The 131,495-nt window shown below is 40.3% G+C and overlaps 3 protein-coding genes across 4 annotated transcripts; 2 read left to right on the top strand and 1 right to left on the bottom strand.

Annotated features, from left to right (window-relative positions):
* The first annotated feature begins 5,493 nt into the window (after nucleotides 1–5,493).
* On the top strand, nucleotides 5,494–23,307 carry GABRD (gamma-aminobutyric acid type A receptor subunit delta). The gene is made up of 9 exons (XM_086475963.1): nucleotides 5,494–5,561; nucleotides 15,087–15,199; nucleotides 15,751–15,818; nucleotides 16,711–16,931; nucleotides 17,757–17,839; nucleotides 20,110–20,247; nucleotides 21,156–21,311; nucleotides 21,914–22,125; nucleotides 23,008–23,307. Exons 1-9 carry the CDS (start codon nucleotides 5,494–5,496, stop codon nucleotides 23,305–23,307), a joined length of 1,359 nt encoding a protein of 452 aa, XP_086332089.1.
* Nucleotides 23,308–37,728: 14,421 nt separating this feature from the next.
* On the top strand, nucleotides 37,729–97,832 carry PRKCZ (protein kinase C zeta). The gene is made up of 19 exons (XM_086475974.1): nucleotides 37,729–37,835; nucleotides 38,654–38,856; nucleotides 42,019–42,140; nucleotides 47,557–47,646; nucleotides 48,052–48,102; nucleotides 65,332–65,417; nucleotides 68,181–68,312; nucleotides 69,499–69,580; nucleotides 70,266–70,318; nucleotides 72,308–72,496; nucleotides 75,406–75,503; nucleotides 79,815–79,901; nucleotides 80,589–80,724; nucleotides 82,127–82,214; nucleotides 82,974–83,093; nucleotides 83,943–84,022; nucleotides 84,593–84,682; nucleotides 96,254–96,369; nucleotides 97,321–97,832. The coding sequence occupies exons 2-19, from the start codon at nucleotides 38,786–38,788 to the stop codon at nucleotides 97,406–97,408; spliced, it is 1,779 nt and encodes a 592-aa protein (XP_086332100.1). The 5' UTR covers nucleotides 37,729–37,835; nucleotides 38,654–38,785; the 3' UTR covers nucleotides 97,409–97,832.
* Nucleotides 97,833–101,453: 3,621 nt separating this feature from the next.
* On the bottom strand, nucleotides 101,454–105,887 carry FAAP20 (FA core complex associated protein 20). Of its 2 annotated transcripts, none has more exons than XM_086476349.1 (4): nucleotides 105,802–105,887; nucleotides 103,858–104,005; nucleotides 102,515–103,143; nucleotides 101,454–101,526 (listed from the first exon to the last, which is right to left on the bottom strand). In XM_086476349.1, exons 1-4 carry the CDS (start codon nucleotides 105,885–105,887, stop codon nucleotides 101,454–101,456), a joined length of 936 nt encoding a protein of 311 aa, XP_086332475.1. The 2 variants fall into 2 exon arrangements, with proteins under 2 accessions (XP_086332475.1, XP_086332474.1); XM_086476348.1 differs by having other exon boundaries at nucleotides 103,861–104,005; nucleotides 105,784–105,887.
* Nucleotides 105,888–131,495: the final 25,608 nt, after the last annotated feature.

Genomic DNA, 131,495 nt, shown 5'->3' on the forward strand with positions numbered 1-131,495 from the left:
GGATGTACTGTTCACTCTGAACTGGAACAAAGTTCAAATCGCTAATCCAACCAAACACAGAAATGCCAGATGTTTTGTAGTTACAGGTTCAGAACAGCCCCCTTCCAGTCAGCACCAGTCATTTCACAGTGCTCACTACCAGTTACATCTGACGGCACAATTTCCTGGCCACTGGTCATGGGTTTGTGTCAGGTGCATGGTTTGTCACTAGGGAAAGGCAGTCTGGGATTTTATCTCCCATACAGATGCGAGAAGAGAGGATACCTGCAGTTCCTCTGAAGATGCTAAATTATGGCTTCGCAGACAAGTTCTTATCTCCTGATCCACAGCTTGAGTCTATCAACTTGGAGTCGGTGTATCCCTTCCAGCCGTAAGCTCCAGGAGATGTACAAACAGGCATTGGTCGGTGCTACTCTTCCAAATTTTGCAGGCAGCGACCACCAGTGACACATCTCTGAGGAACCGGCTCGTGGAGTGAACGTGTATAAATTAAAATCCTGCTGTTTTCTTACTGTGAAGTTAGATTTAGAGGCATGGCAGTGAAGTTGCTGTAGTACCACCTCATCCTCAATTTGAGACTTCGCAGAACTGGACGGTTCCGTGTGCTGTATGGCTACATGCTGCGCTTCTCAGGCGGTTGGTATTTCTCTTCTGAACGTTTCCAAGGTGACAGCAGCTCATATATGGAGCTTTCTAGCTTTTCAGCAGGAAGACATGCCAATAAGGGAATCTGAATTTTTGCAGCGTGGTTCATACCAGATTACATAAACCAGCTTCTCTGCCCCAATTCTGTGATACGGGTTGATGTGGGACGCTAAGCGACGGCAGGACGTTGAGAGGCGTCTTACCAGTGTGTCACCCTGACGGATGTGGTAAGAAGGACTGAGGGCACTTGCTATCGGAGCACTCCGCAGAAGACAGACCCGGGCTGACATCAGCTGGGAGTGCACCATTGAGAGCAACACCTCTGGAGCAGGAATATCATCTCCAGTCCTGGAACTAGCTCTGGCTCAGGGACAAAGTGGGGAATTTCACCCCAAATCTGTTGCACGGAGAAAAGCAAAAGAGGGCAAAGTGTCTGGCTGCACTGCACTTCATGATTATGAAAAAAGTCTCTGCAGCCTGAGGGAGGAACTGGATGTTCCACAGAACATTTGGAAACATGAAAACTAGATTTCTCAGCCAGTGCTTTAGGTGAAAGGAAGAGTAATGTTGTGCTTATACTGATGTGTATTAAATGTATTAAATGTTGTGTTGGGGCCACAGGACATTCATACAGTGCAAGTGCGATACAACCTCTGAAAGGAGCTAAACATTCCCACCATGCGATTGCTACTGATAGTCCCAAATCTCATTTATAAAAATAGGCATATGTGTGTAATTTATGTATCTAGAACCATTTGGCAACGTTGCCACAACAGTCTTTCACGAGCTTTTTATGTGGAATCGTGGGAGAATGGAACTAATTATCCGTGTGGTGCATCTTTTGCCTCTAAATATTACATGTGACAATATGACATCTTTACTTTGCTGGCAGTAAAACCACCTGTCCTGTTTAGAAACAGATCTATTAAGAATATCAGGTAATGCAGCGCAACTGTAAAATAAATAATGGCCTTTTGGTATGCTCTCAAAATCCTGAGGTAATAAAGGACTGTGGAACTTTGTTATTTGGCCCAAATCACTGAGCATATTTCACCTCAATCCCATTATGCCCTCCAATAAATTATTTTACGGTAGCCATTACAAAAATACGGATCAGGAAAAAGTCACAGCTGTTACATGATCCAGAAGAAAAATACTTGACAGGTTTTGAAATGTGGGTTTCTGCTTTTAACCACAGTAAAACATTACTTCAAAGTTGTGACCTTTGCTTACTGCTTGAGAAAGGGTAAACACCTTGCAAATTAGGAATTGTTAATATAGTGATAATAACAACTCATGTTTTAATAAATAATAGTGTTTAAATGGTATTTCCTTGTGCAACTGTCCCGCTGTGTGGCACGGTCAGCTAACGCGGAGGTGCTGCCGTGGGCACCGCGCTGGCCAGCGCCCGTCGCTTTGCCAGGTCTGCTGGTGAGAGTTTGTGCCGAGCGGCGCAGCTCTGCCCGGCGGGCTGGTCTCATTGGGCAGGGTTTGATCCCCCATGGGCTCTGCTGAGCTGTCGGAGCTCAGGTCATGGGCTGGGTGTGCTCAAAAAAGCTGGGGCCTGCAGCCACCCGGGTTGGGGAGAGGCAGGGATTGAGTGACAAAAAGGCTTAAGAGACATTTAGTATCATGGGCCATCTTTTTAAGAATATTTGACAGTTCGAAGCCAGTAGCTAAAGGAAAGCTTTAATTTCAAGAGGATTAGATGAGAGTGATTTGGGGAGCTTATTTATTTTGTTTTGTTTTGATGTTTTAATAGCAATTTTAATTGTTTTTTAATCTATCTCTTGAGCAATTTTAATCTGTCATTGACTGTAAAGAGTTTGGGATATTCTGCTAGAATTGTAGGAAATTAAATATATTGTTGATCATTATTATTTTAACCCCTCTCTTCCCTTTGGCTAGTAGGAACTATTAGTTTGGAGTGAGGGTGCACATATATATATGTGTATATATATACATAACAGCCTGTTTTGCTTACATACGTATTTGTATGCAGAATCAACTAAACCCAAGGCTGAATGACCTCACATTTGTCCTCCTTCTATATAATATAGAGGATATAATTAAGGCCCATATACATCAAACGTAATTTGATTACCCAAGAGAAGTTACACATTTATTTTAGGATTTTGTGGGAATGGATCTTAGAACATCTCCTTTTCTGAAGTACAGGCACAAAGCGGAAGCTAAATCAGTCCTGCGAAAATACCATGAGATTTTGTTAAACCCAGGCACTATCATGGTGGTGACGGAAAACTCCCTGTTCATATTGCTTTCATTCATGACAACATTATTAATCCAAGCCTATAGTATAAAACCTTGATCATTCAAGATGATTTCAGCAGTTATATAAATATCCCTGTGCAATGCCCAGTGAAATGAAGGGGATGGTTAATTTTTTCCAGGGATAATGAGAACCCTGATAATATACCTTGATTACGAGATTTTTTTTTCAGAAAAATTATTAAAATCTTGAAGCTAAACATGTTCCCATCACAATTGCATTGACGACTTTGTGGGCAGTCACCTTACTGGTTGTGGCTGTAGAGCGGCCAAAAGAGGAGCATGGTGGTGGAAGGAGAAGTAAGAAGGAGAACTCGCTCAGTGCCTTTAGAGAATGTACGTAGGTGACACCCTTCCTCTTGTTCTTTGGGCGGTATCAGAACCACCGACAGCAACAAACGTTTTCATGGGCTCAAAGTCAGTGCTGAAAGCGTAGTTGGTGTAGAAACACAATTCTTCTGGTACTGATTCTTTTAGAGGATTGCCATTGTGGTTTTACTTGTTTTAAGGGTCAAAATTGTAGAAACATCTACCCCTTTAGCGCGTATTTTGCCATGAGGTACTTATACCAACACGCAAATACACACACTCACGCACTTACATACGAGTTACACACACATACACACGCTCATTCTAAATGTACAAACTGCCTTGGCTGATTTTTGCTATTTTTACAGATGTATGCTGAAGATACAGAAAATTGTTCTTTTTACTAGTAAATTAGATGACAGCTGTCTAGCCAGAGAAAAACAACACCAAGGAATTCTCAGAGTAGGTACATAGCTCATTGGAACACCATCCTTAAGAGTAAGAAAAATATGAAAAAATGTCAACTGAAAAGATCCTGAAAGGTGTAAATCTGTTCTGTTACACACAGAGACAAAATAATTCTGTTCTGCATGTCACCCTGTAAATTCCATTCAAAATCTTTTGGTTTCCCTCCCCCCAAAACCAGTTTTCGAGCAGCAATCCAACTACTTGAGTTTAAATTTAGGTCTTCTCCTCCTTAGCGTGCATCAGCGGCTGGCACGACCACTGCAATGTGGAGAGGAAGGGAAAGATCAGAAAGGAAATAGAGCCCCCCATCATTCTTACACCACAAACAGAGCCCCCCATTATTCTTACACCACTATGACCTATGGTCTTACATGTATGTGCACGTACGTTCGTGCAAGTACTGTGCACAGCTCTGTGTCTGTGCTCCTCCTGGATCCCACGGGGCTATTACTCCACTCACCCACCACCCCTTTGGCCTTTTGAAATATTGGTATTAAATAGCAGTACAAAATTAAGCATACAAAGAGATAAACGGAACACTTTACCCCAGGCGCATCCTTTCATTTGATTCAGGTACCTGCCCATTCCTTTTTGCTTTACCACAGAATTTCTTTAAAATGTCTCCTTCCCAGTGTTGCCTTTGTGGGTTGGTTTTAAAATTGTCATTCTAGATTGAACAGCACCAAAAAGCAGAGGAGGCGGAGGAGGAGAGAAGAAAAGCGCGACCATGGAGGAGAAAATCGAGTTTGACCTGCAAGTAAAGACGAAGGCAAAGTCCCGGGGAACCTTCTGCCCGGCCGTGCCTGCCGGCCCCCCGGCGGCGAGCCGCGGTCCTTGAGAGCCAGCGGAGGTCGCCGGGGGCTGGCGAGGCGCGGGAGGTGGCACCGGCGGCGCAGGGCGCTGTGGAGAGCGGAGGACGGCAGCTCCCGAGCGGCGCTGCTGGAGGAACCCGGAGCGTCTCACTTCGGGGCAGCCCCGCAAGCACCCGGGAGAAGTTTGTCAGCCCTCGCCTCTGCCTCTTCCCGCCCAGCCCGGGACGGCTCTAGGGAGCGGAGAGGCGGCGCTTTCCCCTCGCCAGAGCCCCCCCCCTCCCCGGTTTCTGTCCCCTCGGAAAGCCGAGAGCCGGGGTCTGCCCGGGGGCGGGGGCGGGGGGCGGGGGCAGCGGGCTCCGGCACATCGCGGCGCGCTGCGGTTCGCACGCCCGGTGCCGCGCCGGGCGGACCCGCTCCTCGGCGCGCCCCGCGCTGCTCGCACCCCGTGGCTAAACCGCCTTTGCCCCCGGCTCGGGCTGCGCCCCCCCGCCGCCTCCCCGTGCGTATTCGCACAGGACATGTCCGGTACCTCCGGAGCACTCGGAGTTCGTTCCCCGCCGCGCTCGGTGGGATCAGTCTGTCCTTTTCGAGGTTATTTTCGGCGCCCAGGCTCGCCCCCGGGCGGAGCGGCCGGAGGGAGAGCCGGGCGGTTCTGAACGCAGCGGAGGAGGGATGGCACAGCCCGGCGGCGGAGCCGGGTGGGAGTGAGCCGCGGAGCCCCGCCGCGCTGCCGCCCCGCAGAGGAGGAGAGCTGCCCGGCTACCTGCTCCGGCGGCGGGCTGCCTGCATGGCTCCCGGGCGCCGGGGAGGCTCCGGGGGCTGCTGCTGCTGAGCAGCAAGACGTTGCGTTAAACTCAGCCTCAACTTACCCACGGCAAGCAAGGATGGCAACGCCACTGGAGCTTTGGAGCTGCCAAGAGAGCCGGGGAGCCTGGGTTTTGTTTGCCACCGTCTAATAAATGGGAGTAAAATGGAATTTCTCACCTGGGTTTTTCCTGCCTTGGTTCTACTGTGCACCCAAGAGCACAGGTGTATCAGGTAAGAAAACGCCTCATCGGTCTGTCTTAGACTGGCCCTAGGCAGCCCCTTCTTTCGGTGTGGTGGGGTGAGAAATGCCGTGTCTGGCTGTAGCTGTTACTCTTTCCCCTGCCCGTAGCTCCTGCTTTTGCACAGGGATGCTCTGCATTTAAGGGCTATGACTGCTTATGAGCATTCAAAAGAATAAGGGGTCTTGACTGAAGAGTTTCCTCAATGTGCTCCACCTTTGTTTTCTTTCTTTCATCGTTTTCTAGTGGAGGATGCACTTCTGCTAACTGAGCAGCAGTTTCTTGGGTTCACCAAGGGGTGTGTTTGTAACAGGGTGCCTGGGGAAGCCTTTTCCCGAGGGCACTTACTCTAAATCGGGGGCAATCTCTGTTTGTGATGGCACTGCACACCCCAGCGCAGCCTCATCCCCTTAGACAGCTCTGTAGGGGGCCTGCTTGAACATGAAACTCTTCCATCAAACCCATCACAACAGTGGGTACTAACTGAGCATCTTTGCTTAGGGCCTCCACAGGCACAATTTAAAAACCCAAAATACAAACATTCCTGTCTAACAGGTTCATTAAGTCTTCTGAACTTGAGATAAGAGGAAGAGACAGGCAGAGATCTTAGAAAAAAAGGTTTGAGGACCACCAACCATTTCTTAAAATAATAAATTGTAAAGATATATGTTTGCAATTCTCAGTCATTTATTCTGAAGGTGTTAGCTAGGCAACCGGCGATGTTCTCTATATATTCTCTACAGATCTGGAGGCTGTGTGTGGAGAAAGCTTGCCATGATTATGCAATGAAAATAGAAGGGGGAGTAGAAAGAACTTGCTGCATTTAAAAACATGCCTACATCATCCTGAGCAGAGATGGCTGTGGTGTTAAAGGGGTCTTCCTACTTCTACTTTACAGACATCATTAATAGCTTCCGAGGAGTATAAGAAGCAAAGTGATAATTGTAGTAAGACGTAACATTGCTGTTATAGTTTTTGGAATTGATTAGTGAGATCTGATTTTTGCACTGGGAAGGAAAAGGATCTTGCATTAGAGGAAGTGTCAAGTCAACTGCTCTTATTCAGGACCGACATAATGATTTATCCTGTGACCTTGAATCTCTTATCCAGGGTCAGATCCTGACACCCTCATGCTCTGAAGCAATCCAGTATCACAGTGAAGGCAGAGAAAATACTGCTTAAGACCTAAGGGCATCAAGATCTTGCCCATAATTCCAATGATCTTGTTTCTCTCTCTGCACTTGGGCTAGCATTGAGTGGTTTGGTTGAAAAGTGGTGTTTGAGTATAAAAGAAGAAAAAAAAGAATTTTAAGGAAGAGTCAGTCTTCTCAGCCTCTGTCTTCAAGGTCTGTTTCTAGACACAGCAACTGCCAGGATATGTGCAACCTGTAATTGGTTGGATAAATTATTTTGTATTTGGATTCATTATCTAGTTACTTGACTTTCTTTCTCCAGTTACACAACAGTGATGTGTTGTTTGTTAGAAATACATATACTTGTGGCAGAGAGAAAGGCAAGGCAAATTCTGGCTTGTGAAATTCCAACTGTTCAGTTTGTAGTAGTTATCCAAATATGCCACAGTGTAAGACATTCAATGGCCAAAGAAAGCTGCTCTGTGTAGTACAGCAGTTTTCTGAAGGTTCAGGATTTAGCATGGCTATGGCAGAACATTTTTTAATCTTGTAAAAAGTGAGTAATCTTTCTTACATGTGTACTTTTGATGAGTTCAACAGGACTAAACCAAAATTTTACCCTTGCATCAGTAAAATTACTCACACATAGAAGACCTGTTAAATAATTCCACTTGTAAGGGCACAAGAAGCACATTAACTTCCTTCTTCTTCTTCTTTAGAGTTCCGTAATGTGATATTACATGTAATTATTTTTGGTAAGAGATGCTTTTATGAAGAGCAGTAGCTACATTTTATTGCTCTGATTTTGTTTTCTGAATGTAACGTGATCTGTGGTTACGGCGGCTGAGGCTGTCCAACACCACGAAGTTCTCTGCTTCTGCGTTCTGTGGTCTGCGGGTGGAAAGGTGGAAGCAAAACCAGATGTAAACACGAAAGAACATTTCAGCGAGTTCTGAACTCAGTGGTATGACAGAAGACTTCCCAAAGGCAAACCTGCCTATTAAGAGGATGTTAAGGTTTGGCGGAGGAGGGCCGTGGGGAACACGTGTAGCCTGCTTCCCCACAGCAGTTCTGAACGTCCTTTCAGGGTGCTTTAGAGGGCTGTACTGGAGCAATTCTCTGTCGTGTGTGCTGTTTGACTGAAGGGAATGAGCCACAGTCACCCTAAGTCAGCACATTCTACTTATGCCACTGCTGTTTCCAGGTAAACATTTTTAAAAGGTAGTAGTTCGTGGTCTGCTTGAGGCAGTGATTAGCGGCAAGACATTTGGCATTTATTTGATTGACAGCGCTTTGGGGCAAGGACCATAGCTTCCATTATTTTATCAGAGTTTGATATGCTGTGGATGCTGCAGTAATAAATGTGTCGTAGTGCATGAGATCATCTGCTGAAATACACTTGGTGAAATTTTTCTTCACTTGTGCGGGTAAAGCGTACTATCGATAGGAGTTTTGGGGTGTATGCCCGCACTGTGTAGCTCTTTACTGAAAGATTTTAACATTCAAATAAAACCAGATGTATCTCTCATATTTAAGACTCTACTATGTTAAATGACTTTTATACATTTGCATAGAATTGTCCTTCTGTTGTGTGTCTCCCTCAGCCTTTTGCTTCTATTCATGGAAAAAGAGCAGCTTTAATACGTGAATATATGCAAAGAGTGGTCCATTTTCTGTAGCTTAAAACTCACAGGAAATAAGGGCTTTTATGTTCAGAAGGTTGCCATGAATTAAGCCTAATGCTTTTTCAATTACATTTCAAAACACAAAACGTATTTACAGTGAGCTTCACTTAGAGTCAGGAATGGCAGATGGGAAGGATACACATACTGCTCTGGATAATCCTGGAGTTTGACAGAGGCCAGATTGTTCACTGACCTTACAGGATATTCCTTGTCTTTTTCCCAATAAAAAGTTTTCTTGAGTGGCAATGACATCTGGGACATTTGTGCCCAAAAGATTATCTCAACGAAAATGAAATGTACTCCATCCCAGCCCTCACTGTCAGTCAAACTAGCATTTCCATCTACCAGGTTAAAAGATTCACGTAACAACTATGTCACAGTCCCAAAAAGAATCAGGTTGGCAGATTTAAAGAAGAAACAGGAGATGTAGAACGTGACTTTCCACATCTTTCTGCTATACATATTTGTCAAAAGGTTAGTGCACTCTCCCTACAAGTGTGACCTAAAATCAGTGTCTCATTGGCCACTGACTTCAAGATGCTGCTGAGCTTTTGGCACTGCTGTGCAAAAATAATACTGCTAATGTTATCTCTTGTTCAGCTGCTGTAGTGCGCTCATTCACACAGAACATACGGATTGCCTCTTTCCTTGGTGTAATTTAAATACTTTCCAGATTTTTTCTAGTAATATTGATAAATTTCTAGCAATGGTTTTCAAGCAGTATTCTGGAAGACAGTGAAGATAGGCTAATACCTCACTTGCCTGACAAGCCCTTTAAAGATTGGCTGTCCAAGCTGATGGATGCTTCTCCTCCAGATCGCTCCACATGAGTAGAACGCAATGGTCCGGCAGTGGCTGGGAGAAAGGCGTCAGCTTGGATAGAAAGGATTTGGGGATAGATGTACTTTTTACTCTAGAACTGATAGTACTTAGCTCTACTACGTAGAGGAGATGGATTTCTTTGTCATTTGAGACTCATTGCTTGGAGTTGCTTTCCCTAACCTGTGTCAAGGACAGTTTTGTTAGGCAAAGAAGGACTTTGTAGTTTTGCCAGGTTTATCAATGGTGATGGTCTCCTTTGTCTAGCATGCAAGAGAACTGACTATTCTTTTAATCGTGTAAACAGCAGTAATCTGTTTTCTACTGCTAACAACGAGCTTTGTTGTTCTCACAATGCTTTAACTTCAGATATGGACAGATGTAAATATATTCTCCAGAATATCTGCTTGAAATGAGATATGTACAGAGTCAGAGTGTGGTTGAAAAACCATCTTCTTCAGCTTTAGATTTGGGAATGACTTCTAGAGTGATGTTAGTACGCATGTCTATGTCGCCGTTCAGTCAACTGGGCACCCCACTCTGGCCTGGTGTGAAGTAAAGATAAGCTTTCTGATGAGCTGTTACGGCCCTTGAATTTTACAAATCAACAGCTTAATTTTACAGAGTCCTTACTAAAACAAGCTTTACAGCAGCTTACATCAGGGAGTGAAGTTGCTGAATCAACTAATAGTAGTTTCCTTTCTTTTCATCTTTACTGCTTACACTGTGAAAAGTTAATCCCTTCCAATGCGTCTTTTCTATGCTGGTCTTCCTTTTTCAGGTGTAATAAATGAATAACATTTTAAGACATACATAATCCCAACTGCTTATCAAGGATGAATGGCATTCTCCCACTGTCCTTTGTGTAACTTTAAAGCACTGGATCTGATGTATGGAAGTCCAGAGGAATGGCTCAAAGGAGTCATCGCATGTAAAGTGCCATGAAAATAAAGGTCTGCTTTCCAAAGCCATCAGTTTTGACTGAGGACTGCTATACTATCTGCTAGTATTTACACTTTTGTCTTCATCAGATAAAAAAGGAATGAAAATATTATAGGTAGAATAATATTCTTGAGTTTTTTGTTTCTTTTCTCCCTCAATATTCTTGAGGGACAAAAAAAGAGGGGAATGGGAGATTTCTACTAAGCTGGAGGACCCGAGATGACTTTAGACCTAAAGAGCACATATCAGACTTACACAAGCAGAACCTGGGCTCATTTACACCATGCTGAATCATACCTGCAAGCATTCAGCCCCCGCTACGTTCGTTCTCACGTCCGTATTATTTCCCTTGCCCCACCAGCCTCCCTGTCAGTCTGACAAAATGTGATTTGAAGACTATGGCTGTTTAAAGTGATCACTGGGTGGCCTAAAGGTACAATATAGGTTCACAGAATGGCTGAGGTTGGAAAGGACCTCAGGAGGCCATCTAGGCCACCCCCCTGCTCCTGGCATTTGGCATTTATAAAGCAGGGCCACCCAGAGCCAGTTGCCCAGGACCACGTTCATGCGGCATTTAAATACCACCAATAAGGCCACCACCTCTCTCAGCGACCTGTCCCAGTGCTCCATCACCCTCACAGTGACAAAGGGTTTCCTGGTGTCCAGGCAGAACCTGCTGTGTTTCAGCTTGTGCCCACTGCCTCTGTCCTGTCACTGGGCACCACTGCAAAGAGCCCGGCTCTGCCGCCTTCACGCCCTCCCCTCCCCTATTCAGGTACGTTGATAAGATCCCCCTGAGCCTTCTCTTCTCCAGGCTGAACAGTCCCAGCTCACTCAGCTTTTCCTCACATGAGAGATGCTCCAGTCCCTCAATCATCTGCACGAAAACCCCCTAATATTAGCAAAAGCTTTTTGGTAACTCAGTGACAACCGTTTGTAAATGAAGCTGTAGGTTATTCTGATTCGCATATTCTCTTTGAGTGTCTAGGAGCCATTCTGCGAGCACCGCACTGGTGTGTAAGAATGGCACTGACTGAGTGCGGGGAATTTTCTTGCCCATTTCAAAGAAATTTAAAAATGAGCCAATAGTATAAACATCAACAAAGTAAATCTAGCCATAAAATTATTTCGGCTGTAATACTTTAATAACCCCCGCTGGTCTTAAGTGTCTATAGCTTCACTAGCTTCAACACATTTGTTACACCGATGATCTAACCCTAAGGCTTTATTAATAATAGAAACAAGATTCTTTCTAATTGTGTCATGGATATTTAAGTAAAACTCCCTCTAGATCATAATCTGCTTAAAACACATGGCAAGCTACAGCCCACAGTTTTTAACCCAACTCTCGTCATTTTAACTTCCTTTTAGCTCAGCGGCTCTCCTTAATGCTGTTAAAATAGAACAGTGACACAGGAGAACTGCTGCGTGCTCAACTGCTGCGTCCTAACTAAGGCTTTTCCAAAAGAGATGATGCTCCTGGCAGTTCTTACAGTGACTGATCACTGTAAGTGATCTGGGGATGAGTTCTTGAAGCACACAAGTAGCAATACCTATTGTGAAAGGGGTGAAATACCTATTATTGCTACCTATAGCAATACCTATTCTGTGAAAGCAGAAGCTGGTTTTATTCTTTTTCTTAGGTTGAGTACTTATAAATATACACACTACTCTGATCTTACAACGACTTGAACCTAGCACTTCCGTACTATTGAGTACGCAGGAAGCATAAGCTAGATTCTCCCATTGTCACAGGTCAGGCACACAAGATAGGTCACGATGGTGTAGTCACCTTTTGGCTTGAGCATTGCTTCCAAAACACTTTACAGAACCTGGCTGCAGTTTTAGCAACAGGAATCGAAAAAGCACCATCTTCTACTGAAGAGGCAAAGAGATTTTAGGCAGATATATTCATTCACGCATATTCAAGTTATTTAATTACGAAAAGACTTAAAGTATCATTCTTTAACTATAAAAGGAGCTCAGGTATTTTACTGATTAGGAATACGATTACATATCTATGGCTGAGACTTACAAGTTACAAATAAGTACATTTTTAAACAAAATACTTTCAACATAATCTCATATTCTCTAATCTGCCAAGGCCTTAATTTTAAAAAATATTTGTTTTCTGTATACAAATATAATCCTGTATATATAATACTGATAGCCTCAGTATTTCCAGAAATAGGGTAGTGAATGTAAAAGAAAATAAATGAAAGAATTTTTGATTTGCAGTGATTGATGGTATTGCAGGAGAAAGCCAGACCTTAGCATCTGGGTCTTGCCAAGTATTTTGAAAATATAATTTCATTTAAGTAAATACTGACAGTTGGATGATTGAAAGACCTGCACATAGGAAACAGCAGTGTGATAGAAAGAAGTGTTTATATAGTTGATGAGACCCAATAAAGAAGTAAAAACTCCGACAAGACACCCAATAAAGAGGTAAAGAGCTCTGTCAATATCTGTTATAAACCCTCAATGCCCTTGTCTAAATCAATTGTGTTACTCCAGTTGACGTAGCTGAAAATATGGCTCTTGAATCTTCCGAGATCTTTGCTCAGAAGAGATGTAGGAACCTGAGAAATACCTGAGAGAGTCATTTGAGATGAACATGCAGCAGTCTGCTCATGGCAAGGAAACCTTATAAATGCAATTTAATATGTATCCCAAATTCTAGCGTTCTGCTGTGAACTAACAGAGTTTCACTTCGGAGCAGCGTCCCTACACTTTAAGGTCACTTAAGCTTTGACAACTCCTTTACTGCAAGTTTTCCATGTCTCTGCTGCTTAGAACGTAGATTTATACAGTGTAATCCCACAGCTCCTTCCTCATAATTGACTCCATATGTGGGCCAAGAATTTTATGACCAGGGCAATCAAAGATTTTTCTTTCAGTCCCCTGTGAGAAGAGTTGGTTGTGGTAGGACACTCTGCTGCTGTGCTAGCAGTAGCTGCACGTGCTGAGCTGAATGCCCAGGCTGGCATATTCTGGAGAGAAAAAAATGTGCTTTATGTGGGTCAATGTCACATGAACACTCCAAGAAAGCTGTGTAAGTACCACGGCAGAGTATGTTTATGGTATATTATTCTGCAGCCTTTCATCAATGTTTAAGGAATTTCTCTTCTATTGCTAGTGATACATATCTCTCAAATGCCAAATTTATTGCTGGACTCAGTGGAAGATGCTAAAACAGTGCTCAGAGAGTTTTGAGACAGCACTTGCATTCAGACACAGGCCCTCTCATGCCACTGGCAATTTTTCTCTTTGCAAATAGTTGTGGTAGACGCTGTCACAGCCCTTCATTTCTCTGTTCCTGTCATGTCAATCACAGTGCTGGCAAGAGGAATTACATGAGCAGGCACAGATCTTCTTCAAATGAAGTCTGCCAGCTCAGTTTAAACAGTTAATGAAGACAATATAAGCTTGCCCGTGCTTACAAGAAACCATGGAATATCCACACAACTGCTCGTACCAGGAGGGCTGAGGGGCTGGCATTTGCCAGGTGGTGGAAAAAAGCCACAAGAACCTGTGCTGATGTCTTCAAGGTGCATCACTGGATCAGAAAGAAGCATGCGCCTAGCACCTGGGAGATGGAGCCTTATTGCCAGGAGGAGACTGCGGCACGCTGCACAAATCTGACAGCAGCACATTCCCTCCCAGGCAAAACCTACTGCCTGTTTGGGGGCTCGCGCAGGTCCCAAGAGAGGCTACAAAAGGATGCGCGCATTATGGCATCCCGCACTCCTGACCCGAGGACAGATGGCCAAACACCCACACTGCCTCACGCTGGCACGCCCGAAACAGCACAAGCAGGTGAGCTGGGGCCATCCCAGCGTGATGGAACCATCCCTATATGCCCAAAACTCTGGGGCACCTGTGGGAAGGTGGAGTGGGACAGAGACATTTCAGTGCTATGGATACCTCATCTACCTCAAGACCATGACCAAGAACAGCCCCAAATCCAGGACCATAGTTGGGGCTCTTGACCCTGCATTTCTAGGATCATGGAGCACACCTCAGGTTCCAGGACAATGGCCAAATCCTTCAGGCTCACCACTATAGGCAGCTCCTCGCACTGCAGAACCATGGGCACCTCTGGAAGTTTCTGGAGGCTCCTGAGTCACCCGGACCATAGGCGGCCACCACTTCGGCTCAGAATGAGGGAGAACCACCAGGCTTTCGGGAGCCATGGACAGCACCTCCCAAGTTCCACCGGCACTGCCCGCTCCTGCCGAGATTTGGGTCCGGCCCGCAGGCAGCTCCATGTCAGGTCGGGGCCCTGGGGATGCCCCCTTCGGTGCTTCCACACTTTCATCTCTTTTTAAGTGAGATCTCCTTTTTGACCGTATCTTTGAGTTTTCAGGTGTTTGTACACCTTCCATTAGATATTTCTGAGACCCAGTGGTACTTTTCACAGTATCGAAGATGGTAAATCCAAATTCCAGCTTTATAATTTTTGCTGTTTTCCCATCACATTTGACAATATTCCAGCCTTCTTGATCTCAGCTGTTCCACAGTGGTACTAGGAGCTGTCACAGCTGCTGAGTCCTGCTACCCAGATAGCTGCATTTCAGCATCCACAGATGCATTTTATGTGCTATACAAAGTATCTTGGTTCCCCTCATGCTTTCTTTACATTTCTAAATCTTTTTTTCCTACTTTTTATTTTAAAAAGAAAAAACCTTAAAAAAGTATGTGCTTATATTTCAGAAAGAAGCCATAGTCTTGCCTGAAATATGTTTTGATTTAAACAGAAATATCTGAAATGGTTTTCCTATCTATAGACAGTATTTTTCCACTAAATTACCAATATAGCTGATTATACTGTAGGTGGTCTCTGGTGTAAAAGAAGTCAAATGTCTTCCATTTTCTGTTATTTTTTCATTTGTAAACATGGCCAAGTTTTAAAAGATACTTATTCTCTTTACCTAGAGCTATGAATGACATTGGAGATTACGTAGGTTCCAACATCGAAATATCCTGGTTACCCAATCTGGATGATTTAATGAAAGGGTATGCACGTAATTTCAGGCCTGGAATTGGAGGTGAGGCTGAGAATAATGTCTCTTTTGTTTCTTACAATCCTTCTGTCCTCTGATGTTTATGTGAACTTCATCCTCTAGGTGACTATCTATTACTTAGGTACTGGAAATAATAACAATCAACAATTTGCTTGATTTTGAAAAAAGACAGACTATACAACAGAATTAGCAACACAGTCTTCTGGCTGATGCAGTTCTTAAATCACCGATATCCAAGTTAAAGGAATTTTGGATTACACTAAACGGCGATAATTTCTGCATTTGCCTGCATGCTGTTTTAAACTAGACGATGTGGTTTGCAGAAAGGATTCCATAATTTTCAGTAGTTGCGATCATATCTCATGTCCTTTATCACTGAAGTGAGGTGTTCTTTTGGAAATTGAGGATGCAATCTGTAAAAGATTTAAATCTCTTGCTTTAAGGTAGATTTTACTTGGAAAGTGTACTTTATCATTAATTCACTCTGTATGAAAGAATTAACAGTCTTGGCTCATCTATATTTTCATAGGTGCTATGATGATGTAAATCACCCCATTCAAACATTTTTTTCTCAGGTCCTCCTGTTAATGTTGCTCTTGCAATTGAAGTAGCCAGCATTGACCACATCTCGGAAGTGAACATGGTATGTTATCAGTTAAACCTACTGAGTTGTGAATGCATGTACTGCAATGACAGGAAGTGTAGAAAACTAACTAACTAGAGAGCAGTTGATCTCTGACATGTCTGGAGCACAGAAATTACCACAAGAAGGTACTGCAAAGAACAAACATTCTATTTTACAACACAGGCAGAGTCTCTGCTGGCAGACATTGGCAATCACAAGAATCTAGCCATGTATTAGTCACTGAGATTTCTTACCACAGCTAGCAAGGTGCAGCACTTACTAACAGAAAGCCTAATCTTACGCGTTACTGCCAACTTCTGTTCAAATTCCTTTTCACCACAGTTACTTCCAAAAAGAAGCTAAGGGAATGGTTGGCTGTGAGATGCTGCTTTTTTTTTGTGTAAAGACCTTCCAATAAAGCAGTGCAGTGTAACAACTTACGAGTCACATAAACAAGCATGGCATGGATTAACTGCATTTCTGAAACACAGTAGATTTAATTTTAAAACCAAAACTTCAACTTTCCCTCCATCTTTTCCCTTCATTACAGATGTGTAACATCATCTGATTTCTTAGTTTTGCTTTAAAAAACCTTCAAAACCAGAAGTTGTACTTGTGGAGATACATAAACTGATTTTCTTCATTAAGACATATGCAACTTTTGCAACACCTTACACACAACACTGGCACTGAGTCACTTTTTGTTATCTTGGGTTTATCCATGGTAGAAGCACATGACAGAAATTAAAATGCTTGGGCAGCTCTATGGTTGACTGAGTATAAAAATACTTATTTGCATTGGAAGCAGTTAATACATTTCTAGCCTAATACAATGATTTTTGGACAAATCCCCAGGCATTATCATTGTTTGTTTAGCATCACTTTTTAACTGGGATTTCTCTTGTCATAGGAATATACCATGACGGTATTTTTGCACCAGAGCTGGCGAGATGACCGTCTGTCTTACAACCACACCAATGAAACTCTGGGCTTAGACAGCCGGTTTGTGGACAAGCTCTGGTTGCCAGATACTTTCATAGTAAATGCCAAGTCTGCCTGGTTCCATGATGTGACTGTGGAAAACAAACTTATCAGGCTCCAGCCAGATGGAGTCATTTTATACAGCATCAGGTGAGTGAGAAAGCGTGCAAGTGTACTCTATCATGTATTAACTTTTTGAACAGACTATAAAGTAATCACTCAGTTTTCCTAGGATGATTTCCTGAAATAATTATTAATTTAAAATGGAAGAAAGCACTGGTGCCTCCTATCAGAGATCCCTTTGCTTTACAAGGATTACACTGCCAGGAAGGTACCTTTGGCAACACAAATACATTTTCCACTGCGTAAGAACTGATCACTTTCAGAATGCCCTTAATGGGAGATAGGCATCTCATCACTATTTGATGACCATAACTATTTGGCGAGAAGATGCTGAATACAGAGCAAAGATTCTGTTCTCCACTCTCTCACTATTTTCCAAAGGAACTATGAGTCTGATATAGGCTCAGCTTCCCATCTTTCAAACGGAGAAAGTAGTATTTCCTCACATTGGAAGCGTGTTCTTGCTAGAACTCAGTAACTATATTTAAAGTTAATTATGTAATATTCTTAAAATAATGAGTGTGCACCTTTGAAATTGTAAGTCACCCTTAAGGTGTTGGTAGTGATCCTGCTGACAGTGGAAGGGAGTAGATTAGACTCAGAAAAGTCTTTTTATCATCAAAAGTAGCTGAAGCATCCTCTGACATTAGACAAGTCATTTGACCTTTCTCCAATTCCCCCCCGCCTTTGGGTTTCCCCCAGACATAGTAAAGGCAATGGCCATAAGGATTTTGAAAACAGTTTCCTGTATCAGCATTAAGGTTTCAAAGTTTTCCATTTAGCCTTTTGAGTTCTGAGGAAAAGGCTCTCTATCTGAATGCAACTAACTGGCGTTCACCTTGCTTGGAACAGGATTACCTCAACAGTGGCCTGTGACATGGACCTTTCCAAGTACCCAATGGATGAGCAGGAGTGCATGCTGGATTTGGAGAGCTGTAAGAGCTGAGTACAGTGCTTCCTATCATCTGTGTTTTGTTTAAAGCCTGTGTGTATTGTACTTAGCTTGCTGGAGTGATTCTGCTTTAGTCAATGAAATGTAAGGGGTGTCTTAGCATTTAGAAATAAAGGGTATAAACATAAACCCCTTCATTCTCTGTGTTGGGCATTAGACTATGGACTTTTCAGTATCAGTTCAGCTCTGATCCAGTTTAAAAGTACAGGGTGAAAAAATTTAGTGAAGATGAACAACCTGCAGTTGTGCTGACAAATGTCTGGAACGTTGCGCTTGATGTAAAACCGAGTGCAATTGTGACAGTCACTAGCTTACCCAGGTTTGCAGCAAATCCAGTGAGAATAAGTAGAGAAGCCCACAGGCAAAATTTGATGTGCTATTTTTTCTTTACGAGAAAACAGGAAGAAGAAAGAATTCCCTGCTTTTAATGAATGCCATTGTGACTAACCCTTACATAGCTCTTTAGCTTGCCTAGGCATTCCTGTATCTGTCATGCAGAAAGCAGTCAGAATACTGCATGGATCGGCTTAAATGCATTTGTACTGACAAAGGAGGGTGAAGAAAGCATTTATATTTTGTCCAACCTGTATTTTCTCTATGATCAGCATGTTATTCCCCTGAGCATTAATACTTTTGAATGAAATTCACCAGGGACACAAGCAGGGGCCGCCCGGTCAATGGCAATGCATCTGGCCTTTTGTGGGTTTGTGTCAAGGAGTCTATGGGTCCTGAGGGTTCCACTGAACAGCAGTTTCTGACCAGATCCACTGGCCTATTGATGCAAGTTTCTCTTTTTCTTTTTTAGCCCTGACTTTGTTTTCTAGGCAATTAACTACAATACCGTTTTATCCTGTCAAAAATAGCAATCTACAGTTTTACTTATGCAATCGCCAAACGCAGAGGCAGCAGACAGTGAACCAGCAATCAGTTCTCTCTCCCAGCAAGTTCTGCAGGGAGTTTTGGTGGTGGTTGAATTTTTTAATTGAATTTGAAGGGTTTGATTTCAGTGAAACAAACATATAGAAATAAAGCCTCTTTAAACAAATGAATGGTTTAGTAGCAAGTTGTCCGTTAGCAGCAAAACTAGCAAAGATTGATTTCCTACGGACTTGCATATTACCTAAATCCTCTCATACATATCCTTCCCCTTCTCTCATGTCCCTGGTGCCCTGTACCTCTCCCGAGCAGTTATCTTCCTGCTGCCACCCCTGCCAAACTGCAGTCATTAATAGGCTGATGTAGGAGGTGATTGTCAAGCTAGCTGGTGCATCTCAGAGTAGACATGGGTCTGAGTTATACTGCTCTTCTCTAACTGGATGCCCAAATTTGATCTCTCCACACCATTTCTTACAAAACTTTAAAGGATCTAGAATTTCAGGAGTCAAGAATCAAGAATTTGAAACCTTTACCGTTTTGTCATTTTGGTTGGAAAACATTAAGGAAGTTCAAAAGCTGTTAGGAGGAGGACTGACAGAAAAACAATGCACAGGCGTTTTGCAGAGACATTGTTTTCTCATTAAACTACTTTAAGCCTGGGGGAGGCCCTAACAGTTGTTTCCAAGAGTGGGGATTCATGTGAACAATTCGGCTGTGTACTGTACTTTTCATGCGCTGTCCATTTCTGCAAGCACTGATGCAGAGCCAATTGGACACTTGCTTTTTGAGGACACTGGGGGAATCCCTGACAAAGGAAAACTGTTTCCCGGACACTGCCAGGCTGGTACAGAGTACTTACCTCATAAAATCAGTGTGTGAACTTGGAGATAGACTCGCTGTACAGAATTACACTCTGATCTGTCACCAGTAGAAAAGGCACAGATAGATTAGATTCGGTACTTATTTTCTTTTACAATCAGAAATTTCTGTGACTCTGAGATCCAAGCACAGTACAGGGGTAAGTAGGCTAGTTTGAGTGCTACAGTATCAGTTACTCTACTTTGAGTAGGCAAATGAGCTTTTTGAGAGATAATTTGAATATTTCTCATGACACTGAAGTGCATCGTGCCAGACCACATATTGCTAGTCAGTGTGAATCAACTTGGATTATCCTCCCTGTAGGAAAGCTATCCCAATGTGACACCGGCAATATCGATGTTGCCAGGACGGTGAATTATCCAGGCTGAATCACAGCGGGTTTGCCATGGGACTGATGAAACTCAGCGTAGCAGAGGAATTAGAGGACTTCCACTATGAGTCCTCTAAGTTCTTAATTTCTTCCTCAAACTTTGTGCTTATTCAGCTTTCTTTTGGCAGATGGCTACTCTTCAGAGGACATCGTCTACCACTGGTCAGAAAACCAGGAGGAGATCCATGGGCTGGATAAGCTGCAGCTTGCTCAGTTCACAATTACAAATTACCAGTTCACAACAGAAATGATGAACTTCAAATCCGGTAACAGGATCTGTCTTCAAGTCAGGGACAGTATCTGACTTTTTCCTGCACAGGGAAACTCCTATATCTATAATAGAAAATACTTCTTAAGTAACTAATTTAAGAACCTGTCAGGTTTCTGGTAAGAGTTTTCTTTAGCTTACAGTTGTAAAAAATGCCAACCTTTGCTGAGCCTTCAGGTAGCCACTGTAGCATATTAAGACCTTTAGTTCTGTACGTTTGACAAAATATGGCATGGAGTAGCCAGACAGCACTTGATCAAATACACTTGAGGTATAGCTCACATTTTCTTGACCTAATTTGCAACTTTGGATAAAGAAAAATTTCCATTAGCCCTGATGTGATGAGGCTTATGACGTACAGTCAGATCATTCTAATTCTATCCAGTAGAAATCAGTGGTGTGTATGCGTATCACTGGGTTTATTGCAATGTTTGTAAAAGATTGGAGTCAGTTCTTTCCTGCTGATTTTTCATCCTCTTTCAAGTATTCAGATTCTTATTTATGCTGCACATCTCCTCTAAGCTCTTTTTTGAGTTTGAAATTAACTTGGCCTTTTAAAAAATCTAAATTTAGTATCTGGAGGACTTTCTACAGCAGATGATAAGACAGCACACATTTTGAAGCAATACTGTTATTTGAGAAGACTCATGATTTTATTTTCAGATCTGGCATTGATATGACCTGAGACAAATCATTTGACCTATTCTTAGCTAACAGTGCTGATGAGAACTGCAGTACCTCGTGCAGGGTTTATGAAGATTAATTGAAAAAAAAATTCAAAAAAAGCTTTTTGTGATCCTTGTCCGAACGATGTTTAAGAATGTACATCGGTGTCATTACAGGAGATGTTATTTTGAGTCTCGGTTCAGCTGTAATTCACACAGTCAGAATCTTCCTTTTTTCCAGCAGGTCAGTTTCCCAGGCTCAGCCTCCACTTCCACCTTCGGCGAAACCGAGGAGTTTACATCATTCAGTCCTATGTTCCTTCTATCTTACTAGTGGCCATGTCGTGGGTCTCCTTCTGGATCAGTCAGTCAGCTGTGCCTGCCCGAGTGTCATTAGGTAAAACGGATAGTTCAGGGAACTGACGGGGATGGGTATGCTGGAGTTGTAATCGCGCTCTCTAATAATCCTCATTTTCCATGAAGGTGCCTTTATGAATACTATGTTTACATTTGCAGAAGAGAGGGTCCTTTAAAAGATTTCCCTCATGTGTTAATTTCTGTAATGCTATCAGAGCAGCTGCCTCGGTAAAGAGCAGAAAATAACCATCTAAAGATGGTTAAAAGCAACAGTGAATGCGAGGCAGATGTATGAAAGAATTGATTTGAAGGAACTGGGACAGTGAGAAAAAAATGTTCCTAGAGCTTGTGGATCCGTTTGCCTGAGTAAGGGTTGCAAGGCCAGATACAAATGCTTTTGAGGGTTAAGTCTTCTGGTTTTGTTTCTCCTGATCTACAACCAACCCAAGGATAACATGTTCAAAGCTGCCTTAGTCATACGAACGCATCATTTTTGACAAGCTCCCCTGTTTGGAAAATGAGAAGCCATGCTATTAAGGGGCTTCCACTGTGAAACTATTCCTCAGCTTCAGATTAGTAAATAGAATTCTTACAGTGTATACTATGAAACCTAAAATAGATTTTTCTCACACTACACTGCAGGTATAACTACTGTTCTGACTATGACTACACTGATGGTCAGTGCCCGATCTTCGCTTCCACGAGCATCTGCCATCAAGGCGCTTGATGTTTACTTCTGGATTTGCTATGTGTTTGTCTTCGCTGCACTGGTAGAATATGCCTTTGCACATTTCAACGCTGACTACATGAAAAAGCAAAAGAACAAGATAAAGGCGCGAAGGCAGAGCGCAGAGGTCAGTAAGCGTAATACTGCGAATAACTCTGCAAAAGCCATCACCCTGCACTATGACCTGTTTCTACTATGGAAGCAAGTGTGAGTTATGGTAACCTTGAGTTGCTCCTGTAGGGTCAGGGCAAAGTCATTATGACAGTATGACATGAGATGGGGAAGAAAGGCCTTTTTCAGAAGGTATTCTTTAGTAGCTGCTTCTGCTGAGAGTCTTTTCACTCTGCTCAGCATAATAAAATGCTGTCAGCAAAATGAAAACTAGGCCTGTAGCCTTGAACGTTGTCCCCTAGAGATTACATTTTTTACACCTGAACTGCATAAGGTACCTACAGATATAATTAGCATGGATATAATTTATGTAGATATGAAGCCCAGTGAATCCGAACAAAGGAGTCCGTAGATGAAATTTCTTCCAGGAACTCCAGATGGCTTTGGTGCTTTCTTCATGTACACACATGCATGTTAGTGACAAAACAGAGTGAATTGATTAAAGAACAGTATTTTTTTTTGACAATTCACAATTTGTAGTCCAGGCCTACGTATTTTTTAACTGCTCTCAGCGTTGACAAGAGCCAGAGAACTGCCTGTTGGCTTTGGCCACGCAGTGGGATAACTGTCTCAAAGTCAGTCAGTTATTTTCAGTCAGGAAGGCCTAAGCATGCTGTGTCAGTGGTGCCTCGGTAATTCAGAGCATGTGAAATGTAAAATTATAACCAGAATTCAGATGTGGTAACACAGCCTTCCAGCAGTCCTTCTGCCAAAGCAAGCGCTAAGTACCATTCAGTGCTTGCGGCTACGTCACCGCGTCGGTATCACGGCTAGCTTGGGTGAAGCGCTGCCTTTGCCCTGCAAATTGCTATTCTAGGTTTTCCTCTTTCCCTTGCAGGTAAATGTGAAGAACGCCATTGTTCTGTTTTCCCTTTCCATAGCTGGTGTGAACCAGGAACTGGCCATTTCCAACAGGCAGCACCGAATTCCCAGAAGCCTGCCTGGATCGTATGGCACAATAGAAATAGAAACGGGAGAGACAAAACGGCAGCAAGTAATGAAACTGGATAAAAAGAGTGGTCTGAAGTCCCTCTTTAAGCCCATTGATGCCGATACCATTGATATATATGCCAGAGCTGTGTTCCCAGCAGCCTTTGCAGCAGTCAATGTTATATACTGGGTTGCATACACAATGTAAAAAAAAAAAAAGAAAACTCACATGAAGAACTACAAATTGAACAAAACTGAACAACAGCTACAGACTAAAAAGCCCTTGCCGCTGAAACTGTATTGATCCATCTCTTCTCAAACTATTTTCCAATGAGCTCGAGACATTTCTAAAGTCAAGGAAGTCCTGCCACCAATTCCTACTAAAAGCAGCAATTTATTACTGATCTGATTCAATAACTGTACTCTGCCAAACAATCCCAGCTCCTTATTTCCTGTATTACCATGAGACAATTTTTCATATGTACATATTTGCAGCAAACGTTTAAATCTTAAATTACCACGGTTTTCCTCCACTTTAAGGTTTGATCAGTAATGAAGATTTGGCTTTTCACACTCAGATAATTTCCTTTTTTGTAATGGAAGAGCTAATTCCCCACTTCCACATACGAGTGATTTTCTGCATCTGGCCTTCTGTGGGATGGTCTAGGTTTAACAGTAGTGGTTAAGTTGGAGTTTTTAATTATAAAAATCTCATGAACAAAGTCAAAGGGAATAGAGGGGAGTGGAGGCTTTTCCTTAAACTACTATTTGTCTTGGATAAAGTATTGAAAACATTTCAATGCTCTTAGTCATAGCATGAAATAAAATATGCTACATAAATAAAATTCTACTGATTTGTTAATAATGACTCTATTACATTTCAGATCTAAGCTAATGAAAGTTTAAACACTTAAACACAGTAATGTTTATGAGTTTAACAGGCCCCAAAATAGGTAAAAGCAATTTAAAAACACAGGGAAAGTCCAGGCTTTCTGTGTTGGATTGGGAAAAATTGTAAAGGTGCTTGATAATGAAGGAACTCAGACTCCATTTTCAGGAAGGGCTTTAGAATTCATTCTGTTGATTTTCAGTGAGAGTCTACCATGTGTGCCTCTGAAAATATCATTTTTGCATCTGTCCCTAAATAGCTGAGTGAAGTAAAAAATGTCATAAATGACTTTAAGTTACTCAGTTGCTTTGGATATATTTGCCATTTTTATTCTGAGGTTGACCTGATATGTTATGTGTCTTCACTTCCATTATTTAACAATGAAATTTGTTCTCCTTAATTCAGGACTAGACCCTCTCACCCAACTCATGCAAAATAACACTTTGTTCTGTAAATAATTCCAGTGAACTCAGCAAATGAATGCAGTATTCACAGCAAACACAAGTTTCACAATTAATCTCTAAAAAACTCCACAGTAAATATATTGGGATGTGGATTAAAACAGCTGAAACGTTGTTAAGTTTAGGAAACCAATGTAAGACACTTCAAAAAGGGAAATTTTTTTTGAGGATTTTGTTGCCTTGAAAGTGAGAGGTTGTTTTGAATACAGAGACTGACACAAAAGAAAATATGAAATGAGAGAGGGAGGGAAAGGAGGAAGCAAAGCAAGTGGCTGAAAGTTACGATGGAGGGAGCATGGGGAGGTGCGAGATTAAACAAGACGAAAGATGTAGATAAGAGAAGAGCTGCACTGGGCTTTGAAGATGGGGATCTTGAACATAGTGGTTGATGATTAATCGTTGCAATTGCAGTAAGGATGAAACAAGCATTTGATCACAGTGCATTGTGCACACATTTCTCCTGCCTTACTTATCTGTGACATACGGTTTGATTTCATATCACCAGCACTGGAAGACAGAGCATTTTAACACAGATTTATAACTTAAAATATGATTTGTTCAATATCACTTCAGTAAGAGAATGCTTTGAAGCAAAAATAATGATCCTGAACTGAGCTGTAATAGAAAATATGCTCTCAGTGTAAGTCAGGCTTAGGTTCACCTCAATCTTTAGTTTCTGTTATAATGGAAAAACTGCCTGCCAACCGTGTGCTGGAAAGCGCAAGCTGACGTCACGCTGTGATTGTTCCACACAGTTCCCACCAGCCTAGCCCTGGACTGGGACACCCAGACTCTGCTCCAAGGTCTTGCCACCGACTTGTTGGGAAATCTTAGTTAAGTTGTTTCACTGCATCATCTGCAAAACTGATATAATGATACTGATTTCTTTCCTATATCTCTGAGTTTTACAGAAGAAAAACCCTGCAGGAGAAACAGAAACTCTTATCCTCCAGCTAGGTAAGTGCATCCAACTAGTACTTACATGGTGCTATTTTCTGTAGCTCCTGACACTCTCACATACTGAATTAAAGCAAAGTATCACTCAAACTTTCACCTTATCCAAAAACCTAATGAAATTCTACATCTCCTTCAATATATGCAGGTAATCAGGCTTCTCTTTTTCCTCCTGCTCCTCCTCTTACTATTTTTTTTTTTTTTTGCTGTTTGTTCCTGATGTTGACAAAATGCTACATTACAGAAATATACCTTTTTTTTTTTCTGAAGTGCGTTTTTGGTCATAATTGCTTCTCCCCAAGGCAGTTCAACCCCTCCTGCTCTCTTCCAAACCATTCTTACTCTTTTATATAATGATTAAGTGCAGAGTGGAATAAAACCAGAAGCACGAATTTACAATGCCTTTTCCTTACTAAGTTGTTGCTTTTTCCATGATCCTGGGTCAGGTCCTTGACATATCTTAAGTCCCCTTTCTACCTCTCCTTTCAGCTTAAAACTGAGCTTTTTCAATTTATACCTGATCTAATTCTTGTCTGGCCTCAGAAGCATCAGAAGTTTAAATGTAACTCTTGGATGATGCACTTTCATAGGCAAGGCAAGTATACTGCTCGGCACTTTGAACAGTATCACCACAACAGTACCACACCCTTTAGAAAGGCCATAGTGCCTCATTCTTTGTCACACTTGCGTAAATCAGAAATAATCTTTGGTTTAAAATCAGTAGATTAACTACTGCTGTGAAAGCAAAGTCTAACCTTTTTGTATCCTGCTGGTTTCTCTAGCTGTTGGTTTATTCCGTTGCCTGTCAGGATCAGTATCTACTGCTAAGAGTGAAATTATTGACTAAATCCAGCTGAAGAAATACTCCCAGCAAGTTCTTGTGGAGTGTAAATCATCAGAAAACAATCCATAATTTTGGAATTGAAGTTATTAAAGAGCAGACAATGAAACATTGACCTAGTCCCTCTAGTGTGCAGTGGCTGGTTATTTACAGTAATTGGCAAGAAGGTGGCTGCAGATATTATAAAGGCAATGTCTAATCTAATTACTTCAGCACTAATAGTTTGCAATTGTGCGCCCGACATAACTCCTTACACTGAAGCCAACTGAGTCATCACACGGCGTTACCGGACAAAATTAGTTGCTTCTCCATCTGGGAGACCGTCAGAGGCAGCATGCCCTGCTGACTTCTTCAGGAGATTTATTCCATAAGTTTTTCCTATAGTTTGACTGCAGATCGTCAAGGTGCACAGCTCAGCTGTGATTGATCAAAGCAAAAGGTGGCAGTAATCTTTTCCTCAAAAAAGACCCAAAGCCAGAATGCTAGACTATCATAATGTTGTAGACAGGAGCATAAATAAATGGGGAAAAAAATATCTCAAAGCAGTGCAGGCAGGCAGAAACGTGCACTGTGAGCACACATATGGCAATTGTGTCCATTCCAGGAACAAGGTGACTCAGAGGGGAGAACAGGCGTTTCAGCTACTGTTACTGCACTTGTATGAGTAGCACAAGACAAAACACCTCCACCATGAAGAGTGGGATTTTCTTAAATCTGTTTCCAGAGCCAGAAATAGAAAAGTCAGATGCCATTCAAACTCTTTTAAGGAGAAACTTCAGTACAGGAGTATGGTGTAACGACTGGAGTTTTGCATAAATTTGAATCTTCTGTACTGCTGCATGTGCTTTGCTCTTTTTTTTTTTTCCATCTAAAATCCTCATACTTAAAAATCATCAGACATTAATCCTTTAGACATATTAACATCTAAAGACAATGCCCTATTCAACTCTAATTTCATGACACCCTTGACAAACAGAAATAAACTAAATTTGATGCCAGTTGAATGCTGACTTTGGATGGGTTGTACTAGCACCAAGAGAGGGAAAAAATAAAAAAAGCATGTGGCAGATCAGAAGGCATTTTTTCGGTGCTGTACCTGAAAGCATTTGTATTCCTTTCAGCAATTGTGAGTACAGCTCTACGGACTGGCGTGTCTGTGAGACAAAGAGTGGGGTATGCGTTAATGTAATCATTCTAAATGTGAAGTGTTAATAAAATGTAGATACACAGAAATTGGAGCTTCTATAAACAGACAGAATAGACATTCCAACTATTGGACTGGAAGATAAAATGCATTAGAAGGAAAATCAAAATAACCTCAGAGATTTCATCCCATAATGAAATCCTGCCTATTCAGTGCCCAAGGGCTTGTAAAACTCTACTTTGGCCTTGACAACAGAAGAGAAAGTGCCATTCTGTGTTCATGAGTGCTTTCTGTGGGGCCCTTACGCAGACTACTGTATTTATGTTAAAAAATAGCTGTTGCTATTTTCAACCTCAAGAGGTTGAAAAGAATCAGAACGCACAAGATGAAGCAGAGCAAGATCCTGCCTGATTTGTTTTAAAGTAATGCTGGCACTGGCAGCACTATTAAGAGGTTAATATACAGAAATGTCTGTCCTGTTTCTGGGTAAAAATGAAAGCATTTACCCAAGTTGAAGTAAGAGCTCTCACATCAGTTCTTAACCGGTTTGCTAATCCAATAGGTAATGTAGCGAAACCAATATAACTCAATGAAGCTTCTCCTGTTGGCACAACAAAACACTTAAAACGATTGCTCTGATTTTAAATGCTCAGTCATTACCCTAAGAAAGCACTTCACATTAGGAGGAAAACAGCACCCCTGCATATTTGTCTATGAAGCAGAATAGATAACAAAAAGCTTATTGAAAGTTTCTGAGAATATTTTCATTAAAAAATAAATCTGAAGCAACTCCCTCATGCCCTTTTTATTACAGCAGCTTAAAACACTTGCAATGGTTGAAAGCTTGTTTGATGTTACAATATCATCGCGTGCAATATGTTACAAACACATATAGCTAATTCTTAATGAAAACTGAATAAAAATTTGGCAATGAACACATGTATTTGGATGGATTTGGTAGCTGAAATGAGAAAGGCACTGTCTCTTTCTGCCTTTATAGCTTGTGTCTCAAATGAAATGAATTTGAGGATCTAAGCCCAGCGTTACATAATGCATTAGGGATCTGTGCTCTCCTTATACCAGCTTTATGTCAAGGCTATTCCTTTCACTAAGTCCTGCACAGTAAAAACAAATTTGAGAAGACAGTCAAGCCCAGGCTGTCAGAAAATATAGCACCAACAGAACTAATCGGACGCTATTGGGAGTTCACTGTTCCGCAAAAAAATTGGTCCAAAAAACAGAAATCCAAATATCCCTCATTTCTGAGACACCTGAAACCTCTTTAGAGCACTCTAGATTTAGGACCAATCAAAACACAGGACTAATTCCACTGGAAGAAAGATCCCTCTAGTCCCGTGTCCAATCGCCACCTCTTGGTATAAAGGCTGACATGGAGTTCCATCTTTCACTGAGATCAGTAATGCTGAGCACCTACAACCATTGCTCTTTCTGTTCCCAAGTGGGGTAAAGGCTGAGAATATTACAGACCAAAGAAAAGTGCTTTTGAACTTGTAGGTCTCATTGACTCAAAAAAGGTTGCACTGATGTAACCAAATTAGTTTCACAAGCTCCTTTTGTCAGCCCTGTCATTTCAGCTCACAAAGAGCGCCCAGGCTAATAGTGGAACTTCCTTGTGCAGACAGGCGCTCAGGAAGGTAAGGGGTATTTGAAGTAAGTAACAAATTTTTTCAGGCCTTGAAACGAAGTTGTTCAACAATAATTAGCCCTGCAAGTAGTCCAAATTTCACCTGATAGGACCATAATTTCTGACAGTGACCTACAGATCATTAAGGGACAGGGGATGTAAACAAATATTTCTATTCTGAAACTGACTGCATTCTTCATTTCCTGATTGCTTTTCAACAGTTTTTATACTCCTGTAGTAACCATCAAACATTAACCAATAGAGAACAATTACCTTCTGGTTAAGGTAAGAGGTTTCCTCATGCAGTTTGTGCTGCTTGAAAACTTGCATAAACAAAATATTGCTTCTATGCCTCCTGTGCATTAGGATGCAGTATTTTATTGAATAGAAAATTAACTCTATAGTTACATTCCTTAATTTGTTAGCAATAACATACTGTAAGGTGTTATAACAATAACAGCAATAAGTAATTGGCCAGCTTGAAGGCATAGGTATGTGGAACAGGCATAGCTGGAAGTAGCAAAATAATATATAGGCCATTGAGCTATTCCAGTATTACAATTACTACAGTCTTAAGATTAAATAAAGATTGAGTGATGAAATACAGAGTAATCTGTAAAACATCTGGTGTAACAGTCCATCCAGACTGTTCTTCCTTTAGAGCTACATTTCTTTCAGCGTTAGACAAACACAAAAGATCTATTTCTGTACAAACTTACTACGTTTTTATAGATATATTTAAGATTTTCCTACCCTCATCTTTCCGGACTGTGTGTGCAGCTTTTACACACACAAGCTCATATGGATATATATACAGAAGACAGAAGGGTTCTAGATATTGTTTATAAACCATAGTGCCTATAGTATTTTAAAACTGAACTGTACTTCATACAGAAGAAACATCAGTATGTCAGCTATGATTATTTTCAGATTGTCTACAATGGTGTTTCTGTGCATGCTTATTGAAGGATCCATCAGGCACTTCTTGGATTTGGAATATTTTGAACTAAGAATGCCTGTCTTTCAATCAAACTACATGCTGGCTAGACCAATAAGGAGAATTTAGGACAGCACAATTAAGTCTGGTCCAGGGAAAGCAATAAAAAGACAATTCTTGAGGAACCAAGGTGAAAACTTGATCCTCAGGGGTTTTTTTGTTTAATATTTTCATCATTTTCTTTGATCCTCTGAAATGACAGTTGCTTGTCTTCAATGGTAGAAGCACCTATTTTCTTTATTTCATAGTTTCTTTCCCTGTTATCCTTCAGAAGAGGGATCATTGCTTCCTAAAGGATTAGGATCAGGTTATGCAGCAAGAAGAAAGAAGCCCCCAAGATTTACAGTGTATTGCGTGCTGGTGAACACATACAAAAGGGAAGTGGTCCAAAACTGTGTTTCTACAGAGACGGATTGTTTAAATATCCTGAAAAAACAAATACAGAAGCATGGGGATTTGGTTTTATTTGCTCTTAAACATATGTAGTTTGAGCTACCCGTAGAATTCTTTATCCTCCTGGCTAATGTGGTGTCAACAAAAGTGAGTTAGCTTCTGGGTGTTTCTATCTTATATAAGACAGACAAGTAAGGGAGGTGTTGACTTAAAATAGTCGAGAAACATTATTCATTTTGTCTATTTTAACATGGGCTAGAAAAACACTAATATTCAATCCAGCAGCAAAATCTGCAAAGAATTACCATGGTGATTTCTGATGTTATGTAGGATATATGCTTTACTCCAGTCTATGTTCACATATATTAATGCTTCGCCTTACAATTTTTATCCAAACTTAGTAGTGTTTGGCCTAAATTCATTCCCACTGGATTCAATGATTTCACTGCCATTGATTTCAAGAGAAACAACAGCTTGTCTCTTGCTTGGCCAAAAAAAGAGTAAGCAGGCTGAAGAGCAGCCTGCATGTCTGCACGTGTTGCTGGTTGGATCTGCTGAAGAAGACATTCTATGGGGATGCATTTGCATTCTAGAGCGACACAGAACTCGTTACTCACACTCCATGTATATTTGAAGATAGCTGTCTCTCTCCATTTATCTGTTGTTTAGTTGAAATCATCACTCTTATCCCTACTAAATCTTTAAAACATTGGAAAGTTGACAGGTCCTAAGAGAGCTGAAGACCTTAAGTGACTAATTCAAGTAATAACAGGATACCCGTCGTCTTCTACGGTGGTAAAACTAGAACCAACTGCCCTTTTCTTTCAACAATAGTCTTTAAGAACGGGTTGTCATAATGATGTCTTAATTGAAGCATTTAGGAGGGAGGAAAGGAGAAGGATTTTTTTTTTGGTCAACCTTGTCAGAAACTTACAAGTAGTTTGTGGACAGAGCAGTTAAAATAAAAAGTAATTTCAGCAAAGAAAAGGTAGAAAAATCTGCAAGACCCGCCACCCAGTCATCAGGTTTAAAAACTTACAACCCTGCATCTTTCTGTCTAAATTTGTAAGAATAACTTTGTACGTCATCTATTCTGTGAGGAGTCCATATAGCGCAATGATTCTTCAACAACCTTCAGTAGCAGGAACGCTCCCAATAGTTTTAGTTTAAGCAATGAAGGTCCTAGCTGGGCCATTGCTAATTAATTACACAACTTTGTGTGTTCATTGAGCTATCAAAACTAAACCAGAGAGCTTTTCCTCCCTGTTTTGTACAGCAGTGGAAAGGGGAGATGTACACATCGATATAGCAACAATAGCTCCCAATCTACAAGGACAGAGTCTTCATCTCTGCTGAATTTCAGTCCAACAGCACCTTTGCCTCCCACTCACAACTTAACCAGCAGACCTGGAGTGTTTCTCTCAGTAATCCACAACTCTCCTACTCCTGGAATGAGTGCTAAGCCACAGCACCTTAAACGTTAAACTCTACAGTCCTCACTGGGTTGAACAGCAGAGCTTTTTCCTTCAGGATCTGGGATGTGTAATGATAACGGTTATTGGACAGACTTTCTAAACTAATGTATAATTAAGTCGTAAATGTGAAGACAAAGCACTTCAACACGAAAATCTCGAAACCGTGAGCAATCTATGAGCATGCCTGTTGTGGACAAACACCAATCACCTGATGGTACATTGGAAAACTAACTTTGAACTAACTTGAGACATTCTAGCAGGTTTTTATGTGTATCATTAGGTTTCCTTGAAATACTCTCTTTCATTGCCATAACGGCTCCTTAGTGAGTGTGAGTATCCCTTTCAGTCACAATTCTTTAGTTCCTCAAATGTTGGGATTCAAGAGTATCAGTCAAAACCGATATTGTGACCTGAGCTAATGAAAAAATAAACCTTGCTAGTCAATAAATCTTCTTTTCTGTGATGATTTTCAATTATTTTTTATGTGATCTCTTGTTTCTGACCATTCTTCATCTGATTTTATAACCCTTTCTCCATTAAATGAACATTTTAATACGGTAAATATCCCAATGCCAATGTTGCATAAGTGCTTCATAAATATTTAAAGAATTGCTCCGCTTAGGACTTAACTTTTTTTAACCAAAAGTACTGTTCACAAGTATAAGCCACCACATTTATTTACTAACCCAACTGCATGAACTTCACGGGCTGAAATACATACCATGGCTTACTGCATTCTACTAAGCAGAAACATTCTTTTTAATGGCTATAAATTGACTAAGCTTTCTTTTATGCAACCAAAAGACCCAGCACCATCTTTAAATCTCTCCCATTGTTTGTAGCCTGGATTCAGACTCACTTTTTTTGGATCTGTACTTCTCTTTACAATACCAACTTGTACAAGTGGAAGCACACAGTATGAATGAGTAAGCATTAGGATACTCCTTTTTTTTTTCCTTTCTTTCCGCAGCAGCTGTCGCTGGCAGAATAACAATAGGTTAATATAAAGCACAAGCACTCGAACAGCTCTGTACATCAAAATGTGAAAAAAGAACTGCTGAGATTATTTGCAAAGGGAGGTTGGAGCTGTTTGGAAAAGTTGAAGTGCTTTTCTGTTAGGCAAATGCATCTCTCAGCGGATCAGAAACAGGCAAACACACAGTGGAAACAATAGGCACAAGAGTTAAAATACAGTAAAATTCAATACAGCAGTTTCAGATGCAGGTACCTTCCAAAAAACATGCATTACTTACAGATTTTAAGCAGGATGAGTAAAGACAAGAAATTTGTTTCCATCTCTTGGTTATGTTGAAGTCCAGCTTGAAGAGAGAATGGTTCCCTCTGACCTAAAAACAAACAGAAAAAAAATTTGTACATTGATAGGTTTTTTCTCTGGTTTTGTAGATATTTGTGCCAAAATACTAGTTGCAAGTACTACACCTGCAATATCAAATTATTTTTACAGTATTCCCCAAGCTAGATAACTTTTCAATCCAGAAACAGTCTCATTTCCTCCTGGCTGTAGTGTATAAAATTATATTTGACAATTTGTTGTTTCTTTTGAGTAGTGCATATAGAGAAAATGCTCTGAGAGATTTTGGAATATTATTATAGACAAATGTCTGACACCTGATGCAGTACTGTAGATGAATGCTATCATTAACCCCAAATAATTTTTTTCCCTTTAAACTAATTTTTAAAGAGCAGTTCTCAACGGCCTGTAGCACTGAAATAAAGAACAGGCACTTAGCAGCATTGTATATCCAACTGCGTTTCCCAGAAGTTGCCTAGGAATATCTTGCCATCTGCTGGAAATGTGCAGATGTATATGCTTAAATAAATGCAGGCTTCAAAGTTACTGTCAGAGACAAACAGTACAACGAAATAATGAAGGAGACATTAAGTTCAGAAACCAACACTCTGGATGTTCACACTTTTAGTCAAAAAGACAATTCAATAACGATGTAACACCAGACTCTAGGCTGCAGCAGTTGAAACACCGACATCAGATTCCTCAGCAGATCCAAGTTCTCCACTGGCACTACAACCCTGTGGCACAGCTGGACGCTGAGGCTGCGTGTCCTATTCCATGTGTGAAGCCAGACGACCGCCACGGCCGTATCTGCATAAAGCAGATGAGGCGATGGAAGAACACCACAAGCTAACACAGAACCTGAGATCCTGACGCATTTCACCAAGAACTCTGCAAATTAAGTATGTCCTCCTGACGATAACTTACACCAGACTTCAGCAGCTCCTGGTTTGGCTTCTGTTCATCCTGGCTGCTAAAAAGCCACACAGACTTCAAACAAACAAACAAACAAATAGAAAGGCAAATCTGCATGGCTGTTTCCAGCAGGAGGGAACTCTTCCTTTTTTCTTACAGAACTTAATTGCCAGTACTGGTAGGAAATCACTATGTCCCACCTCTTAAAAAAAAAAAAATCTTTTGGGCCATGTGACAGAGATTTGTGATTTGCCGAAGCTCATCATATAAAGAAAGGAAACCCACATTTTGTTGTGCTGGATACGATAGGACTTATTTTCAAAACAGAACTGAAATACTTGAAAAAACCTTTTTTTAAGCTTTCTCAAACAGAGCAGTTCAGTTCATAGTGTGCTCTTCAGAGTAAAAAAATCTGATATCAAAAGATTATAATTTAAAAAATAACTAAAATTTTAGATGCAATAAATATCTCATTTAAACCTGGAATAAAATAAAACTAAATTACCTGTGGGAGCTTCTCATCTCTTCAAATCTAGTGTAGTAGACAGCAATATTGCAGCTTTTTATCAAGCTGAGGATGGTTTAGTAGAAGATAAATGTGCAATGCCTTGCCATCTGGGGGGGGGGGAAAGGCAAAAAAAAAAAAGCTCAGGAATACACTCAGGATTGACAGCTCTAGGACAACAGAAGTTGATTGTGTTTCAAAAACAATATGCCAGAAACAATGATCAGACAATATGTTGCATTTTCAAACCAGTTACAACCTTGTTGGCTAATGTACAGAGCAAAGCCGAGATCCTCTCCAAAAAATGTCATCTGCCCAGAAATGAGAAGCATCTACTAAGAAATTCAAGTGCTTAAACAGTCTTGTAATATAAGGAAATACAGACCAACTCAAAATAAGACTTCTAAAATAACAGCGTCAGTACTAAGTGACCAACTACAAAATATCTCTGCAAGATGTAAAAATATTATTGTTGAGATTTTCTTCAAGCGCTGAAAATGTACCTAATCTTTTGTCCTCAGTAAATTGTGCTAGGAAAAAATAACAACAATAAACCACACAAACCCTCAAATCACAGTTCTGAAGAACTGCACTACCTTTTATCTCCCAGTCCAACAACTCAAGGAGCTGAAGTCGCCTAATTGACGTGACAGGGAGATCAAAGTCTAGCTTGCCCTGGAAGCATTCTGTTTGTAGACATATCTTACATAATGTTCATTTCAAGCAGAGGAAATTTGGAACACAGGAAGAGTTAAAGGCCCATTTTGAAACCATATCGACAGTTCCCACTAAGATAAAATCACCAGTGGAAATATGAATAATTCAGATTAAAGACTGATAAATGAAACCATCTGGTGCACTTCCTTGGTGTCAGAGAAAACTTCTAGACTGATGGGAACAAGTTTTGCTACTTTACTGCTCCTTAAACTAGTGTTAACTATTATTTATTTGTATTTTGGAAGATTGTAGATACACCAAAAGGCAGCTCAGGTCTACACTGATGCAAACTCACCAAGACATGCACACCCAAAAACCCCCATACAGATGTTGTGAAAGTGTGAAATAGTGTCTAAAAAGAACTTGATGTGGGTGGGCACAAGGTAATAGCAGGAGACTAAGGATTGATTTTTTTTTTTTCCATTTTCAAAATACAAATTATGACTGCTGAACTCCAAGTCGTCAAAAAAAACCCTAATAGTTGTGACACCTTGGTTTGGTTTATTTTCCAAATTTGGTGGGCTACTGTCACCCAATGGCAGATAGAAATAGATCAACAAACGCCCCAAAGCAAATCCTTTGCTTGGATAGCTTTTTTGCTTGGAAAATCGTTTTGAGATACACAAGGAAAATAGGTGTTTGGCCAGGACAAGCAGCATTTCCACTAGGGGACTCTCCGAGTTAACTTTCCCACGCCTCCATCTAGAGCACAGGCAAAGCCCTGATCTCCTTCATACAGGAGGTGGCTTTGCTTCAATCACAGCTGATTCAGAGGTTGGAATCAAAAGATCATAGTATCACTAGGAAAAAAGGAAAAACAACAAAACAACTTTATCAAGCTAAGGGCATTAACCATATCACAGACTTGCTCTTGTGAAATTGTGGTTGATAAAACAACACTAATACAACGTATTCCATTGTTTTTCTCTCTCCCCTCTGGTCTGGCCACTCAGCATTTTACTATTTTCTTCGTTATTTTATTTCCTCTTTATTATCTTGGCCGCGGTTTTCCTGCTTTAACAGTTTTGAATGAAACCTCTTAAGGTTGGACGCTGTATTTACACTCATGAGAGATTATACTCCTGTGGAACTCAGTTTCCCCAGGAAGCAATTCTCACAGCTTCGGGTGAGGCAGCCAGGCCGCCGGGGCGGGGCGGGGGTGCCAGCAGGGTATTTGTTTTGGGGGGGGTGGGATTTTTTTTTGTTTGTTTGAGGGTGGGCTTTTTCCTGGAGAACGAGCGAGCGCTGCGCCTGCGGTCAGCCGCGGGAACAGCTCCCTCCTCCGCCAGGCCCCCCCTCAGGCCTCCCGGGGCGGCAGCCGCCACCGCTGAGGGCTCCGCTCCGCCCCTCGCCTCAGCACCGCCCCGGCCCAGCCCTGAGGCGGCCCCGCGCCCCCTGGCGCCCGCCCGACGCGGGGCAGCGCTCGCAGGGGAGCCCCGGGGAACCCGCAGCTGCCACCCACGGTGCCCCGCTCCTCCCGCCGAGGGCGAGACCACATCGGGGAGCCAGAGGCCTGCGGCGGTGGGGACAACTCACTACCTCTCCAGAGGGCTCCGAGGAGTGTGGAGGCGCAAACTCCCTGCTCCCACAGTGCGGTAACGGTCGCACCCGCCTCTCCTTTCGGGCCTGGGGCCTCCTTCTACCGCGGCGCTACTGCGCCTCGGAGCGCGGAGGCGCTGCGCAGGCACGGCAAAGCACCGAAACTCTCCGGCGGGGCCCCGGAGCGCGGCCGGCAGCAGCCCCGCCAGGGCAAGGGTGAGGGAGGGCGACCGGCCCCCTTCTGCCTTCTGCCCTCAGCCCGCCTCTGCCCTCAGCCCGCCTCTGCCCTCAGCCCGCCTCTGCCCTCAGCACCTGTCACCTCACCCACCGCCCTCACGGGAGCGGCGCGCTTGCTTCTCCGATTGGCTGCAGGTGTTCTCCTACCGCTTCCTCGCTTGCTTTCGATTGGGTGAGACGCTCCTACAACCCAGGTAACGGTCTTCGGCCTATGATTGGTCGTGGGTGGGCGGGATCCTTTTGGGGATTGGCTCCAGGTGAGCCGGATCATGCTATTGGCTGACAGGTAGTGCAGGCGGGGTTCCATTGGCTGCGGGCGCTAACCTTCTTAGTCCGCCATGTTCGGCGCGGTGGCGCCGTTGGCTTTGGAGCTGGCGGGAGAGGGGTGGTGAGGGAGGGCGGCGGGCCGGTGGCTGAGGGGGAACCGGCGGCTTCATCCGCCGCGCGCCGCATTTCCCGGTGCGGCTGCCGCCGTTCTTCTCCGGGGACCCGGTGGCGGAGGGGGGGGGGGGGGGAGAGTGTCAAAAGTCCGATCCTAAACTTCCTCGCGGGACTTTGATCAACTTCAGGCCGTGGAGGTGTAGCCGGGCGCCGCTGGGACGCGGCGGAGACGCGGGCAGAGAACGCCACCTGCTCTCGGCGGGTTTGCAGGAGGGAAGCGGGACCCGAGGGGCTCCGCTCTCTGGGACGGGACCTCCCTCGGTCGGAGCAGGTAGGAGGAGGGCGCAGTCCCGAAGGCTTTGGGGAGGGGGGGGGGGGCCGGGGAGAGCCCGCTCCGCCCGCCGTCCCGGCACGGAGCGCGCCGCCAGCCGGGAAGGTGCCGGCGCGACCTTGTCCCGAGGGACAGTGTCGCCTCCCGGTCGCTCCCCGCCCTCGTCGTGCTCAGCCCATGTCCCCGGCGGTGCTGAGGGGGGTCCCTGGGGTCTGCGTGTGCCTCCTGGCCCCGCCGGAGAGGAGCGGACCGGTCGGGAGGCCGAGCGCTGGGGTCTCTGCCTGGTCCCTGCGGCGGGGTTAGGGGCTGGCTGGGGGCGTGTGTGAGGGAGGGTGGTGGTAACGTGGGATAAACGGGATGTTGGTCAGCCTCCCATCGTAAAGGTAGCTTAAATTGCCCCCTGGAGTTCCTCTTCTGCTTTTGGTGAGTGAATTTGTAACCAACAGTAGTTGATAGCAGTCTTCCATGTACATAAAAACTATTCTGAATTAAAATACTTTGTGGAAGAAAAAAGCTAGAAGCTGTATTGATGAATAAGTAAAGATTGCTTTGTAGCATTTTTGGCCAAGAGGGAACTGTTGCATGTTTTATTAAAAAACATGCTCAAATACTTGTGATACTTCTGTAAAACTAAATTGTACAGGATATTTTTAACTGATCTCATTTAATTTCTGTGCAGGTCAATGCTCTTGTATATTTTTCTTTTGATTACTTGCTGTTCTGTGTAAAGCTATTTGCGTTTATAAAACTTAACACAATCCATTTGTTTAGTGGAGTGTGTGTCTATTCATCTGTATTCTGGTTTTCTTTCTATGCAGCTGGATTGAAAATCATCTGGAGGAGAAACACGTATTTCACATGTGAAGCTGTTCACTTCAGAATTAAATGAGTTATCTGTCTTGAATGAACTTATTTCTATATAATTTTGTTTAGACTGCTAAATACAGACCATGCCTAGCAGAATGGGCTCAAAAATTGATTTGAACAAAGACTTCATCAGAGTAAAAACACACTATAGTGGGTAAGTTAGCATGTTCTCTCCTCTGTGTTGTGTCCTGTCTAATTTTGAAGCATCTTGAACAGGAGTTCATAGTCTGACTAGGGACAAAGTAACTATGTAATGTTTAATACAAGTCCTTTTTTTTAGATACTATTTTATCTTACAGCACTTTCTATTGGAAAATCAGAGGAGGTGTTTCTTTGTGGATGGATATGCAAGTTCTGGAATAATATGTGGGTGCCATTGGTTTTGTCCTTTTTTGTTTGCCTTGTAGAAATTTTAGAAGGAATTATTGGAATTAATCAGATAAATATGAGAAATGAGGGAATTTTGCTTAGGTTGCAAGTTGTCAGTAAATTTAGATGAACCTGTGCAAGCTGCTTGAAGACTTAGTTTTAAGTGATGGAAAAAAAGAAATCAAACCTACAATCTTTATTTTCCTGTTATGAATAAATGCTAAAAGTAAACTTTTGTATAGTTTGCCCTTTAATTTTTGATCACTGATTCCCCTGCTCCCCTCCCAGTAATTTGAATAATGCAGCTTGAAGGGCAGTGAGGTGTTAACACATGTGTTTTAGTTATCCTTGCAATGCTTATTTTTGCAGCTTGTGATTTAAGACAATAACAATAAAAAAAAAAAGTAGTCATGGTCCTTTATGACTTCAGTTAGTTGTCAGTAGAGTCAGCAAGATATTATTAGTTCAAGATGAAATTTGTTTTTTCAAACATGTTTGATCTAATTAGCGGTGGTTTTTAGTGGTGAGAATTCATGTCAAAACTTCTGTCTCATAATATACAAAGTTCCTACTTTACTTGAAGTAAAAGTTACAAGAAAACCATGTGTGAAAGCAAATGAGACTGCGTGCTGTGGTGCTTGTTTGTTTCTGAAGGATGATCACAACAGTTAATGCAGATCAGTTGTGTTTTGTTACCATTAGTCTGCACCATGGTTTTGTTTTGATTATTTAGTAGATGTGTGTAGACTGCTTTATGAACTCGGAGTGAAAGATTTATACCATGTATTTGCCATTGCTAATAATTATTTTCTGCTCCATAGTTTTATCCTACACCTCTGATTCATGTTGTACGTAGACTTAAGTTGAAAAGAACATCTGAACTTCAAATACTTGTGTGATGTACTTCTTCGAGGTGGAGGGGTATACTCTGAAACAGCAACAGGAGAGCTGCCTGAGCTCTGTGAGGGAAGGCACTAAAAAAACTACAAATAGAACTTTGTGTGAACAATTTGGGGATAGCTCGCTGGCAGATAGCATTGATGTCAAATAAAAGGAGTGTGTCTGTAGAACTTGTCTGTGCGGAAATGGAGGAGGTGGTAATGCTTGTGTCACGATCAGAATTCACGTGTAGTTGTTATGATGTTTAATAGACTACTGCTGTAGTTCCTCCTGCGACACTGTATTCAGTAGTTTCCGTTAGCTGTGAGGTCTGTAATGGCAGTTTACAAAACAAGGGTTCCAAATTCAGTGGATTTTGGTTTTATTCTACTGATCAAATTCTGAGTAAGAGGTGATTATTTTTGGTATTATAGACTGTGTAAGTGGTTATCTGAGTATCTCCATTAAAACCCTACACTCAACTTTTGAACAAGTTGACAAAAAGCAGAAAATAACAGATGCTGGACAACTTCAGTTGTACGATGTATCATTTTGAAATACCAGTTAAAAATCTAAGCATGAGGAAGTTCTAAGACATGTGAATGTTGAGCCTATCTCTGGAGTCCCAGTATCTTAGGTATTCGTGTTTCTGGGTGTGACAGAGTTCCTAACATAGCATAGTATAAATAACTGCATAAGTAGATTGCAAAAGTAAAGTAAACTTGTGTAATTCTCGTTTCACTATTTCAGTTACTTAGTTTATCTGGTTTATACCTGGTTGCTTGGAATCACCTCGTCCAAATAGAGCGGTGATGCAGTATTGTTTGCTGTATGTTACCTTGGTTCGAAGTGGTGACACACTTAATCAATCAGTGTGAATAATTCTTTTGCTATAACGGCTCATACGTAACCTGCTGCTCATTGGTTCTTCGTATGACTTTGTAATGTCCAGTTTCAGATACCTGACAAAGAAGTGTCCTGTGGGACTCTTTAGTGTTAACCACTGAGCGATTTTCATTTTGCGTCCCCTGATTGCCTAATGTGGCTATACAGACATTAAGATTTAAAATGTAAGTTGTAGAATTTAAGATTCTTAGTTCAGTATAGTAACTTTTGGCTTCTGGTTGAAAGACGTAAGTAGGCAAAATATGTAATATAACATGTTTTCTAAAATGACTTGTCACACAGTATGAAAGCAGGAGAACTATCTCGGTCACGTTGGGAAACTTGTGATATATTTACTGTATTAAAATGAGAGGGAAAAGAATTACATATGCCAGGAGCCATTCATTACAAAACTGTTTCCTAATTATCCCCTAGAAGGTTTTGAAAGCACTGAGATTACTTAAGTACATCTCTTTCTTCCTGCACTTGTTTAATCAGTTGGTTTCCTTGAGTCTGTCATTTGAAAAATATTTAGAAAATGGGAGAAAGTCTCGTTTGTATCCTTATACAAAATGTTGATTTTGATAGTACTGTGTGGGCTTTCATTATATCAAGAGTTATTCTCACAAATGCCTGAGCATACTGTATGGTTTACTTTAGCAGAGCTCGGTCTTGGGTTCATTCTCAAAACACTGTAAAGGCAGAGGACATGATGCAGAATTTGAGTAAGATTTTATCTGAATTTTCTTGTAATGATATCTTTTGAGAATTCACTTAATCGAAGCTTTCTAACAATATAGTGGATGTGAAGAAAAACCTACATTTTACAAGGATTTTACAATAATTGATATATTTTACTTAACCTTCTGATGGAACAAGTACCTGGATAAAATTTAATTCTTCCAAAAATGCTCGTAGTTATAATAAGGGAACTTGATTCGCCCTAGTAAACGCATATGAAAGGTAGATTATCAACACAGTTAATTCCTCCAAACTAAGTATTTGTAAAAAGTGGTACATTGAGATGTAACCACGTTGAGTTCTGGCAACTAACTGCATTTTATGAGGAATGCTGATTCTGGGAGTATGATTTTGCAGCTTAGAGTCTATGGATGGAATTGTTGGAATACACGGGCTAACGCAGATATTTTCTGGTAAAAGCTTATGTTTTCATTCCATGCAGGGACATCCTGATAACGAACTTGGATGCATCAATGAGCTATGATGAACTTTGTGATGAAGTGCACGAGATGTGTAACTTACAACAGGAGCAGCCAATTACCCTCAAGTGGATTGATGATGAAGGTATTGTACTGAAATACTGCTCAGGCGTTCTTGAGTTTATTGCTCATTGCGGTACAAAGAGGGGCATTGAGGAAACCTGTTTACACAGGTGTCATATTGTGGAGTTACTTTTTATTTCTAAATATCACGGTATGTAACCCTGTCTTGTAAAGCAGGAAGCTTGGGGAAATGAGCCTCAAAACGTCAAGGTTGGTTGCAGTAGCGCTTGAATTCACTTCTGCAGAAGTGAAGGCTGTGTAGAACTTCAGTATTTTACTATTCCATACTTCTGAATGCAGAGTTTGTTTTAATTTCAGACTGTCATAGGCCTAGTGCTGTACCCCTCAAAACTCTCAATTTCAAATTATTGGCAAGATCACTTTTTGATGTTATTAACCGTGTCAGCTTCCAGAATGCCGTAGGCATTTGTATCTTCTGAATTGTGCTTTCTGTCTTGAGTGAGTGTGTTTCTGAGAAACAATGCAATTGTAGTATCAGAAGATTGGTTTTAACCCTTCTAGGATTTTTGTATTTTATGCAAGGTAGGTGATAGGAGTTACAGCAATGATATTTAATTTTCTCTTTTTATGGTGGTTCTCCCTGGCAACTGCATGATTGTCACTGATGGTAGTTTTATTATATTAATGGTCTAACATACCCTATTCAAGAATTAGAGGGTAGATGTTGTCTATATTTAAGGGACCATTCTATTAAATTGGTTGTTAATATCCAGTGGATATAAAATACAACTACCAAACATGAAATAAAGGTGACCTGAATTTGGTGTTGTGTTTTATTCCACGTGACTGATACTTTAGACACAGTTTTTCAAAGATAATAGGCATTAAATAAAAGCTGATAGAAATAAGTTGTTTCTTCATTGTGATGGGGAAAAATGCCCGGTATATCTAAGGTCATGTCCAGAAAATGAAAACATGGGCGGGGCAGGGGGAGGAGAGTCTCATACCTGGGGAAAAATAAATAAGCTTTTGTGGAATGCGGGGTTGATAGCGTCAACTAAAAATGACTTGTTGTGAAAGTCTTTCTTATGCTGTTCCTGCAGGAAAGGTTGATACTGCCAGATCTCATTGTTCTAAGTTATCTTCAGACATAAAGCAGTTTATTGTTGTTCTTCCACAGATAATTGTGTGGGAGAGAGAAACTTACCTCTTCTTTACCCTTCCTGTAGGCTCTGAAATACCAACGTGATGTGAGATGGGTTTGCGTATTTCTGCTGTAAGATGTGGCAGCTGTCTGCAGCCTTAAGTTAGAGCCTTCTGGTGGTTGTGAGTAGTAGTGAAGCGGGGATACTTGACACCCGAGTGCCTTTGCTATTTTTTTTGCTTCCTTTTGGAATGTATGTGTCTGCTGCTGATCTAACAGGAGTGTAGTGCATCCGTAACTCGTGATGGGCAGAACTCTTGGCCTAGTAGGTTGAGAACAGCTACCATGCGGTTATACAGCTGCCCAGACCCTTGGCTGTTCCCTGTTGCACCTTGCCAAAGCTGTGGTCTGCAGCAGAACTCCTAGAACTGAATGCAGAAAGATGAAAAAATACTAAATCGGTTTGGCTAACATTAGTAATTGTGGGTTTTGTTCTTAATAATTGTCTATACTGCTCTCTTAGCTGAGTAGCATCGTTTGGTGAGTGAATGGAATTTCAAAGTAATCTTTGAGGAAGGAGGTAGCCTGTAGTCAAAGATGACTATGAAAGTAGCCTGATCAGCAGTGCATGCAGAATAATTACATTGCATGTGCTTAGCTATTAGAACTGCATGACTGCTAATAAAAGCAAGGTTATTGTAGGAAAGAAGAAGACCTCCTGAGTTTTGAGTTGGAAGATATTAAGATGTGATTCCTGTTAACACTGTCTTCGTTTGGATGTGTGTTGCATTGGCCTTTTGAGGTTTACTTAAATTAAAACAGTGAATTTCTTTTTCTATTTGCGGTTCTCATGTTTTCTTTTAGTCTTGGTTAAACATATACCTGTACAACCCTTTTTCTAATTCTGGATTCTAAGTTGTTAAGTTTCAACCAATCTGTTTTGGCTGCCCTCAGTTCTCACAGGTTTTATGAGTTATCCTACTTCTGTGTATGAGTGAGTGTTTCTGCTTATTGCCACTTGTAATTTAAGTTCATTTGACTGATTGCACAAACAGAAGTTCTCTTTGAACTAACTTAAAGCAAACAATTGCTGATGGCTTAATGAATAAAGAAAACCTACCAAAGAGCTGAAGAATAATTTTCAGTGGAGCTTTTTTAGTGTTTCTCTGTTTTTGACAAGATCCAAAATGTTTGAACTATGAATAACGTGCTCATAATAAAATCCCATAAACATACAAGGAGTGTGGATTGTCGATTTGCAGTACAAATAATTCTTTTGACTTTCATGTTGCACTGTTGCAGTGTTCATAGATCACGAGCAGAGGCCTTCAAAGAAGGGTGCGTGCACCCTGGGGTGCATCTTTTTAAAAAAGTAAGAATATTTTTTACCAATAAACAATTAAGCATTACTTGATTTAATATGTGGATCAACACAGGTGTCATCTCGTGGCCTGTCTGTCATATGGTCATGTGTCACGTATGGTGGGCAAGGTGTGCTGTGGGAAGAGTGGGTGTACCAGGAAGTTGCAGGGCTGGAGAGCGACACCCTTGCTCATTTACTTTGCTTTCAGTATATTGTGAGGTCCTGCAGTTTACGTGTGTCTGGCTAAGTGGATTTATGGATTAATTATCTAGTTTTAACTAAACCCTCACAAGGTAGTGCTAATAATGTGAGCACAAGCAGACAGCAAGAAAATGGTGGAGCTGACATATCACCTGCTCGGAAGTGTGAAGTCTGTCAGCAACACTACAGGGTAAAAACAATGACTATCTAATCAGATCTGACAAGAAGTCAGTCAAAAAGATTGGAAATTATCAAGAACAGTATTTGAAAGATGTATTTATATCCACTGTTCTTAATGAGGAACCTCATCCTAAGTGTATGTGGTGTTTAGAGATAATAATAAGATGATAGTGTGAAGCCATCATGATTAGCAAGACACTTAAAAACCAAGTATCCAGAACAAGACAAACATCTCTTTTTTTTTTTTTTTTCTTTTTCACTGGTGTTTTAATTCTTGTGATACTCGATTCAGTACTTTACAGAACTTCACTAAACTCTGTTACATTTTTAGAATCCAGTTTTGAGGCTTCTTACTTAATAGCAGAAGACAAAAAGCAACATACCCTTGGGGAAATGGTTGTTCTTCCTGTCACAGTAAAAATGACTGGAATAATGTACAGAAAACAAGATGGGGACAAACTGAAATGCGTTCTTTTGCCAGAAAATACTGTTGGAAGATGCATAAAAGATATTGCTGGTGTGAAGAAACACAGATTAAAACCAACTATGTGGTGTGGGAGGTTTGTTACATGGTTGTATGGAAGTACAGATGTTTCTAATGTCTCAGCTTATGGTATTTGCTAGATTCTGTTTCAGTGTTGAGATATGTATTTTTGTGAGTCACTGAAGGAAAGATAGATATACTGGAAAAGATATGATCTCAACAGTAAATTACTTTTTCAATAACACATTGTTTTTATTAAACTGTATATGTCTCCACTGATGGAGAGGCTGATTTGACTAGAATTAAAAAAAGGGTTCTTGTGTAAGGCTGCAGAGAGAGCAGTCACTGCACATGAAATTCATCCACTACATCATTGATGGGCAAGCTATTGCAGCAAAGAAGTTGGAGCCAGAAGCGCATGGAGTGCTACAGGATGTCATCAATGTGATTCATTTTATAAAACCAAGAACTAAGTATTTTTACAGTACTGATCTAGAGGTATCATGGGCTGTTAAATCAGTATTTCTGCCTACCAGAGGGGTGTTCCTGCATTATCTTCCAATGCTGATGTTTAACATGAAGTAAAACTGTCCTCACTTAAGCTCATTAGGATTTATACCTTGGGAAGGTAGAACACACAGGTCTCAGTAATACGTACGCTCTGGCTTAGCTTCCATTTCTCCCGGGAGGCTTTTCCAGTGCCTTGTTTCTCTGGCACCAGCAAATTAGTTAGTTTTTTATGGAATGTCACCACTGTGTCATATTGTTGCTTCCAGTTCACATTGAAGTTCATTCTCAGAGCTGAGAAGAGCCGTCCTAGGGCTGTCTCCTTTAGAGAAATGGAGTTCTTTATTTTCACTGCTTAAATGCTGGTGTCTGTACCACAGGGAGTTTTTGGTGTTCCAAATATTCCTAGTTAATAAAGTTTTGGGGTTACTCTTGTCTGACTGGATACTTGCATTCCTGCTTTTTTTCTTGGTACAAAGGTGATGGTGTATGTCAGAAGTGGTGGTAAGGTATGGATGAGGCATGGTACTTGAGCCCAGGCAGTAGTGTGTGGTAATGCTTGTGTCTCCATTTATTTTTCTTGTTTTCCCTGTGAATTTCATCCTGAATGGTATCTTGTAGTTTGGAGTGTGTGGGTTTCTTCTGTTTTATCTATTTTAATAGTTAGTCTCTTTAGAGTATGCTTTAAATTGCAGCTGGCATGTTGCCTTTTTGAGAACTTTTAAAAGCTCTGTTTGTTGAATCTGCTGTTAAAGATTGTGGGTACAGAAGACAAAGTCATATAAACTAAGGCTTGATACATCTTTTTCTGAAGGAGAGAGGGTTGTTTGTGGCAGGTTTCATGATTATTTTTTTTCCCTTCTGTTTGCTGTTCTGCTTCTAAATCCAAGTTAAAAGAAAAAATGTAAACCTATTTTCCTCAAAACATGCAAGCAAACCCTGACAATTTTAGAGACTTTAAGAGTAATATAATTTATAATATATTTTATATATACAGTATAATTATATATTATATTATAATAATAATGTAATTTTGCATTAATTATTAACATCAGGGTTGGCATACTTGTATCCCAGCTGTAACTTTCATCTCTGTACCTTATTTTTTACACTTCTCAATCATAGACTGCCTTTCTGTCAGTCTAGCGAGAGAGACTCAACTAGAATCTGTGTGTACCTTTGTAGCTTGTAAGTTACTGTATCATGGGTATGCAGTAAATGAAGTTGAGGTAGTAGGATAGTGGGCCTTTTATCAAAGACTAAATTAATTTCGAATTAAACTCAAATTTTCAGGTTGCTAGAAAGCGATCTTGCTTTTTTTCCTGCTGTATTGAAGATGTTTAAGTAAATCTATTCACTTTTCTGTTTTGTTGGCCCTTTGCAAACCAACGTAGTATATTTTTATCTAATCAGTTTTGATAAAATTAGGTGGGGAAAAAAATTGTGTTGATATGTTTTGGCTTTGATCAAAATGCTAGCTTAATATCAAATGGTTGTATGAAAAGCAATCCTGGAGGCTGGTACCTTTCTTACTGACTCATTGAAGTTCTCTACTTGGTTCTCCAGTCATCAGTTTCTCTGTATTGCTTTTTTGTTAGGTGACCCATGTACCATCTCATCTCAGATGGAACTGGAAGAAGCCTTCCGTTTGTATTGTCAAAACAGAGACGAAGGGCTGATTATTCATGGCAAGTATTACTCAGTTCAAGTACCTGTGTGCATTTGTTGATAATCCAAACAACTTCCTAAATGTGTGATCTTAGCAACTCATTTTCCCATCAAATAATGTTGTTCTTTGTAGCTGTTGTAGCTTGGTGTTGTGAGAAGGAATTGTTCTTTTGGGTGTGGAGCCTGAAGCTGAAGCCATATAGTAGGCTTTGAGGGGGTTTCAGGTACTAAACTGCACAGATTTATTAGTGCTGTAGTCAAGTATAAGATGTTGCCAGTATGGAACCAAATTTCGATTATGTAATTTCTCATGCAGAATTATTTAAAGGTTTCCAGAAACTGTTATTGTGTAAATATATTAAAGAATCAAGGAAAAAGTACTACTGCAAAGCTTTTAACTTAAAAATCTAATGGGTTTGTTTCAGTCTTTCCAAGTATTCCAGAGAAACCCGGTATGCCATGTCCAGGAGAAGACAGTGAGTACTAAAACATTATCAAGCTTTATTTTTTCAGTCACATGGAAAAGAAATATGTTGAAAGATTTTCATAATCTAGTGTTTCATACATGTGTATCTGTTTTGTGTTTTCTTAATAGAATGTAAGATGTTTGATACTTTATCAAGAGAGAAATTACATAAATCACCATTGTAGTGCTGTTTTAATAGTCCTGAGGATTAATACTGGTTTTCAGTAGCTGATGTATTGGGAGGAAAAGAGGTCAGGATTTTAGATGCCTATTTGAATGTCATTCTTTGCTTTTGTGGTTCTTCTGGTTACTTAACTTGCAGGGAAGCGTGATGTACCAAAGGAGAGGGAGATACAGCCTTTTTTATGAAAAGGTTATTAATCTCTCAAAGTCCTGTGGAAGGTAGATAAACCTCCAGAGGAAGGATACATGATTGATATGGTTTACCTGTATTTCAGTAACTTAAACTGCACAGGGATAAACGAATTAAATAGCTGTGTAGTCGCTTTTCATTATGGAGGTTGTCATCAGTACATTAGTTCATATCTTTGTAAATGTTAAAGAAAGGAATGTGAATAATTGGGTGACAGGCGTTGCCAGATGATGCTTGCCTGGTCACAGTAGTACGAGTAAAAGCTAACTGAAGAGTTGAAGGACCTTCGCTTTTCTCCTTGGAAGATACAAGAGCAGATAAAGTTAATTGCTGATAAAAGCAAGTGCCATACTAGGGGAAGACTACTTAGTTGATTAGGATCTACACTGACAGGCTGGCTAAAAATGTGTAGTGCAGTGGTCAATAGTTGTGAATAATGTTTTTAATTAGAGAAACAATACTAATATGCTAATAATTGCTCTATTGAGGACTTTTACTGCAGTTTAGAAGATGGAGTGAGATGGAACAGATGCCAGAATTTTACAGTTTAAATATGTTTTTTTACATTTAAGCAACAGTAGATGAAAGGTTAAACGTAGAAAGCAGCCAAGTTTTCATGTTGTCTAGGTTATTAAAGTTGTCTTACAGAAAGAAAGAATAGCGTGCAACACTATCTGCTGTCCTTGTTCAGCCAATTAGTTTTCTACCCTGATTAGAAGTGTTAAAGAAATTATTTTCCTTGAGACACTTATCTCCTTTTTTATTGTGGAAAAAAAATAATGATCTATGGTATTTTTAGGGTGAGCCAAGCAACCACTTGTGTAGCTGTTTCCAATATACTATTTTCCATATATCTGAGGTTGTTCATGCCCTGTTTCATGTTCTTGTTTTTATACTTCCTTGTATCTAAGTAGCTCGGTGGGTTTCTTAGTAATTTTGCTTGAGTTTCAACAAGGAAATGGGCAACCAGTACATCTTGCTGTGTCACATAATGCACTTCTCCTGCATGTGCAAGCGAGTAAGGCTTCGTTTCAATGCTTGTCTGTGAGTGAAAATTCAAGTGAGGGCTGTGTAGTTAGGTTTTAGTGTATGTTGAAAATTAGTAGGTTTTACTGTGCTATCGCTTTCCAGTTCAGCTTCAAAGGTTGAAAATATGGGGAAAATATTTTCAGGCTCAAGTTTCATGATTGTTCTGGAAAGAGTAGTCTTAGTTCTCTAGGTTTAAATGTATTCCTGATGTGAATTGTATGCGAGGAACACTGCTTTATTCTGGGACCTGAGTTGTAGAAGGTGTTATGTCCTAAACTGAATCTTTTCCCTCAGAAGGTGTTAGGTTTGCATTGGCAGGCAAAAATTGAACCTCTGTATCTAGAGAAAATATTGTTAGGAACAGTAAGAGTTTTGGTTTTTCCTTTATCTTGTTACTTTTCCAAAGTCTTATTTTGGTAGTAATGTTTCAGGATGTTTGAGTGGTTCAATGTCGTGTGTACCTTTGACTTTTGTGAACGTTGCAGTAAAGACAAAAGTGATTGGTTTGGGGCTTAGCTGGCCTTGGAAGGCTCATAATGTTCCACCAGGGCAGATTTTGATGCCAAAGATAAATAGAAATGTTAATACTCAATCAGAAGTCTTCAGACTGTGCTCTGTGAAACAGATGTCTTTCAGTGTAGGCAGAATGATTGATTGTATTTAAATTTCTAACTTTGGGGTGCCTCCCCCCTTAATTCTGCAGCTACGAATGGAACACCCAAGTGTGGCATCACTACAGTGTTCAAGGCTATTTCACAACAGGCTGAAACCTATTCTGTTTTCTCTTTCTAACTTGCTTCTAACTTGTTGGATGAAAATTGTAGGGAGTGAGCTCACATGGGCATCCATGCCACTCTGCTTTCCTGGCGTGAGAACTGAAGGAACCAGCTGACTCCAGCTCTGCTTCCATTCCTCTAGCTGTTTAGAGAGGGGAGGAGGCAATACACCTAGGCTGGTGCTAGTCCCAAAGAGAATTATTTGTCCTTATTTGTGAAAACACAAAGCAAACTAGTGTGAAATACTGTCCAAGTAAGCTAACTAGAGGAGAGGAAAGTCTGTTGCTTAAAAGGGTATCTGTGCAAATAACGTGGCATGAAGTTCACTGCAATTTAATAATCTCATTAAGTGTAGCTATTTTAGTACAAAAGTTTTTTGTGTTAATTCGTTAGGTGTTTTAGTTCTCTCAAGCCAGGAGATGAACTCCAGAAGCACATAGATTGCTGTGGCTCGGATGACCTGGTTATTCCGTCTGTAGGGTATTTCTCCCTCCATGGTTTTAGAGGTCGTGCTGGATCATACTTTGATTGTTTAAAAAGGCTGTGTAGTAGGACATGCTTGGTGAGGGATTTGTGGTCAGGCTTCTCGTAACTTAATGAATTAATTCAGTGCATAGTGCCTGCTCGCAGCCATGGGGCTAGCATGGAAATCTGGTCTTGTGGCCTAGTTGTAAGCATTTTCAGATTGTTTTACAACAGACCTATTAAATCATATCGCTGTTAATTAGCATAAGCTAATGCATTCAGCATTATTGCTTGTTAGCTAAAGGCATACAGCAAACATCTGCATTGCACTTAGACTGTGCGGGAACTTTATTGATGTTGGTGATACAGTTCGGTTAAAATATTTTGACAGGACTAAAATATTGTCCTTTGTTCACAAAATACTTGTTATGTTTCAAATTCTTTTTTAATCTTATGTGGCTTTATTGCTGTAGTTACTTTCATAGGAAATCCTTTTAAGAAGAGTATTACGTATGCACTCTTCTAGAGCATCATGTTTACACAATAAAGGAGCTTATGAGTATGCCAGATTCATTTCCAGAGTTATTATGAGTCATTTCCAGAGACAAATAAACAGTTAACTGATCACTCTGTCCAAAATGGGCTTCTACGTAAATTAGCAGACTTCTGGTTTGTTACAGAACTGCAGACGGTTTGAAATGGAACTTTTAAACCAAACTATTCAATTGCTAAATAATCCCATTTGCAATATATTGCTCAGATTTGTTGGTATTAGTCCATAGAGCGACTGTTTCTAGTAGTATGTGATCTTCTCAATTGCAAGTATTTTGTGGTGAATTTCTGTAGAATTGTGAGGGTTTCTCTTCAGTTCGTTCAGAACAATAATGCTTTGGAAGAAGGGTGTAGAAATACATACTGGATGTTTTGTGCATATGTTGAAATCTAATAATATAGTTGCTAGCTGTCCTGGAGCTTTGTGAAATTGATAGGGTTTTGAGGTTGTAGTGGCCAGCAAAGTTTGAAATAAATGCATATAATCCATTCATGGAATAAATGATGTGACTGATATGTCAATTCTATTTGCGTGTCTCAGGAAAAGTCCTTTTCGTATTTGAAGAACCTACCTACCTTGTATTGATGTGATGCTGTCAGCAAGACAGAATTTGCACAGTCTTCAGCATCTGAATGTATATTGTCTCTGTATTCCTTTTGCTCCTCAATTTTTGCCTTTTTTTTAAAAATTTGTGCCAGAGCCAGCCCCCACTATAAATGTACGGCTGCTGTTGTGGGTGAGGTGGCAGGATTTCTAAAACATCCTGCATCTCTTCCCAGACACTGTCTGTGACCTCTCGCAGGCGTTCTAGCATCTGCTGGACTGGAGCTGTGGATACTTTGTCACAGTGTTTCCTGATAAAGATGGCAGACTTTTAGGCCGGTCTTTTGAATTTACAAATATTTTTGCTTTTTTAGTAGCTGAGCTATTCTTTTGGAATGGATGTTAAAGCAGGTTGTTTCCGAAACCTTGAGGTGTGTGTTCCTCTCCTGTGCTGATAAACGTCAGCCTGCCTGATACCCTGATACAAAGCACAGTATCTGATTGGCAGTTTTATAACTTAGTTATTGTAGGCTCAGCTTATTTACACTGACAGATCTCGATCTGATTTATCACTCTGGGTGCTGCAGTGCATTGTATAACAAAGCATGTTCAGCTGAACAATTTCTATTGATTTGTAGGACTCCCCTAATGGAATTGCCGGTTTTATCAGAGAAATACTTGTTTTTGTGACATCAGCTCCTTGACATCCATGCCATGTTTTAGTTTGTGCCTCAGCTGCTAGCTACAGCCTCTCAAGGGAGCCAGTACCACCCGTGCCTGGATACATGAGGCAGAGATGTGAAAGGGAGAGACGGGGGTAACCAGTCTTCCATTAAATATTTGCTCTTAATGTTCGAGCTGATCCTGCCTATTGTCCTTGGTATCTAATGGTATTCAAACAGCGGCATCAGTGGAATAAAGGGAAAATGTTTCATTTCATACCTCCTACATTGTAAAGCGTAAAGAATTACATGCTGAAGAAGCTAAAGAATAAAACCCAGTGAGTAATGCATGCTTTTTCTGTAGATTTTATGTATCATCGTTGTGATTGCTGTTATGAATTGAGGCCATTGATGCAGTATGTGTGTACGTGTGGTGCAGTAGATAATAGAACTCAGCGTTTTGGTTATGATACAGTTGCTTTGCCTACCACCCTCCTTTGCAGCCATAGATTGTTAGAGATGCAGAGATTCCTGCTGCCTCTTGTGCGTAGGGATGTGGCTGAGACACCTCTCAAATGCTGATAAAATTGCGTTGAAGGGACTCTTGGGGAATGTATTTTAGGAGGAAAAGAACAGAAGAGTGAGTGATGCTGCTGCTGCTAATGTTGGAGGTTAACGAAAGAAATGTATCCAAAAACCCCTGACGGTATGTGTTCAGGGCCTGTTTATTGTAAGATTGCTGATGTAAAGATTAATGATTTAGAAGCGTCATTTTCTAAGGCCTTTTTGTTGAATTGTGTTTAGCAGATTGTCTTGGATGTTTTTTAATTGCAAAATTCTTGTTCTGAATGAAGGTTTACTTAGTTTCTAATATTGTCAGAATAAACTGTGTTAGTGCACTTCTGCATTTTTACATCTGAACAAATAGATATGTGTGTTTAATGTTAAAATTCATCTTGGCTTTGGGTAGCTATTGCTAACAAATTTCAGGGTTGTTTTGCTGTTGGCTTCATTAAATAGAAGAATGCAGACTAGGAAACCTTTAAGTAATTTCACAAAAGAGACTGATATGTTTTTAATGTGTAACTATGTATGGCAGTAGTATGACAGTAGACTAATGTTTTTATTATCTAGTATTTCTGGCTGATTTTGCTGCCTTTTTTTTTTTTGGTAACGATTACACTGTGTTGTAGATATCTCTTATGCTCTTTGTTTATCTGCTCAGTGTTTTAGCATTAGGTGTTTGGACTTCATTTTTGCCCAAGCAATCTTTCCTGAAAATTTCGTGACAGGGTTGAGTAAAGGTATCTTACTAACACAGTTGTTATTCTGAGCTGGTTTATTTTAGGTATAGATATTTGGTTTTGCTTTATGTTCTGCCTGCTACTACAAAATAGCTCTGAAAGGCTTCTTGCTACACCAGCGTGGCCTGTAAATATTTTTCTAGCTCATAAGGCAGGTTTTTCCCTTCGTTTTTGACTGTATTGGCAGCAGTGATTAGGTTATTCAGAGCACGTGAACCAATTTCATCCCCCAATGAAGAAGGGAACTATTGAGACCGTAGAGACTGTTCTGAAGACATAGATTGGATTGCACTGGATAATTAGGCGATTTTGAAACTGCTAGTAGCCCTCTCTTGTTTTTTAGTAATTGAACTGGCAGAGGGGGGAAAATTGCACTATTTTAATGTAAGATACAGTGTTGCTTAGGAAATGAAAATAGCTGTGTCATAGTTTCTCAAGAATACCTGAAACCTCTTCCTCTGTCTTAATAGCGTACCACGTTTTTTCGTACGTGGCATCTCTGAAAAATATACATAGATTATGAGACAATGTAAGTTACTGAAAACAGAAACGTAGTTAAAGGTCTGTTTTACTTACAATAATTTAATATTTTAAATTCTAAAATAATTTCAACATTTTTCTTGGCTATGAAACATCCAATGAAGAATAAAGAATTAGGCCTTCCTTTGATATCTTCTCTTACTTTAAGGTAGTGGATGTCTTAGCAGATGTTTGTATACCAATTCATAAATGATTAAATAAAAATACAACAGAATAAGGAATGCTTGGGCTACTTTTTAAGGTGTTGTAACAAATGGCCTGTGTGGGGTTTTTTATTTATTCCACCTCCCACCCCCTTAGCTATTGCTCAGAATGTAGTATAATCATACAGGGTGTATGTCACTTGCTTTTAGAAAACTTCTCTTGAATGTAATGCCTAGCTCCATCCCCCTCTATCTCTTGTACTTCCATATACTTCTCGTAAGTTGGTAAATGCACTCCTGATGTAGAGGCATTTGGGGTGGCTAAATTGGCAAGAAGGTGATGAAGCTTTTTGTGTTGTTTGCTGGAATTAGTGGACGTCTGTGAGCCTGTTAAACCTTTTGTAGGCCTGTGTTTTAGTATGGCTTGAAAGGGCTATTTGATGTGTAACTTCTTAGGTGATGTCGTCAAGGTTAATTATATATTATTATACTTGGAATCCTCTGTAGTACTTTTTAAAATTAGTTGCTCTGTGCCAATTGTGGTTTTTAATGTTTAACTGAGCCACAGAAACAGCGATGGATGCCTGCAGAACAGGTGAATGGGCTCTTCAACATTTATATCGGATTTTTGAGTTTTCAGGTGCTGCTAATTTGAACTGGAGAGCACTTCAGGAGGGAAGCCTTGTGAGACTAAGTAGTGATAGTAGTAGCCACTGAAGACTTTGTGTCAGTACAAATCTGGGTGGTAAATAAAGGAGCAAAAAGCAGCTAACTTCAGGCATGCTGAAAGAGTGGTGTTCAGAAGAGGCCTGAGAGTGCTACTCGTCACTGTCAGTGCAAGAGTTAAGTGTTGAACAGACTGTGCAGTTCTGTCCTTAAACCACAGGGGGAACGTAGTGACTTGGGTAGTGGGAAAAATGAGAAACTGAGATTCTCAATATTGACTAGGGAGTACCTCATTTATAATACTGCAGTTCCATTACTAATTCTTCTGCATCTGTAAGTGCTTGTCCTTGAATCATTAGCTGGGAAAATACTTAAAAGATAGAAACTATTTGAAGGCAAAACTTTAAGACTTTAATATAGTCCTCTTTACTTGCACAATAACATGTTCATTCTAATAATAATAATAGACTAAATAGTTGGAAGAAGCGTAGACTAGCAGTACTATTATTATCTGCTGCATTCTTCAGTAAAGCAGGTACAGATGCCTTGTGACTGGCACAGGACTCCCTGTTCTTTAGATTGTCAACTCTGATAAAAACCTTCTTGCCCATAGGGATTGCCAAAGGAAGTAAAACCTCAAGCAGGCAGTGATAAAATTGATATTGTAGAGCCTGAAACAATAGGTCTGGGATTGGAACAGTAGCACTACAAGGTATCTCAATGTTACCTTAAACTTGTTAGAAGGAATAGCTATCAAAATGATTTTACACAGCAGATCTCTTCTTATACACAGATAATAGAGAGCACAGTGGAAATCAAAAGGGTTTTGGGTGGGAAGCAGTGTGTAAACTTTGCAGATCTCATATAACTGTCTTCCTTTCCTCTGTTGAGAGCCCTCTTCCGAAAGCTGAAAGACAAATACCACTGTTAATTTGAAAGATATAAACGTGCTTTCTTTAACATGTTAAACACTATAGCTTTCCATTAACAGTCCAGATGAAAGGGCAGGTACATAAGCCTGTATCACATGCAGTTTTATTTCCCCATAAGGATGAGAAGCTCGAGGATAGAAGGTCGCTTTCTTGGGAAACGATAATTCTCTGCATCATGCAAGAATTAGTGAAGCTGGAAGACTTACTCAGTCTGCTATTAGAATTAGTGTATAATCATTTAATCCAGAATAGAACAGATATGATGTGTAACTCCTGAAACTATTCAGATTTGTTTAGCTACTGCTGCTAAATAATAATTTTAGTGATACTTGATACTGCTGGAAACTCTATTTCTGTTAGACTTGTGAAATGTAGAAATGCTATATCCATATAGTATATGAGGAAGCTTAAAAGGAGTAAAAGTACAAATGGGAGAATCTCTGAGATTAGTTTTATTTATCAAGTGATAAAAGCTGAGCACAATTCATAGAACTCAAATTGTGACATAATAAGAACAGACATCGTGTGCGCTTAGTTTCAGCTTGCTGTCCTCCTAATATGAAGCAGACTAAGGTACTGCGAGGTACAGATGTGTCAAAACCGTCGGTTTGAAGAGCGACAGATCTGGAGAGTTAGTCCTGCTGCAGGGTAATAGTGTCCTCTGTCATACTGAGGTGTTGCATGCTGTTCTGGGCATAATATGAGAAGATGACTGATTAAATGGGAAAGAATTCAGAGAAATATGCTCAAGAGTCTTTTTTTTTTACAGAAGATAAAGTACAGATTTATGAAGTAATAGCTAAACTAAGTTTCTGTTATTCTACTAATACTGGAATAATGTAAACATTGGGAAGGGGAATAGAATTATTTTAGTGGATCATGAGCTGAAGCAAAGGAACCATGCTGTGAGGGAAAACAGCTTGACTCAGAAAATGTGTCCTAAAACTGAGACTGTAGGAACCAAGTAATGGTTTCAAGGGCGTTGTGAAGGCCACCTTATAAAAGCTTTAGGAATTTGAAATAAATGTTAATCCATTTTGAATAGCTGGTGGGTTTTTTGAACAGTTTTGCATTTTTGGTGATGATGTAATCGAGTAGGTGTTGATGCCTATCACTTGAGGGCAAATCAAGTAATTCGAAATGGACTGGGAGAAACCTTAAGAAATAACATCAGTTCACTACAAATGGTAACAGTCTAAAAAACAGGAGCTCCGTGCTTTTCACGAGAAGTAGGCATGAGCAACTCACAGTAAGTGCATTGCTTAAGTTGGCGGGTTTGGCTAATTTTAATTTCCATTTCATTCTAAGCACAAGTTCTGGAAACTGGTAGTTGAGTGATCATCAGCTTCATGTTCAATAGCAGTTCAAAATACGAATGGAGTTGTACAGGTAACCATGAAATAAGGGGAAAATCAGATGTACAAGTTGGGCCAGAGCCAAATCTATGGAAAGGTTTCAGTGCAAGGAGAACAAGACTAGGACTTCAACTTAGAAAAAGAGAACTGATGGCACGGACTAAGTGAAATCAGTTAACCCTTTCCTACAGGACAAGTAGTGGGGCTCTTAAAATGAAACCTTCTAAAATGTTTTGTAGGCGATTGGTCAGTAGTTAGCTTCTTTGTGGGTTTTTTTTTTTTCCTCTGACCCTTTTGATAAACATAACTTGCCATTTAAGATAACAAAAAAAAATGGGACTAGGGGAAAACCTTATCTGACCAAGTTTTAAGTGATTGCACTTGAGCAAACTGGGTTGAGTTCCTTCTAATTGCTGTGTAGCTCGATCAGAAAAAAGACTGGAATTATCACCCCTTTACCCAGTAGGTATGCTTGAAAGATTACAGAAACTTCTATTGACTCTGTGTGCAGGTCAGTGTATCATTGCATATTTAAAAAATCAACACTTTTCAGCGAACAACTGTCTTGATGCATAAGTACCAAGTTTGTGTTCATTTAATTGACCAACATTTTTGCTTTGACTAGCTAATATATAAGTAGACTCAGGGCTGTTAGTCACTGAGTTGTATTCTTAACAATTTTTAGCGATTAGTTAAGAAATGGTTAGTCTCACAATTAAAGAGAACTCAAATTCTGTGACTTAACAGCTGGCGTTCTAGAGTTCAGTTTGGAAGTGTCTGGATCACCCAGACTTGCTACAGTTTCTCCACCAGGCGATTGGGAGAATCCTTCTCTTACCCAAATTTAATACCAGATTTCTCCACCTTGGTAACACTGCAAGTTTATTCAAGTGTTCAGCTCTTATATGCACAGTAGACTTTAATGAAAGGAAACAAATTGTTGAATGTGATGTAGATGTGTTAAGTTGTGCAGCCTTCCTTTGCTGAAGGTGGTGTTCAGCTTTGCGCTGAGTTATAACTGCCTGTTCTGTGCCTTGCCCAGCTTGTGTGCAAGCCGGACAGATGGCCACTTTAGCCATGGGACTTGCTGCACTCAGCAGCCTAACCAAAACAATTCCGGTTCTTATACTTGATGTTGAGGCAATCTGGACCAATTAAAAATGTGGGGTTTGCTGTATCCTCTTATGAGAGTTTTTTCAAGTCTGTCTTTTTTTTTTTTTAATTTGTCAGAAACATGCCAAGTTATCGCATGCATTTGTTTGCCACGATTGTTGGAGAATTACATTTCCATTACAATTTTCAAGAAATAGTTCTGTAAACTGTTGGCTAGTAAATGTTTAGATATCTCTTTTAAAGTATCAGTTGATTATTTTCTTTTGCTCAAGAGACACTAAGTGAAATCTTTGGATGTCTCCTGTTTGACAGCTGAATCATAGAATCATTTTGGTTGGAAAAGACCTTTAAGATTATAAAGTCCAACCATTATCCTAACACTGCCAAGCCCACTGCTAAACCGTGTCCCTCAGCGCTACATCTGTATGTCTTTTGAACACCTCCAGGGATGGTGACTCCACCGCCTCCCTGGGCGGCCTGTTCCAATGTTTGTTCACTCCTTCAGTAAAGAAGTTTTTCCTAATATCCAACTTAAATCTCCCCTGGCACAACTTGAGGCCATTACCTCTTGTTGTTAGTTACTTGGGAGAAGACCAACACTGGCCTCAGTACAGCTTCCTTTTAGGTGGTTGTGGAGAGCGATAAGGTCTCCCCTCAGCATCCTCTTCTCTAGGCTAAACAACCCCAGTTCCGTCAGCTACTCCTCGTAAGACCTGTTTTCCAGATCCCTCACCAGCTTTGTTGCTCTTCTCTAGACCCGCTCCAGCACCTCAAGGTCTTTCCTGTACTGTGATGCCCAACACAGCACTTGAGGTGGGGTCTCACTGGTGCTGAGCCCAGGAGCACAACCACTTCCTGAACCCTGCGGGTCACACCATTGCTGACACAGGCCAGGATGCTGTGGCCGCCTTGCTCACCTGGGCACACTGCTGGCTCATGTCCAGCCGGCTGTCGACCAGCACCCCCAGGGCCTTTTCTGCCGGGCAGGTTTCCAGCCACTCCTCCCCAGCCTGTAGTGCTGCGTGGGGTTGGTGTGACCCAAGTGCAGGACCTGGCACTTAGACTTCATTAAACTTCATACAGTTGACCTCAGCCTATCAATCCAGCCTGTCCAGATCCCTCTGCAGAGCCTCCCTACCCTCAAGCAGATTGACACTCCTGCTTAATTTCATGTCATCTGCTATCTTGCAGATGTAGCTATCTTGCTTGTTGTTCTGGGAGGATGCATCATTGTCTTCCACACTGGCTGTCTCTGTGAGGTACGTCTCTGAGGCGTCATCCACAGAATTTTTCGAATTGATCCCTCTGTTGATCACAAGTAAAGGGAACTCTTAAGGACAACTTATGTATGGTCTGAAAGTTTTACTTCTGTGAATATAAGGTGATGGTATTTTTTTGCTTGAAAGTAAAAGCCTGTATTTTTAAAAATAGTTTTGAGAGCCCTTTGTTTCTTAATTTTCTCATGTATTTTGAATGCAATCAGTGTTTTTTAATTACAAGGCAGTCCAGATTTTCTAATTGCCATTCATAGTGAGCTTTAACTTGGAGACCAAGAGCGAGCATAAGGCGTTAACAGGTGTGATGGATCTGAAGGGGCGTGCGGCACCAGTGCAGCAGACACTTTGTCAAGCCGAGATGTTAGTGCTGGGTTTGTTGGATGGCATTGTCCTCGTGAATGCGACTCACCACCTTGCGGTGGCATGGAGCCATTGTAACAGAAGGGTATGAATATGAGCAACCAAGAGATCGTGCGTGAGAAAACCGTGTCTATGGAGGACGGATTTTCCCCCGAGCAGTCCTGAAGTGGGGGTCAGTTGACCCCCTTCTAAGTCCTTGGGGAACAGGATATTCAAACAGTATTATAGCTGTGTGGCAACAAGTGCTGGGTGAATATTGCTGTTCTACGGGACGCAGTTTTATTTCCTTGTTGGTTCTCTGCCGGTGCTGTATGTAGCACACTTCCTTCGTCATTATTTCTCTCTTAATTGTGCTGGGCTTTTTTTCATAAAGGTTGATCTGACTTTGTAGTTAATTTTAGTGTCTGTTGGAAAAGGAAGGAAGTATGGGGGCATGGTTTCCCAGCTGCTAATCAGTTTTAAATTAAATTAAATAAAAGATAAAATTATATCTTCTGACCATTTTAATACCTGCAAGAGGTGAAAGCATTTAATACCTAGTATTGTTACAGATACTTTCTTTTCCTTTTCTAAAAAATTCCTGAAAAGGAATGGCAATTGTTCATAGCAGCTTAATCGTAATAAAAAGAAGGGCTGATTAACATCCTATACAATGTATGTCTGTTACATGCTTCAGAAAGCAGTTTTATTGTTTCAGTTTAACTATTTGGGACATACTAAGTAATGGATAATGTGAAACAACGTACTATGAAGGTTCTTTAGAGTTTACTTTCCCAAAATTTGTTCTGTCTTTATATGTAACTTTTAGATGTTATCTCTTTATCTAATTCAGAGTCTCTCTGAAATACCAGTATCAATTTCCTACTTGTAATTCATGAGTTGGTTTTGAAAGAATGCTCACTTGTCTGCTCAGCAAAACATTAAAAGAACAAAACAAAAACTGGGCATTCTCATACTGTCCAGCTGGCAGGCAATGTAATTGGCCTGTAAACAAGTTGTATTAATCTCTGAAGTAATTTTCAGCAATAGCAAATTATTTCTGTGCTTAGTATAGTAAAAGATTTCATTACATTTTGATCACATAAAAGCAGACTTTGGAATTGCATTTGTAAATCCAAATGCGGAGGAAATAATTTTTTTGGGTGGCCATCTTACTGCCACTCATAGGTGTAAACCATGCTTTTCAGACAGCTGATGAATTCTCTTACGTATTCTGGAAAATAAAGCATTTCTGAACTTTCAAGTGGAAGAATAATATTTTGGGCTTGGAGGCAGGCTGGGCCTGTCTTTTAAATTGTTCCTCTTCGCCAGTGCTGGGAGAGTATGTTGTCATTTGAAAAATGGTTGTGCCTTCTTCTGTTTCTGCCTACTTTACCAAGTTACATTTTTAAAGGCAAGGTTCACATCCTTTCTGCTAAGTTCAGAGGAGCTCTGTATTGAATTGGGGGAGTATCTTCTGTAGGCGAGTTGATTCGGAAGGAACAGTGAACAGTAGACAAGTTGCTCATCCATTTATATCCACAATTAAAATGGTTTCATGTATTTAATTTTTTCCTTAACAGTTTTTTCTACAATATTTTTAAAAGATGAAAAAACCAAACCCTAGGGAATGTCTTTGAAAAAAAAATATTAAATATATTTACAAGGTTCATTGTGCATTACTGTTAGCGATGTAGTTGCACAGCTTGACAACAGAGGGAAGAATTGTACAACAGCAAGTCAGTTGCTTCACACTGCTTTTTATGTAGAGACAGCTGGTTCATTTTGTTTCGGGCATTCAGATTGAGTATTTTTATTTCCCTTGTAATCTTAATTTGAAAAACAGTCTCTCTTTTCTCCATTTTTTCCCATCTTGAAAGTAGATGGAAGTTCAGTATGTTCAATGTAATTAGAACATATATTTGTGTTCAGCAATAAAAAGTTATCCCTTTTAGCAGCTTAAACTGTCTCTTGAGTTTTCCTCTAAACTTGTTCACATACAAAATGAATATTTAAAAAAATAATTTTTCTTTGTTAGGCAGAGGCTTGTCTTTATCCATCAGAGAGGAAAGATTACTTTGGTTAATTAGGGGTATGATACCTCCTTTAGCCTCCAAGCAGCCAACTTGAAGTCCTTAATGTTGTTAACTGATGTGTACTGTAAAATAAATGAAAAGGAAGCCCTTTTCATTAAACACTCGTGCTTTTGTGATGGCATTCCTTTTTCTAGATAGCTGGGATCAATCATGGCTGTAAAAACTTGTTTTAGTTCTTGATTATCAAGAATCACGGAGTCCCCCACTTGCTTTATTCTAAAGTGTTCTAGAGACATGTACTGAAACATTTTTGTTTCAGGTTTGAAAGTACCCTTTTGCTGTATGAAGTGCAGGGGTGCAGTGCATACTAGGACGAGAGCTTTGTTCACACATCACACAGAACACTGACAATAAATTGTTTCTTATTTCAAGATAGATACGTACTGCCATTTTAAGAGTCTGTTTATTGTTCAAGATGGTTTCTTTGATCTGGTGTAGCTCTAGTTAGGGTTTTTGAAGCTGATAATGCTTCAAAATAGTAGTGATATTAACCCAAACTCCTTTTTATAGTCTGCCATTATCCTTAAGTGAATTTTTAGGGAGGATATCCTCTTTCATGAGTGCATTACTAGCTATATAGAAGACACATTTTGGTCCAGTTCTGTAGGTTATTTTAAGCAGGTTGACCAGGTTCTTGTCCTGATAGCTTTTGAATACCTCTAGAACCTTTCTGGACAACCTGCTCCAGTGCTTGGTCACTTCACTCCCCCTTGTGAAGAAGTGTTTCCTAATGTTCAGGTGGAACCTCCTGTGTTTCAGTTTGTGCCCACTGCCTCTTGTCCTGTTACTGGGCACCTCTGAAAACAGTCTGACTCTGTCTTAATTATACCTTCCCTTCAGGTATTTGTATACGTTGATGTGATGTCTCTGAGCTTTCTCTCCTCCAGGCTGAACAGTCCCAGCTCTCTCAGCCTTTCCTCATAGGAGAGGTGCTCCAGTCCTTTAATCATCTTTACGGCCCTTCTCTGGACTCTTTCCAATAGTGCCATGTCTCTCTTGTACTGGGGAGCCTGGAACTGGACACTGTACTCGAGTTGTGGCCTCACCAGTGCTGAGCAGAGGGGAAGGATCATGTTCCTTGAACTGCTGGCAATGCTCTTCCTAATGCAGCCCAGGACACTGTTAGCTGCCTTTGTGACAAGGGTGCATCGCTGGCTCGTGTTCAGCTTGGTGCCCACCAGGACAACCAGGTCATCTTCTTCAAAGCTGTTTTCCAGCTGCTCGACCCCTGGCATATACTGGTGCATGGGGTTGTTCCTCCCTTGGTGCAGAACTTTGCGCTTCCCTTTCAACTTCATGAGGTTCCTGCCTGCTCAGTTCTCCAGGGGTTGAGGTCTCTCTGGCAGCGCAGTCATGGGGTGTATGAGCCCCTCGTCCCTGCTCTGTGTGGTCAGTGAACTTGCTGAGGGTGTGCTCTGCCCCATCCACCTCACTAATGAGGGTGTTGAACAGGATTGGAGGCTGTATTGTCCCCTGGGGAATGCTGATAGCTGTTGGACTCCCACTAGACTTTTACCACTGGCTGAATATGGGTGACAAAAATGAATACTATTATTGATAACACTCAGAACCTATTATTCTGTCATAAATTTAATCTTATTGTGTAATAATAATAATAGAACCTGTGATATAAAGGTGTGTTTTACAATGATGCTTTTTTTTTACCTTGACCCCTTTTAGAGATGGGAAATAGGAATTGATTTGCCTTAGACCCTACACTGAATCAGTGGCAGTTGTAGTACTAAATTGTAGGGGTTCCTACTTTTTAAAGCTGTGCTATATTAAGTTCAGTTTTTGTTAGACTGTTGCTTCACAAGTATGTGATATAAAATACGAAACCCTGACTTTGATTTAATATTTATCATTAATTAGGGAAGTGACTTGCTCCTTTATTTACAGACTTCATTGGCACAAGCTGCTTGTTAACTTATCATTCACTTAATATTCCTCATGTCGGTGATAAGCTAATATTCAGAACGCAGATGTATTAGGTTGCCTCCATATGGTGCTTTGTCTAATGAATCAATTAGCTATTTTGGAAAAAATCCTTGTGATTTTTTTTTTCTCTTGGTGAAGAGTCACCCTACAAATGGTTGAACAGGTTTTCATTGATGTTTGTGTTTGAGCATATTTTTAGGCGGAAATTTTGCAATAGTTTTGCTAGGTTCTCATGTGAATTTTCTTTGCACTTAGGAAAAGCAGGGGGGTTTGTTTCCTTTAGAGCTTATATTTGGCAGATTTTGAAGAGCTATTTGAGCTAAAGAAACATATCAAGTGATATGCCTCTATTCTACTACCTGTGTCTCTGCCACTTCCATGGCTTGCAGTTTTTCAGCTTCTTTGACAAGTTAGTTTTTTTTTTTTTCCAAAATGTGAACAATTCTTTAATTACCAGTCACACAAAAATTGCACACAAATATGTGAAAAGCAATAACAAAAGTAATTTGGAGTAGCTGCTAGGTACTGTCATGTACGGTCTCTGGGAAAGTCTGGCTTAAACAGATTAAATGATTTCTTATTGTTATGTTTAGATTATATTAGAAATAATTTCAGACCTGCACCTGGACTGTTTCCCTAACAGAAGAAATATTTTGGTAGTGCTTAGTGGCAAAATAAAAATGAGGTCAAATGATGTGACTGTCAAGACTTGTAATGTCTTTATTGCATATGTAAAGCATTACTAGCACCAAACATCCTTTACGTGTTACATGTGAAGGTGACATGGTGAGATCAGGATTGTGATTTTACCAGAGGAAGCTGTTTCTTTAACAGTTATCTGTCCCTCTCACCTGAGCTTGAGCAGCAAGCAGCCAAGAAACTGTAACAAGATTATGATCATGTGAGGAAAAAGAGACAGGGATAGAGAAAAGGGAGAGGCAGTGGTGAAAGCACATCCTGCAGAAGCTGTCATTTACGGCTGCCTTAAAAAAAAAAAAAATCAGCAGGGATTTCAGCTGTGCATTGATACTTAGAAAAGCAAGATTGTTTTAAGTCCCAACTTGCTGACCATAGTGTGTCTGGTATTGCTGTGCTACCATGCTGCTGCTTTACACCTTTTAAATTTCTTCCTTAGAATCAATCTACCGACGTGGAGCCAGAAGATGGAGGAAGCTCTACCGAGTGAATGGGCATTTGTTTCAAGCCAAACGTTTTAACAGAGTGAGTACTGTTGCATAAAATGTTGGGTTTTGGTAATGCTCTGTGGTAATTGTTTTCTCAGTCTGTGCTTTTTCTGTATTTGAGTGTTGGAAAGAAAGGCAAGGCAAGATGCATATTCATGTGACTTCAGTCTATGCAGTGTTATTCAGGTCATAACAGTCAGAAAAACTTGAATGTCTTTGCATCTGGGATGGAGTTCATATGTTTGGTGGAAATTATTTTTAAAGTCTCTAAAAAAGCTAGTTTTGTGACTGTTTAAACTGGTGCATACTTAGAGCAGCTTTTCTTCTCTCCACTCGTTCTGTGATCTTGATTGCTTGTTAGCATAATCTTTTACCTTTGGTACTTTTTGTCATTCTGAAGGATTAGAGCTCTTGACGTTAGCTTTAACTGTTTTTAATCTGAGGTATTGCATGATCTAATTAAGAAAAAGAAACTGGTTTATTGAGCTAAAATACAACTGCATTAAGAATCTGCCTTAATCCATATAAGCAAGTGACTGTAGCTTTAAGGCTGAGACACCTCCTTCACTTACACCATTATGCCTCAGTATTGCAGCACATCTGCACATGTAGTGCACACTTTTGGGAATTCCGTTCAGAACTGAGTGCGGTGAGGTCAGTTTACTTTTTGATTCAGCGGTAACACTTTTTAAATGAAATGGGCGTATTTTTTTCCAGTACTCCCTAACCCAAAACTACATTGAAAGAAGGAAAAGCCCCTTAAAACTCAGTATCTTATCACTAGATATGTGAAAAATTTAAGTCATATATCTGAATTATAACGTGCACTTGTATAACTTGGTGTACCCACTCAATTTTTTTATTTTATAGTATGAAACCTCTACTTTTTGTGCTGATTTTCTACATCGTTAACACACTACTTTGTGAATGCATACCTGCCACATTAATAATCCATAATGTTATAGGTAATGAGGATTTAATTGAAACTGGGCAAATAGTGAATATACGCATAAAAGGTTTGGAAACCTGGTTAGCGTGCCCATTTGTCAACAATCCTAAACAAGTCTACTTTGTTATAACTGTATATGAATGAAATCATATGAATTTAGAACACAAACCATATCCAACTGAGGTTAGTAATAAAGTTGACATGAGCTTAAAATGTGAAACGTGACATTTAAATGTATAAATTAGTAATAAATTATGGTAGTATATGTATTACTGAATTAGATGCCAAATTTTAATGTTGACTGAATTTTTAAGACTGGAGTATTACTTGAAGTCATTCCTGTTTCAAAATGACTTTTTAATAACCCCTTTCTCCCCTTGCTTCCCTGCATCTGGCTGAAGTAAACAAGATTATTTTCCCGTATGTCATTTCCAGGGTCTAAGACATTTTATTTGATCGTAATATTACCACTGCCAAGCCTATACCAGAATACTGAAGGAAGTCTGGACCAGGGATTTTGAAAGAAGTGGCTATCTTGTCCATGGCTTCCTCTCTTATGAGGCAGTATGGTTTTTTTCTCTGGGCAGTCTAGTTTGAGTTTCTTCTGACCAAGGAGGACTGGCTGTACAAGTGAATGGGATGTAGTTAAGTTTTGTTTTCTACAACTGTCAAAATACAAGAAGGGCAATACAGAAAATATTTTTTAAAAATCATACGTTCTTTGATCATTTAAAAACATTTTTTTCTTTTTTTCCTACCACTACTAGTGAGACTTTATAGCAGCTTAACGCTTTTGGGCACGACACTGTGTGTGATTCATTAGTCTGAGGATCTGAATAACCACACTCTAACTTGCAGTTTGCTGGGAGGAACAGACTTTCTCTGTTTTGTGGCTTTGGGACAGTTGCAATGTTCTGTCTAAGCCTGGAATGGGGGATGAGTGCAGGGCTTCATGTGCAGCTTGCAGAATGGCAGGCAATGTCTTAGCCTGTTACGGTAATTACTGGAGAAAATTTGCGGATAGGGAATAATGAGCAAGTCTTCCGTTGTTAACCTGGGCATGGTGTAGAGGGACAACTGAGACTGGGCATGTGAGAATCTCAAGTGCTGTTTGGCACTTCGGGTAAAGTGGATAAAATGACCACAGCACACACATTGGAAAAGTTATTTTAAAGACCTGCCTGGTTAAAGTCAGCAGGAGGATGTCTGGCTGCTTAATTTGTCCTCATTTTGATTAAATTAATTCAGATGCCATTTTGTTACGTGTATAAAAAGGGCCAAAGAGTGTTGATATTAAATAGTGCAGCCAATAGTGGTTTTTACATCAGACTTGAAAGAGAAGAGTTTTAATTGTGCGAAGTTTCTACTGATGTTCTACCGCTGTTAAAGTATATAGGTGTGGATATAGAACGTTCTTCAGACTTTAACTTGTCTTTTGTAGCAGTTTGTGCCGTGTTCTGCAAAGCAGTCAGTCTGTCTGCTTTTTATGTGTAATTGTGTAGTACTAATTCCTGTCAGTTTTGTTTCGGTAACCTGTGTCAGAACCTGAAATTCAGAATACAGGTACTGTCTAAGAGTGATTGGCTAATGTTAAGCACACAGAACACATTACAGCCCTAGATAATGTGGGTTTTTTTAACATTCAGTAAAAAAGGACTGCATTTAGCTGAATTCTACATATGAAGCGTAACCTTTGGTTATTGGGGAAACCCTGGGTATTCTAAAAGAGGTAGTATTGAACATCTGTTAGGAGGTGACTAGAATGGGTTCTTGTAGGGTGGATGCTTGCTGTTAGATAATGTACAGAAAAGAATTGATTATTGAAATGATAATATGCGTTCTGTCTTCTAGAGAGCGTATTGTGGCCAGTGCAGCGAAAGGATATGGGGTCTCGGAAGGCAAGGCTACAAGTGTATCAACTGCAAACTGTTGGTCCATAAACGTTGTCATATACTTGTTCCACTGACCTGCAAAAGGCATATGGTGAGTTTGCATTCCGTGTAAGGCTCAGAAGTTTCATTGCCCTGTTTGTAGGTGTGCGTCCTGGGTAATTAAAAGCTCCACGTGGTTGTAGATCTATAATGCTTGACGGGACGTGGGTTTTGGTTTCTGAAATGTCTGGGGAGGACAAGCCTTTGGATTGTGAGCAGTGGAGACAAAGTGAGAACACAAAGCTTCTCTTATGGTTTAAGTGTGAGCAAGTTTGAGTTTGACTTGTGCAGTAGACGTGTTGTATTTTACAGATAGATAAAGAGCTGTCGTTGACAATCTTAGTGTTTGTTCCGTTTAGCCTGTGGGCACTTGCGTGGTTTTTGCACTACTGCTTGCAAAAACGCTTGTTGCTTTCATGTGCTTGCCATCTCAGTTTCTCCAGGGCTGTTCTCATCTTCTCCGTCATATATTCCAGTGGCGATGCTAGTGCCTTTCCTAGGCTTTAAACGTTAATCTGTACCCCTGAATTTTAGCCCTTCCCTATACCCATCACAGACTGTAAGCAGTATCTCACTGGTTGTTGCATCATGTTTTTTCTAATTCAAAACTTAAACTGGTGGTTTGCTTTTATGGGTACTGTGTGTGACTTACCTTCACATTACTGAATTCCTTGCCAATTTATGCATGTTGCTATACCTACTGGAATAGTGCTACATGTCTCATTATGAGTTGAACGCTGGCCTTACTCACAAAGCTACTATAAAACTATTTGGTATTGTCATCTTTACCAATTTATGCAATGCTCTTGCATAATGAGTGACAATTCATGGTTTTTAAACAGGGAAAGGATATACCACTGCTCTAAATTGAGTGTGTAACGTCATGCTGAGGTGTTTACTTTGTTGCAGTTACATGCGAAACAGCCTGAAGTCTTAAATAGAATTAAAGTTTGAACTTTGCAATAAAATATACTAATCTTACTTTTAGAAGACAGTTGAATGTGTGTTGTAGTTGCAGAGAATGGTTGCCATGGCACTTAGGCTTTTGGTAGGCTGGTTTTATAATGCATTACAAAACATTAATATTTGGAAATACGTTCTACAAAATCCAGTTTTCATTTGTGAAGCTACAAATGTAAGGTTCTCATCGTATTGCAGTTATATGGTAAGACATACTTACTTCAGAGGGACTGCATAAACCAACGTTTTTTACCTATATAACCTGTGTGTTTTGCAAGGATTCGGTCATGCCTTCCCAGGAACCTCAGTTAGATGATAAAAACGATGAAGTTGACCTCCCTTCAGAAGAAACTGATGGAAGTGAGTACTTTCTTGTTAAGTTGAAATTCATGTGTGTTCCCCATTTGGAGGCCCAGTTTCTAGTTTAACTGTTTGGGGCTTTTTTACAGTTTACTTTGGATGAGCTCTAGTTTAGTCCCATGAACTAAACGCTCCTTAGGGACTCAACTTACAATAAACTTATTTCTGAAGCACATAATCTGGTTCGGTTTTGATCTAAATTCATATGCTCTGAAATCATTCCAGAATGTGAAATTAAGGACGGAGCAACTGGCAACAATAGATTTACTTTTTAAAACAAACCAACCCCCCTGCACTTCAGATCCGAAGTGTGATGCTAACATAAGTGCATCTTCAGACTAAGTATTTCTTAATTTGGTGTGATTTGGATTAATATTTTTGATGGTTTAACCTGTCTTGTTTTAAGGGCCCATACCTGTTCTCCAAAATGACACTGGCCTTTGTCCGACGCTGTTAGGAGCTCAGAGGTTCATTTCTTCCTGTCTCATGAATTGGTTGTTTCTGCAGTGCCCTTAGGATCGGCCGTCAGGATTATAAGAATAAAGTGGAAAAATTTAATCAGCTGCCCCATAGTGTTTAAAGCAAACTGCTGACCCTAAGCTACTAAATCATCTTTCCATTCATCAGTTTTCAAAATGATTTGTAATGAAGGCCAACCACCCTGCTTGTTTGGTTTCTTTTCCAGTTCCCTACATTCCTTCTAACCGGAAACATGACAACATTAAAGATGACTCTGAGGTATGTTTTAAAAATATTTTTGTAATTCACATTCACACACTTTTAATCATACAACTTTTTATAAAATAGCTAATTATTTGTCCTATTTTTTTCTGCTACCTTTAAAAAAAAAAAGTCTGTGTTTTCTTTCTGAAAAAAATTTTTTTAGCACTTTTGTTGGGTTTTTCAGATTTCTTCTGTATACAGCTCTTGTTATCCCTATCATGATGTGAGAGAGACTTTTTTTCTCCCCTCCATTTGTGTTGGAACAACAGGGATTTAGCAGGGGGTTTGACTCTATTGGTCCTTGCAACAAATGGTGGCTTTGACATAGTCTTGTCTGCTCTCTCTAATGGATATACACCCTTTATCGCCCTCAGGCTACCTCTGCAGGCTGTCCTTATGAAAGCTGGTTCAGTCTGACAATACATTAACTATCCAGCTCTGAGATGTTTCATGTAAATAGTACCTAATAATTTATAGACTGCTCCTGTGGAAATACAAGCGGAATAACATAAACTCTGTCTTTCAGCTCTTTTGTAGACAGTCTGACACAATCTCTGCATATCAAGAATATCATTTCTTTAAAGCAGTCTGAAAAACCCCAGTGTGCTTTAACTCTAAAGGGCTTCAACATGTTTCTTTGAAAAATGCTTCTGGCATATTTAAAATAAATAGGATGCACTCTGCAGAAGACTAGCAGTTAGTTTGATACCCCACTTTTAACAAGCCTGCACCTTTTTTTCCTCTACCACAATACTTGTCACTACCGTTATTTCACACTTGAGTAGTTCTTGCTCTTGGGTAAGCGACTGTCTTATTTTCAGTCACGTGTCTTTAGATTTTATCTCAAATTCAGAGGTGGAATGGTATAAATGTAAAACATGTCAGAGAATTTTAATTCCTATCTAGAATTGCTGACTTCTGCTGTGGTTAGTGGTCAGGTAGATACTGTTTGTGTTTGAATTTTGATAGGTGCTGTTTGCTCAGCTGTCCTGAATTATGCTGCTCTGATTTTTCCCACCTCGCTTTTGAGCTTTACTAAAATAATTTTAAGGTGTTCTGCAGCGAGGAAGTGGCGTTCTGGGAGCTTTGTTGACTAGAATCTTTAAGCTCAGAGCAATCTCTTCTAATAGCAGTCAATCCTAGATCAAGATTCCTTATATAAATACTTTCCATAGTTCAGCAGAATGCTGATCTGTCTACAAGTACAGTAGTGTGAGGTCAGATAAAAATAGGCCACACAAGTATGTCAAAGCATTGTGTATATTGGTAAAACATGAAATGTCAAAGTATGTGCTGCATTTGTCTAGTTCAGCTACTTGTCAGTCTCACGTGTTCACATCTAATTTCAGTGGTCAGGATGAATTTTATCTTTTTAAATAATGGGTTTTTAAATAGTGTTCTCCATAGTGGAATATTTCCTGCAAATTCTCACACTTAAGAAGTTGTCATCTGCTTCTGTATGTTCCCAGGCATCTGTTAGAAATCTTCATTTTCATTAAAACTGAAATTTAATGAATTTAGTGAATTTAATACAGACAGCTGTTGCCTAAACTGAAACAGAGACAGGTGTATTCATTAGCAAATTGTTTCCTTATCAGTCTTCCTTTTAGATAGCCTTTGTTTGTATGACAGTGTCTGTCAGAATATGAAAGATGCTCTTCACTTCATGCAAAGGATAATTCTACATGGCCTCCAGTTCGGGAATTTGAATAAAAACTCATTTCTGAAGGCGCTGCCTTCTGTTTTCCAGTGAGGAATATTTAAATGCTTGATTGAACAATCTACTGCCTTGAAAAACACAGTAACTGTTAGTAGGAGCAAAACCAGTACCAACCAACCCTTTCTAAACAAATGTGTTTGTAATCAGCCATTGAGATCTGTGTGCCAGTGACAATGGCAAGCAAACTCAGCAAGTTTTGTCCAGTGGTTAAATACCTCTTTGCTTTAATGGTTACTTGTTATGAAAATGTCTTCTGTTCCTAGCATCTGTTTCTTTTTATACAGGATATCAAACCAGTCATTGATGGAATGGATGGAATTAAGATTTCTCAGGGGCTTGGACTACAGGACTTTGATTTAATCAGAGTTATCGGACGTGGGAGTTATGCCAAAGTTCTTTTAGTTCGGTTAAAAAAGAATGATCAAATTTATGCTATGAAAGTAGTGAAAAAAGAATTGGTCCATGATGATGAGGTAAAAGTCTGTGTTAATTGCATTCTGTTATATACTGTAAAAACTTTAGTATGCTTTAACAATGAAGTTAGAAAGCAGCTAAGGTTTTGGATAACATTTCTGTAATAGAAGTTTTACTGGCTTTTGAACTCATTGGTCATCAACTGTCTGCATGAGGCACCAAGCTTAAATCTGAGAGAAGTGTCCCTTATTTTAGTAACAGTTAACAATTATTAATAGTCTTGGTAGAATACATGTGACAAATACTCCAGCCTGGATGTGCTAATCTGTAAGTGATGAGATAAATAGGGTGGAATTTGAGCATCTGATTTTGAAAGAAAACAAAGATTTTAATTTTTTTCCCCCAAGGCAAATGAATGTAGCTGCAAAATATTGGCCGTATTTCAGAATAGGAGCTGAAACTGTGTTCTTACGGTCACGATTATAGAGCTTAGGTGCAAGTGAACACAGTACACTGAAATATTTTTTCCGTGGGTTTAAAAATAATATTCTACTACCGTTTGAGGTCACTACGGTTTAGCTGGCTTGTAAAACAAAACAAAAAAATCTGTCTGCTGCAGAAATCAGTGCTGCATTTCTTGTTTTCAAAACCCTGTTGAAAATTTTTTTAATAGAGGATCTCAAATGCACAAATTAGGTGGCAGGGGGGGAAGTAAAAGAGAAATAAAACTACACTTCCTCTTTTTCCTTTATAATATTCACACTTCTTGGAAGGTATAGATTTTATATCCATTCTAATTTTTTCATGAATGTGTTGAACCCATCACAGCAAGCCCGGAAGGCAGATTTGAGCCACCTACAGTGCCATTGGACTGGAACCTGCCATGTGAAGGAGTGGGACAGGGGGTGGGGTCCCTGGAATGTGTGTGGTCAGACCACAGCCCTGATAAAACAGCCGAGGGAGCTGACGGAAGGGTAACCAGTGCTGCTGGCTCTGGTGGGACGCTGCCACGAGATGTGCTCACGCAGGGGCAGTGCTGTGTATGACGGGGTACAACCATAAATAGTTGAAGAGTTAAGCAGTACTGCGTCATCCTTGAGGGTGGAATCCAAAGCTGTAATCCCAAACTCTTTTTTTGGAGAGACAATTGGTCTCACCTCACAGGGAATTTCTTGCATCCCTGTATTCTTTCACAATAGGCAGTGATAGAATACAATGCGATTTTTAAGCAGATAGGTTAATTTTATGTTGTTAGGAAGACTGGGTTTCTTGCAAGTAGCATGTTGGAAAAAACCCAAACAGAACACATTGTTTTAGGTACTGTTTGTGTTGGTAGTTGCAATCAGTTTCTCTGGCTGCCATTTTGGTTGTTATTCTAGAGGCTGGGGTTAGGAGAGAAAAAGTTATTTTAAAAGAAGACTTTGGCTTGCTCATTTATTTGATGTTTCTTTTTGACTGAAGAGTAGACTGTCATGTTGTTTATTTACTGTTTCCTTTTTAACGTGTTTTTCCACGAAGGTAGAAGCTGAAGAGAAGTACTATTTAATGAGTTGCACAGTTGTTCCTGAGAATCAGGGGTAGATGAGAGAACTTTCTTGAACAGTTGCTCTCACAGATAATTACATAGAAGATTGAGCTATGCTGAGGTCTGTGAATGCCTGAGATAGGTGAAATTTCTGTTACTTGCACTAATAAGTGTTTTGTGGAGAAAGAAAATTAACTACATAGCAAATATCATTATGTTTAAATCAGCCAGTGCTTTCCAGGTAATGATTGATACTGGAGAGAGGTAAAGATTCTTTTCTAAATGAGACTGAAGCACATCAAACACCTCGGCTTCCGCGGTTAAATTTTTCTATGCTTAATCTTGTTAACAGTAGTGCACTAGTATAATACTAATGTGTTAGTACACAAGTGCCATAACGAAGGCATTTGTTCAAAGGGGGAACTCATTCAGTAAAACAAAAGGAAGTGGACGTGTTTGGTTTATTCAAAATTGGATTTTTGGCGCATGTTTGGACCCAGGTTTACCCTTCCAAGGTGTTCTATCTTCAGGAGTGTCTGTACACAAAACCAAACAGATTTATTTAATTTGATGGTGACATTTTCTTGACTTTAGTTTAACTGTCCTTGACAGGAGGGCCTGGCTTCTCAGTATCTGTCTTTTGTTTTCTCCAGATTGGTTGGAAAGCTGGAAATGGAGACTTTTTGCAACAATTATATTTCTAGTTTATTGGCAGGGTACTGAGTGTTTGCAAGGTGGACCATGATCAGTGTATTGTATGAAGAATGAATATCTACTGCTAAAGCCAGTTGTCCGTAAGGTTTAGATTTTGTGTGATTATATGCAAAATGATTAAATGCTGTTATTACGGATCTGAATTTTGCAGTATGATGCCAGTATCAATCACATTTGATAGGTTTTTATTATATGGTGTTTCACTGGGTATTCAGGACTTCTGCCTTTTGAAGTATTCAAGGTAGTCTGCGACTTTTAAGAATGATTTTGGTTGGATAAACTAATCGGCTTGTGGTAGTTTCATTGAATACATTTTGAGTTGCAGATGAGGAAACTAAGTTCAATTTATTTGAACCTTTTAAAAACTGGAATTCACATTGCTTGTATTACTGGCATGAGTTGCTTCAGCAGCCTTAGGATCATTTATCAAAGGTGACTGAATTTATTTCTATGAAGCAGCATGAGCAGTGTATCCAATATTGCGGATGTATGATAATTTTTAATGGCTTAAATTTTGTGCAGACCTTTCTAAATGGTTAAGAAACTTCTGAATATATAATTGAATTAAAATGTTGTGTAACCGTGCAGATTTTAGGTTTTTCTTTCTGAAGAACATGTTTAACAATGATGGTGTATGTAAGGAAGCATAGATGTTCACAATTTCTTTTCTGGGAATACCCACAGTGGTTATGCAGCAGGAGTTCTGATTGTTCAATTACTCTATTTCAGGATATTGATTGGGTACAGACAGAGAAACATGTGTTTGAACAGGCATCCAGTAACCCATTCCTAGTTGGTTTACATTCATGCTTTCAAACAACAAGTCGGTAAGAAAGATCTGAAATTATTTTGTTTTGAAAACCTTGATCATTGTACTAACTGCTTCTCATAAAGCAAACATAACCACTGCCATCACATAGTAATTTTTGGAAAGAAGCATTAGTATTGTCAGGGATTCGCTCGTACAACAAAGCCAGTTCTAGTGGGATAGCTTACTCAGTGTGCTGTGGAGAAAAAGGCAGGGTTTTCCAGGTCCAGATCTGAAGGGCGAAGGTGAAGGAGAAAGAGGAGGAGCTGGGTCCTGTCTTCCTGAGCACAGGCTGTGTGACTTCAGGAATGGCAGGATGGTAACAGGGTGAAACAGAGCTTTGTAAGAGAGTTTAAAACACCCGATTCAACTGAGGTGGGCCAAATCAGTTCTCAGAGGGCCAAACTGTAGTTCTCTGTTCTTCAAAATAGTGTAAGAGTTGGGCTGCTCAGTAATTATAGTTTTTAATAATAACTTTAAAACCTACATGTATATGAAGTGGTTTTTACCTATAAGGCTTATGAGCCCTTAGCACATATTGATGAAGTATGTGATTTCATTTGATAAAGTGCTTAATAAACTCGAAGCTACTTGGAAATACTCATTTTTTTTGTCCTTGTGTGCACAATCCAAAGCCGATTATTTGCTTCTTACTTTGCAATTGGAATATGAAGAAAATCAAGAGGAATTTTCCTGCCCATGCTTTTGTACGTCACTGGGGAGTTTGGACACGTGGGGGTTTTGTGGTTGGTTGGAGGTTTTTGTGTTCACAGGCACCTGTTAACTGTTACACCTTTATAATGCCTGGTGCCACGTGTATCATAATCAGAAGATAAAAGTCATTCTGGCTTGCTTGAATGGCATGCAGTGTAGGGTGCAAACAGTTCTAGGAAGTTTTCATGAATTATATAGTCATTTATCCTCAAGAATAATCACCTGTTTATTACAATGGGTTACCAATTTTTGAAATACAAAGCCATACGCTGCGCCATTTCTTCAGTCCCCAAACTTTCAGCCCTTAATGGCTATAGTCATAGGAAATAGAGTTTTCCTGGCAGGGACAACATAGCATGAAGGAAGTTAAAGAAGCTGTATGAAGAGAGCGCTGAAGGACTAAGGACTATTTTGGAGCAGGGAAAAAGTGATCTCCAAAGGTGACTAAGTATTTGACCAAAAGAAATTTGTCTTGCAGACGGGAAAAAACCCCACCAAATCTTTAGACAGCTAACTGTGAAAGGCCCTTTAAGGTAAACCAGCATTCACAAATGCCTGGCTACATACTAAGTAGTATTGAACATGTAATATAAAAATCCAAGTGGTCAGGCAGGACAAAGTATTGAGAAAGAGGTTTTTATAAATATTGGGAATAAGAAAAAGGCTGCAGGCAGTAATAGAAAGATCCTTTGCATGCTGCCTTAGTAGTTATGCTGACCTAATTGAGGAGCAGAAGTAGGAAAAAAGTATCCTGAATGTAGTCAAAGCTTTCTGTATTCCTATTGTATCTTTTGGATATCTGTTTTTCCAGCCTAGCTTCTCCTTGCAGTGAAACTGTAGGTTTTTTGTTTATAACTTCAGCCATTTGCCATGGATCTAGCCATAATATCATGAATTCACAATTCAGTTATAGCTGTAATGTTATGAAATCACAATTATGACCTCATTACAGGAGCAAAGAGAAACATGAAACTGATTTCAAGTGAATAAATTCATTGGCATCAGATGGTGTTAACTGGGCTAAAGAAAACAAGTTGTAATATGAGAACAGCTTGTGTACGTGTGCTAATGAGGGGAGAAAGTTGTGAAAGAAAATGTTCTTTCTCTGACATACAATTTTAAATTTTTTTAGAGATAAATGTGTACGTAAAGGTACTAACTGATGCTAAATATAGCTGTTTACAGTGTTTCGGATACTACTGATGTGTGTTTTATTATTGTAATAAACTATGTGCCTTGGACTTGTCCAGGATTGCCAGATAAGGCAATGATCTGAAACCTCCATCCTGCAAAACCATTGGTGTTTGAGTATATCCTGATAAAACCAGCAAGGATGACAAGTGTTCACACACGTGCTTGAACGTGACTTGACACAAGGAACTTTAAATTGCAGGTTCCGAATGGTGATAAAACATTGGAAGCTCCTAAATAGAATAGGGAAGTTGGAAGCAAAAAATGCCAGGAATGCTGTAATAAAATACTTATGGCATTGGTCTCTATTTTATTTATTGTTTGTTTCATTTTAGTTTAGTCTTTATATTCTTGTGGGGAGGCCACTAACAGACTTGCAAGCTGGGTTGCGTCCAGTAATTTTTCCTGGTTTACCCTCTAAGTTTTTAACACTTTAAGTGTTTCAAATGAATCCTTTCAAAGGAAAAAAAAAACCCGAACTTCTTTAATTGTTACTAACTAGAATGGTCTGACTGGAGCATGTGTTTTCCAAATGGAATGCTTTCCAGTGTGTGGATAACTGGAAAGGAGATACCAACTCATGGAAAATTAGGTGTATAAGGAAATATTGCCTCCTGGGACAGCCGCAACCTTCATCAGAAGCTCTCCCTCAGCATGTTTCTGTGCTGTAGGTCTCTCTGACCTTGGCAGCATTGCCTGGATCATATTTTCCCAAGGATGAAACCGTTCCTGCGAACAGTAATAGAAGTCTTTTTGTACGGCTGATTCCACCTATATTTCTTTCCCCTGCCGACTTTGCTCCTGTTTGTTTTGAGAAGACTGTTTCAAAAACTTGTTCTACCGGGAAACTAGTAAGCCTTGACGCTGTAGCCTTTCCGTGCCCAGATCTTCTGTTTAGTGAACACACTGTGCAGAGAATATCAGAAGTGGGTCCGTTACACTTTCTTTTAATTCACATTTTTCTACAGATAAAGGTCTTGGCCAAGTCGAGGGATGGTGGAATTTCATTATCTGTCCTGCTAGCTCACCAAATTTAGTTGTCATCTCTGATACATAGTGGACATATGTGAATTGAGTCAGTCCTCAAATTCTTTAGTTTCAGTCTATCTATACAAATAAACCAGAACATTTTTTATTTCCTTCCAGGAATGACAGTGTGCTGCTTCACAGTGTATCAGGATGAGTTCAGTGATGATCATAGGGTTTAATATGCATATGCTATATTAATAATGTGCTAGATCATGTAATTTTAATTGGAAAAAATATTATTGTCATATGCTGTTCAGATAAAACTTACTCTTTTTTTGGAAGTAAATTTGGGTTACATTCCTCTTGAGCTTTTCAGGAACTGAACCAGCACAAACAGCAATCTTCATAGTCACGTGTTAATATCACAAATCCTACCAAACATATTGATCTCTGTGATATTACCAGATACTCATAATTATTGTTAGTGATGGTGTAATTTTTAAGAGATGTTGACCTTTTAGTGGCAAAACTATATCAAAAATAAAGTGAGAATTTTCAGATTTTGTCCATGCAAAAACCTTGTTGACTTACATGTCTGTAAACTACATTTCATCTACAAAGCTCCTCAGATTTCATGCTGCAGCTTGGCTGCTAAAAACGAACAATATTTAGTCAAGTAGAGTAACAATTTAATAATTATTACATCAGGGTAAATCTGTGTCAGATTTAATAAGCAAGGTCTGAATTTAAATTGATGCATCATTTAAAGTTGTTTTATCTGAAAACCTTTATTTTAAATAATCAGCATTGTTTCAGGCAGGCTTATTAGATTTTTTTCAGTCAATCAGATACTGTTATTCAAATCAGTACACTCGCGGGGCAAATCTTGTACCATGGAATTTTGTTCCATAAAAGCCAGAGAATCAACCTTTCTGAGTAAGAGAGTCACGTACCTATGTTGTTGTTTTGTCTTTTTCAAATGAATGGCAATTTTACCTTCTTGGATAAACTTTCATTTTGGCCATGTGTCATCATCTAGCATACTGCCATGATTTTGCTGTTATGTGTAAGAAATTCTTAAAGAAGTCTATATATCATTATATGCTTAGAGGTTTTTTTACATCTATCTCCGAGTGAGTTCCTCAATATATTAGGCAAATGCTGTTGTCTTCTGTAATGTTTAAATAGTTCTGCAGGTTTCGTAGCCAGTAGTAGGCTGTTGTATGCAGCTGCCTCTCCTTTACATTTAGTCTGGTGTTTAAATAAAGGCTGTGATCCTATGTAATATGGATCAAATAAGTACTCTCTTTTTTTCCTCTTAAATAGTTTCCATAACTATAAGAAATCTAGAAGTCTAATTCAAGAGTGGAAGTGAAAATGGTTCAAGTTGGAAGCATAAGAATAGTTTTTCTTGAGAGTTTCCTTGGAATCCATTAATTGTGTTATATACTTTCAGATTGTTTCTTGTCATAGAGTATGTAAATGGGGGAGATCTTATGTTTCATATGCAACGGCAAAGGAAGCTTCCTGAAGAACATGCAAGGTACTTCACTAACACTGTTACAGTGGTTTTCTTGTGTTGTAGTTTAAGGTTGTATGAAATGCTTTCCACACTTTATTCCCCAGAGGACTATGAATAGCAAAGAAAGAACGGAAGGTTGATTCTTAAGTTTAGAATATACTGCCCTGGGAGGAACTGTTGATTTTATTGTTCTGAAGGATATGTGCCTTTTTTTTTTTTTTTGAAGAAAGGAAGCATTTGATAAGTAGTCACTGTTGTTCCTATTTACTTTTGTTTATTGCTTCATATTTGGGTAATGCTTCTTTGATCTGTTGATAGAAGATGTTCTGCTCATTTTGGTTTTATGTTGAATTAATATAGTGTTGGTAGGAGAACATGAAAAATCTTTTTGGCCTGGCTTTGTGCTACACAAAGCCTTAATGTAACTCTTAATAAGTTGAAAATACACATCTTCTGTGTCATACTTGGAGTTTTCAGAAAAAAATTCAGTAGGATAAAGCATAAATACTTTCTTAATTAGTAGAATGAAAAAAATAATTGGGTTTTACAGTCTGAGATCTGTGTCCTTATAAATAAATGTAGCTTGTCTTTGGTATACTGTTGATAAAAGCTGACTGTAAAGTGATGTTTGAAGAACAGATTTTTTCAATTGCACCATCTTTTGTACAATCTTAATGTTAATATGAATTTTCTCCTTTTTAATTTCAGATTTTATGCTGCTGAAATTTGTATTGCTCTAAACTTCCTACATGAAAGAGGCATAATCTACAGAGATTTAAAACTAGACAATGTTCTTTTAGATGCAGAGGGTCATATCAAATTAACAGATTATGGCATGTGCAAGGTAGGATTTTTCTTACCTTTCTTTTGTCACTTTGTCATTCCATAGTCTCTCTCTCTGATTGTGCTTAAGTGAAATCCTGTGTCTGGTGATCTTAAGAGAAGACTGAGAAAATGTATCCTTATCTTAACGCTCCCGTTCCTGAGCCCAGAATTTGATTGTGGAATAGGAGCTTTATTCTTGAAAATGACTGTTGAAAACTAGAACCAGATTTGTAATTTTTTTCTTCTGTGTAGTTCAAGTTATGTGGGTCATTTTGAAGGACAGAGAAGTTTGACCTGTTGGCCAAGTTCATTTCCTTTATTTAAGTTTCCTATGTGACCCAAGTTAGAAAATTTGTCTTTAAGATAAGTATGTTTTTACAAGGATCTTTTGCATCTCTTTAACTGTGCTCCTGTGAATACGGATTGCATCCGTCCTTTTCTGGCTGCACTGTAGAGATCGCTGACCAGCAGGGGCTGGCTGGCATCTCGGTTCCTAAGTTGCCGTCTGTGTTGCCCAGAGGCAATCTCGAGAGGGTTGTGTTCAGAGCACCTGTAAAGTGTAACATGTACTTAGCAAGGCCAGCGAGGAAAAAGCCAATAGGAAATACAAATATAGAAAATACTGAATTTCACGCTTAGGTGTGTGAAGTTGGAACGCCAGACGTGACTGAAGTGGTTGTAATCTGACAGGAATTGTGCCGGCCCCTTAGAGCTGTTGATCTGACCTCAAGTCTCCTTGTTATTGCCACCTTGTTTCTGGCTAGTGTGTGAAATGAGATTAGAGCCAGGCTATTTCTTGGGGAGCATAAGTTTCTGAAGCCAAAAATGCAACTGACATTATTTTGGTTTTTAAGAGTCCCAGGATTGAGTGTATAATACCAATTTTTATTTAGCTTATTTCAGAACGTGGTTAGGGCACCTTATGGTGATGCAATGAGGAAAGCTTGTCTCATTCCCTCCGTAGAATGGCTCTTGCACCAATCTCTAAGGATGCTGGACTAGACTTTTTCTGCACTATCGAAGTGCCCAGGGTGTGGGGCTTCACTTGGAAAGCAGCAGTTACGTAAAAGTTTCATTCCTTCATTCCTAAAAATAGAAGTTTTTTTTTTCCCAACATCTATTTGAAAAGGACTTGCACATCAGTTTTGATCTGAAATGTTTTTAAATGTATCTGTAAATAGTAAGCACAATGTTGTTACAAATGTGTTGTGACTTGGTTTTAATCAATTAATTTGCTGAAGATAAGCTGTAAAGTCATAAGCCAGCTTTGAGCACTATGAGTATTTATTTTGCTCTAGCATTGCCTTTTTTGAAAGGAAGGTCTTTAGACTCCCAAGCAACTTGGCTTTGTAAGTCTAATTAAGGGGAATTGCTGGAAAAGGAGGTCAGCTTTTAATTTATGAAATGATTTATGCATGTAGGAAGGTTTGGGCCCTGGTGACACTACAAGCACTTTCTGTGGGACACCAAATTATATTGCACCAGAGATCCTCAGAGGAGAAGAATATGGTAAGCTGTGACTAAACAATTTGCAGTTATAATAAATCACAAAGCAAAGTTCTAGTTGTAGGTTGGTTCAAATACCCTTATTTTTAGATTTCTACATTTTTGTGCTGTTATCTGTTGAGAAAATGGAATGCATACTGTACAGTTTAATTTTTTCTGAAATGAGGTTATTTTTGTGTTTTTTCTCTCGCAATCACTCATTTCAGCTTCTTTTAAATCATACTTTGCCTGAAAAGTGACTATTAAACGTTACTGTTGCAAAAGCAAGTCCATTCCTTGAAGAACTCGACATTCCAGCTACTGTTGTCCTCCAGACAAGGTTATAGAATGCTGGGCCAAAGCTCCTGCTCATGCAGAAGTCCAAGTAAAATAGTCTTTTCAACCAGGGTTGCTTGTGAACTGATCTGATCAGTAGGTCGGATCTGTCATTTAGTTATACTATACAAAAATGTTCAGCTTCTTTAAAAAAAAACCCAAAACCATCTGAAAATGTTCAGCTTAAATACATGGAATGCTCATTGGAGCTGTGCTGTCTGGCAGACTCCTGCAAACTCCTGTACAGTTTGCACGTGTAATCCCTGCTCAGAAATCGCTCTCAAGTCTCACGCAGTCATAGTACGAGTCAGGATGTCTGTGGCTTCAGTGAAGGTAGAGAGAACATTTCAGTCCTTGGTAGAACCAGGCCATTAATCTTCATTTATGACAGATGACACCTAAATTCAAGGAGTCCTGGCTGAAAATCTGCTCTACAAATATTTACAGGGTTCAGTGTGGACTGGTGGGCTCTCGGTGTGTTGATGTTTGAAATGATGGCAGGACGGTCTCCATTTGATATTATTACTGACAATCCAGACATGAACACTGAAGATTACCTCTTCCAAGGTATAGTCATTTTGATATTTTTTTTTTCCATTCTTGGGGCAGGAATCATGAAAATGAGCAGTTCCAGTAGGACCAGTGAGGTTTTCCTTTTCCATTATTACCCCATAGCTGCCTATAGATCTACTGTAGATAAAGGGCCTCAATATTCCCAGTTCTTCATCCCAGGAATTTATTTTCTTGAACACAGATAAAATGGGCTGGGATTAGGAAGTCATATTCAGACAAAATATTTTTTCAAATGTCCACAGTTCAGAAATAACAGACAGGAGTTGTATGGAATGGTGTCTTTGTTAGAAGGCAGTCCACAGGCCAAGAATTAATTTTAAAATTCAAAGCTATAACTTTTTAACAGTTTTACCCTTCAGGAGTAGTGATGTATGACTCTAAACAGAAGCAGTAACACTTGCCATGTTTATTACAGCAGAATCTCTGTGACCGTTTGGGAACTGCGAAGTTGCCTGCTCCCTAATAGGCAGAACCGTTCTGTGCACTAGTTACTGCCGTTGGGTAACAGAATCGGCCATGGTGGTCTTGACGAGCCTAATATTAAATCAGTTACTGTTTAAAATCACAGTTTTCCGTATACTGAGAACACTGACAAGTTTATTCCCTGTTGATACTACGAACAGTAGAAAAAGATAATGAAGCTAACATTTAGGAAATCTTGAAATGTCAGTATACCAGTGCTTTGAATTACTGTAGCTCCTTTTGTTTGCATTATTTTAAATAATTACCCTATCTTCCCACTTTCCAAGTGGTAACATATTTAAATAATACAGTGTTTGTATTGAAATCGTGGTCAATGTCATAAAACAAAAAACAATATTGCTGTTTTTAAACCTGTAACAGTTATTCTTGAGAAGCCAATCCGGATTCCAAGGTTTCTTTCTGTCAAGGCTTCCCATGTGTTAAAAGGATTTTTAAACAAGGTAAATAACATTCTCTTATTTTTAGCATCTAAGATCTGGAAGTCAGAGCTTCCTGTTGAAAGCAATACAGTTAAGAAGTTAATCTGCTTACTATTAAGAAAATCTATAAAACCTTGGTATCCTGTATGTTAAAAACCCCCCACTTCTTAGTTGCTAGTGTGCTGAGGGAATTCCACAGCACAGACTTGATTTAAAAACCTGCATCTAGTTGAGAAGCATAACTGTAAGTTTGTTTATAAACTCTGTTCTGTAATACTAATTTAATCAAGCTGCTTGAGATCTGTAGAACCATTATCCTTTTTTATGGAGAAAAGAAGGATATGAATTATACATTGCTAAATACATCTGTCTTTTTAAGAAGTTGTAAAATATCATTTAAAAATGAAATATCAAACTTCATTAAGAAAAAAAACCAAAACCAAACGCAAGCCGCTCGATAGCCGTGATATGTTTATCTGAGCAGCAGTTTGCGCGGTGATCGGGAATGCTGGAGTCCCGTATGTGGGCTGTTGTCAAACATGGCCTGTAACTGGTTTAGGTGTGTAACACGAGTTTCTGTGTTTTCCGCAGGATCCCAAAGAAAGGCTTGGTTGTCAGCCGCAGACAGGATTTTCTGATATCAAGTCTCATACGTTTTTCCGCAGCATAGACTGGGATCTGGTAAAAAGAATTACTTCTGTTTGTGTGTGTGTGTTCAAAAGGAATAGATTTGTATATACCCATGTGCAACAACCCCATTAAAAACAGTGACATTCAGTTCCATGAATGTAAAAGCTGTTTTGCTTTCTCCAGGTGATGGAGAAACATGCTTTCTTTCGTGACCGTAATGGAAACAAGCTTTATTTCACAACCAAACATCTGGCTTGCTTCCAGGCTCTTAAGAATGGTTACAGCTTGTGGGTATCACTTTGAAAAATACATGATGAATTTTTGAAAACGTACCAAAGCATTGGTGGAGTCACTTAGTCCTCAGTGGCTATTTGTAGGTTGTGCAGACTCATGCACTGGATTCTGCTGCTATAAAAATGACCCAGCGTACACGCCAGGTGCCTGCAGCTGTAGTGTGAAGGACTGCAGAGGTTCCCAGCATCAGAATTTGGTGCCTTGCTGTCCTGGGCGCTTATTTCCTGTAGCCCTGTTTAGTAAATGTTTCATGCTCCAGTGAAGGAGGAAGTGTGGCAACGGAGGCAGCCTGTCGCAGTGCTCTTCCAGGACTTCATTTCTTTCGTTGATTAGAAACCTTTCTGCCTCGACAGGAAGGTTAGTACTTGATTAACGCAGCCAACAGACTAGGTAAAGTGTCATGAACCCAGTTTAGATACGACCATGGAAGATGAGGTGCTTCAGCTACATGAAGCATTTGTAATCTACTTGTAGTTACACTTAAAAAAAAAAAGACTGAATTTACAAATTATGTAATTTTTTTAAATCGGTAGGATTATTCAGGTAGGTAACAGGGTTTAGTGCCATGAGTAGGCGTGAGTAGGATCAGGTCCTTTTTTCTAAGGACATGGCTTGAATGCAGCGTTGTTATTTAAAACAATTCTCTGATTATTACTTTCAGGTTTTCTTTATTGCTGCTGGTGTGAGGGGAGGGTTTAGTTCATAGTGTGGTAGACGACTTGCATTGGGGTGGTTTTGCAAGCATAAAATTTTATTGAAACTGTACTTCTAGCTTGTTACTTGGTAGTTGTGCCTACTTCCATCTTCATCACAGAAGACCATCACAGAAAGTGCATTGTTAACGTTTATTGACACGAGCAATAAAACAATTAAGTCAAGAACACTGCCTTATCAGCATTATATTTTTTTTAATACCTAGTTGAACAGTGAGAAAGTATGCACATCATGTTTTCATAGTCCTAGGAAGTCACAGAAGTGTAGGAACAAGCAGGCAGCTGTGCCTGCAATAACGTGAAGGAGGTTCAGAGGAGGGGAGAGAACTGCGTGATTACACTGTGACTTTGAAGCCGGCTGTTCAGACCTTCGTTGTTAACGTTCTTCAGAGAAAGACGCTCCCCACGTAAGGAGCCAGTGTTTTAAAATACCTGGTGTTTACAAAATTGTTCATATAATGAAGGCTGTCTCTAATTTTGTCAGACATCCCTGGTTTTGTGTTCTCCCTGAAGCCCGTGTGTGATCTCTCACGTTAGTGGCCTGGGGCGCTATAATGTGACTGGCCTGAGTTTGTGGTAGAGCCCGAGTGTCATGTACTGCAGGGCTTCTGCTGCGCTTCGCAGAGTTCTTTGAGAGAAGGCAAGAGAGAAGACAGTTGGATTTGTATTTTATTTCCCTGTGTAAGAAACTCTTAATTGCAATTGGTGTTTCTTGGTCCACATTTATGCTGATTTGAATTTTGATTTTTTTTTTTAAACCTGGGGGTGTTTTTTTGGCTGAAAGCTTTGATATTTAATACCTATACTTAAAAAAGCCTAACAGAAAGATTTAGGTGGTTGTGCTGTTGTTCTGTGGTATGACTAGGACAGTGCTGCTCAGCAGGATCTAAAATGTCAGATAAATTTTAAGCTAAATACCTAACAAGACTTGGGAAATATATTCAGGAGAAAATGAAAAAATGTTTTGAAAGCTTTTTAGGTGATTAGAATTTTCTTTGAAATGCAGGTGATGAGTAGAAAAGATTTGACTTAAAAGCTTTTCCAAACCTTTTCAAGTTGAAACACAAGGCAACAAGAGTCTAATGCTGACTGAAATTTTTCAGTGTGAAGCTTGAGTTAAATGGAAAAATAAATAATGAGGTGAACACATATGCCATAAACATTTTTTTTCCCTGGTGTTAGTCATCCAAATTGTGTGTGGCACAGCTAAGAATATTTTAGATTACTCACTCTCTGTTTAGGATGGCTTAACATCATCCAGGGAAGTACTAAGGCAACCTTTTTCTTCATTGTTTCAGTACATGAAGTCTACTCTTATTCTGGTGCTTGTTTTTATGGTATTTATCCATATATGCTGAAAAATGAACTACAAAGCCCTGGTGGCTGTGTACAGAAGCAGTCAGGTTTTTTCTCGAGCTGTACCAACATTTTTTTCACTCATTTTCTCAAGGCAAAGGCTGCAGGTTCACTCTATGGTTTATTTAAGAGTGCTTTCATGCTTTACTGAGTGTAACATAAGAGAAGCAGTCTGATGTTTAACATCTAGTTGAATGCCTTGCTGATGAAATGTTAACGCATGGCTTCGACTGACTCATAGTGACAATCTTACCCCCCTACTTCAGTTTTTAAATATTCATTTTGCCCTTTCTTTTGTGTTACCATTCTTGTTTGGGAGGACCTAATTTTGTCTTCCTTATGACTTGTATTTCGTGATGCTTTCTACACCTGGTAGCTGATGGGATGCTAATGTATTGAGGTTCACCACCCAGTTGGTTTCATGATTTCCTCACCTCCATCTGTGCTCATCATGTTCAAAACCTGGAATGCAAGATTTTTCTGATGATCACCTTTTTGTTGTTACTCTGTGCCAACCATAATGAGATTTCCTGGCCCTAAAACCAGGTTTCCTACCTGTGAAGTAATCATTTTGGTCAGTGGTAACTACTTTTCACTTACATTATGCTTACCTTTTTTTTTTTTAAGTTGGGTTATGGAACTCATTGCTTTGGTTGTTTTTTGTTTGTTAGGTTTGGGGTTTTTTTAACTGAATATAAATTTTAAAATTAGACTTGTTGGTATCTGTACTACTATAGATTTGACTACATGGCAGAGTTTGTCTCCACTGCTGTGGTGGGAAGACTTTCAGGTTAAAGGCTGGTTCAAGTGAGTTAGTTGCTCTGTATAAATGTGTCGCAGTTAATCTGGTGTAAGTTTCCCTTCCTGCTAAACGCGATCAGTAGCTGTCCCATACTTGTACACTTAGATTCCTAAATTGAGTTCTGTTTATTACATCTTATGTCCTCTGCAACTCTGTAGAGCACTAAACTAGAAATCTGAGTCTTAAGATCTAAATTACAATTGCAGTTTTTACTTATGATCAATGTTATTTGTGTAAATTTGGCTCGTGTTGTTTTGAAACACGCAGAAGCCTTCCTTTTTTCCTATGAAACTGATGTATAAAATACATCAAATTAAGAATTTGGGAACCAATGAGTTTGTGTAAGCTTCTGTTTTAAATGGGAGAAATCTCTGTGTAGACTTTGAATAATTTTGTCTTGATGGTGACAATAGTTTCTATATGGTCCATAAGAATGACCAGGAAGACTTAAGAAGAATCTTACCTTCTTAAGGGTTTTTCTGGGAGATGTACAGTTTGTCCGTGTTACTTGGCCTGTTCTGGGGAGGGCACATGTGAAGGACGTATGGACTCGATAGCTCAAGCTCATTCCTGTTGCTGGCATGCAGCAACACAGAGGCCTCTGCAAAATGCAGTTCCACAGCAGGTGTGAGGCATTCCTCCCCGGGGCTGGAGAGCCTTCTTCAGAGGAGGTCTTCCAAGTTCTGTCACTGAAGTCAAATACAATTCGGTGTTACAGCTACGGAGCGTGAAGGATCTTCAAGACCTTTAAGCAAGTTTGCAGGTCGTGGTGTAGAAGAACCCTCTCAGCTGTGCATTCCGTCCAGACCTGCGAAGAAGTTGGAGCCAGGGAGAAAGCTGACTGAGGACAGGGTGAGAATTCGCAGGAGGAACAGTCTCTGGTTGAGAGTAAATCTAGAAAGGAAACAAGGCTTTTTGCATCAGAGCTGCCCTCGAATAATAATTGACCCTCATCTGTTACCTTTAGACTGCTACCTCTAAGCTCAGAAGGCTGGACTGAAGAAATCTGTGCTTGCACTTCTGGGGGAGGGAGGAGGAGGCAGGGTTTGGATCAGATTATCAAGTTCAAAGGTTGGAGAGATCTTTCCAGACAAATCCTAAAAAAGCTAGTCCAGTTGTGATCAAAATGCATTTTCCTATTTTCTAATTTTTTTCCAGCCTCTTTTAATACTATAAGCCTTCAAAACCATACCAACACCCCACTAACTAGGGAACCAGGGAAGTCAGAGTTGCCTCTCTAGTCTTGAGCAGTGATCCGTGATGGACTCTGCGGTAAGGGATCAGAAACAAAAACGGTCATTCCTTTCTTTGAACAGGGAATTCTGACTAAACAGACGTGACTTTTCATATTACAACAAAATTGTTTAAATTTACTCATCGTGAACATTGCATTTTCTTATAGGTTTGAGGGCTTTTGAAATGTAATTACTATTGCCCTGTATTACTATACTTGGACATTTTTTTGTCATACTTTGTCTTTTTATTGAAGTCAAACAACATAATTTTAATCTCCTATCTCTTGGTTTAATGAACAATAAAACACTGAACTGCAGTAAAGCAGATGGTTTAAGTACCGTCAATCACTGTAAAAAATTTTTTGTAATTGCGAATCAGATATGATGGATGTGATCCACATGTGAATACTGTAAGGATGGAATTTAAGCCAGGAATGAAGTGAGACAGAGAACTAAAAAGATCCCTAATAGAGGTGGGTTTGGAGCTGGTTTTAATTTATTTGTGGTTAAAATCTGTGCAAGATGTCTATCTCTTGTACGTTTTACTGAATGTCTCTTCACAACTCTAAAATTATACAAATGGAGTGATTTTGCCTGTGATAGTACTCCTTTAAGTAATGATAAGAAAATAGCTAGTTTTTTGTCATCTGCAGAAAAGTATGAAATTGGTCCATCTTGTCACCAGCTCTACTAGGTCTGCAGTGAAAAACCACTGCTTTGCTGCCGCCTTCTGTTCTGGAAGGGCTTTCACACAAGTTCCAAGTTTGGCCACATAGAAGCAGATACCATTTCTTGGAAGGAAGCAGGACTATGATTTGGATCTGCAGGGGGGGAAAAAAAAAGCCTGAATGAGGGAGTAGGTGAGTTCAGCCTCTTCTGGAATCTATCCAGGAAAATCCCTGTTACCTCCCGACAGATGAAAGGACTAGCTTCCTTCAGGAGCTGTCTTTCTCCTGGGGCACCCTGAATAACAAAGCACATTTCCTACATAAGTGTGCTGGGACAGATTAATCACTCTGGTTTTGTAGCACCATACATACTCACTTTAAAAGCAGAAAGCGTAACTTGTTAATTCTCGGTGGTACCAGATGACCCTCATGACTGTCCCATGTCACCTGTGGAGTTCTGTTCCTGCCTTACTGGGACCAAAGAAGGCTGAATGTGTCAACATGAAAATATTTAATTTCTCACTGCAGAAGAGTTAGTACTTTCCGTAAACCGAAGTAAATACTGTAACTAGGTGAGACAGATGTCCAAACGGGAAGCTTTAACCTGAGTCTGTGTTGGAAATTCACTAATGTGTTTTTAAAACAACAGAGTTGGGTGAGGATGTGTATCCATAAGGAGGTGTTTTTGTTTTGTTGGGGTGATTTAGCTTGCCATTATGACTCAAAAGCAGATCTAGAAATTGCTGGTAGATGGCTGGAAATACTAGCATAGAAAGTGAATGGAAACCTGAACAGTGTGGTGAATTGGTTAAATCTTAGAAGAAAAAGTTAGTGTGGCTGATGAGGTCGTTTAGCTTTCGTCAGTAGAAGAGAACGCAGACGTGGTGCAAACTGCAGAGCTACTGTTTCTTTAAAATGGATCTCACCTTACTGCAACTTCACAGTACCTGAGAGAAAGTTGGGCTTTGCTTCTGCATGAGCAGAGAACAAACAGCGTTTCAGAAAATTAAGAATTGCAACTGCTGCTAAACGCTGCGTAGCCAGGTGGTGAAGCAGAGAGAAGCCTATCTGCTGCTTGCCCAGCAAAGGGCGTGGAGTGGTTGGCTAATAGCCTCATTAGTGTATTTAATTTTTACGTGAGAACTGTGAAACAGAACTTGGTAAGGAATTTCAATCTCCGTACAGACCCCCATGTTAAAACAGGCTTGTTGCGTTGTCATTTAATGCTGTTATCACTGAGGATGTGTTGCATGAAAACGAATTGTGATTTTCAGTTTTCCAGTAGTGTCATTTCCAAAGGGAGTCTTGAATGTTGATTTTCTGATATTTCTCTAGAGGAGCGGTGACCTCCAGTGGCCAGCAAGGCTAACCCAAACTGTGTATGCCACGTAGGCCATAACAGATCAGAGTAATGATTCAAGTCTGATAGCCTGTCTCTATCAAAGCCAATACCAGGAGCTTCAGAGGAAGGTAAAAATGGTTCCAAATGCTCCCAGCCTACAGTGTGTCTCGTACAGATAACGAACGTCCTTCTGATTCATATAGTGGTCAGCTTTATGCCCTGTGACATGAGTGTTGCTATAGATTGTATAGATGTATAGCTCAAAAATAATGGTCAGGAAATTCTGTAACATTCTGTATTTTAACCACAGTTCTTAAGTACAAACTTCTGTGGGGATAAATTCCTTAATCTAACAGGGGGAATGTAAGTGGATTATACTTCCTTTGATTTAAAAAAAAAAAAAAAGGCAGGAAGAATTCATTTTACCAGAATTTCATTCTGAGTAACTAGCAATTTATTCTTCAGTTAATTGCATGCCTATTGGTATCATTAGCAAAAGGAAAATTATTAGTGGTGAATGAGTGATGTAGCATAGTTTGAAATCTTATCCTCACTCTCCCTGAAGACTTTTCTGCCCATACATAAAAACAGAATTTTGCACTGGGTTGAATTTTAGTTTTATACGGAATTTTATACAGGATCTTCAAGTTACAGTTAAGCTTAGTAATTACATAGTCTGCCTTGCTGATATCAGTGAAGGCTAAGCTCTTTTTTTGCAGAGGCAATATATTTGTCAAATGGTCTACAGCCTGTCTGGAAGTTTTGAGTACCATCAATGATACAACATAAACTGTGTTACACAGGTATTTTGGTTGAGATTCTATGTGTGTATCTTTAAGCCACACTGATTTTCTTTTTTTGAGGGAAGGTAGAAAAATAAACTTGCTGTGGCACCTTTGTTCGTCTCCGATCTGACCAGAGGATTCCCTCCAGCAGGAGCAGGAACATCACAGGTCATAAGTCACACAGTGCGTTCACAGCTGCCTCGGGTGATTCCGTTACCCAGACTTTAGAGTTCTCCTTCCTTCTGTTTGCTGCGTCGCCATCCATTCTGGCCCAGCATCCCCCCAGTCTGTCCCAAGGGCATTCATGCGAGAAGTGTCATACCTCTGCTCTGCTCTAGCTCTGTGAGGGTCTCTGCAAAGCTTGTAACAGTGAGATGCTGATCCTGTTCAAGGGCCTGGGATTTCTCCTTGGGTGACCCACTGAACAAAAATGACACGCAGTAGTGACAAGCACACTCTCCCGGTGCGGAAGCCTGCGTTTATTTACCTCATGTTTTCCTTTGTTCTTCTGATCACTGTTTAATTCGCTCATGTTAAATGGGAAAAATAGATTCCTAACTGTATCCTACACAAGAAATCCCTGCTGTTTTGTAAGACCACTTCAGACAACTGTGGAAGCAAAGAAGGTAGCTTGGAAGCTCCACTCTGAAAACAGCAGTGCTGACAGATGTGCTGTAACCCCTACTCAGGAAGGATGTTGAGCGATACACGTGCCAGAGCTGAAAACCAGGATTCTCACAATTAATATTTTTTTGCATTCTTATCTCAAACTTTTCTATCACTTTTTCTATGGGCAAAGTCATGACTTGAATCCATTTACAAGATTGGTGTACGCAAGCAGTGCCTCCTTACAGGAGGGTCGTATGAATGCAGCATACCAATTAAACAACAGTTTGCAGAATTGGTATTTTAGATGGTCATAAATAAAAGAAATTGGAAAATACGTGGTTACCTATTATGTGTAACATGGCGATGGTTATAACAATTGCTAAATTGGCAATCTGGGGCCAAATTGAAATTTTCATGTTCTTTAATGTTCAATAACGGCTCTTGAAGTGTTGCTGCAGGGATTGCGGTCTTTTCACAAAATACACAAAATTTACTAGCATCTATAAACAATAATAAAGTAAAACTACAATTGATTTTAAAAAGCACACTTTATGAGGCAATACGTGCTAGCGTCTTCGTTGAGAATGGTGTATTTAATTGCCGGTTTCATCCCTTGCCATGCCTTGCTCTGTAACTGGCATGCTGGTTCTCTCTTTGAAGTCAGGTTTCTAATGAGACTGTGTTCTCGGTCTGATGGGTGGCTAATGACAAGTGCCACAGTCTGGTCCTAAAATGGTTTTGGAGCATGAGACTCAATGGCAGAATTTGTTAATAGAAAAATGAGGCGATTCAATCAAACAGTTAAAAAAGAAAAAATAAGCACTGACATTTTGGAGACAGAGGTGAGTTTTCTGGGTAACGTTAATGTTTCTCACAGTGCTCCCAAGGGCAATTGCGTTGCAATTGTGCCTGATCCTTCAAATCGCTAAGACTTGGAATTTACATCTGGAGTTCACTGTTACGAAAGTAAATACATAAGCCAGTTGGTTTGTAGGATTCAGTCATTAAAAATTCTTTTAATTAAACCTTTTGGATGGCAAGTTGAAAATGTCCTATTTATCTTCCTGCCTTTTACTGTGTTGGCACATATGTGTTGTGATTTGGAGTATGATGTAACTGTATATGGTTTGGGAACTAAACTTGCAGTGATACCTTCCCAGTATTACCTGTTGAGCTAGAAGAGAAAGAGTCTAGATAGTGAAAGGGAAGTTGATGGAGTTTCTAGGACTTTGTAGGTTAAAACTAGATTTCTCTGAAATGAGATGGAGCCTCCACTTGAAAGGTTTACGGTAACTCCCTCCGGATGCTTTATGTTACAGTGGTAGTATTTTTAATGTAATTGTGAAAGAAGAGGGACTTCCACTTTGTACTGTTCATTTGCCAGTTACGACACTAATAAGTTTTGAGCAGTTTCATCACTTTTTGCTGATTTTGAAGGCAGGTCGATCTCAAAGATAATACATTCTGTTTTATGTGAAAATGAACATCCTGGTAGATGAGACCGATTTCGTTCCCTGCTGGGCGAAGACAGGGGAATTTAGCGTTTATCTCTTCTGTCTCTCAAAAGCAGCTCTCTGTCAGGACACTTGTATTGCTTGGTAGTCAACAACCTGTATTTCCTGAGTAGCCTGAAAAAAGCAGAGAGGTGGACATGTGCTCATGGGAGAGGAGCTGGAGGAGATACTGGATGTTGATGTGAGAGCGCTCTGGAAGTGTTGTGGTCGGTATTGCATGGGATTTGGGAAAGCTAAGGCCAGAACTGAGTTGTGTATTTCTAAAGTCCTAACTTCAATCCAATGGAGGTGAGTGTCCAAAGTCATTGCAGTAGCTTCTTTAAAAAAAAAAAAAAAGTTTTCTTGGACCAAACAGCCATGTGATATTGAGTAAACGTGGAGTGTTCAAGGAAACTTAATCAGTTACTTGTAATTTTGGACTTGATGATCCTTATGGATCCCTTCCAACTTGAGATAGTCTATGGTTCTATGAATTTTTAATGCCAATTTGTGAGCTAATTTTAGACTTAATTTTCTTAGTTAATGCTTACTGAGTACAGTGATTCTTTACTCTTTGAGCTAATATTTCTTCATGGCCAGTTTGCCCATCAAGAGTTTTGCCATATCTCTCATTCGTATTCAGATGTGAGGATCTTGTGTTTAGAATGAAAGCTACTAGTAATTGGGTTTGGTTCTGCTGCGTTTCTGTTCTTGCTTACTGTAGCGCACAGACATTTGGGTTTCTTACTGTTTCTGCTAAGTGAGGCATTAGAAATGCACAGAGGTACAGTGTACAGCTTCTAAAACGTTATGCTTTTTCATACATAGTTCTGCTCTAGTGTTAAGGCGTTCCCTGTTACCTTCGTCACATTCCATCCCTGAATTTACATATTTTTAGTATCAGGTGTTACCTCAGCACATTGACAACTGGGTCACAGTTGTTACCTGACAATTGACAAATCAGTATTTGGTCAGTCATCTTTCCATAAAACATGCAGGTGTTTGTAGAACCAACTTAACTAAAGTCATATGATGTGAAGCAACGTAATGTCTTTGAAATGCTGTGAGTTTCTAGCGAGACTAAAAAGTGTTTGAAAAATCAGCTGTCGTGTGTTATCAATGTGGTTCAGTTCACGCTGGTTTTATTATTTAAGTCCTGGGCTTTGATGCGAAGTGGTGTTGTTTCCCTGTTACTGATGTTCCAGAACATAATGCCTTGAACCAGCTGCTTTGCTTGCATGAAGGGACTGAGCAGTAGTTGTGGCTTGGCTGTTTCATGGTCTGCTTAGGATGTAAAGGAGTAGTTTGGGTGGGAGAGAGGCAGCTAATGCTGATCTACAACCAGTGTGTTTAAGCATCACCTTTCCTCTAAATAACACCTAATCTGTCACCAGTCCAAGGTGTGATGAAAGCGATCTGGTAGCTCTGGAGGATAGTAGGGATTTGCCTCAGTCAGGAGACTGTAGGTACTGTTGGACATGCTCCTGGCACAGCAAATGAGAAGAGGTTCTTAACGGCAACAACAGCCTTACTTGAGTCAAAAAAAAAAATTTCCGATGTTTTATTGACTGTCCCTGGTGAGGAACATAAATACGGGTTTCCAGTTCCTGTAGCGGCAAATATTGTATGTAAATGTATGCGTGGTTAAATTTTAATTGCTGAATAAAATTCTGGGCTGCTCTAGCGATTTTGTTGATTAGCACGACTTGCTTTTAATGATTGCTTACCCATGAGGGTAGCGATTGATTGGGCTTTAAATATTGCTTACATTTTTGTTCTGTGTTGGAATTAACACTGACAAATAAGCCTCGTTATGTTGATTTGACATAATCTAAGAGGGCGCCTGTACGGGAGGCAACTTCAGAGGAGATTGTAAAAGGGAAAAATGAGCTACGTTCTGGGAAGGCACCTTGGCTTGAGTGGAAAGCTGCTGCAGCGCGTTCTCGGGTTAAGAGCTGTTGAGCCAGATGTGTATAGCAACAGGGTTTTCTTCTTATATGTAAGATACCTAATAGGTGGGCAAACAGCTTTTTCTAGAGTCTTAATATTTTGTGAATTCCTTACGATTTTTGAAGGTTTTGTATTTAAAATACAGCTATAGGAGAAACAGGGCAAACATACAGCATTTAGCGCCAACATCTGCTAGTCTGAAACTTCATGTCGGATGTGTTTAACGTGTTTATATCTTCCACCAATATTAAATTCAACTACAGTGACTCTTCTGTGCATGTACTCTAGAGCTGATGTACATTGATGTTCTTAGGGGATTTTGTAAATATTCAGTATTTTAATTTTTCCCCTCCCCCATTATATTTTTTTTCTTAGCTGGAAAAGAAGCAAACCACCCCTCCGTTTCAGCCTCAGATCACAGACGATTATGGTTTGGATAACTTTGATACACAGTTCACCAGCGAACCTGTCCAGCTAACCCCAGATGATGAGTATGTTACCTTGATTAAACTTGTGATTTTGTAGAAATGAACACTAACTCCCAGTCCATGGAGTGCACTCCTGTGGCAATAAAAGCCCCTCTTGGGTCTTTCTCTTGCTGCGTTCTCGGGTAGCAGGTGTTCAGCCTCACGTAGCGATGTGCTTGGGGATTTCACTGCGGGCGCTGTGTGCCGAGGTGCTCACGCCTGACCTCTCTCCAAGCGCTGCCTCTGGATCACAGATCCATCGCTCACAACCTGTTCCCTCTTTCGGGAGAGCCCAGCATGTATGAAGAGAATATCTGAGAGGAAACCCAGGAGTGAAGGGCTTCGGTTACTGTTTGTGTGACCCCAGAGAATCGCTGGGCATAGTTGTGCTCCACGGGTTGTAACTGATCACGAGATTACAAGTGCCAGCTGTAGGTGTGTCTATAGTGGGAAGTGTTATGAACAGCACATCTTGAAAGAAATTCTCGTATATACATAGATTTGTAAGTCTTTCCTTGGAGTTCCCATGTGTACAATATGTATTTTTAAAAAAACTATTAACTTTGTGCTTGACTTCTGTAGTATTTATCTTCCATACAACATGAGCAGCCCTCGCTGACAGCAAAATACTTGTTTCTTATTTGTAAATTGGTAATATAAACCAACAGTCACTTATTACGTGCTGCATTTTGGGCCCTAGAAGTGTGCGTGTTGCCTAACTGGAAGGGTGGAAGAAACTTATCAGATGTTTCAAAGTTTCCAGTCATCCTGCTGTAGATATTGGCATAAAACATTAGCGTTAAGTATTTGTATGTTCAGAGACTGACTGTTTTCCCATTTATTGTTGCTTCTGTACAACTTCATTCACATAAATTTCTCTCAGGTATTTTGTTGTTATTTGAAGAAAAAGTTACAGCAATAAAAATAGTATTTGTTGTTGATAAAACTAAATCGATGCTTTTACTTGTTTTCCAGAGATATAATAAAGCGAATAGATCAGTCGGAATTTGAAGGATTTGAATATATTAATCCGTTGTTGCTGTCGACAGAAGAAACAGTATGAAGGAATGACATCTGCGTTGTGGACAATGTGAATGACCTTTAAATTTATCCTTAACTACAGTATATGCATGCGAGGCTGGGGAACTGTAAGATTTCGGACGGAGACCAATGATTTAAAAAAAAAAAAAAAATTGCTGCTGAAAATCAAAGAAGAGAATAATGATTTTGGTGGGTGTCTTCTGCTACTTAGTGATTCTTAAGTTCTGGGCACTGACACAACTGGCTTCATTAATGAAGGAATTTGCATTTTGTGCCTGTTTCATGAAGGACTGAAATGTTCATTGCATCCCTGGAAAAGGAGATCCTGCAAAACCTGGAGATCCACACACTTTCTACAAACATTTGATGCAATGAGCTACCAATTGAAGAATATTACAGTGTAACATCCTGAAGAATAAAATATATTACGGTGGTGTTGAAGCTTATTTTTTGATGCCTTTTTTCACAAGTGGTACCTGTCTAAACGTCTCAGATATATTTAAAAGGAGTTGTGTTTTATTAGCAATCAAAACATAAATTTGGGTACAAGATTCAAGTGCCTAAATGGATAAACTGCATTGAAGAATTAATACATATTTGGATCGTTCTTAAACCTGGTAAGTTCTGCTTGTTAATATTAAGTAACATTTACATCTGAAACATACAGTTCACAGCTGCAGCCTGATGTTCGTTTGCATTTTTATAGAATTTGATGATTCAGCAATATTAACTCCAAATTAGCATTTACAGTATCAGTTTCAAAATCTGCTGTCTTAAACTCCAAATTTACCAAAATGCATAGATTGAAGAAAACTAAATTTGCACACAAAGGATTTCTGAAAATACTTACGCAGTGCCTACACCTACAGTGATGTTGTGTTGTGTATTAGGTTTTTGAACAGTGTTTTTATCAACAATACAAATATTCAGAAATAGAGCAAAAGCATCATGAAGCATAGCCTTAAAAGTTAAAATAGTAAATCTAGAGTAACCATAATACACACTTTCCTGATAAAGCACACCTCCTACTTCTCATAAACTGTCTGCTTACAGTTACTCAGTGTATGTTAATAACTGATCGTTCTACAGAAGAGAATGGGATGTTTTGGTAAGATGATTTGCATCAAAGCAGTACATTTTTAAATGGAAGAAAAATTAATACTTAATAAATTGGATCAAGCAAAACACAACTATCAAATCCCTTCTCGTGGAAGCTGGGGGGGTGCCAGGGGCAGGTAAAGGGTACGTTGCATCAAAAAGGTTAAGGATTTCCCAGCTCAGAGGAGCTCCTCTCGCTAGATTTGAGGACTAGTTGTGTGCGTTGCTCTCCGAGGTTTCAGGTGCTGTGAAGATTTGCCTGCCTCTGTACCTAACAGCAGCAGAGGCAGGATTGCTGTTTGCTGGGTTTTGGGTTAACCGTATCGTGTGGTTGTAGAGATGGGGGGGAAATTACGTGGGTAGGAAGAAAATTGAGAAACCCTGTGCCATGACATCTCACCTAATTTGGTGTAAAATGCAGGATAAATTGCAACACTTTCACTTTCTTTACACTAACATATGGTTTTCTCAGGGTACAGCATTGCATTAGGTGCTGAACATGACATCTTTTGGATTCACATCCAAGTCATGAGGTGCTAGGACGAGACTGCCAAAACATTGTTTAAAATTTTCAATTAATCATTGATTAGCAATCTGTGTTTTGTATCCCCTCACTAGCCACACTTGTGCGGACCTGTGGTTAGTTAGATTAATCCCATTCGGATTTAAGTTGTGGGTTTCTCTCTGTTGGACTGTAGCTTTTCATATTAAGCCAAGTGTGTTTTAATCAGCACTAAATAATTTAACCAGTAAGAAGTACTTGCCTCAAATGCCTGGACTTTAGATACTTTATTATCTACTAAAGGAAACATTTACCTTTTAAATGTAATCTGACATTTTTTTAATTACTCCTGTTTTCCCTTTTCCCTGGCAATTACTTTATTTACCCTGAATGGTTTTTCCTTTGGTGTTTTCAACTCCCCTGATAATAAAACTAATCAATAGTTATCAGAGTGACTGCAGGCAGCTCATGAATGGAAAGAAGACAGGTTAAGCTGTCCTTTGACATGCCAGGGCATAGGACTTTCAAGTGGAAATATTAGAAATGTGGGTTGGGGTTTTTTTTACCTTTTTTCTAGGTTTCAGAACATTTTGGGAGGGAGGGAAGGAAGAACAGAAAGACACATTTGCTAAACAAACATTGTAAAGACTACTTGATTTTATTTAAAAATTTACAGGCATTTACAATGTTGCTGTGTTGCCAAATAGTTTGCTGGATACAAGTTTGGTTGCTCATGTGCAAGTGTTTGAATAATGTTCTGTTCATGATGAAGGGGAAATTTTTTATATAAAGTACTTGTTTTATAAATAAAAGAAAATGAAGGATGTAATTAAATGTGTGGTTTGGAAAAAAAAATCCTAATATATTACAAATGGATCTGGTAATGATATATAGTTGTCTTATTTGAAATAGTAAATGAAAATTCTAGCTAATTTAATGATTGTAAAACAGTAAATATGTTCTTGTAGTTTTGTATAATTAATTAGTTGGGATCTTTGCTGACCAGTTTTAAATGTGCAGAAGATGGTATACTAATCCATAACAGCTAAGATCATTTATATTCTTGCACATCTATTAAAGACTTTAATGAAAAGTTAATAGACTGTTATTATTTATCAGTGACCTGAGCTATGTCCAACTTGCACTGTTTAAAGAGATGCCCTTGTACATTAAATCTCTAGGATTCTTCCTGCACTTTGATCCTGTATCTGTGGTGGTTCTGTACCTTCGGATTGCACCCAAAATGTATGTTTTTGAGGTCCAGGGCACAGGTTTGTTGAGACAGAGTTTAAGGGGAGTCGTGCGCTTCTGTGTGAATGCGCTCATGATCCTGACAGCTGGAACAGGCACAACTGCACCGAGACACCCCCCTGACCCGTCGGGGGATGTGGTGCCCTGCATGAACCAGATGCCTGTGCAGGAAACACCTACTGGGGCCTGGGGAAATAACAACCTGCTCCAGTTTAGTTGATCCACCTGTTGTTACCGAGCTATCACCAAGTGTCGCTGGTGCCATCCATGGGAACGGTTGCTCTTCTCAAGCTTACAGAACGTTCACCTGCTCCTGTTAAGACGTTACCAAGTAGTCGATGAGTCTTCTGAACCTTCTAGCCCAACAACCTCTCCGTGTTCGTTGTTCTCAAACACTGAACGTTTCTAAGGGGGGAGGGGGGGTGGAACTGATACAAAAAGCAGCTGTTTTCGGTGACTGACTGCATTAAATTTTGCTTTGTGTTTCAGTATCGGGAAACTGTCAGAAGGGTCTTTCTGGAGCCCAACTAGTTTAGACCTGTCATGTTAATCAAGTGGATACTGACTTAGAAACCTACACTGTAAGGTTATGAATGTTTGCCTTCAGAAAGATCAAAATGTGTTCCTTCAGGAAGATAAAAAAACCCCACACCTGTTGGTTGGCCTGGGTTGTGTTTTAACAGATACACTCAGAGAATCAACTGTGCAATCATCAGAGTTCTTTCTTAGGTATTACAAGCATGAAAAATGCTAAGCTTGAATGACTTTTTAATTAACCTTATTTTCCACAGATTGTTTAGGAAAAAAATTGTCAGTAAACTTTTGGATTACGTGAATAACTATCTTTTGTTCAGCTGCTTTCTGTACTTAGAGCTTCAGAACTATGATGCATCAGACAAAACAGGTTTTTCAGGGATTTACACCGGTACATTTTTCAGAGGTACCAAGATTCCAGGAGTACCAAGACTGATTTTTCCTGGGGGTCTCTGGGACATCCTATAGCACCATTTTCAGAACTAGAACTACTTTACCTGCATTTGAGAGGATTTAAAATAAAAAAGACCCCAAACAGGCACGTGGCACTTGACCTTCTATTGAGTTACTAGTCTGTGATCCTTCAGCAAGTCTGAGACAAGGATGTGCTTCCCTGACCCGTTTTTTCCCTTGAGAAAGGTTCATCCTTGGCCGTATTCCTCTGCTCTTCGTTCTTCTGGATTTACCACATTACATCATCTGGACTTTCAGACAGGCACCTGGCAAGATGGCTATCGATCTCCAGTTGTGACAGCCTGCAAATACAGAGAACTTGTTCAGTGAGAAACAGTCAAATCCTGTTATTTACACGGTGCTTCACCTTCCCTCTGGCGTTGCCTAAGCAATCGCAGAAGTGTTCCAGTGGCTTAACGGGTAAGTCATTCCTGTGCTCGGAAGCATCGCAGTCTGCCACAAACTCTGCCTAAATCTCTTGCTATAATGACCACAATTTTATTAATGAAGCCCTCCTTTTGTCTCCTTGTTCAGCCTCCAAAAGAAAGAAAATGAACTTGCAGCCAATACATCTTGCACTGCTACAGGACTTTTGAAAAGCAGACGTTTTCAGCTGCTCTGACAGCCTAAATACAATGAAATGGTGTAATTTCAAGAGACAACGTAATTCTTACTGTAGAGCAGACACTCAATTGCTGGGAGGGAGGATTTGGTTTTTTTCTAAAGGTAGCCTGACAGCAACAGAGGACTGAAGTCTCATTTAGCTGTGCTGATCACAACTTGCAAAAGACAAATCCACTTCCTTCCCTCCTGCCCAGACCTTGGAAACTCAATCTAAAATGAAGAGCACAGTTGCTCAGGTAAAGGCATCCAGGTACTTGCTGAAGAGGTACAGCTCTAACAGTGAAGTCTAGATCTTGATGAGAAAGTGACAGGTCCGACATTAGTCCATCTAGCTCTGAAGGTAGCTTTTAACTATCACAAATGCTGCCCTGGAATGGCTTTTGGATTATGATACAAATTTCACAAAGTTTTCATGCTCAAGTATTTAAAAAAAATGCTAATTCTCCATATACTAGCAAGGTTTACTGGAGAGCTCAAACTTAGCTTGCTTTTTGAAGCAGTATAATCTAGTAATCATGAACTTCTAAACTGTATTAAAGTAGGTAATTCTGACAGCGAAAAAGTACTTTACAGTAGAAGTTCTGTCTTTTTCATTACTTGGTACATGGAGAATGCATCCAGAACCACTTTGGGTTTGTATACTGTGAAGTTACTAAAAAAACTTACCTTCCACTGAAATGAATCAGACACATTGGACAACTGTCAAGAGTCGAAGACTCTTCGCTCTGCTTCTCTGTCGTCATCCTGCTGCTTTCGGTCCCAGGTATGCTCCCAAGAGGCAGCTGCTTTTCTCCAGGCATGTATCTGGCCTCACCAAATGAAATATTCCCTTGATGTGTTTCTACGTGAAGCTCTTTCCTGTCATTTTCTTTTCTGTTTTCCCTGCTGGTCTGTACAGTCCCTCTGTGGTGCGGTTGAAAGCTAAACGCTTTTGCAGAGCTTTGTGACAAGGCCAGGTGGTGTGTAGAACTCCTGTTTGCAGTGAGTTTATGTGATTTCAGACTTGCCTCTGGTTCTGAAATACCTTTTGTGTCTTCCCCAACCGTATTTTTGGCTTGATCTAGAATGGTTACACAGCATGTTTTCTCAGCTGTAGAAGGTAAGCTTTTCAGTTTATCTTCTTCGTCCTGACCTGTATGTAGATGGTCCATCTGGCTGAGTGTTAGCTGCTGGGAGGTCAGATCCTTTGTGTTTAGATGTTTTTCTTCGCAAAATGCTGGGAATGATACCCACTGAAACTCTTTTGTTCCAGTCGTAAAGACTTCTTGTTTTCGTGGACTCTCTTCCTCTGAACTCTGAGACACACACACACACAATGTCTTCAAACAAATCTGTTCAATCAATACATAAAATCAAGGCTGAATGCATTACAAATACCGAGAAGGCTAAATGACATTGAAGAAAAGAACATTTTATTTACATCCACCTCTGGCGCTTGTAAAGCAATCAAGAACTTCCTAGAGTTCATGCAAAACGTGTCTTCCCTCACCATTTCTAAACTGATACGATAGGGTACTCTTCTAGTATGTTCCCTAGAGGCTAAAGATGAAAACAATCACCTGCTTCTGCTCAGGAAGAAAAAATCTACTGTAGAAGGACTGTGGGTTTTGTGTTACCATAGTGCCTGACATTATCAGGGCAAGTAATGGTGGTTTCTGTGTAATTAACCTCTCTGTTATCGTTTGCCTTTTCCAGTTTCATTCCGTTGGGCAGATGCTAGTGCTCATGAGCAGTCACTATACTTACACGGGTTACCTCTTTCCAGCAAAATGTTGTAAAAAACTTGCCAAAAAAAAAAAATCTGCAAAGAATCTGTAAAAAGAAAAAAAGCCCCTCGTAGTTGTTGTTACGCTATGTGCACACAAGGCTGAGTCACACCACTAGAGGCAGAGACTAAAGAACCAAAAGCCCACATCTATTTAGAAACTGTTTCCCCCGTTAACATCCCTGTTCAGGCTGTCACTACCATAAGCAGTACACAAAGGGCAAACGAGGAGCGCACAGCACACTACCTTTCCAAAGAACTCGGGAAAACTGGGCACCGTTTGCCAGTTTGTGCGTTGGAAATCTTGACTGTCTTTCAGTAACAAAATCCATGTTTTTTCACACTCACTTAAGTCTTCTTTTTCAAACCAGCAACAGCTGTCAGTCAGCGTCCTGTAAAGACAGAGACAGTCCAATAGGTTTGAGGGTGACACACAGGGAAGAAAATGCTCTGCATGGCTGTTAGTTTTCCTCTTCATTAACTTGATTTACCCCTCCTGTAGCACTGATGTTTCAAAAACCATAGCTGTCCTTGACTGTGATTTATCAAAGCAGAAGTTTTAAAATTAACTTCCAGTAGCTGACAGTGCATCAGCCTCTCTCAGCCTGGTTCAACGGCTAAGTGTGACGATCCCTTCCCTTTTGTTAACGGCGAAGCACAAGGTAGGGACCTTGTGACTGAAAACGCGTATAACTTTTCCATTTGTACAACATAAAACTCCATTCTTACCTGTTTTCATTTGATTAAGTAGCGCTGCATGTGCTTAACCAAGAATAATAATTGACAACTTTGCCACATCAAACCACAGAGGCAGGTAAAAGGCATTTGTCAGTAGGCGCAAGTATGCAAATGCACATCTTCGAGTTTAAAAAGGGAGGCAAGGTGGCTTGTGGAGGAAACTACATTTAGCTGTTTATAATATTGTTTACCAAGGGAACCTCCATCTAGCCTACAGCAAGATTTTTCTGGAACACAGAGACATTATTTAGCCTGTAGACTAAGTTTTACAGCTTAACAGGACCTATGTAACTTGTACAGCTATCAAAAAAATTATCTAACTTTTTAAAAAGAATGTCTAAAAGCCTTGCTTTCTACTTATAACAAATGAGATGTAGGTAGTTATTACTGTCTTCACTTCCAAGTGAAACAGTTAAGTGTAGCCACTGTGGTTTTTTTCTCAAATACCAAACTTGACACCTGCTGAGCACAGAAATCACTGCAGCCTTTGCACTGAGGACAGCAATTGCATTGGTTCCCACATGTGCTTGGCTGTTCCTATACTGTCATTTGAAATTACTGATGATCTTTCTAAACAGCTTGGTCTAATCCATCGTAGGAAGGCATTAGGAAGGTTTAACTATAAAGTAAGCATTAAAAGGTTTTTATACTAGTCATGCTGTATAAAGACAATTTCAAGAGAATGATGGATTGTTAATGTCAGAATGCTATTTCCAGTGTTCCTGCTTCTTACTGATGTATTTTCTTGGGTCACTGTCCAGGAATGATGCTGCACTGAGAAGAAACTAGAGACAAGTCGTACAAGCCCTCAAAAAGCGGAGTGATTGGCCTTTTGAAGCCTGGCTTTGGAAGGGGCACAGCTGACAGCACGCTTGCTCATCCCAACGGGCTGAAACAAGAACCGAACCAGTCCCTGCCTCTTCACTGCGCCTTTCTTCAATCCACCCTTACTTGAGGGCTGGAAAAACCAGGAATTATTTCCTCCTCCTGATTCTGAAGGAAGTCAAGTTAATTTTCATACGCTAACATTTCTGATGGGCACCATCCTCACCAGTGCTCTTCTTTCCCAAAGAAGGCACAGAGCCCGGTGTGCTTTATTCTGTAGTTAGCTTCTCCGTTTTTGTTAAGGTGCTACAGGCGGTGTTTTATGAAGCAGCCTTTACCGCATCAGCAACGTGCTACAGGCGCCGCTACCAAACGCTTCAGGTCGCTGGTGCGTTTGAAGCCCCAGCTGCACCTCTACGGCCCCAGGGGCCGAAGGCGGGCAGGGCCCTTCTCTGGCGAGCCTGACCCCGCACCGGCCGGGCCGAGGCCCTCCGGCCTCCAGCCGCCGCCCGGGCCCCGGCGGGGAAGCGGGAGCTGGGGACGGCTGAGGCGGCGCTGCTCCCGGTCCCCTCCGAGGAAGCCATTCCCCCACCCGGCCCGGACTCACTGGCGCCGCCGAGGAGACTCCCGGTCAGGGCTGGGTTCCCGCCTGCAGGCTGGAGGCGCCTTCCTGGGCTTGAGGCGCAGCTTACCGGCTCCTTCCTGAGACATGGCTGAGGCGCGGAGCCCGCCCGGCCTCCTCCTACCGCCCCGCTCTGGGCGGGCGAGGGGCGGTGCTGCAGGAGGGCGGGCGGAGAGAGCCGCCGGCTCCCCCTCCGCCTCCTCTTCCTCCTCCTCCTCCTCCTCCCGACCGGCCCTTTGCCAGGGCAGGGCCTCTGGGCGGGCCGGCCGCCAGCTCCCGCTCCGCCCTGAACGTTGCCGGGGGAGGGCGGCGGACGGCCGCCAGCCGCAACCTGAGGGAAAGCCCGCCCTTCCCCTGAGGGGAAGCCCGCCCTCCGCCAGCCCCTCCGCGGCGGTCAGCGCCGCGCTGAGCTCGACGGGGCCTGTAGTATCCACAGCTGCTAGGTGCTTTTCTGCTTCGAAAGCCATCCTTTTCGTATTCCCTTAAACTTTATGTATTTGTAGCGGTTTGATGTATGCGGGTCTTGGGTGTGGAGCGGCCGTCGTGGAAGCACCGAGTGCCCCGTCGGTGTGGGGACACGGCGGTGCAGGGGCAGCCCTCAGCCGGCGGCGGGCTCTGGTCGAGGGGGACAAAATGGCGGTGGGGGCCGCTCGTCCTCATCGCCTGACCGACTGATCGCCAGGATCTGCTTAACTGCGGTGTGAGGCTGGAGCCAAAGATCGTTAATCCACATAGTAAAGTAGATTGGGAGCGCATCTGTGGTCTAGTTTGTCTTTCAGGAAAGAGTGTGTTGAAGTGACGCAGCTTGTCTTTCTTTTGGCGGGAACGGGGCTGGGTGCCTTGGCATAAAGCTCTTGTTAGAGCGCAGCCCTCGCTGGCAGCTTTTGAAGTGGATGGGCACACTTATCAGGCTGCAGCCTTTTCAAACACAGGCGTAATAGAGAAATGGTGGCAGACTTTGTAATTAAGTAGATGAAAGGATCAGAAAGTGATCCTGCTAGATAAATTCTTCACAATTGATACAAGAATAATTGTACAAGGAAATAAAAAATTCTGTTTGATAACTGATGTTATGAGCGAGAGTGGGTACAGTGCTCTTTTTCATAAAACCAATTTATTATTGGTAAAAGATGGACTCAGCTTCACGTTCCTTTCTATAACTGTGTTTATGCAGCGCAGTGTCTTGTGGGCTGTTTCATCCTTGGACTCTCCTGACTTAGAAGGAGGTATCAGTAGTGGCTGCAGCACTGTATTAAATGTTGTGCCTGTGAACGATTGTGTTGCGCACTCAGACCGCCAAAAGTGTATTAAGTAACAGTTGACCCAAGTTTCTACGTGTCTTGAACAGGTCTGAACCAGGAAAATGGCATTCAGATACCAGAGTTCATAGATTCACATCTGAGATGGATTGGTAGATTTAACCCGAGAAGTGACAGGGACAGCCAGGCAGCCAGCTCCAGCTGCCTTACAGGCAGAAGGGGGTTCAGTTAGGTGCAGCCTGAGCTCTGGCAGGCTCAGCCTGGCTACACCTTTCCTATGTTGGCTCAGGCACTTTGTGTTCCTGTGAGTCCATATCTGTAGTGAGGTAATGTCTTCTACTCTACATCAGAATGGATTTTTTGACATTGAAAGAGCGTTAATGGGTTTCCTTTTTCTATAGGAGTGAGGATAAAAATCTTAGAAGTGTAACGTGTTTGGTTACTAACAGGAACTGTGTGAGTTTCTACAATAGCTAGCCCAGCTGAAAAATAAAAATAATAAAAACCAATAGTCATACTAGAGTGCTAGCATTTCTGCTGTGTGATAGGCAGACTAAAATGAGAATGAAATTCAGGAAAAAAGAAACTACAATGGAAAAGCCCATCACTGTCATGGAGACTAACATTTTCCTGTATTAATATTTGTTACAGCTACTGCGGTACCCAAGAAATACCAGGACAGTTACAAACAGTGTTCTGCCTTTCGTTTTTATTGCCATTTAGAAGCTGCTTCCCAGTGAGATGAAATGAGATTCCAGGAGATAGGTCTTTGTTTCCCTCTTTGGCAGGAAAAGCATCCTCCCAAAAATTCCAAGTGGAACAAGGTAAGCTGGACAGAGGCAAGGGGCAGATTTGAGTCTGAAGATTTTAGGCCTGCTGTGGAAAGAAGGATGGTGATGGCAGCAGAAACAGAGCAAATAATAGCAAGAGGAATTGTATCTAAATAACGCAAAAGTGTAGATTGAAAGAGGGAATCAGCTATGTGAGTGGTTGAAAATGAGATTATGGAGGAGGGGTAGAAATTTGATTTCATAACTGCTGATGTTAATTGAAGAAGACAAACCCAAAAGTGTTTAATTTTGGGCATTTTACTTGCTGGCCTTATGACTGCTATGAATGTAAGACACAGCATGGATTATCACCACTTGGCGGCAGCAAACAATATAAAATTTTGCTTTAAAAAAATCTGAGGGGCAGAGAAAGCTGTCAGATTGAGCCTGATACCTGCAGGCCTCTATACAGATTTCTAAGTGTATTTATGTTAAGGGTTGTTTATGCCACAGCGTTTTGTCTTTTGTTCCTGAGGTGTTTGGGTTAGCGTTGTATTTATCTTACGACCCCTTGGGTACTACTTTGACAATCCTCTGCTCCTAAACCGTGCGTTGTACCAACAGATTTATTTTGTTAAGATATGAACTTCTCCTGAAACAGCAGTCTGAAGGGTAGTCTGGTTTTCATGCTGAAGGTGTTGCTCTGTCGTACTGTTAGTACCGTGAGTCATGCGTTACAGCATTCGCAATAGCTTTATTATGGGTGAGCATAAAAAATGGTTATTGTGCAGTAAGGGCCACAAAGGAAAGAATATTATAAAAAGAATAGTGAAAATTACTACTGCAGCTGCCGATTGTAAAAAGCAAAAGGAAAAACCTTGCTTCTGTAGCTACTCTAGCTTGTAGGTGGATTTGTATTTTGTGGATTTAACTGAAAACTTGATGCTGTAAGATTATTTTTCTTCATTGTTATCTGCTCAATGCACACCCATTATAACCTGTGAGGGCTGGCATGTCAGTGAATATTTTCAGTCTTGCTCTATTGGCTTCTCTAACTACCCGTAGATTTGAAGCTAGCATTCTAGAAATCTTTATCCATTACGTGTACGCACTGTTCTTCATCCGTATCTTTCCAGAATTGATAATGTACTTATAGCATTAAGGTGAAGTGTAGAATAGGACCTGTTCTTGGTTCTGCCGTGTTGCACAAGATCATATCTACTGTTTCCTCCACTGACATGGAAATCCTATTACTTCTTGCTTGACTTTGGGTCTTGCATAATTTAATAATTAGAATGTTTTGTGATCTTAGGAAAAAGTTCTCATAGAAATGCAAAGAGTAGCCTTTATCATCCTCAGCCTTGACTGGATTTGAGCCAGTGGTCAAGGGATTTGGGCTTTTGGAAGCTAGAATGCTTCTACAGATTATCTTTAGGGATTTCTTCGTAAATGGAGTGCCAGCATGTGCAGTTATCTCTTCCCTGTAGAGTCTCATCAAGCTGCACACGCTTAATCTTTGCTTACATGGTCCCTGATTCTTGCTGTAAAGTGGGCCTCAGTTTTAACTTTTGCTCTCAGGAAGAAGGGGCTATTATAACAAATTCTAATCCTTTCGCAGTTCCACAATCACTAAAGCCTATAAATTGCCTGCCAAACAAACCAAGTGATCTTTTCCTGGGCTGAGGGAAAGAGGAGAGTGTAAAACGCAGGTGCCAGCATTTGCTGGGGAAGAACTGGTACATTATCAACTAATCCGCCTTCTGCTATTTCTGATTTCCTACCCAACAGCTGCAACATTGAATGAGAGCTTCTGCATTTGGGAAGAATTAGAAAGCCTGGTAATGCAGGGTCTCTATTACAGATACAACAACTCACAGACAGGGAGGAGATTTTTGCTGCCGGTGTAGAATTTGGAGTGCTAGGCACTTTATAGCCTGGAAAAATTGTGATTTTCAGCTGTTGTAATGGAGTAATCAATGAAGAAGGGATGCCATAGTTTCTGCTAGGTTTTTCTGAGCCTGATGTAATTGCATGCATGAGCTATTATTTTTTTTAATGTACCACTTTGAGGCTAAAGCATATGCAGTTTTTATTAAAACTTTTTTTCTTTATGGTCACTGGTGCTTGCAGATAGTTTTAGTCCTTCAGAAATATCTTTGGTTCTGTAGCGATAGCTTCTGTATCAGATAAAAATGTTCAGAATAAATTGTGCCATGCTAGAAAATTGAAACATTATTATGTTTTAATTATTTTGTCTAGTGAGTGCTTGGTTTAGGAGTATATAGGGGTGATTTTTTGTCCTTGTCAAATAGTCTGTGACTTCACTCAAAGATCAGTGTGTCCATTCTCATAAATGTCATAAAGGAAAATGTCCCAAAGATACCCCAGGAGACAGAAGTACGTATAGTAGAACATCAGTGGAAGCTTCTGCAGCAAATGGGCTTTACAGCTTATCTCCTCGACAGCCTAGTGGCAGCAAACGTAGCGCTGGAAAGAGTAACTCAATCACAGCGGCTCACTCAGGGTAGTGCTAATCACTGTCTGCAGTGAAGTGGGAAAGTCTGACTGTTTGCATCAACACGATGTATTACAACTGAAGCCACAAAATTATGAAAACTGTGTAAGACTTCCTTTAGCAGAGTCAGGAGAATCACGATGACGTGCAGTTTCAGTCTGAGAAGTGCGGGCTCATTGCTGTTTCCAGAGAAAGTTGGTTGAGTGGAAACAGTTTTGTAGGCTCTCCCTAACGTTAGTTGCAGGTGACATAGTCTTTTCAATGAAAAGTCGTTGCCTTTGCAACCCACTTCCTCTGCTAGCTTACCAGGGCCTGAATTTGTTACTGTGCAGAGTCCAGTGTACAGCTCATCCTTTCAATTCAGCCTTCCCTTTCCAAGTATGAAGACAGATCAGTACCTGTGTGGCTGAAAATCAAGCCTTGTGACACTTACGTGCCAAGATGGGAAGACCTAAAATGAGGACTAGGGAGACTGGCATGGCATTTGTAGGTACCAGGTTGCCAAGGAGGCATATTGTATTGAAACAGTTGCCTGGGAAACATTTAAAAATACATTGAATGGAAAAGCATATGTGATGTGCCCACAAGTGTTCTGTGTGAATGAAATGCCATGGCTGATGATGGCACCAAGAGACTGTTACTATTACACGCAAAGATGCTGCAAGTGATGTGGGGTTTTCTTTTTTTCTTTTGTGGTTTTTTTTTTCCCTTCCCATACCCTGTTCGTAGGAGGTGTGCCAAAAGATGCCTGTTTTGCTCTTGGCCGGTGGATTAAAGTAAATGTAGAGAAAGCTGTACCTGCAGGCAGCAGCAGCAGCAGCTGGAGATGGTAAGAGCAATTTAGCTTCATTTAGGCAACATAAACCAGTTGACAAGAAGCCTGCACAACTCCCCCTCAAAATAACAACAGCACTGCCGAAACTCCTACAGTATAAAGATAAATGGTTTTCTGAACATTGCCACTTTAATTTATGCTAAAATTGTATTTAAAGGCTCTGACGTCATCACAATAGGATTTAGAGTTAAACATCATATAAAATGCAAAGAGTTTATGATCAAAGCGGGTTGGACAGCATATATGAAAAAGCCTCTCACTGACCTAATTTTTTGTTTGGGGCACTGAAAAAGAGGATGATGAAGGGAGAAATTTTCAGAAGATAGCCCAGCTGCTCTCCTACTTCCTCAGATCAGTTATTGAGAGATGGCACTGACAAAAAAGAATGATGAAGGTAGAGAACAATGTCACTGGAACGAAAACAAACTATTATATCCACTGTTTTGTTTCACAGAAAGGAAACTGTTTTTCTGTGCAGCCAAGAAACAAGGGAGCTAGCAACTGTAATCTGTGACAGCCTACCTTGGACAGAGAGGTTCATCTGCCAGTAATTTCCAGATATGAAAATGCATCTCTCCTTCGCTAAGAATGAGTGGCAGGTGTGAGGCTGGTTAGGATTATAATCTCCTTGCCTAATCCTCCTTTGGAGATTAGAAACAAATACCCTACTCTTGATTTGCTGGAGGCTTAAGAAGGCTGTTTGGGAGCCAGCAGATTTAGTTTGGTCCAGCCTTTATGTGGTACAGACCGAGACAGTAAATTTGTTGGAAGAGAGATGCAGCGGAGAGGAGTTCAGTTGACTGGGAAGGAAGGTCTAGAGGCCTTTTTGTGAGTGTAGCTGTGCAAGGATAAGTTGCCTCATAGGGAGAAGGCCCCAGGGGCTTAGTTTCTTGAAGATGTTGCCTGTCTGAAGCTGTGAAGTTGCTGAGTGTTTGGTAATGTGTGCACTTTTCCCCAGTGAGGAAGCGTTTTGACTGACAGAGACTCTGCTGACTTTGCTGTTGTTTTGGCCAGTGTGGGGCTGCTCTTTGGCTGGTTATCTAGTTTGGGCACAATCTGCTCAAGGGTCTGAGGTGATCCAATCATTGTGTTGGAAAACTGTGAATCAGATGAAGTCTTCTGTGTGTCAGTCAAGTCCTAGTATCGCTCATCATTTTTTCTGGCCCAGTGTGTGTTTAGTTAAATGAAGTCCTGATGTTTCTAGGCCCTGGGGTTATTGTAAGAGAGGCGGGGAGAATCTGCCTTTCATCTTCCTCTCACAGTTTTGCAATGTGACTGAAAACTGTTGGAAAGATTGTTTCAGATCTCAGACAAAGATTAGGTTTGATGGCATGAAGCCGTGGGTTCTGTGGCTCAGCCTAGAATTCTGCTGAGGTAGTTGTATAATCTCCCCATACTTTAAAGGATTTCGGCTCTGAATTTAGGATCAAATATAGCTTGAGGTTTTCATATTTCTTTCTAGCTTGCTTTCTGGGTGGTTTTGTTGTTGTTGTTTTTTTTTATTTTAAGTGTGTTTTACGGTATTACAGCCTGTAGCAGTTTGAGTTCCTTCTGTTTGCTGTGTATCATTCCTTCGTTTGAAATCAACATACTAAAGGGCTTCACCAAAAAAAAAAAATTAAAAATTCCGTAAATAATAGCTGTAGTAATTACAGAAGAACACCTGTCTTGTTTATGGGCATGAAACCACAAAACAGTGTGGCAAAATTACTGATACTAGTTAATGTGGTGTGATGTTATCCGTAACTAGAATGGTGTATAAAATCAACTTAAAATGGAATGGAGTTCAACAGATGAGTGTTTATTTATTGCTTCCACAAGTGTGTGTAGTAGTTTTAGTTAGTTTTGCAATTTTTTTAAGGGCTAGCTAGTGTTTTAGAAAGCAAATCTGGTAAAACTGAAGGTATAATCAAAGCTGTGGAGGAAAGTGTAAAGCCTCTCTAGCTGAGAAGTGGTGTAATAATTTCGTTGCATTACGGAAATGTCTTGGAAATATGCAGTACCTCCCTGCTACTGTTCCTAAATGCTTTGCTTTTTCATATTCATTCTCCCTCTGCCCGTCATTAGTGCTTAACTTGTTAAAAGAAATACAAAATGGGACTAATTTAGAAGATGTGACAGTAAAATACAGTAGAGCTATAGTCTCTTTTTTTCCATATGTCATTTATTTAATTGTATCAGACACAGGCTGAGTTTGGCTTATCTACATTGTCTTACGCTGGCTGAACTGAAACTATCTTGTGCCTGGCAATGTGAAAGGTCATTCTGGCTGGAATATATCTTGTCATGACAGAGCTGTGACACCTAGTTAGAGATATTAAAGTAGGTGTTTGCCTACCTTTGCTGTCACTTTGCAGCTCCCAGCATCTGTAAATCAAATCCATTTAGACTGCTTCAAGAAAAAAAGGCTGATCCCTCCCTGCCACGTCCAAACAGTACTGCTATCAAACAGTGACTTCATACTACTGTTCCTTTCATGAGTGAATTTAAAATTGAGCTGATTTCGGAGTATTTTCCCCAGCTGACCTCTCCTGTTCCCCAAATCCACTTTGCCACTCCTTCAGTTCATCTGTGCTGCTCCTGTAGAAATTTGATTGCTGCCTTTGAATCAGCGGAAAGTACTCTGCAAGAGGTGTGTAGTAGCTGAAACAACACGTTGTGATGCTGGTTTAGGACAGGAGTTGTGTTCAGATAGCTAAAGTAGTTACCACTGTTTGGAGTGCGGAGTTACCGCAGTTACCTCCTCTGTTTGGTACCACAGACTGGTTCCATTATTAGCCTATATTTTATGTCCTACCATACTGGAGTCAGACATTTTGTTAGAAGATGGTGAGGAACAGTAGCAGCTTCACAGCTCTTTGTGGCGGTTCTGTACCATGCATAAAATGAGTTGGTTAGCCTCTACTCAGATCCCGCCGGGCAAGAGTCAGCACCACAGAGTGCTACAAAAAAATTGGCACTTTAAACCTTAGTGTCAAAGGCCGAGGTGAATCCAGGTCCTTCCAAGAAGCTGTTTTGGCCTAATTGGATTGGCTGGACATGCTGAGATACGATCTATGACCAATGCAGCTTTGTAGGCAGAAATGTCAAATATAGATGCATTTGAGTGATAGCTGCCTCCTATTCCCTCTAAAACCAAATGAGATTTAGAGGAGCCTGCTTGATGTGGTCTGCTGTACGAGGTTCAAAAGACGGGAGTGATCAACAGGAAATTGTCATCAGTTCTTTTGGGAGTGGGTTTTGGTTTTTGTAATTGCAGAGAAACTAGAATTGACATCCCCATTTGCCAGTCACATTATTTAGTAAGGGATGGTTGTTTTTCTGAAGAGTTTATCTGTTCAGTGATGATTTAATTTAGGAATTAATTCAGGGAATTTCTACTGCCTGTAGTGTGATGCAGTAAGCCAGAATACTTAATTACAATGGTCCCTTCTGGCCTTAAAGTAGCCCTTTCTTATCTTATTTCATGCTTATTCCTGTTTATGAGGTGGAACACAGGTGCACACAAATTAAGGGTATTGCCTGAGATAATGCAAGACCTGGGAACTGAACTCTGGCCTGTTGTTCGCTGGGTCTTTGCACAGGCATAGGACTAATCTTCCTTTCAAGCAGCATTTTACTCTCGAGGGCGGTCAACACAGTGTCTTTCATCACCTTGAATACACTAGAAAAAAATAAAAACATGAGACAACTTTCTGAAAGTTTTTGCCTAACAGCCCGTGTCTTCCAAAGTATCGATAAACACGAGTGCAGATGCAGTCTCCTTTGTCTGAGAGATGTGGTCTGGCTTTAGTACGCTTTTAATGACAAACATTCACCTAGTTTACCGTATGCATTCTTTTATCTTAGCTGTTCTCCGTGCATGTTAGGAGATTTATTTCTACTCCTAATGTATTTCATGTGTGTTAGTTGTAAATATGGTGCTCGTAAATCAGGCTGGACCATCCAGCCCCAAGGATGGAGACAGCTTACAATAGGTCTGTCTGCTTCAGATTGTGAGGCTGTTCTAGTCCTCTGGTTTTTCCATTGCTTGGCTCTGTTAGTGGCATGTTGCCAGTCTCCTGTCTCACATTAACAGGAATATTATATATTACTGAATTTGAAGTGTTTTTCCTTCAGGACTAGAAGAATGTAATGGAGCATGCATCTGGCAGCACGACGTTGTTCCTATGGTCTGCAGTGTGCCCTCCGCGCGGAGAGTCGCCACCATGGATTTCTGCTTCAGCCATCTAGGCGCGGAGTTTTAACTGTGTGCACTGAGGTAGGTCTTAGACCAGGTTGGGGACACGTTATGTCAGGGATTGCATGCATATATACATAATGTGTAATGAAAAACTGATTCTTCTCCCTTCCCTAGATTCTCTGAATTAAGTACCACAAAAGTAGCGAGTCTGGAGCATAATCCCAGAACTCCATTTTATTCATCCCACTTCTAGAACCAGCTCCATCTGTATTCACACCTACCGGCCTCCCTTTTTTTCATCTGGGAGATGGAAACTTGTTTTACCTGCCTTATAAGATGTTTTTTGAGAACGTATTAGTTCATAAGGCATATATGAACGTATATCAATACTACAGAAGTACGTATCAAAATGCCCCAAAACTAGGATTGTGACTCCACATCGCCAGGTAGTTTCATTTGGACTCCTCTCTGTTTGTCCTCTTGTTGGAAAGCTTGTCTGCTTGGAGGGAACTGCAAGTATTTTCTGCAGCGCTGCTGTTAAATTACTGCCCTTTTTACTGATTTTAAGGATCTTGTGCTCTCAAAATTCCTGTGTTTGCATGAAACAAGGCTGCGTAAAACTGCAAGGTCTAAAGCAATCAATATTCAATAAGCTTCTGGTATTTTAATTGGCTCAGTTTTGGAAGTCTGAAATGGGCTGAGCTGCAGGGCTAAACTAAACGGAGTCTGTCGTACCAAAAATACTCTGAAGGAGTGTATTTCTTTGTGGTAGTGCAGCTGAAAACACCACATTTACTGTAATTAGTGCGTATCGCACTTCTGTCTATGCTTCCTGTCTTATTTATATATGCTTAAATGTGTTTCTAGGTATCTGATTCTTGGAAGCCATGTTAAACCGGTGTCTTCTGTTTATTCTGGTCTGATAAACAGACTCTTGATTTGTCTCACACAGTACATCCTAGAACTGTAACCCTACATAAAACAAAAAGTTCCCCAGAACAGTCTGTGACCCAGAGCACATGATGCATTTCAGGAGAGCTGGAAAGGAGAATGGTGTCATCACCTGAGGGGAAACAAAAACCAGAAAGAAACGAGGAGGGGAAATTTTGGTGCTTATTTTTAGACTCCGTGGGTGAGTATTATTTTCAGCTTTGTCTATATTAATTTCTGCAGCACACAGTGTGAACCTGTGATTAGTCTATCTACGAATAGAGTGTCAGAATTTCTAGCTAAGGCTGAAGTAATCACTCACTAGCACTCCCTGAAGACTCAATATACCCGTATGTACCAGGTAAGGGAGCAGTCAGAGACATGGCTACAGACCGCGTAGATGTGTCTGAGGCAACTATAAGCTGGCGAGTTGAGAAATAAACCTTACACATATATTTACACTTAATGAGTTCAGAAAAGTATGTTCATGATACTGGTTCAGTCCTCCCTGTAGCTGAAGATAATCTGTTGTTGGTATTCATGTGAGTTAGTTTAAAGCTAACCTGTGGTATGTTTATGTGGAGCTGTTCTCATGCTTGTGGTTGCGTACCTCCAGCATCTTCTCTGTTTAGCTCAAGACTACGCACTCATAAGTTTCATTGAAGAACGTGCTGCTTGTTAATCAGCACTTTATGGTCTCAGTATGCTTAAAATAAGCATTTTGTCACATTCAAGGAGAAGAAACTTCATTGGTTTGCATTCTGGCACCACTCTTGATGTTGTCAAGTGCTGTCAGTTGGCTTCTTTCTGTAACTTATTTACAGAGAGAAGGAGCTTGAGATTGAAACATTCTGGTAACGATTTTCACCAGATACATACTGGATGTGTTATAGAAGCAACTCTAAAGTTACAAAGAACAAGAGACTTAATGGGTAATGGTGTGCTAGAGAGGTCCCCTTCAGAGCCTTTGACTGCTGTGTGGGACAGGGAACACAAAGCTAAAATTCCCCTGTTGCACAGTGAATACAGTGAGAGGAAGGAAAGAAGATAGCATCTTGTCAAAGGATCTTCTGGTTTCCTTTATAAACAGCTAAGAAGCAGCTTTACCACTTCCCTCGCTCAGTATTAAGCAAAGGACCTCTGAGGGGACAATAGATGTTAGGCCTACCAAATTTCTCTTTGAGTGTCTTAGAACGTGTCTGTAGTCTAAGTAGCCATAAAAGCTAATACTGCCTTAAAGCCAGATGTTTCTACTTAGTCTTTTAATTTGATGTGGAGGCAGAAAAGTACAATGGAGTCTGATCTTTGCTTTGAGAAACCTGCTTTTGTCACTAGTCCTGAAGCTGGCCTTTTGACTAGCTCTGTGTGAGTCATCTCTACATCACTCCCATACTTTGCAAACTCATCAGCGGAAGGACTGCTTACTGGCAGTGTTGTACCTTGCACAATAAAGACCAGATCTTGTTTGACATGATTAGATATCACTGTCATTAAATTTAATAATTTACAGTCAGAATGTTCTAAGTAAGGATCAAGTGCAACAGACATGTTAAAGCTCTTTTGCTAGCTTATGTTGTAAATGGAGCATCAGAAAAGGCAGCAGAGGAGGCTTGATTTTTGCCTTAGTGTAGACAGGAGGAGCTCAACTCTGAAGTGACAAACTGCTAGTTCCCAAACCAGTCTTGGAACCACAAAGTATATTAATTCTTAAGTTCCAATAACCTGTGAAAAGTTTTGAGACTTGACTGTGGCAAAACAGCGCAGAAGTTTGGGAAGAATTGAGCCGAACAATGTGTCTCCTCTGCAGAAGACCACATGTAGCTTTCTAGGATTCTGTGACTTCTGTAAGCCTATTCGATCTGCTGAGGTTCTTGGGCAGTTTATTGTTGTAAATAGAGATGATTAAGGTCTTTATTAAATGCCATATAATAGCATTTAATTGTGAGTGTGTATTTTTAGCCTGTCACAGAACACATCCCACTGCAGCTTTTTTTAAGAAAAACAAAAACCAAACCAAAAACCAAACCAAAGAAACCTTTCTTAGGGCAGGTGTACACAAAATATACGCATGAGGTTTTTGTCTTGGAAAATGCAGCAGATCATAGATAATCTTGAACTCTCTTATTAGAAAAGAAAGCTGTGAGAATTTAACAAAATGCTACGCAGAATTATCCATGTTTCCAGTGTTTTTTGGGCTATTTATCGAGTTTTATTGTTCAGCACTTTTTTTCAGAAAATTGTGAGGATTGGGAACATACAATTCAGTCTTATTTTGAATCACCCAACTGAGAACAAAATCTAGAAAAAATAAATTATTTGGATTACAAAATGTCAGAAGCATATTGATACAATTATCCTTAAAAGGAGATACTGTAGGAAATAGGATGGATTAAGTTATTCCAAACATTTGTGGAGTAAAAACACTATTAAAGCATTATAAGGGTCGTGCAACCAGTGAACCAAAAGTGTAAAAACAACGCTTTGGAAATGAATATTTTCCCAAGAAAACTTTCCACTAAGAACCTGGGAAACTGCACTTTTTCATGCAGTCACATTCCGACTTTAAAGGAACAGTGCTTCTGCAGAACTTACACTTTCAGAATGTACTCCAGCTGCTTTAAAACTATGAAAAAAAAAGAAGTTTAAGGACTTAATCTAGTGGGGTTTTTTCCTCAGTGTATGCCTGTTATTCTTTTTGCGTGTTTTTCCGTGTGAATGGTGAAAGTAGATGGGACAATTTCACAACTGCTTCCATTTCTTTTTCGGGCTCCTATGTACTTGTGGAATTGCTGCTAGTGGAAAAATAAGAATAAAATCACTCTAGGGAGCAGAGTGCACAGCATATTTTGTTGACATTTGAACACGTATGTCGGTACCCCTTTTCCTACCCTAGCCTTTGTAAGCTTGCTTTGGTGAGGACTGGTGTGCTTTGCTAACGGAGTGCTTGCTATCGAAATGAGAACCTTTAGTTGCTGTTTCAAATCCAGCATGTGCTAATAGCAACTTAATGGTTGTTTTCTGTAGGGTTATTTTTAGGTGACCCACAAATAAACAGTTACATGGTCTCACATGTGTTCCAGCGTAAATGACGAATGCAATCGGTCTTAATTGGTTTCCTTGGTAGTTCTCGGAGAACCTTGACTAGTTAGTCTTAATATTGCTCATTCCTTTGACTTTTGCTAGTGGTTCTTGGAAGTTTGGCAAATGTTAATTGAAACATACTGTTGAAATGGTGTACACGTGAAGTCTCCCCCTCTTGCTGACGGAACTGGACCTTTTGTGTAGACAAAGGACTTCAGTCTCCAGGGCTGTCATGTCCGATACCCTTCATTGGTAATAAAAGCACAGAAAAAAGGAGAAAGGGAGTGCAGAAGCAGACCCTTCGTGCTTCAGCTCCCCTTCTACGTGGCAGACTTGAGCTTACAACGTGTACCATGAAGCACAAAGATATTACATGTATTTAACTGCATACTGCTGGATATGCAGTTGAGAGCGTGGGAGGATTCAGAAATGATGGGGTGTTTGTATGGCTAGCAAGAACACCCAGATTTCTTACAGTAATGACCTTTAAACAAAACACAGCAACATCAGAGAGAAAATAAGAACCCTTTTAACCCTTTGGGGTGAAGGAGGGACTTCTTTTTCAGATTGGTGCCTCTTGAAGTGTCTTAAACTTTTCTGTGAAGCAGCTGGGCATGGCCAATGTCAGGAAAAGGGTAGTGGACACTGTATGTGGTACATTCCAGCAATTCGTGTGCTGAAAATACCACCACCAACATTTGGTGTCAAGACACAAAGGCTTGGCCCCAAAGTTATTGTGGGTCAGAGAAGTAAGATTTTGAGAGAGGGGAAAAAGAAAGGATACAAGGCCTGATTTAAGACTTTTAAAAATGCTTGTTCCTGTGGGATTTTTGACAGTGTTATTCTGTCAGCATAAATTTATTTTAATGTAGTAGTGGCCATCTTCCTCCCCTCCTTTTATTTTTTTGTTTTTGGCTTATCTGATTGTACAAATTACTCGATTTTCCTGTGTAGAAAATCAAACAGAGAGAAAATAATCCAATCCCTGGATTTCTAAATTAAAGTAGCTTTTAAATCAGAAATAGTTTTGAAAGAAGAACAATAACCTTTCTGGTAGTGGGTGGCATAAAGAGACTGTTTTTTCCATTCAGGGCTTTTTCTTCTAAATGTATTTGATTTAGATTGATTTAACTTGGTGTGGGAATTGAAAGTCTGACTGTGAAACTTCCTGTTCTGAGTTGTGGCTTAAGTGAGTTGCTGGGTGAATGTGTCTTACCATTCTTGTATCCTCTTTCTTGCATAATGATCCTTGATTCTGATGAGTTTCCATCTCCTGCGTGGGCTTGATGAGGCAGTGCACTCACAACTGGTTAAAAGCACAGGAAATGTGCGCTTCTATCCAGAAGTCCTATGGTTTTTGAGAGAATGACTTTGTTTCTTTCTCTTGCCTCAGTTTGTCAGTACAGGGTAACTTTTGTAAGTGCTTTGAAACCCTCACGAAGGCTTGTTCAAATCCTGAGAAGGAGGTTATACATTATATTCTCCAGCTGCTTCTTTACTGAGCTGGTAAACTACCTTAGTACGTGGAAGTGGAAATATTCTACTTGCCTTTCATTCTTGGAACCCACTTCATTGTTCTTTCAGTAATTTGGTACTTTTCCTGTTTCCAGTATTTCTTTAAAGATTTTGTGGAATGTTGTAAGATGTCTGTGACAGTTCAGACTTAGTCCTCCACTTTGAGCTAAGCCATGCCAAGCAGGTTGGCACCAGAGGTTTCCCTTGAGTTAAAGCACATGAGAAACCGTTCTGTCTTTCCAGGCTGCGTAGCGATAGCCTGTAGGTTAGAGCAACATCAACAGATGCTTCCCCTCTTCTGGCTGCTTGTGTCAACAGGAAACGGCTTCCAAACGTAAAACTTCTGCAGGCAGTACAGAAAGAAATCAGAGGCCACAGGTATGCTGGTAACTTAGCAGTTCAGGGGAAGGTTTCGAGGCTCTGGAACTTCATTTTACGTGGATGCGTTGTTGAAAGAGCTTTTGCATGGTTTTGGCTGGGCCAACTAGTGCTTTCCCAGTCTCTGATTGTGGTTCGAGAGCTGCTGTGAGCCAAAGCCCACTCCTACAAGGCATTTTGCATTCAGCCATCCTGGTTCAGAGGTGGGTAGCTTCTTGTGGACGTGTATTGTGGCCACATGGCACGGAACACTCCCACAGAACAAGCTCAGATGTGTTTAAATTAGTAACAGAGATCTATGCACAGTGTCTGGATATAAGGGAAAAATAGGTAGCTTATGTTGATTGTATGATCCCATTCATGCCAAGTTGTATATTGAAGCCCATGTCCTAAGTATTTCTGATTTTTTTTTAAATACTAAGCTGATTACTTATTTACACTGAACTTAACAGTTACTACTTTCTTCTGTTTTTAGGAAATTTTCCCCTTCTTTCCCTGAGTCCGTTAATATAGACTAAAGGTCAGAGCAGCTCTTCATGGTGAAAATCTGCTGGTATTATCTGTTCTCTGACTCATTTTTCATGAAGAAAATAAAGAAGGAGAGTCTTTGAATCTTTTTAGTATAACAAAAAGGTTATCGAAAATGATTCCTTTCTATGCTGGAGTGTATGCTGTTTTCAAGGTTCTCTTACTTTTTGAAGAAGGTTTTCAGAATCTTAGTGATTATATGGACCTTCTGGATTTCTGCACTTCAGATTTCTAGTGAGTGATACCTGGGAGCACTCAGTAACAGGGTCCACTGTTGAGAACACCTGAGGCAAATCTTTATGCTTTTCAAATAGCGTAACTTACTATACCTAATGCAATGTCTGTGAAACATCATCTTAAAAAATCCAAATGTTAGTAAAGACAATTAGTCTTTATTCAGTTTTTCAAAATTCAACTTTACAAGATAAAGCAGGTAAGCTTTGACTTTCTATAGAGCATCAGCCACACAGCCTCCCCTGCTGAGGGGCAGAGGCCTTTGTGCTTAGCCACTGACAACACAAATCCTAAGCATAACTTTGTGTGAACTGTCTTCTGGCTGATCTGTGTTTGGCTGAGCACTCCCTTGGAGTTAGTTCACCACCAACCCCGTGCCAGTGTTGTGTTTCTGTAGACTGCAGGCTCCTCTGAGCGTGTTGTATCTAACCAGCCGATACAGTTTTGCTCCGTAGCTCCCCTCCCATTACTTTGTGAAATATTTTCAGAACCTGTATTTGACAAGTGACCCAGTTACTGATGTGTCTCCTGTACTGTTTATCCCGCTGGGATCATGTTATTTTTTTCAGAGGTGACCTCCCTTGCTCACAAACCACAGCTCATTTGGTCTTATTTCCCTCCCGGCCCCCTCCTTCTGGCGTGCTAATAGCGATTCTAACTGGCTGTTAACTTCTCTTCTGCAGTTGTCACTGGGCCTTTCCAAGTTAAATATTGCAAATGAAAATCAGAATATGCTTGGCACTGTCTTCAGTTGGAGGTGCAGTCTGCACTTTAGGAGGTGATGGTCATTACCAAATGTCAGCTTGAGAGAGATTCAGCAGATGCGAATGTCTGGTTTAGATTATCTGCCTGTGTAGTTGTTTAGACAGATTCACGGGCACTTCAAATGCCTTTGGAAGCCAGCATTCCAGTGACTGCATAGCACTGGAAAGGACTGGAAACATGGAGGTGTAAGGAAGTGTTTGTAGTGCACATGAAGTGCTTTCAAATAGGATTGAGAAGCTCCACAAACAGTGCATATTCCTGTTTGCTTAAACTGTGTAGCAGTGAAATCCGTTTAAAAAAGAATTCTGGACGGCTGTTCACTCCGGTGACCGAGACCAGCGCCAGCGAACTCATCGCCCACCTCTGGAAAGGAGGCGATCAGACCTGCTGGTTACTCAGTTGTTGGTGCGTGTCTGTGGGAGCAAAGTGTCAGGAATAGGAGCTGAAACTTTTTGGAAGCAATTTTTTCTTGCTTGCTTTTCCTAGAACTAAAATAAAATGAGAACAGGATCTGTGGCCTGGCATATCTCCAGAGGAATTTAAGGGACTTTATTAATCACTTATATAAGGAAAACCATTGGCTAATGGGCAAAAATGGCAAAGCATCTATGTGAACTTGTTGTGTTTTTGTAGCCAGCCCTTCTAACGACCTCATTGTCTTTGCTGCTGAGAAGAGTCTCTCTTCTCAGAGACAATTGAAATGGGTAGCTCTTTTTGAGGATGGGTGTGAGAAGGAATAAAACCCTGGCACAAAAGCTTGCTTAAGGTAGGCAACACTGTAGGTCACGACGAAGCTGTCCTCTTACTTCTAGTGCTCAACATGATCCAGTAGACTGTTCCCTCTTGTAATACACAGCTTTTTATATGGGCCCATGTAAAGGTCTAATAAGGAAAGTCATATCATGCATTTCCACGTTATGGAGGAAGGAAGGAAGAATTGACTTGCTGAAAATGGCCTTGCCAACCTGGGGAAGAATCAGAGATTCAATTCTGAAGTTTCTTAAGACCATCATGCCATGGGTCTTTGTAATGGTTTGCAACTGATAAAAATGTCAGTGATCCGAGTGTAGTAAGTAGGGAAGGGAGGCATGAAAAAGATTAATTATGGATAAATTGCAGGTGAATCCTGAACATACACAACTCCAATGTGGGTAAGACTGAACAGTTCAGAGAAAGATAATATTATTATTGCTATTGTTAGTCATTGAGCCCCTTCAGATATGAACAAAAAATGAAAAGCAGTATAAATCTGTGTCATATAACTCGGTTTTGCATGCTTTCTTTAACCTGGATGTGCTCCCCATGGAGCTTCTGTAGGCCAGCACAAAATAATCTGCATCGATCCAAACAGACTGTTAATTTTCTGTGTGTAAGAAGACTAAATTTGGCATTTCTGTATCTTACTGAGCTTTTCTTTTTAGGCTTAAACACAGGAAAGACTTCAAACCTAATTTCTCAGCTTATCGTGCAAATAATATTCTGGATCTTGCAGGATCGTAACTTTTTGTATAAAGCTGTCCAGCTGTTTTCTGTAGATAAAAGACTTAGCTGGGTACCAAGAGATAAGACTGTAGGACTGAGAAATTGCTGACTTAGTCTTGTAATCTTCCAACACTGCATTCCCATAGGGAAGTTAAGGATAGGTGTAACTCTGTACAAGTTAATGTTCTAATCCTTGAATCCCTTTCAATGGCTCAGCCATTGGATTTGATGAAAATTTTGGGCACCTGACACATTCCAGGATTGTTTTATATATAGGCTTTCGATTCCTGGCAGACTACTGTCAGTGTAGAGCTCAAACTGATTCACTTAGTGCTGTTACTCTGCATCCAAGTATGTTGTGTTCTGAGAGCAAACCTGACTGGAAACTTCAGAGACACCCTTTGGAAGGACTCTGGACTTTCAGGATCCAGATTAGGAAGAAGTGTTAGGATCAAATATGGTTTCTAGCGTCAAGAACTTTCTTCTGTATCGCCATCTGAGAATGGCAGTGGAATCTGTGGTAGCCTAGAGTTCATACTTGTACTCTTTGGTTATGAGCAAATATGCTATCCATCCTCCTGCTGAGATAAAGCCTTGTCTTGATGTTCCAGATAACTCTAATTATATAGACAAAGAGATAAAATTAAGACAAATTAATTGAAAATGGAAAATTAGTTAAACAAAAAATACATACAGCTGGTTAGAAGCACCTAAAATTCCATGTGGTGCAATGACTGCTAAGTCAGCTAGCAGTTCTTTATGAATGAGAAATCTAATAAGGAAGGGAAACCAGTTAAAGTTTGCCCTAGAGCAACTGTAACTTCTACACCTCTTTTTTTGGTTCATAAACACCTCTGTCTCCTGCAAAAATACTTGTGAGGATAGTTTTTAATATGGTTTGCTAAGTTCTGTTGCTTGACTTCATTGTTCCTGCAAATCAGCAAATGAATTCCATTTGCAGTTCATGGGGGGTTTTTTTAAGACAAGGAATGTTTATGCCAGATTGCTGTTTCTACCTTTACCCTTAAAACTCCCACAGCACCGTAGGAACTCTCTGGCTTGCAGAAACGCACCGCTGTATCAAAGTGGAGTATGTGTGGGGAAAGGTCTTGTAGGGCCAGACTATAGAGCATATCTTGCTCGTGCTGATCCGTTAACTTCAGACATGACATGGAATAGCACTTTTATCGCATGTTTAATTGTTAAATACAATCAGTGAAGTTGTTAGACGTATGTCATGGTCCCTTTGTCTCAACATCACATGACAATCATTCTAATCATTTCACTGTAGCTGTCCTGTACCTGATTTACACCACACATGGCAGATAAAACTCTCATAAAGTGATTATTGTAAAATCATTGCAGTTTGATGCTGATGTAAGACAAAACTGGGTCTTTGAAGTCAGATTTTTCCCTCAAGTACGGAAGAAGAGAAGGTGTTCTCCTTAGCTGAGGCTGTTGGTGGGGTTTTTTTTGTTTGCTTGTTTATGCAGAAGTTTGTGACTTCTTAATATTCCCCACTGGAGAGAAAAGACCAGTGCTGTTGCAAAGTACATAAAGAAAATAAGAAACCTTGAGTAGAAAAAGTCTAAAAATCAGAGAAGGCTGTGGAGCTGGTGAGAAAATGAGAGGTGACATGAGAACAGGAAGGAAAGGGGAAGGTTATGTCATTAGAGACTGGAATTCAATGTTTTGATGAAACTCCATGGATACAGGAAGGAGCAGGGCGGGTAAAAATAGCTAAATAAAAATGGTATCAGTTCCAAGTATTCAGCTCTCTGAAAAGAAAGAAATATATGTTCTTGCTTAAAAACAGGCAGAAAAAGTTACGGTTTTATGAAGCATTAGAAAGAATGAAGGAGAAAGGAAAGGGGCAAAATTTGCTGACTGCAATTTCTTTTTTTTTTTTTTTCCTCCAACCAAAACTTGAAATTTTGTGTTATTTCATCCAAATCCTCAGTGACTTGGTTCCCAAGAGAGAGAACACTGTTTCAGTAAAGTCATCTCATCAGAAGGCCTTGGAGGCTGTTCCAATTACAGGGTTTTTTTGGGCTGAGCACATGCTAATGCTTACGGACACAGAATTCTCTCACTCCCTGACTGATACAAAACACTGGTCATTGTATGAGAAAATGGCCGTAACGGATAGAGGAGTTTACTTTTCAGGACTTAAATTTGCCCGATTAGATTGAAGTCTCTGTTTTTTTGATATTGAATTGTATATGCTCACACCTCCACCAGAGATTCACATCTTGTCTATAAAACAGAAAGCTCTTACTACAAGAAAAAGAAAGAAAGAAAATCAACCAATTTACTTACTTAGATTTTGGTTTTGTTAATTTCTGAACAGATGGTAACACACCACAATGGAAGTTTTATAAAAATTTCCATCTTTTAACTGAGTGCAGGCCTGAAATTTTTCCCTGGTGAAAAAGCAGAGCGTGAGTCATTAAACATGCTATGCGCTATCTGCATGGGATTTTCACTTACTGCATTCAGAAAAGTCAGAAAGCCGTTCCATTACAGTAACTGCTTGCTTTTTTTTCGTTCCCTCCACCTGGGCAAATGGCCAATTCCATCATCTTAGGCTCAGCAGTATGAACAAGGAAAGTACAGTCTGAGGAGGGGATGTGATGCACAGACAAGGGGAGAGGCATTGCTCCACACTCCAAGAGCAGGAGTCAACTTCTAAAGCTTAAACAATTGTCAAAAGAGGTGGCCTGAGTTATGATTTCTCCAGTCCAGTCTGAATTCACTAATTCAAAAGTTATGGCCTGGTTTTCCAAGTGAGAGGTTATATTGCCTGCAGTGTTCAGCACCTACTGCATCTTGGCCCTGAATTATCATTATGGAGATGGAGAGTCTAAACTTCATCCTTGTTTGGACTCCATTTGAAATTTGGCACTGGTGGCTGTGGGACAAATAAAGCCCGGAGATGCTGAGTGTGATTTTCTGCAGGTCTGCTGATTTCACCTTGGAGAGCTAGAGGAATTCAAGCTCTCCAGTCTATAGTACTGTTGGTCTTAGTGAAGTTATAGAATTTGGCTGGGGCGGAGGGGCAATATAAAGGGATTTTTGCATTGAGGCTTCAAGGCATTTGTAAAATCCTTTGGTTCTCCCCAGGGCCCTGACTGCGGTCTCTGCTGCCCAGTCCTCAATACAGCTCCTGAGGAGTGCGGTGCTCATTGGTTTTGTCAGCCTGCTCTTTCTTGTATTGTCTTTGCTAACACACGTAGATCAAAATTACCTTGGAGAAATAAAATCAGGGTCTGAAATTTGCAGTTTGGAATTTCCTTTGTATCATGTCAAGGTGGTATCTACACCCGTTTTGGAGCGGAGATGGGAAAAGGCATGAGATGTATTGCCCCTTAGTTACTTGCATTCATGGCTGTGTTAGAAATGCAGAAAGATGAATGGCTGGCTGGGTGGATGGATGGATATACCATCTTCCAAGGTCTTTGTCATTCAGGAAAAGATTAGTTAATTATTCTCAGTCTGTGTGATACTTAATGACATCTAGAAGGGAGGTGAATGGCATCTTGTTGGATGGCAGGGATAATACAGAACACAATTTCCCCTGAAGAAATAGCTCACATACCTTATATAATGAATGAGCTCATTTTGCCTGTGTTTGCCAGAAACAATAAAAGTTAGAAAATGTCCCAGTAATTAAAATAAAGTGTTACCCAGATTTATGGTGAGAAATGTGAAATGTCAGGCAATTGAGTGCAGCTCCACACTCACAAATAAGCTTCACATTCGTTAGAACAGGTTGCATTCATTACCAAGAACAGTGTGGGTCCAGTGCTAGCCCCAGAAGGCAATGAATGGTTTCTCCTGCTCAGGGAGAGAAAGCAGAGGGGAGGGAAAGGTGCCAGCTGGCGTGTGAGCTGATGGATCTTGGGTCCTAGTGGTAATGCTGCAGTGTGCACAGTGCAGACATGATCATTGCTTCAAGATGGGCTTTAGATTATATGATGGATAGTAGGAAGAAGGGAGAGAGAGTACCATTCTCAGGCCTGCCACATGCAGAAAAGAAATCTAGTAGTAATTTTTGAAAGGATGGAGATGAAAAAGGGGAATCTAAGCAAGGGCAGCCTTTCCTGCAATGCTTCCTCTCACAGTCACTGGTTTTAGGGGGGGGTGTTAATACAAATGCTATACCTATGAATAGTATAGAAGCTTATGAATATGAGTTCATCGCTTTCTTAAAATAATCTTAAACCCTGATTATTCCAGAGAGCATTTTTTCTATCAGAGGGCCACGTAAGACAAGTGAAGTGGGTCTAATCTACGTAAGTACTATGTATATAGACACAGGGAATATTGAAAGTGTGGGACTGTTGGAAACAGAAGTGAAAGTCCCTGAAAGTCTGTGGTGTAAGCTCATTTGAGCAGTACCTGAGCAAGTCATGCTGAAAGCTTTCATTGCCTTTCTGCTCCGTGCAGCTAGAAGAGGGTAGGCTGCTGAAACGTCCTTCTGCTGTGACACAGGTGTGATACTGAGAACCTGCTGCCTTAACATCTCTTGTGGCTAGCTTTTGCACTCCTCTTTCCTGACAGAAACTTGAAATGGAAATGCTTTACATAAAAACTAGTCTGACAATTTAAGCTGTCTAGAAACTAAAACGTTAAGTGTCTTCTCCTGAAAAAGAACATGGAACAATGTTAAGTCACAGACACTTCAGTGAACACCAACCTTGTGGAGAACTCCCATTACCTGATTCTACCAGACTGAAGGTGTCTGAAGTGTCTGCTTCAAAAAACAGCCTGTCTTGCCCACTGGATTATGAAAGAGGTCTTGCTGACAAAACAAACAAACTCCCGAAACCTTCTGTCTTTTAGTGCTGGATTCTCTTCCCACATAAATTTAATTTGGGAATAGTTCTAGGAATACCAGTGGAGTTTTGTTAGAAAAAAAAACCAACCAGTCGTTAAGTTAAAGCGGTTGATTTTAACTTGGTAAAAGATTTGGATTCTGATAAAGAGCTGCAGGGCGGCCTTAAGCCAGTTGTATATCCTTTCTATTCCTCAGTTCCATCTGTAAAATGACAGTAGGAGTTTCTTTCTTTTTCATTACATGCTTGTAAGAAAAAATCTCATCATGCTAATGAGGTGTACATAGGCTTTAATCACAGGTTCATTCAGAAAGCCCATAAATAAAATGAGATCACCCTTTGTGAGAAAGGAGTAGAAATTCCAGATTTTTAGGACAGCACGTTCTGAATTACTGAAGTGATGATGCAAGCACTTATCTCCATAGAGTGCCTAGTGTTCTGTGTGTTATTTATAGGAGACACGGGCCTTTAAAATAAATTGCAGGTTCATATGTCAGATCAGCAGATAGGGGATCACTTTACAACAAGGGGTAGATATCAGAAATTTCAAGCAGACCACAGGGCTTATTCCCTGCCATGATTTTGGATCTTAAAGTGTGGTAAAGTACGTACCAAAGAACATGAGAAAAGAGACTAGAATCGGAAGCCTTGGTGATAACCTAACTAGCAGGGAATAAGGTCTTGCAGAGTCTTTCTAGCAAAGATGCACTTAAGCATATCAGCGTTATGTGCAAAATGTGGATACCATGATGATGAGAAATTATCTCAAAGATGGAAGAGATTATAGAGAAGATAGGTGAATTCCCTGGAGTCTGTGAGAGGCTATTGAAGAAGGGAATGTTTGTCCTTAAAGTTGCACATGGGTTTCAGGTGAAATGGAAGTGAGGCAGTATTAATCCTACCGTCCTGCAAGTTGATACATGCTAGTTGTAGAGCCCAGCTCTGTTGCCCTTTTACTCACCACAGCAGCTGCAGCAGATCAAATCAGTATTCCCACAGCTTCTCTGCATGATAGAGTGTGGGTGGGAGGGCGAGGGAGGGGAGTTAACCCACTTTGTTTTGGTGAAGCTCAAAGCTGAGGTTTTGCTAATCAGTAACTCCTGTAGCACAAGGTTGGCACACTCATTTCCTTTGATACCGATTGCTTTGGGATACACTAGACGGCGATAAGCCCTGAGGTAGGGGAGAGAGTTTGCTTAAATCTTAAGTTTACTTTGTCCTAAATGTGTTGATTTTTCTTCCCTAGAATGGTGACAGTGACTCTTTGGTAACAGCCTGTGTAAGGCCCATGCTAGGAGGGAATGTTGAGGGTGGATAGCCACAGTTCAGTTACTCTTTTTACAGGGACAAGGCTTTGGCTTGGTATTCTTATCTCTTCCTCTGTTGGATGCGGGTGCTGTGCCGTGTTCATTTATTGCTGGATGTGCTGAGAAGGGGAAGATTCTGTGTTAATGTAAATGACAAAAATTCTGTGCAGCCCTGAGTCACCTAACAGGACTGTTCTGTAAGCTCCTTCAGGAATCCCAAGAGTTCCATCTTGTGTTCCCCTCTCTGACTTTTTCCCGTAAATTAATTTTTTTATTGGCAGTAGCAAGCATGTCTTTTTTCTTTTTTTCTTTTTTTTTTTTTTTTTTAAAAAAAGTGAGGTGTTTGGCAGAATCCACTGGGGCATGTAGGTACAGAGTGTGTGGGTGGGAGGGGCAGCCCTGAGCAACATACCAGGCAACTTGGGGCGAAAAAATTCTGAAAGATGGAGAGCTCTTTCATGTGCTTTTAACAACCCCTCACCTCCTAGATTTTCTAGGATGCTTGATGGTTTCTTGCAATTTAAATTTAGTTGTGAGAGCAAGTCATGTTTTAAGCAGGTCGTATGTTCGTTACGTATATTAATCATGGATGTATGCCCTGTAGTCAAATTCTGTGACAATTCCAGTCAGTTCTTAAGTTCACTGAAATCAGACAGTTTTTGCTCTGAATAGCCTGCTAAATTGTGTTAGCATGATAGCTGCTGTGCTGGCCAGCACTAGGGACTTCTGGAGCGAAAAGCATCAGTTGCTGTAAGCTGAGCTTAAAGGCCAAATCTTATCCTAGATGATTATCCTCTGAGGATCAGGAACAGAGAGGAATGTGAGAAGTGTATTGATCAAGAGGTTCTGTACTTCCGAAAGAAGTAAAAGATACAGAAGGAGATGGGCTATGGAGTTGAGCTGGACAGGAACCCAGAATTGTGAATGGGGTTAAGAAAACAATGATGATTTCTGAATCCATGGGATTCTCTTCTTAGTGGTGGCAGAAGCTGCTATGAACATGGTAAAATGTAATCAGTTAGCTGAACCAAACCCATAAAATATAGCATAGCGAGCTGCCATCACTGAAAGGATCAG

The sequence above is a fragment of the Leptosomus discolor genome, chromosome 20, assembly GCF_034619465.1.
Source record: "Leptosomus discolor isolate bLepDis1 chromosome 20, bLepDis1.hap2, whole genome shotgun sequence".
NCBI classification, from domain to species: Eukaryota; Metazoa; Chordata; class Aves; order Leptosomiformes; family Leptosomidae; genus Leptosomus; species Leptosomus discolor.

Excerpts from the sequence above, each read along its gene's own strand:
- GABRD (XM_086475963.1), top strand. The coding sequence starts at position 5,494 with ATGGAATTTCTCACCTGGGTTTTTCCTGCCTTGGTTCTACTGTGCACC. Across the intron at positions 15,200-15,750 it reads TTTCAGGCCTGGAATTGGAG|GTCCTCCTGTTAATGTTGCT; the intron begins GTGAGGCTGAGA and ends TTTTTTTCTCAG. Across the intron at positions 20,248-21,155 it reads AATGATGAACTTCAAATCCG|CAGGTCAGTTTCCCAGGCTC; the intron begins GTAACAGGATCT and ends CCTTTTTTCCAG.
- PRKCZ (XM_086475974.1), top strand. The coding sequence starts at position 38,786 with ATGCCTAGCAGAATGGGCTCAAAAATTGATTTGAACAAAGACTTCATC. Across the intron at positions 48,103-65,331 it reads GCCATGTCCAGGAGAAGACA|AATCAATCTACCGACGTGGA; the intron begins GTGAGTACTAAA and ends TTTCTTCCTTAG. Across the intron at positions 65,418-68,180 it reads AAGCCAAACGTTTTAACAGA|AGAGCGTATTGTGGCCAGTG; the intron begins GTGAGTACTGTT and ends TCTGTCTTCTAG.
- FAAP20 (XM_086476348.1), bottom strand. The coding sequence starts at position 105,887 with ATGTCTCAGGAAGGAGCCGGTAAGCTGCGCCTCAAGCCCAGGAAGGCG. Across the intron at positions 104,006-105,783 it reads GAGTCTCCTCGGCGGCGCCA|GACGCTGACTGACAGCTGTT; the intron begins GTGAGTCCGGGC and ends CTGTCTTTACAG. Across the intron at positions 103,144-103,860 it reads TTCCCGAGTTCTTTGGAAAG|AGTTCAGAGGAAGAGAGTCC; the intron begins GTAGTGTGCTGT and ends TGTGTGTCTCAG.